Here is a 144,179-nt window from a genome sequence, read left to right as displayed (position 1 = left end):
GCAAAAATGATTTCACGTCGGGGCTGCACCACAAAAGCAACACATCCATGATGCGAAATCATAGTGATTCTGGGCCTGCATCTTTCAAATAGTTCTCACTTCTTGATCCTCCACATACATGCAGCTTTTGCACTGTCCCTCTGTCTGCAGACAAAGAAATTATGGGTTATGTAGAGAGATGTGCCAGACGTTTTCTAACTAACAATCATTGCAATAAAACCTTCCTCCTATTTGATTCAGGAGTCATTGCTTTGAAATGTCCCTCATTCTGAGGTTCCAGTTCTCCTTTATGGTCTAAAAATTGACAGTTTCCTTCTGTGGCCCTGCAAGATGTTACAACAGTACAAAACATTTAAATGGAATGTTGACAAGTAATTCAATGTAAATGAATGCTCATGCTTGAGAGGTTGTGGTTATGGTTCCAATTTAGAAATCTATTTTTCTATGTGTTTTACTGATGGAAAATCAGATATTGGTCACACTTATGTGGAGAGTACGGACAATTAAGGCATAAAAAAAATGCACCATAATTACGAGTGCGGCATGTAACAGCAGATAACAGTTACCTCAGGAATTACAAATACTGCAGGAACGCTGTGGCTCGTGATTTTTTTGCCCAGACATTTTACCTGCTACAAGAGGGCTTAATGACCAGTGGAAAAAAGATATAAATGTAATACAATTCGGAAATAGGTGCGGAATACCAATTTTTGTATATTATTTCCATTTCACAGTAGCATACTTGAAGAAGGCCAAATTTACCATAATCCAGAAAACACTGATACACATGGTATCAGTATTTCTGGTTTCTGGCATGCTAACTGTAGGGCAATGTCTTGTCCACATTCCTAACCTCAACACTAGGAATGATTATAGGGCATACCCCTTAGTTTAGAGGGAGGAAGAGATATGCTCCTGAAGTGCATATGTGCTTAGCTCTTGGGGACCTCATGGGAATATCTCATCCATACTGCACCCTAAAGTGTACAGGTTCTGAAGCTGAGGATCTGAAAGGCTTACCCACATGGGTAGCATGCTACACTATTTAGGGTGTGTGGATGGGTGAGTGTTGTCTTAGTTTTGAGCCTAAGAGAGAGCTCTTTTTATGTTGTGCGTGATGACTACGGGAGGAATAGATATCGAACTACGGGATGTAGCACCAGGCAGTGTGATGGATGCACAGTTTTTTAAATAGATTTATAGTTTGCTGGCATCACCGATTAGCTCTTCAAGTTCCTTTACTGTGTAGGTAATTTTTCTTTTATGTTCTTAGTCCAATTTCCTCTGCTGCCTTTGACAAGAAGTCATCTACTTTGTGATCTTATGGATTTTGAGAGGTAATAGGTGTGGAGAATGAGTGAGAAGGAATCATGAACTGAACTACGCAATAGAATGCACTACAGCTCTCCTTTATATGATTTCCATTACGAGATGTCAATTAAGGAGATTTTCAAAGATACACTTTAGGAACATCCTGTTGTCATAATAAAATACTTATTTTCAGGGAACATCAGTATATAAATGCGTGGCAGATCTCTCTGGTCTTTGCAGACCTGTATGGTTGGTACTGAGTATTCAGTTAGGAGCGCTGGTATAGCTTGTATCTGTGCCTTCAAACTGCCAGGAAGGTTCTACAGGATCGATACAGTAAATGCCTGTCCCGTTGTGAATGAGGGATTAGGTAGTAGATTGATGTGCAGTATTTTTTTTTTATTTAGAGCATTCAAGCGGCCATAGATTATTCAATTACATCTACTTTGCTATCCTTTAAGTACAATTATCGCGCATAGTACAGCAAACTCAAAATATTTCTTCATACACGGATTAAAAATTCAGCATTACTCATCAGTAAATGAAAAAACTGAGAAAACGTTATAAATATCAAGTTAAAGAGGTTATTTTGCATGCCTTATATATCATCCTAATGTGACGTAAACCAGCACAAAATGTTTCTTTATTAACTGGAAAGTAGTCTGAAAGTAACACAAACCAGTGCAAAACACTGCTTTGTATTACTCAGCGTCAAGGGAGAATTCCATGGGTTGTACATGGGCGTTCCCATATAACCACCCATAGATTTTGGCGCAAAACCATATCTACTAACAATAGTAGACAGGGCTTTGCATCTAAAATTAATGCCACTTGAAATCAGGCAATAAAAGCAGAAATGTTTTAATTTCTCCTTCTTTTCTGACTTTGCACTGTATAGCACACATACAAAGCAGGAAAGGTTTTAAAATGTGTCTGGCATAGGATTTTGTACTCATAGGGAACCCTTCCAGTACAAAATCTATGCTAGACTCATGTACACACCATTGCACTATGGCGCAAAGGTGTGTATTGGCACTCAGAAGCAAAATCCTCGCCAGCACTAGGGAAAGGGGAGGAGAGTAACATATATCTGTAACTATACCACTCTCCTGCTGTTTCAATGTCATGCAAAGCATTGCAGCATTTTTGACTCCTTCATTGCTTTGGATGGCAGGTTAATAAATCTGGACCCTGGTCTGATTCAATCACTTCAACTCCTTTTTCACTTTTAGTTTTAAAATAGCTGACTCCTTTTCCAATGTCTAACACATGTCCACAATTCATTATTGTCGGAGGTGTCTTAGCTATCCAGTCTCGTGCAACACATAACTGTACAAGAAGAACAATAGTGATGGATACTATTACAGACATGGGTTTCCTAATGCCGGTTTTTGTCCCAGGCATAATATTGGCCATATTAAGCTCAATATCATCATGCATGTTGTTGTAATCTGTCTTTTAGTTTAGTATGAGCGAGCGCCAGAGAGCTCATAGAGTAAACATTCTGTTGTATAGATTCCATGGTTGTCAGGTTAGCGTAGAGTTCCAAACTTTGACAATTGTGAGGGACTGGTAAGGAGGGAAGTCACGCTTGACCTATGCCACTATTAAATACTTAAACGCCTCCAAAGTGACTACATTACAAGAATTTTTGGGGCGAGCTGCTAGTCTCTCTTGTTCGATGGCTAGACCGGCGCATGACTGGCCTACGTGGGAAGAACCCAAGGTGTTACCGTTAACCTAGTGAGTGCTTCAAGAAAGTTTCCACACTTATGTCAGACATCAGAGGACAGCACGATTAGCCTGGCGTTTAGCTGTATAAAGAGATTTTTTTTTCTTTCCACTGAAGAGACTTAATTAAAATACGAGGCATGAGGCATTAACGTGCACAATTTTATTACGGGCATGATTGCGTGCTGCTTCCCTTAGGCTAAATTGAACGCCACAGCATGCACAACGCAGATCTCTTTACTGGCATTCATCATTGATTGCGGACCGGCAAGACAGCTTTATTAGAAATTCTTACCAGCACTTTTAGCCGCTGTGTGGGTTCATCAGTGAGGAGGTTCTGGGTCAGCAAAAGAACATACCCACCAGCTACTCAGTGGAAAATTGAAGAAGGACTACATAAAAGGTGTCAGATGAAAGACCCTTAAGCAGTGTTCAATAAGAAATGGTTTGAAAATATACAAGTCCTCTCTTGTATCATATAATCTCAAAGACAAAACTGAAAAATATAGACAACTATCATTACCTATACATATATTGTTTTATCTACTTGTGTTCTTGTCAAATATGGATGTTCCGTTGATTGCAGCACCACCACCATTCTTGTCACAGCCAGGAGATCCACCTGTAGAATGCGAGGAGTGGCTAGACATTTTTGACAATTATCTTGAAGCATTAGATGACCAAATATTTCATCTCAGTAGGAAGAAAGCCTATTTTATTAAATGCTTTAGGGAATGAGGTCAACACATTTTCAAATTCTTATCAGATTTGCAAATTCAAGGAGATGAAGTAGACCTGGATGTGTATCTTTAAGCAAGGAAACAATTGGCTTGGAGGATCACCAAAACTCAAAATGTAGTCATGAGGTGACATCAATTTTATACTCAGCCTCAAAGAGAAGGAGAATCGATTGACAATTTTGTATCAAGACTGAGGAAACTATAGGTAAAGTGTCAGTTTGGTCAAATGACGGATGAGATGATAAGAGATCAATTAATTGTTCAATGTGGAAGTAAAAACAAATGCAGGAGAGGTTATGAACTGCAAAGAATCCTACATAAAAGATGCTATAGAAATAGCAAAAGTGGTGGAAGAATCTGAATATTGTGTGAAGGTGATGAACAAAACAGTGACAAGAGAAGAAGTGGTGGCAGTAGGAAAGCACCATGATGTATCTAGCATGTCAAAGACTAAGAACATTAATAACAAATCAACAAAAGAAGTAACTAGCAAGTCTGCTAATAAAAAATGTGCAAGGTGTAGTAGTTACTATCATTCCACCGAGGCAAAATACTGTTTTGCAATAGGGAAAGAGTGTAGAAAATGCAGCTTGAAGGGATACTTTGCCAGGACGTGTCATAGTCCAATGGGAGAAAAGATAGCTGAATTGTCAGAAGATGATGTAGATGATAACAAGCAGGAGGGAGGAGACAGAATCCTTTACATTGAGGATGATGAGATGAATAAGATGAGAAAACAAAGGCAAAGTGGTGAATTTTTGGTTCGGGGGAAACCAATAGAGTTGATGGTAGATTCTGGGTCTTTATATAAAATTATTCAGAGAAACTTGTTCATGTCTGAGTGGCCACAAGTAAGACTGCTTTCTAAGGACATAAATCCAGGAGGATACCAAGGAGAAAAAATAGATATAATTGGATACATGATCTCCGAAAATGAATTTGGGGGAAGGAGTACTAAAGGAAAAGTTTACGTAGCAGCAGCAGGTCTACCAATTTTGGGGTGGATTCATCAATATAACCTCCACATTGTTGTAAATCCTCGAGCACATAGTCAAATTTTAGTTGTTGAAGAAGTAGTGTTAGAAGACATTATTAGGGATGCAGGTGATGTCTTCGGTGAAGAAATGGGACAATTGAAGGGTTATTGTCATAAGATTAAACTGAGGGAAGGTGCAATCCCTGTTCAACACAAAGTCAGGAGAATACCCATTGTGGTCAGGGAAGAACTAAAAAATAGATAGATTAAATGTTGACCTGTGGAGTGATAGAACCTGTTGAAGCATCAAATTGGATTTCTCAAGTGGTTATTACAAGAAAACAGATGGCAAACTTAGGTTTTGTGCTGACTTAAGAAGCCTAAATCAAAATGTGTTTATGGACAGTTTTCCCCTTCCCAACATCAATGAACTTGTTTTGATGTCAAAAGGGGAAAAGTTTTTTTCAAAGCTTGACTTAAAACATGCCTATCATAAGATAAAACTGCATGCTGATTCCAAGCCGTTGATGTCATTTATACCCATGAATGCAAATTTAAATTCACTGGAATGCCGTTTGGACTATATACTGCGGAAAGTGTTTTCCAGAGAATGATGACTGATTTGTTTAAGGGGATACAGAATGTCATCTACTTTCAGGACGATATCTTGGTATTTGGGGACACCCTGGAAAATCACAATTTGACACTGAAGCAGGTTTTAGACAAAATTTCAAAATCTGGTCTGACTTCAAGGGAGGAAAAATTTGTTTTTCTAGCAACAGAGGTAGAATATTTAGGCCACACCTAAACACATGATGGCATCAAACCCAAGAGAGATCAGCTAGAAGCTATCAAGTTGGCAATGCCACCTCAAAATAAAGACCAGTTAAGGTCTTTCTTGGGCTTGTTAGAATATTATTCGAAATTTGTAAGAACTTTTGCATCCAAGACTGAGGTTTTGAAGCATGGGTTGAAAAAAAGGGTAAGCTTTGTTTGGACTACTTCTCAAAAACAAGGTTTCAAATCTATAAAAAAAGACATATGCGAAGCTAACATTGTGAAGTGAAAAGGAAGTCTGTTATTACAGTGGATGCCAGCACCACTGGGGTTGGGGCAGTTTTGTTGCAGCTTCTTGGAACCTGTGAGAAAACAGTAGCTTTTGCATCACGCTCTCTGACTCCTACTGAACGTAATTATTCTGCAATAGAAAGAAAGGCTTTAGCAGCAGTGTGGGGGTATGGAACACTTTAGGACCTACATTTGGGGAAGTCAATTCAAGTTACTTACTGATCAAAGGCCCCTGATGAGAATCTTGTCTCCAAGGGGAGCTAGTAAAAGTTCAGCCAGGTTAGCTAAATAAGCAGGGAGATCTCAGGAATATAATTATAGTATAGAATATATACCAGGGTGGAGGAATGTGCAAGCTGACTGTCTCTCACGATTACCGCAAAACTTGGAAACAGTTGACAAAAAAGCATTGATTAAAAATGATGGAGAAGGTGCTGTTGCGAGTTTTGGAGATATACAGTGGTCATCGGGACCACTAAGCAAGGAAGAGTGGAGTTATGCTATGGTTCAAGATGATGTGTTGAGTGATGTGGTAAAATTGATAATATGAGGAGGACGTAGGGAGAGCACATTACCAAGGGCGGTAAGGACATATGGTGAGGTTTTAGACAAATTGTCTATGGTAGGAGACAGCATATTAGTACGAGGTAAGAAAATTAGACCTCCTTTCGGAGTTAGGTAGAAATTATTTGATACTGCTCATGAGGGGCACCTAGGACAATCCTTAACTAAGAAAAGACTCAGGGAGGACTTCTGGTGGCCAGGCATGGATGAGGATGTGGTGCATTAGGTGGAGCGGTGTGACATGTGTATGCACAGTGAAAAGAGATTGAAGGTAGGAAAACAATCAGTTTGGCAGCATAGGTGACCCAGGACAAGTATGGCACACAGTGTGTGGGAACTTCATTGGTCCCATGCATGGTGTTAAACAGGAACTTAGATTTGCATTTGTTTGTTTGATGTACACTCAAAGTGTTTGGTAGTAAAATTCATGTTGGAGATAACCACATAATCTACAGTACAGGTAGTATCTGAAATTTCTAAGGAAGAAGGGTTTCCTGCATGCTTAATCACAGACACCGGTACACAACTTACCTCATATGAGATGAGAAAATATTTGGCTTCTTGTGAAGTGAAATGTTCTCACACATCTCTTTACAATCCTCAGGCCAATGGTATTGTGGAAAGGGCTAACAGGCTGGTCAAAGGAGCAATAAAGCTAGTGTTAACAAATAGAATGAGTGTGGACATCATGATTGCAGAATTGGTGTGGGGATATCGTACAACTGTGAATAGTACAATTGGCACATCACAGTTTTTCTTGTTGAGAGGCAGGAAACCAAGTACTAAACTAACTCCATCATGGGTGAGGGAATTCATTAAGGTTGGAGGGACTACTTTAAATTCTTTTAGAGAAGTATGTCTACCATGTGATTGTTTGGCGGGACAGAAAAATACTACTAATTCTACAGGACTTGAACAGAAATGTATCATGAATTATGAAGGAAAATCTATAAGCAAGGACAAACTTCAACCAGGGGATTGGGTAAAGGGAAAATTATTTAGGTTTGCAAAAGGTTTGAGCAAGTTCAGGGGACCATTTCAAGTCAAAGAACGTAATTGATGGCATGTACTTTTAGATAATGGCGAAAGATGGAAATACAGGAGAGTGGCAGAGTATGGATCTAATGACTACAAAGACAAGATAGATGTGGGAAGTGATGAGTGTAGTAGATATATGTTCATAGATGATAAATGTGTGCCTGGTTAGCGTCAAAATAAATGACACTAACCAGGCAGCAGAGGCGTAGGGAAGAATGGGGTTTGTGCGCCAAAGAATGGAGCAAGTCAGATTAGAATAAAAAATATGACTCTCACTTGACTTGTGCCATTTTTTGGCGCACAAGCCCATGGGCATGACTCCTGTCTTAGCAAAGACAGGAGTCATGCCCCCTGCCCAATGGCCATGCCCAGGGGACATATGTCCCCTGGGCATGGACATTGGGCACAGTGGCATGTAGGGGGGCCCAAGTTAGGCTCCCCTATGCCACTTTAAATTATTTTAAAAAAATACTTACCTCCACTTACCTCTACTTGCTGTTGCTGGGTCCCTCCATCCTTGGGTGTCCTCCAGGGGTGGGCGAGGGTGGCAGGGGGTGTCCCTGGGGTCAGGGGAGGGCACCTGTGGCCTGCTTCCATGGTCTCTGACCATGGAAGTGAGCCCGCAGGTCCCTTAACGCCTAACCTGACCCAGACGTTAAAAAATTACACTAAACGTGTTTAGAGTCATTTTTTAAGGCCCTCCCCCTCCCGTGCGCCATTTCCCCCAGATGGAAAAATATGGAGCACGGGTATTTGAGTAATTTTTTGGATGGGAACGCCTACCTTGCATCTCATTAGCGCAGGGTAGTTTCCCGCATCCAAAATATGACTCTAACTCCATATTTTTGGCGCTAGACAGGTCTAGCATCAAAGTATAAGTATGAAGTTAAGTTTGCGCCGGATTTGCGCCCCAAATAATGGCGCAAATCCGGCGCAAACAGAGTATAAATATGCCTCATAATGAGCAAGTCAATATACCTATCTTAGAACTGAATGATGTGGCACATCAATTGAGTAATGAGGAACCTGTGTCTTGTGAGAGGGTTGGAGATGGTAATGTTTCTTCCAGGGAACTAAGACCCCAAAGATTCAAGAGAATGTCAAAGTATTTATGTAACTGTAAAATTTTAATTTCGGTATTTAGTTGCTTATATTTTAACCTAATTATTTGTTATTCATTTGTTTAGGTGAAAGGGGGAAGATATGTTGTAATCTGTCTTTTACTTTAGTATGAGGAGACGCCAGAGCCCTCAGAGAGTAAACATTCTGTTATGTAGATTCATGGTTGTCAGGTTAGCGTAGAGTTCCAATCTTTGACAGTTGTGAGGGACTGGCAAGGAGGGAAGTCACGCTTGACCTGTGCCACTATTAAATACTTAAAGGCACAGCTGTCCCCTCCAGAGTGATTACCTCACAACACATGTGCACCGGAAAGATATTAGATGCTGTTAGACCATAAAAAGACGACCTTTGCAGAGTGGCAAACATTAGAAAAGTGACATCAGCTAGTAGCCTCCATTTAGGACATATTTTACTTGGATTATTTATACTTTTGGTATCCCATAATGTTAGGTTTTCTGTTGTATAATGTCCTGCCTACAAATAATTTCGAACTGGTAAATCTTAAGGCTTACAGATTTTAACAAAGTGTAGGTAAACTTTTAAGCATCCTTTGCATCTTCTGACTGAATTACCTTTCCAATTTTCAGAATTTAAGAGCCAGCACTGGAATGTTCTCTTCCATATTTTTACGCTTAGTTATATGTATTTCCCTAACTGATATTTGTGCTTTAGTGAAGTACTTCAATGCTAATATGTCCAGACCATCACATATGTAGTCACTACTAATTTCCCAAACACAAAGGCCCTGATTTATACTTTTTGGTGCAAAACTGCACCAACGCAGTTTTGCACCAAAACGTTTAGCACTGGCTTGCACCATTTTTGAGCACCAGCCAGGCACCATATTTATGGAATGGTGCAAGCTGGGGCAAAGGGTAGGCTAGCGTAAGAAAAAATGACGTTAGCCGGGTGGGGTATGGAAGAAGGGGGTTTTGCACCAAAAAATGAAGTTAGACTGGTTAGAGTAAAAAAATGACTCTAACCAGCCTAGCGTTATTTTCTGATGCAAAACCATCCATAACACAAGACTCCTGTCTTAGAAAAGACAGGAGTCATGCCCACCACCTCAATGGCCAGCACAGGGGGCCATGGTCCACTGGGCATGGCCATTGCACCCAGTGCCATATAGGGGGGCCCACTTCAGGGCCCCCAATGGCACTTCAAAAAAGAAAATACTTACCTGTACTTACCTATACTTACCTGGGATGGGGCCCCCATCCTCCGCTTTCGATCTGGTGTCGGTGGGGTTGTCCCTGGGGCCTGGGGCCTGTGGAAGGCACCTGTGGGCTTATTCCATGGTGTTCCACCATGGAAATAGGCCCACAGGCCCCCTAACGCTTGCCCTGACCCAGGCATTAAATAATGGTGCAAAGCTTGCTTTGCACCATTATTTGACCCCTCCTCCCCTCAGTGCGTGATTTTAGCACAGGTGGATAAATATGGCGTTAAGGCCATAGAATCATTTGACTTTAACTACATAAATTTGGTGCTAGACGGGTCTAGCGCCAAAATATAAATATGGAGTTAGTTTTGCACCAAATTTGCATTAAAAAAATGATGCAAATTTTGGGCAAAACAATTATAAAAATGCCCCATAGTCCCATATTTGCAAATACTTAAAGATAGTATTTTATGGCAAATTGTATTTTGCTTGTAGATCAGAAAAAGTGCAGAAACCTAAAAAATTGTCCTACAGACTGTAATCCATTGCAAGCTACAGTGTCCTGAAATATAGATGGTGAGGAAAGATTGCCCCACAGAGATATATATGAATGAACTGCAGGCATCTGATACTCTTTTCAGCAGTCATCCCATATTTTCCTTATGTCAGCTATTATCATTATGTGCACTCAATTAAAATAGTTTGGATCTGTGTGCCTACATAAAACTTATTTCATATCTTTACAGAGAGCAAGTTGGTATATTAATAGATTCTTATTGTCACAGCCGTCTGTTATTAGGCCGCAAATACATTGTCCAAAGGAGTCCAGAAATATTTTTAATTATGTAATGCCCAACCCCACTTATAAGGTGGAAGCTTAATATATCTAATTGCACGTTATGCCCTCTTATAACTTCATGTAACGCTTCCTATTGCAAAATCTGGACGTTTAAAAAAGAGTTGGGCACACAGAGTGGAATCGCCTTCAATATATAGAAAAAAGTGTGAAATGATAATTTTTATATCTATTGAATCATCCAACAATGCTTACGGGAAGTCAATTCCAGTAACGCATTTTGGATACGCATTGTTTTAATAATTGCTCATATAATAAAGGCACACAATATAGTTCACTTGCTAAGAACTTCATACTATGCAGGGCACCTACTTAAACGTTCATCCCTCTATTCCTTTAACAATTGGTTCAATCTCCTTTTTTTATGTTCATATTTATGTCAATTAACTGCTGAATGGAGATGACAATTATGTCAAATGATTGGCCTGCTGAAGGAAGTTGGTGCGCAGGTCTTTCTGCAGAAGCCGGCTTGACTAAAGCTCCTAGAAGACGCTAAAATCCACATTTGGTTTTCCAATGAGGAGGCTGCTGTTATTCTGTACAATGGAAGAAGCAGGAGTATCACACAATGACAGTTAACAGTGGTGAGACGAGTGACAATGAGTATTTATATGGTACAGGGCAATTTTCATATTGTTTATAGTCTGTATATTGGTGTTTTTTTGCTGAACAAGGAGCAAATAAGCAGATCGGTTTTGAATGGTGATTGAGGGAAGGGGGTATCTGGGCCATGCAACTTTCAGAATTAGCTGACAGCAAAGATTGGGCTGATTTTTTTCCAAATGCATCTTCAAAAAATTTGAAAACTGGCAAAAATGAGTGGCATGTAGTTTTATTGCAGAAATCTGTAATGTAGTTACGCCATTAAAAGAAGAAAGAGGGAGCAGCAGAGTGGGAAAGATACCAGGATATTTTGCAGCATATATCGCCTTAAAATATTGAGCTGCAAAGTTTTTGGGTTAAATTGTCCCTTAAAAATGCAGGTGATCAGGGCAGAGTTTATGACATATAAGCCACTTATAATTTGTTCAATTGGAACCCACATACCATTTAAAGATCTGGCAGGTTTGTGATCGATAGCAGACGTCTATCAGAGGGTTTGCCATGTTATGCTCCAAGTCTGATAGTATAATGTTATTAAGGCTACGGTAGATCGACGTGTGCAGTGGGCATTGTTCAGTTAAGCATACATAAAACAATGTATAGCTACTGTGTCCTTCATAGTCCTAAAGGAAATGACCCAAGTCTCTTTGACATTTTCAATTTGGAACTGACAGGATGGGCGGGGGCAACTCATTATACTGGGAGACTTCAATTATATTACGAGCTATAAAATAGACTCTACTGCCTTTTCATTTGTTTTACTGTTTTATTGTTTAAAAAATGTATTGCACTTTATTCTAGAGACAAGTATGTGAGGGTGATTAAACCGGGGTCTGCCCGCAGTGCCTTTTGAGCGGGCATTGCCATTTGTTTATTCAAATAAGCAACTGGTCAAGAGAGACCTCCGGTTTGTCAATATGCATAATCAGGTTTGGCCATGTTCAGGACCTCACCTGGGCTCCAGCAATAAAAAAAAGACTAAATGGGCAGAAAGGTTATAGAGGAACACCTCAGGTAACACAAGTAAAAATGATTATTAAAAAGTTGTTAAGAGGTATCCCTGTGTTATCAGGGAAGTGAGTTAACTACTTTGCGAACAAAATACAAATCATGTCTAAGTCCACAAAATAAATTTCCATCAAAGATACTCAAACCATTTTGTCAGGCTTCCCTCAAGACCCAGCAACTCCTGACATCTGACATTCTGTCTAAGAGAGAAGCGCCAGTTACGGGGGCACCACTGCCTTCATCTTACTTGACCTAAGTGCCGCGTTTGACACGTTATGGCATTCTACACTGATCAATAGGCTAGCTGAAGGGGGCATTGTGGACACTGCCCAGAAAATGGCTTATCCCTTGTCTTCACAATCGTACTTTCTAAGTACAAGAAGAAGACAAGCAATCCAACATTTTCTCCCTTGACTGTGGTGTCCTGAGCGCCACACTCTTTAATTTGTATGTCGCCCCTTCGGCAGAGATTATAAAATCATATGGAATGACCTCAATCTCCTATGTGGACGATACACAAAATATTATTAGTCTGTCTGATCAAAGGTGATGATAGTTGGTAACAACCCCACTAGGTGGATGGAAATAAATTGGCCAACGTCCTTGGGCAACCATCCCATCCCTGTGATGAAGATTAAAAGCTTGGGAGTCTGGCTGGACCTAATAGCTGACAATGGAAATCCATGTCAAGAAACTGACAGCTCCTTGTTTTGGCCTACTCTGCATCCAAAGAAGATTTTTGAGATTGCTACCAGATCTAACAAGTAGAGTGGCGGTGCAAGGCTTAGTAATTTCTCAGCTTGACTGTGGCAACTCCTTATATCTTGGAAGCCCTAAATCAGTCTTGAAAAGAATGCAGGTCATACAAAACTCTGCAGCATGCATTCGTTTAAAAATACCCAAACACCAGTCAGCTAGGACCTAACTGCCAGCCCTGCACTGGCTTCCAATGGACAGAGTTCATTTTAAGACTCTATGCCTTCTACAGAAATCAATCCATGTAAAGGTTCTGAATTGATTCAGGACCTTATTGTCCCTTATAAGCCAGTGATATTGTTACGTTCCACTAATCAGTTGTTACTTACTGTCCCCAGAATCGAGAGAGCCAGAGCCAGTGGTAGCTTGTTTGCTCACATTGCCCCAGAACTTTGGAACTCTCTTCTTCACAAATGAGACTATTGGAATCAGAACTGTAATTTAGGATACTACTAAAGACAAGGGCCCTGATTTTTACTGTTTGACGTAAACCTGTGTTAGCGCAGGTTTGTGTCAAAAAGTATACCGCCGGCTAGCGCCATTCCAGAGCGCCAGCGGGTGCCATATTTAAGGAATGGTGCAAGCCGGCGCTAAGGCTCAGTTTACGTCAAAATGCATGACGATCACCAGATGGAGGAGGCTTAGGTGAAACTGGAGGTTGTGCGTGAAAGAATGGCGCTAGTCAGGTTAGAGTCAAAATAATGACTCTAACCTGACTAGCGCCATTCTTTCAGGCTCAACCGCCATGGACATGACTCCTGTCCAAGTAAAGACAGGAGTCATGCCCCCCCAGCACAATGGCCATGCCCAGGGGACTTAAGTCCTCTGGGTGTGGCCATTGGGCCCAGTGCCATGTATGGTGGCCCAACTTAGGCCCCCCTATGGCACTTTAAAAAAAATAGTTAAATACTTACCTGGGATCGGGTCCCCCAACCTCCGCTGTCCCTTTGCTGTTTAAGGGGGGGGCCTGGGGAGGGCACCTGTGGGCTTATTCCATGGTCTTCCACCATGGAAATGGGCCCACAGGTCCCCTAATGCCTGCCCTGACACAGGCATGAAATAATGGCACTAAGCAAGCTTTGCGCCATTATTTAGGCCCGCCTCCCTCCCATGCCCCATTTTTGCACGGGAGGATAAATAAGGGGCTAGGGCTTTTGAGTCATTTTATACTCGGGAACGCATACCTTGCATCTCATTGACGCAAGGTAGTTTTCCGCAGGCAAAAAATTACTTTAACTCCAATATTTTGTCGCTATGCATGTCTAGCGCCAAAATGTAAAATTGAGTTAGGTTTGTGCTGAATTCGCGTAAAAAGAAATTACGCTAATTCAGCACACACAGAGAATAAATATGTACCTAGATTTTCGAGTAGGTTCCCCATGACAGCTTTCCTGTGTCTGTCTAGCAAGGGGAAGCCCCTCTCGGTAGCCCTGTGCTCTACAAATCCAGGGGAATGAAAGAATAATTATTGGGCAACCCCATGAATGATTAAAACCAGTGTCTCTACATTAGATTTAATTAGGACATATGCCTTGCTGAACGTGTGGTGAACACTAAAGAAAGAAGCCTGAACTAAACTTATTACTCAGCACCACAAACAGATTGCACTAGGATCAACATGATTCTGGTATTGCAAAGAGTTATCACCAGGGCAAATATAGAGATATGCCCCAAAATCTTATTCAATCATAATCGGTATGCATAACTGTCCAAATTCCAGAAGCAACTAAACGCGGACAGCGATAAACCTTTCCACTATATATACCTAAGAATCCCACATAAAGAAACAAGAGGATTTCCTTAGTGCCGGAATGTATTGCTACTAATAAGGAGTTAGTCTCCTACCACATAGTTTGAAAGGCTCTTAAAGCATATATTCAAGGAATTAGTTTACAGATTATTTCAGCACAAAATAAGGTATAATGGTGACAATTTCAACAGCAACATGGAAATTAGTAAAATTAGAAGTTAAACATGCTCAGACGACCCATGTGAATAAGAGGCGTATTTTGAATTAAATAACTGTAGCATGGCATAAACTCAGGTAAAAATCAGTTGCTGCATACAGAAACAGTAAGAGATCATATTATGAGTATGGGATAGCAATACTCACCCACAAAATCATAGAGGCAAAAAAACAAAAAGAATATTATTTGATTAAGGACAGACAGGATACTAAATACCATGTGCCCCCAAACTAGCACTGATCAATTTATGTGCCCCCTTTGTTGTTTGTAGTTTGTTCCCCTCTTTTAATTAGAAATTGTAATGCATATTTTGGTCCTCACAGAATATTTTGAATACCTGCTACAATACCCTATATTATTCACGCTCTGTCATCAATGGCTAAGGATCTTCAACCTGGACCCTAGTGACACTCTCCAGTAAATTGTATCTACTAGAGTTTCTCCAGTGCTCTTCCTTTTTTAACTGTAATACTTCCCAGGCTTCCTTTAGCTCTACTTCTTTAAAGCTATCTTCTCTCCTATAAACTCAAACACAAAAGAAGCTTACCATCCTTCCTCATCTACTTTTAAGGCTCTTGAAATTCACAAACTGTCAAGGAGAGCTAAAGGTGTGTCAATTTTATCGCAACTATCTCCCAGCAGATGTCTATGGGGGTCATTCCGAGATTGGCGGGCGGCGGGCGGCACCCGCCAAGCAGACACCGCCAATTGGCCGCTCCGCGGTCAAAAGACCTCGGAGGCCATTCTGGCTTTCCCGCTGGGCCGGCGGGCGCCCGCCAAGGGACCGCCCGCCGGGACAGCGGGAAAGGCTGCAACCCAGAAGCCGGCTCCGAATGGAGCCAGCGGTGTTGCAGGGGTGCGACGGGTGCAGTTGCACCCGTCGCGATTTTCACTGTCTGCTAAGCAGACAGTGAAAATCATGCTGGGGCCCTGTTAGAGGGGCCCCACGACACCCGTTCCCGCCAGGAAAAACCGCCAGAAACAGGGTGGCGGGAAGGGGGTCGGAATCTCCATGGCGGCGCTGCTTGCAGCGCCGCCATGGAGATTCAGCCCAGACAGGGGAAATCCGGCGGGAAACCGCCGGATCCCCTTTTCTGACCGCGGCTTTACCGCGCGGTCAGAATGGGCAGGGAAGCACCGCCAGCCTGTTGGCGGTGCTTCCGTGGTCATCCACCCTGGTGGTCGATGACCGCCAGGGTTGGAATGACCCCCTATGTCCATTATTCTCCCCTCTCATCATGTCAAGTGGGATTATTTTTATAAGTCACCAACAGACGCCTTTAATCGCGTTTTGTTGAAGACCTTTTGTCTTCAATACATTAAATTATTTACATATTTGATTGAATAGCTTTCTTGTCTATCACATTTCTCTCCTTATTCACTGTTTTTTGTCCTCCAGCTAGAACATTTATTTACTTTCTGTTTGCCATGTTATGACTGGATGGCTTTTGTCCTATCACTGCTTGCATTCAAAGCGCAACATGTTTCTTTATCTTTTAGCACTCATAAGAGTGGATATGCTTTTTTGCTTGATCCCCCATGTGCTACTTCGCCCCTCAAATCTCCCTGTGGTGCTTGTTGTATCACTCCCAGCCCAGGTTTTTTTTATCTTTACTCTCTACCCCCTTGCTCACTGTTGTTCCCTGTTCCCTCCTCCCTGTATCCCCGATCTCTTCCAACCATTCTGCAGTTGCCTTTACCCCTCCATATGTGCTTCTCTTGATTCCATGGCCTTCTCCATCTTGTTATTTACATATGTGTTTTTTGGAGGATCTCTGCTGGGCTGCTTCTTTCACAAGCAGTAATTTCACGCACATTTTATTATTTTTTATGTCCACTCTAAGAGGCATATTTTCAAACCGCAAGCGCCACCGGCGCGTCACTATTTGTGACGCTCCGGGGGCGCTGTGCCCTGCACCATCCTGTCAAGGCAGTGCTAAGCCACGTTTCGTGATTTAACACTGCTTTGTAAATATGGGCCCCTGATGAGCCACTTCCTTGTAAATATGCTGCTAAGGGGAAAAATTGGTAGCATGGTGCTGCGTCACTTGAGAAACACAGGGATGCACCCTATTCATGAAAATACGGTGCACCCCTGTGTTTCCTGTAGTGCTGGTGCTAAATTGAAGTGCCTAGCGCCAAAGCAGGCACCCTGCACAATCAATCAATAATGGTGATTTGTTACTCCTATGTGTGCTGGATGCAGCACACATAGAAGTAGCAAACCATCATTATTCAATGATTATTTATGTGAAGGAAGGGACTCCTTCCTGCACACAGACAATCATTAATGGCCTTTTGCTCGTTCTATGCGTGCTGTAGAATGCAGCACACACAGAAAAAGCAAAAACAAGGATAAATAAAGGTATTTCTCCTCATTGCGCCATGCTAATGCCACCCCTGGGGTGGCTTTAGTTTTTGGCACTGCCTCAGATTTACATTTCCTTGCAAATCTGGGGCAGTGTCTAAAAGCAATAGTTATTGTGTGGGTACGCCCACAGCAACACCCATTGCATGCCCCTCTGCCACAGAAAATTGCATCAGAGGGGCCCATATTTACAAGGCGGCTTTAAGCCACAAAAAGTGGCTTAGCGCCTCCTTGTATATATGTCGCAGGGAACAGTGCCACTGAAGCGTCACAAAAAGTGATGCTCTGGTGGCAGTGAGAGCTTGTAAATATGCCCCTTTGTTCTCTTTCTTGCTGACGTAATTTACCATTGGCAAACGTGCATGTTTTAATCCTTTTTCCTGACGCAGAATAGCATCAACAAAAAAGAAGTAGCAAAGCCAAAAGGCCTGCATTACTCTTGAAGGGCAAGACTGCTTGATTTTTTCCTATGTTTATTATGTTTGGTTGTGGAGCATGGGGAGCTGGAGAGGGAGTATGGAAAACAATCTTTAATTCCACTCTCTGTGAGTCTTTGCGCCAATTTAGAGCATATTCTTACAGGGTCCCCGGGGTGAATGATATGTCTAAATCTCGGTTCTGCTCCTTCTTTATCCAGCACCGTGCAGGTGGTCAGATGAGAGATTGTATGGGCTTCCAAATGTGCTGCACTTCCTTACTCCTTTCATCTTTAGGTGTCTCTTGCCACTCTTTCTGGCATTGCCGATGCTTCACGTATTTACTGACTCTATTGCTTGTGGTGATTGTCCTGTTTGTCTTTCCCTCCTCTTATCCTCACTTCCCTGTGTCTGTCTCCCTTTTATTGCCTGAGCTTTACTACATCCACGATTGTCTTTTCTGAATGCGGATCTCTCCTTCATGTCTGCCTCATTTGTGGTCTGCTGTTTTGCGCCGCAGCCGTGCTTTCACCTTCCTCTCCTTTTATAATCCTCTGAGTGCCTTTGCCGAGCCCTTGTTTAGTCGGAAATCTAAAGCAATTCAATAAATACCTGATGACTGCTGTTAACACTTGGAGTGTGTACAAGCTGGTCGCCAGCTGTCACTCCCGGCAGACAGAGCCGTCAAACATCCCCGAGGATTGGCCTAGCCCCCTCCCTCCTTTGTCCCTTTTCAACACCCTCTTTTCCCCGTTCCCCCTTCCCTCTCTCTGCTTCTCTTAAAGTCTCCCTTTATAGCCATCCCTTTTCTGTTTCCCTTGCGGACCCTCCCTATCTGCACTGCTCTGCCATCACTCCCTCATCACATGCCTCTCACACATCTCCATCCCCCCTCCAGCTAGCACCCCTCCCTTACCTTCTGTTTCTGACTGTGGTTCTAGCTCCCGCAGTGCTCTGCCAATTTCAGTTTGATTGAACTTATTTGCTTTGTTGTTTTGACATTTGCATTGCTGGATATAGGTACTTCAGTGCTATGCGAGAGGCGGGATGTTAACATTCAGTTCGTTACTCCTGCTCCCCTGCCATCCCTCTCCCTTCCTCTTCCCTCTCCCTCTGCATTTTACCCATCTGCCTCCCCCTCTCTTTCTGCCTATGTCCTAGTGTGCCCTTTTAGGTTTACTAAATTGTTATCGCATTCACATGCAGTCCACCGAGTGACAGTGGCTCATATATATTTTATTATGAATATAATGTGCTGCTTAACTGTGCTGCCTTGTACTGTTGTTGGCTATATTTTGTCTTGTAAATTATATAAGAGACACAAAAGGTGATGGGAGGAATACTTGCATATTGTCTAACCACTGTCAATCGCTCGGAGTAGCATTCCAAACCATAGTTCTTTTGCACACCATGCCGTGCCAGCTTGGACACAGCCAGATGCAAATCAGTTTTGACCCTGCTCCAATAGGAGAAGTCCAGCCATAACAGCCAGACGAGATCATCCCTGTACCAGAAGACAAGCAACCAAGACTGGTTTTGCCCTTATAGAAACTCATCAGTCGGGTGTCACTTGGCTCTAGTGCCACTCAGAGGATAGGTCCCACATCTGGGCATACCCTTGCCACTTAGGGCAGTATGTCAAACACACAAATATGATGGGAAGCAGAGCGAACATTAGCGCTGGTGGTGCCCGGTGCAGTGATCATTCTTGGCGCTGGCCTCACCCATGACTTCTCTTCAGATTCCCTCACTACCACCAGATAAAAGTGCCCCTAATCTCTCACCGCTCTCTCAATTGCATTTAATGCACTGGTAAAGGCTGGCTTTTCAACTAAGAATGTGTATCAACCCAAATGAACCCTCATTTTATGCAGTTTGCGTGCAGCTCTTTAATGACCATTTGTAACAATGTAACAATCAAGAGGGGGGAGAGGGAAACAGAGGTCACAACTCACCTTTCTCATATACAGTGTGACAATCAAAAGAGAGTCAACTTGAGTTATCTAGATTGAGCCCAGTGGATATAGGGGGAAGATCCTTTCTTAAAGAAACTCTCACTCACTGAATTGTATCCAGTGACATGCTTCATCATAGAGTTCTTCTTGACCCTATGAAGTTCGGGGCCTGCTGCTACCTATTTCCTTACAAGGAATCACTTTTTAAGGCAAAAGCATGTGGGATCTAACTGAGGTAATCTTTAAAATTTCCTAGCGGTGCCCAGATCAGTATTTATTTACAGATCCAGCTGACAAAGTTAAAAACTGTGCAAAATGGGCTAGTTGAAGCTAACCTCCCTCTATGGCCCTTATGTGTGACCAACTAGTACTTTCCATTTACCCCAACCACTTGCTTTCATCAGGATCAGTATGTCTCTATTAATACCCTTTTGGTAAAGGGTGGCTGATTATTTATTTAGTCATTCATATCATGCCACACACATATATGGTACACTACCATAATAACCTTTCTTAGAAGAAGGTCCACCTGAGGATAAGAAACACATTTAGTCACAGAAGGGACCATAAGTATTGTCCAAAACATGGTTCTGGCTCAACCTGAATACGCAGAAAAAACACAAAGGTACTGTGTGTAAAGTGAAGCCATAACTTTAAAACAGAAGCTGGTGCCTGTGTCATTGTCTTCTATGCTGATACAAACAAGGCGAAAACACAGCAAACACAAGCAATATATGAAAGGTTATATGCATACTACAGACATACTGGTACTCCATAGAGATCTGCAGAGGGTAGTGTGCCCCCTAGTCACACACTGTAGGAAGAACTGATATTGTAAATAGTTTGCCGTAGTTGGTATTGCCGGTCCTACACCACTTCTGCCTGCTCCACTTACCTGAGATCCCTACTGGGCACCAGATTTCCACTAAATAGGTAGGCATTTAATTTAACTATCCATAAGGGTACATGTCTGTAGTATGCATTGAACCTTTCACATATTACTTGTTTTTGCAGTGTTTTCACCTTGTTTGTATCAACATTGAAGACATTGACACACGCACTAGCTTCTGTTTTAACATTATGGCCTCACAGGACACTCTCTACCTTTCTGTTTTTTTCGCTTATACAAGTCGTACCGGAACCATGTTTTGGACAATACTTTTTGTCTCTTGCTGTGACTAAATGTGTTTTGTATTCTCCAGTGGACCTTCTTCTAAGAACAGTTATTATGCTACATGTGAGGCCTGGATGATTAAGTAAATAACCAGCCCCTCTTTCCCAAAAGGGTATTAGTAGTATCCTGACGAAAGCCACTGGATTGGGGTGTGTGGCAGAAACTAATTGATCACAGTTAAGGGCCAAGGAGGGATAGTAACTCCAACTTATTAGACGGACCCATGAACAAATACTGATTTAGACACCTCTTAGGCAATTTTAAAGATTGCCTCATATAGATCCCACACCCCTTTCTCTTCAAAAAGTGCTCCCCTGTAAGGAAAGAGGTTGCAGCATGCCTTGACCCTCAGAGGGTAAGGAAAAACTCAATGATAAAGCTTGTCACTGGATAACATTCAGTTAGTTAGAGTTCCTTTAGGAAAAAGGTATTTCCCCTATTTCCAGTGGGCACACCCTAGGTGACCCGAGATTGACTCTGTCTTGATTGTGAAAATACATAACAGTCACTGTTCTATATTAGGGTTGTATGTTATGAACTGCAGCAACACACAAATCTCTGTTGCAAAAGCAGTAATCCACTCAGCTACCCACACAAAATACAGATCTGAAAGCCCCATAGTATGCATTCTTTGCAGCAGGAATATTAACCCTCTGAGCTACTTTATGTTGAGTCAAAATTGCCACTAGACAAAACTCTGATCTCTCTCAAGTAGGAACTTTAATCAAAAGAGTTATCGACATTTTTATTGCTGCCTGATAGCTGATGCGAAAGGAACTTTGCACAGGTGTCTTAAAATCATAAGTTACTGCTAATCACAGCACTACCCTGAGGTCAGCGCCCAGTGTGGCTGCACTAGTCGCACTGCCCTAAAACTGGCCCTGATGGGAAGACTGCTTGCAATTTGTCCAGCTATTGGCAATCACTTGGGAAAACATACCAATCAATTTTTAGGATTTGCCTGCACACGCGCTTGCGAAATCTTTTGTTAGTAAAAAAAAAAAAAACTAAAAGTGGCTTGGGACCTGCCATTTACTGACTTGAACTTGCCATTGGCCTACTCCAACATCACTCTGATTTCCCTTCTTCGGATTGGCCAGCACGTCGTCTTCACGTCACTTCCTGTTATTGTCTTCGCAGATCTTGCTGTCAACTTGCCTGTGGCCTATGTCCTCCTTCCGATCACATCCTATTGGGCACTGGCCAGTGTCCTTCCTCTGGCTGTGACTCTGAAGATACTTCTTTGTTCTTCTTGCACGCTGCCTTCTTTTTTTCGCTAACGTTTTATTTCTTCGCTGCTATCTTCTCTGTCTTCTTTCTTTATTGCTGTCTTCTTTTTTCTTCCAGCATGCCATCCTCTTACTTTGCTGACATTTTTTTCTTCGATGCCTTCTTCTCTGTCTTCTTTCTTCATTGCTGTCCATCTTCTTTTCTCATTCTGCATACCGTCTTCTGTTTTCTGTCTTCACTGTGTTCTTTACCGCATGCTGTCTTCTGTCTTCTCACATCGGCACTCTTCTCGCGTTTTCTGTCTTCTGTCTTCTGATGTCTTCTGTCTTCTCACACCTACTGTCTTCTCTCTTCTTCCGTCTTCTGCCTTCTTCAGTCTTCTGACATCTTCTGTCTTCTTTCTGCCTCTGTCTTCTCCCACCTTCTGTCTTCTTTCATCTTCTGTCTTCTTCCTTTTTCTATATTCTTCTGCCTTCTTTCTTCTTTCTTCTAGCATGCATGCAAATAAGTTTTGACTTTATCTTTTTTTCTATGTAACTGGCTTACAAATGTTAGAAAATGTTATAATGTTTGTTTTTCATTTAATAAAACACACATTATTATAACATTTGTCCAATATTTGTAAACCAATGCTTGTTACATTTTCCACCATGCCACCTCAATTTGAACCCATATATGCAAAGAAGTCTTGATCCGACTCCAATAGGAACAATGCAGCCCTAACTGCCAGACCAGGTCCTCCCTGAACCAAAACACAAGCAACCCAAGACCGGTTTCAACCTGATTGGGGCTTGTCAGTCAGGTGTAGCTTGGCTTTTGGCACAACTTTGGTGTGTTTGTTGTCAATTATATAAACGATGTGTTGCTATTCTAGTCATGTCAGGTTCATGTGTACATCTCATCTGCTCAAATAATCATCATCTACCTCTGATCTGATCTACTTATACAGTATAAGGAGTCTAATGTAGGTCAAGTAGGGCTGGGTTCATGCCAGGCTATCAAGATTTCCAGTTAAAATAAGTGTATAATGAAATGGAAACAGTTTACATGGATAGTTATAACACAGATTCTGGTGTGGGTGGATTTCGAGCCTCCTAAGTCTAAATTTGGCAACTGTGACCGTTCTGCAGGACCACTGGAGTTAGACAATTCTGTAGCTACTGCGTACTTACAGATTTGCCACATAATCCATTGTCTTCCGCATAGTTTTCAGATTTTGATAAAAAATGTTTTTAGCTCATACTGATCAAACGTTTTTAAAACCACTGCTGCCATGATTGTTGATGCATAGTAGCAGGCCCTTTGCTGCACAGTGACACGTCACTTTTCAGTTGCAGGTTGTGTATTTGGGTGTTAAACTAATACTAATCAAGCGAAACCTTTCCCCCTAGGTGGTTTTCATGTGTTAAGAATGTCAAAATATTGAAGTAATACTGCTACAATTTACGCCACATTACACAATATAATTTGCCTTTTCCTGTGCCATAATTTAGGCAACCACATTGCATATGTTGGTCATCACCTGCTGCATAAATCTAGTGAGCCTGTCTATATGTAAAGATTTCAGTGCTACATGCTGGAATGTGGAGTGTGATTCTGTGTACAACGCCTCTGTTAAAAGTTTCAAGTTGCTGAAAAATGCAAATTGAAACAGAATGCCGACAACATGCTCTATACACCTGCTGTTCTTACATTTGAAAGTACTTACACTATTACTTGGCATATAAGGTGCAACCCTGTCAATGAAATAATATTGTTGTATTTTGTAAACATTGTATTACAGCCATTTGCTGTCAGCAAATGATCATATACTCAACTTGATATAGAACAGTCACAGACAAGTCTAGCTGCTTACCGTATTGGTCGAGGGGACTTTGTAGGTCCTTGTGGATGGCAGTTCTGTGCTCCCTTGGGAGGGTGGGAGACACAGAGGACTGGTACTGAAAGGTGAGACGGCAGATTGTGGAATTATACGAACAGGAATGTAGGCAAGGTAGAAAACAAATAAGGTTAGTGACATCCCAGCCACTGCTAGGGCAACTGACATCTCATTTGAATCTCGCAAACACTCTCTCTTAGCACTGTGCATTCTAGAAGCATCAAGGAAGGATAGTTGTATGATCAGGACTGCGCGGAAGCCACACATCTTCCTTTCTTGAAAAAACATTACATAGTACAAAGCATTATAAAACCACGAATTACAAGAAATTATAACAGAGGATAATAGCACTTTTTTCATACTGGAACCAAATATGTATCAACATTTTCTTTGGTACGTAACATAGTCTCCCAGGAACCCCGGAGGGCATAATAGGCGACTACTCGCTCTACATGACACACACTCGAAGAAGCCATTATCAACTCTAGTCCTTACATTCTGGGAATCATCTACAGCATCAACACAGTCTCTGTCTGGGCTTGGAGAAGTTTGAGTACTTGTCATTACCAGTAGGGGGTTTACCCTTCACTCACTCCCCCCCCCTCCTAACTCCATTTGCTTAGTGCGATGCACAACATCATATCTTCCATTTTGTTCAAATTGTAACTTCGACTCTCTCTGTCTCCAGCATTAACTCTTATCTATACCCACCGAGCCTTTCCTTTCCATCACTTTATCCATCCTGCAACTAACTTGGAATTGGGTTCCTTCCTCAGAACAACTTAAAAAGAGTTCTGTCAGTACCTAGACACAGAGTAAAATGATGAGCTGCCAACTACCTCAACACCTCTTTTCGCCAACATATGCCATTATTTGTGGCCAACTGTATGCATTCTTTTAGGGTCTAATGACATTTTGTTACCACACTGATCGGCTCTGGTTGTAAATCCCATTGTGTTTGAGATATTTCTCAATGTCCTTGGAACAGAATTATATACCATCATCAGAAAGAATGGAGGCTGATAAACCTTCTCTCATGAATGTCTCCGGAAATTTGCTAACACTCTTTGAGCTCATGTCAGAGACTATGTTAATCTCATGCCCCCTGGAATATAAATCTGAAAAAACAAAATATACAGAGAACTCTCCTCACCGCACAAAGGACCAACAATGTCTTTAGCTATATTATGCATAGAAGGTCCTTCCAGTAGTTGATGGCAGAGCATCAGTGGTTACCTAGCCCAAAAAAATCTTGTCACTGTTGCCACACAGGGCACATTCTCTAACGAATCTCTCTATTTACATATGCATGCCTGCACCAGAAGACGGGTCTCAATCTTTCTTTGGTTTTGGTTTTGAAGATGCCACAATGCCACTCATGTGCCATGTCAATCAATTTTGTCTCGTAACATCTTGGGTGTAATCAACCTGGTATCAAAAAATGAAAATTAATCAACGTCCACCATTCCTCTTCTGACCATCCAAAACGATTTTGCAAGTTGCCAATCTTCACCTCTCTGTTTTCATACTCTCTAAAGCATTGTCTACACCTTGTCCAAAATTGAACCATTCTTCATTTCTCCCTACCAATCTTCCTCTAAGACAACTTCATCTCACCCTTAGTGATTATGATTTTGATGTGACCCTAATGAATGTAGGTAACTCATTTGGATACTGTGTGAAATGACCATCTATGGTACCATGTCCCTCCCCAACACACATATTTGCCCTAACTGCTCTGCTGGTTTTAAAGCTATATACACATTATTCCTGGTAACCACTACTAAAGATTCTGTGCTTCCACTTTACATGTGATTGAACTGGCATACTACTAATTGGCATATTTAAGTTGGCCATAAGTCCCTAAAATGTGGTACAAAATGTACTCAGAGTCTGGAAGGTAAATACCACCAGTGGACTGCAGCACTTATTGTGTAGTCCATTAGTTTGAAAAGGAAAGCATGTAAAGGTACAGACATCCTCTGTTGGCCAACCCTCCTCTTTTCTCATCTCCACAGTGCTCTCTTCAATCACAGAATTATCTACCAATCTTGACAAACATTCAACTGCCCTGTTCCTAATTCAATGTAAGTATTCTACAATGAATAGGAACTCTTACAAATTAATATCACACTGCCTGATGCACTTGTTTAAACCCTTCTTCACAAATATTTTCACTGTCAGACTTCTGGTCAGTGTGTACCTTAAATGTGTTACCTCAAACAAAACTTCTGAACTTGTTCAGTTCCAAGACCACAGCCAGGGCCTATCTCTTAACAGATCTGTTAGAAATGGGGTATCTAGTTGGCAGTGGTTTGCACCCTGCCCAAGTAGGGACCCTCACTCTAGTCGAGGTAAGAGAGTCACACACCTAAGACAAACACTGCTCACCCCCTTGGTAGCTTGACATGAGCAGTCAGGCTTACCTCAGAGGAAATGTGTTAAGTATTTGTAAACACACAAACACACACACAGTAACACAGTGAAAACACCACAAAAGTACTCCCCACCAGTTTAGAAATATAGCCAATATTTATATGAGTAAAACAAGACCAAAACAGAAATAGAATAGCTCCAACTGGGGCTATCACAACGTTATTGACAGGGTTGTTCCCAACAGTCTGACGCCACTCGCAAGGGAGTGTGGTATCAGTCACGGAGTCGCACCGACCCCCAAATACAGTACCTTTGAAAACAAAAAACAAAGACTTTGCAAGGAGTCAGGGAGATGAGGAGTTGCTGGAGCCGGTGCTGTGTTGGTTCCTTACTGCTACTGGGTGGGTGAGGCTGAGGTTCCTTACTGCGAGGAACAGGAGATGAGGTGTCAATTTCTCTATGGTTGCATTGGAGGTGATGCAGCATTGGTGGCAAGGCATCAGTTCCTTATGATCTGGCGGGGTCAAGACCCGATGTGGCAACCTTTCGGTGTCACCGTCATATCAATGAGCCACAGGCGCTGTGGCAGAGTCAGGTGTCACGGACATTGGTGACATGGCGTTTGGGACTGATGATGTCGCAGGACTTCAGATGCGCTGCAGTGGCGATGGACCTGTAGGGTCAGGCATGGTCATTGCACTCCAGCAGGGACCATGACTTTGGTGCAGGAGATGGGCAGCAGCACAGGTTCTGGAGTCATCCAGAGTCCATATGCCTGGTTTTTCTTGTTTTTCACCAGATCTCACTTCCAAGGGCACAGGAACTGGATTTGGCACCACTTGGCAAGTCAGGGATCTCAGCAAGAAAGCCCAGGTGCTGGCAGATTAATTCTTTGATGTCCCTGAGATGTTTGAAAGGAGGCAAGCTCAATTCAATCCCTTGGAGAACCTTGGAAAGTAGGATGTAGAAGGCAAAGTCCAGTGCTTTCACTCCCAGGGCAGAAGGAGCAGCAGCAGGCCAGTACAGCAAAGCAGCAGGCAGAGTGGCAGGCCCTCCTCTAGCATCCAGCTCTTCTCCCTAGTAGAATGTCCTCAGCCCAGAAGTGTTCTGAAGTTCTGGGGTCAGCAGTACAATATTTAAACTCATTTCTGCCTTTGAAGTAGGCAAAGTTAAAACAAAAGTCTTTGTAGCATACAAGACCCTCCCTATCCCTGTCCTGGCCCCAGTGGCCCCAGACACACTCCTGGGGGTTGGAGACTGCTTTTTGTAAGGACAGGCACATCCCTATTTAGGTGCAAGCGTCAGCTCCTCCCTCCACTCTAGTCCAAGAAGTCCCACCAGGATATGTAGGACACACCTCAGCTCCCTTTGTGTGAATGTCTACAGAGAATTCACAAACAGCCCAACTGTTAGTCTGAACCAGATGTGTATTTAGCAGCCAGGCAGGGGCACAGAATGGTTAAGAAAGAAAATGCCCAGTTTCTAAAAGTGGCATTTTCAAACTTACAATCTGAAAACCAACTGCACAAAAATATATTTTTAAATTGTGAGTTCAGAGACCCCAAACTCCACATCTCTATCTTCTCCTATTGGGAAACTGCACTAAACAGATATTTTAAGGCAATCCTTATGTTAACCTATGGGAGAGATAGGCCTTGTAGTAGTGAAAACCAAATTTAGCAGTATTTCAATATCAGGACATGTAAAACATACCAGTACTTGCTCTATCTTTTAAATACACTACACCCTGCCCATGGGGCTGCCTTGGACTTACCTTAGGGGTATCACAGTGTCCTTTCCTCTGGATCTGCACGTTGCTGAACAAAAGTTCCACCTTCTGGCGTCATCAACTCAGAAAGCTATTATAGCACAGAATTATGATGAAGCCAGTCGGGGGGAAGGGAATTAAGGTAGGGAACAGCAGGGAGAGAGATCTGAAAAGAAAAGGTTAGAACAAATATGCATATACTCATTCGTAGAAATATAACTTATCAATAGACTCTTGGCTAAATGGGTCTCTGATATCAGGTGGAGACCCCTTTTGAAATGAGGGCAAAGCCCCTTCTTTGAATCATGGAACAAGAATAAACTACGACCTCAGAACCAAGAGACGGCAAGAGCATTGGACTATGATTATACTCAGAATATCAATCCTGTAACATCTATGAATTCATGACATAAACTTTTGATCATGACCTAGAAAATCTCAAAGAATTAAATATGCTTTTCACATATTATGCTTTCCAAAAAACAATGAAAACTATGATTTGCTTATCTCCAAAAATACTTTCACATTCACAACTATAAAGGCCGAAAAGTTTTTACTCATTGAACTTGAAGCGCTTCACTTATAATACCAGGAAGCGCTTTTACTTGTCTTGCCTGAAGCCTACCTTCCAGGCCTGATGGTCTGGCCTTGAGGAAGTCACCTGTGTGACGAAACACGTGTTGGCTGTGTGATGAACGCTTTGTCTGTATAAAGCAAACTGTGCCTTCAGTTAAAGAAACTTCCTTCAATGAACTTGGGATACCTATGCATTTTTTCTTCAACTTCAGCAACTTACCAGGGATACTAATCCATGTCACTTGAATGTGTTGTACCTCTGTGTGCTGTGGTCCCACTTTGCTTATTGTGATTGTGTATTTTTATACTCAATTTTGTGTCTACAGGGTAGTAAGGCAGCTGACCATTGGCACCAGCTTTTGACTGTGTTAACATTTGTTGCTCATACATACTATGTATACTCCCTGGAGGTGCGGCACCTTTCACCCTTACTACCTCTTGATTCTTGACCAACACAATTTAGACAGAGAGCACTTGCACTTTAGCACTGGTCAGCAGTGATAAAGTGCTCAGAGTCCTAAAACCAACAAAACGAGGGTGAGAAAAATAGGAGGCAAAAGGTAAAAAGTCTGGGGATAAGTCTGCAAAAAGGGCCAGGTCCAGCAAGAAGAATAATTAACTTCTACTGCTCTCAAAGCCTTTGAAGCAAATGCCATGTTTTCCCTCCCTGACAAATCTTAGCTGCATTAGTTGGCGCCAAGTTTTTCTCAACACTTGACTGTAGTCGGCAAATCATCATACAAGGCTACATCTTGATTCACAGGAGTTGATGGCATTCTCCACCCCCATGGAGGGGTTTAAGTTTAAATGGATGTCGTTTGGGTGAGTTTCTGTGGCTTATGTATTTCAGAGAGCCATGCACTTTATATTGCCATCTATATTAGGGGTATTGCATTACTAGGATGTACCAGGTTATAACATGGTAAGAGATTAAGATTGGTACTAGGAACATTTCAAGAATATGGTTTGACTGTAAAAAACAGTAAAAATCAAGCTCAGGTCTGGAAAATCAATAACCTGGGACATAGAGTGACTGCAGAGAGCGTTGAACCCAGAAAGGAATTAGTACACACCATTTTGAGACTGGTGAATCCAAAAAGCAAAGAGGAGTTGCAGTCATTTTTGGGAATGGTAGAGTTTAACCGTAAATTCATCAATAATCTAGCAAGGAGAACATACAACATGAGAGGCATTAATGAAGAGCAGAGTGTCATTTTACTTGAGATTTTTTTATTGAGAGTTTATCAAAATACAATACAAAATAATGCATGTTATCGAAAGAAGAAAGCTCAATAGTACACCAAGCATAGCGTTACAATTATATGCAACAATATCCAGGGGACACTTAACATTGGAAAGTAGCAATAGGGAAGGTGTGAGGCATCCAACCCATGGTTGACTCCTTACTGACAAGACATGACAGAAACAACTAAACAAATTAAGAACAGAGGTCAGCAGCACTAGCTCCATAGGTGCCCCTAAAGTTTTCCAATCCCACAGCTGCACCAGGTATGCATATGGAGAAGCTCTCAGGCACAAGGGGGAGATAACTGGGGACATCTCAAGTGCTTGGCATATGTGGAGTGTCCCTTATGAAGGGATCTTTAATCAAAAGTCTGTAATGCTTTATGTTTTGGGGGTAAAGCAAGAACTTTGCAGAAGTGTGGGTAAGGTTGTGTGAGAGGTGTTCCATCGCCATCACATGCCAGAAACGCTGGAACCACAGCGTGGCAGGGGTTGCCAGAGACTTCTTCCAAGCTAGTGCTGTGAGCTACCGTGCAACATTCAGCATATGGCTAATAAGTCCCCAGTCTGCATGAGTCATAGCTTCAAACAAGAGAGGTAGAATGCCCAGTACAACAGGGGTATAGGTAGGAATCAGTTACCCCACTACACCATTGATGTGTCCCAGAACCTCTTTTCGGTACATAACTATAAGGAAACAGGATCACTGAATGGGACAGAAGTCTTCTCTCTCCGTTCTGCATCTCCAGTAAAATGAAGGGAGTCCGGTGTGTAGTACCATTAAACCATAGGTTTATAGGTTGTCTACCATTGTGGGATACTTCAGTTGGTTTTGGGGATGTCACACCACAGAGTCTCCCACTGCTTGGTTGAGATGCCCTCTGAGGTGCTGTTCTGCCAAATAGTTTAATAGGTGTGCATGTGAGGGGGAATGAACTGTTGGAGTACTCAGTACGTGTTAGAGATCAAACCCCTAGAGCCATTAGAGGCCCTAACAAGCTTTTCAAAGGGACTGTAGTCCTGGGTAGCCAATTGATGATTGGGGGATGTACTGCCCAGTGGCATAGTTGATGGTATTGAACCAGCTTCAATGCAGGGAGGTTGCAGTCTGACTTGCAGTGTTCAGAGGACTTGTGAGTGTCACCCATGAATAAATCCCTGAGCATTCTACATTTCCCTGGTTGCCAACTAGATAACATATGGGGTAAACTCTGTATTACAGGCAATCGGACTGTTGAGGGAGGGAACAGTAGTGAGACCTCTCCAAAGCACTGTCTTAGCCCAAATCTCTAGCACTGTTTGTGTGGGGATGTCCAGACAAGCACTATGTCATTGGGCATGCTTAGGGAGCCAGGCTAAATCCCAGCAAGGGTGACAGGGCACTGCCCGGTCCACATGAAACCAATGTTTGTCACTCTTGCGGATGGCCCATTCAGAGATATAATGTTAGTGTACTGCCCAGTAATATTCCAAGATGTTAGGACAACCCCCCCTGTCCCCAGGCATCATGAGCATGGAGTGAGGGAGTTGAGGTTGCTTACAACCACTGTAAAAAAGCATGCGTGTCCAGCTGTAGCTGCAGGATATCATCCTGCTGGATAGAGGTGGGCAGAGATTGAAAAAGGTAGAGTACTCGGGAGAATGTTCAATGGCCCAACCAGGATATATACAAAAGTTTCCAGCAGAGCAAGTCATCCAATTTAGAACAGTAAAGGGTCGACCAGTTCACCTGCATCTAAGTAGCCAAGTGGGAGGTGAGACCAAGAGCCAAACATCTAGTTGTGAATGGGACCCATTGAAACAGTGCTAACTCCTGTAGCTCAGAAGTACTCTGCCAGGGTATGGTGAGATTGAGTGCATATGGTTTAGTTATATTAACTTTAAACCCTGATACTGCTTCAAAAGCAGAGAGGCAGTTAACTATCACTGACAGGGAGGTCACTGGTTGAGTGATAGTGAGGAAATTGTTGTCTTTAATGAGACTGATCTTGTGGGCTCGGCCGCCAAAAGCATTGCCAACTATTTCTGCCATTCACCGGACAGTGTTAGCCAAGGGCTCAACCACTAATGCAAAAAGGAGGGGTGATAGCAGGCACCCCTCCTGGTAGCCCCTGGAATTAAGGCTGTGGGGCTGTATACTGACCATTAACACTAATGGTAGCCGCCGCCACTATATAGGAAGCCATGATTTTGGTGCTCATGCTCATGCCCTGGCCCAGTCCTATCTTGCCTAAGACTGCTTTTAGGAAAGTCCAGCTCACCCAATCGATTGCATTCTCCGCATCAAGTGATAGCAGACACGCTGGAATATTATGTTGTTGGATTTTTCAAACAGCTGAGCAACCAAGCAAATATTATCTGCACCTGCCTATTGTGGGTAAATCCCACTTGGTCTGGATCTATAAGAATAGGAGGAAACCATACCAGCTGAGTGGCCAAAAATCTTAGCGTCAGTGTTCGGGATGGCAGTGGGGGTATAGGAGGAGCAGTATGTAGGGTCTTTCCCAGGTTTGGGTGTAAGCACAATTTCAGACTTCGCCATTGTGGGGGTGAGATCGTGGCATGCTTAAACACACTAAAGACCACCAGTAGGCTGTCTTGTAAGTCAGGAAGAAAAAGCCAGAAGGAGGCGACGGAGAGACCATCAGGGCCCAGAAACCCACCAAGAGCAAGGTCACAAACTGCCTGATGCAACTCCTATAGAGTAATAGGAGCATTGAGGTGTTTGGCGTGTTTAGGATCAATGGAATCCCAATCACAGTCTTGCAGGTAAGCATTTATCAAGCCCTAAGAAATGGCATCTTTTGTGTATAGGGTCTGATAGTAATCCTGGAATGCCCTTTGCTTGTTGTGCTCAGTGGTCACCCAAGTCACGCTTCGTTTGGCCTTGTTAGCTCGATGTGCCCGCAATTAGCAATGCAAGATCACCAGCTGGCATTTGTTATGCTGGATGGGGGTCGTGTGGTCCCCCTTCTCCAGGTCTTTGATCTCAGCCAGCTCTACCAGCCTGGATACCCATGCTCTGGCAATTGCAATAGTGGAGATCACTTCTCAATGGTTGGCCAAACCCATTCCAAACTATGTGCAAAGAGGTGTCCAGCAGAGCATTGAATTCAAGATAATCCACAAAGCCCTTACGGAGGGCCGCTACATTTATTGGGTCTCTGAGAAGCTGTGGAGGTAGGCACCAGTGCGGCAGCCCCTTATGGGAGTGCGCTTTGCTGGTCCACACAAGTTCTACATGGGCATGTTCAGAGATGGAAATGTCTGAGATTGCTGCAGTGACTAGATCTCTAAGGAGGGAGTGAGAGAGGAAGAGATATTGCATAAGTATGAGGCATGCACGTGAGTAGAATTAATATTTGCGCATCTCCGGTTGTCTATAGCGCCAGGAGTCTACCGCTCCCAGATCTATAATAATGCATTTTAGTAGAACAGCCATCACCTCTGTACGCTGATATGTTGTTGCTACCATCTTAATCAGGGTCCCATAACAGATCATATCCCCACCCACGATAATGACACTCTAAATCCCGGATAGTTGGTCCTGCAGTACCCTCCGGAGATAGGCGTCCTGTGCTTGATTTGCGGCATAGATTGTAAGCAGCATGAGGGAGGATCTGCCCTGTAGGATCTGTAGGGTTAGGAAACTGCCCTCCTTATCCTTAACTTACTTCTAGGACACGTGTCCAAAAACACAACTTGAATAAGATTCCCACCCCAAGTGTTTGGTGGGGGCAAGAACTCAATAGAAATGTGGATACTTCGGTGTGCCATGCAGCAGGGTATATACCCTCAGGAGATGACTTTCCTGAAGGAGAATTAAATTTGGGTCTTACCACAAGAGGGACCCCCAGACTTGCTTGAGCTGGCTAGGAATGTTTAACCCCAGGATGGTTAAGGAGACTAACTTAGTGAGGGACATCATCCCTATACATCAAAGCAGTACATGTTGCAGGCTGTGCCCAAAGCAGGCAGGAAGCACAGCAGGAAATCAGATGTAGCAGGGTACGGAGCGGGGTGCAGAGTCCCAGGTGCAATCCCCCCAAGAAGTGTTGGACATAGAAGGAAAGATAAAGTAATAAAACCAAACAGACATGTGCCAATAGGCCCCAACATAGCCCTCCATGTCCAGTGGAGACCGGCTTGTAGATGCACAGATTTCATCAGAGGAGTCAACCACTGGGGTGCAAAGTGGGCTGGACGCACTGAACAGAATTCATTATGTGGCAGCATAGAGTGTAGTCGGAGAAAAACTCTGGACCTCCATGGGCCATCTCATCCAAGAGGTTGGACCCATGGGCCACTGGGACCACAGCAGGTGAGAAGAGGGTAGGCCGCACCAGAGGCACACCATCTTTGCTGGGTCACGGGGGCCCAGAGACAGACACAGAGGTGTCTCTGCCCATATTCTGGAGATGGCTAATGATGTATTGCCTGGGCTCTTGAGATTCAGTTTCTTTTTGCCATTCATCACACTATCCATGCTGCACTGTGGCCCATTAACGTGGCAAGTCTTCCCTAGGGGCCCACTGGGGTGGCAAAGGACCCCATCCGGAAGAAAGATTTATGATCCCCAGCAATTGCTTGGCATCTTACAAGGACTGTATAGCCCTCTGTTTCTCCTCCCATGAGGACAAAAGAGTGAAGGGGTACCCCCATTGGTATTGAATTTCCAGTTCCCTCTGGTGGTCCATGATCAGCTTAAATTAATGTCTTTTTCACAGAGCGACAGGAGAGAGATGTTGGAAAAGCTGGATAGTATGGCCTCGGAACACCAGATCCACTTTGCCCCTTGTGGCCCACAGAATAGACTCCTTCTCAGTGAAAAGTGGACCCACATCAGGATGTCTGGAACTGAGTTGGGGTGACCAGTTAATGGTGCCACCTGATGTGCCCTGTCAAGTGCCAGTGGTGAGGCATCTTTCTTGCCCCGAAATTGCATGCAGGAGTTTGGTGTTGAAGGTCATGATATCATCTCCTTCTGCTTCTCTGGGGATGCCTTGTATTCGGATGTTGTTTCAGCGACTTCTATTTTCAAGATCTTCCTGCTGGGCCTTTAATTTGAGCTGTTCGTCCTTGAGTGCCGCCACTCTACGCCAGAGTATCTCCTGATCTTTCATTTGCACATCCACCATCCATTCTAAGTTGTCTATGCGCCCCCCAGCTTCAGAGACTTCTCTGCGAATATCCTAAATGCAAGACTTAAAGTCTGCCTTGATTGATCCAATTTCAGATCAGATCTCCTTGAGTAAGTGGTCCATATAATTCTGGGAGATGAGCACTGGTGCTTCTCCGTGAGGCGCTGCCACGACCATGCATTCTACAGGGGCAGCTTCAGCTGCAGGCGGTTTGTTCTCGAGCGAGGTCACTGAAGTTCCTTTGTGGGTTTGAGGCATGGCATGCTGTAGCATAGTAGCCATGTGAATCCTGGGCCCCCTGGACAAGGCTCGTCAGTGACCGCACTCTGTGAATCCACAAACAATAAATGCAGGGCACAGGTGTGGCTCTGTACTGTGTCTCTAGCCTCAGGGCTTTCAGAGGAGAAGGTAAAATCCTAGGTGTCAGCAGAGGAGAAAGGAGTCTGCCCACTCTGGCCCTGGGTGGGTAAGCCAACAAGAGAAAAAAAGAAAATACCACCTGAGGCGGGGAAAACGAGGTGCAAAGACAAAATGTTCTCAGCACATCCTCGATAGTCAGTGCAGCAGGTGAGTAGGGGTGTGATCATGGCCATGGGGCACCGGTCTCCCTCTGCTCCAAATCCACTGCACTGATCCTGTTATTGAGGGTTCTGCCTGGTTGCCAGGTAAGAGCCCCGAGCCTTATCTCACGGGAAGGAGCTCTAATGAGCGGTACCAGTGCTCAGCAATGAGGTCACCTGGAGGCCTCACTTCACAGTCTGGGGTTCCTCAGGGCAGGCACAGTTGTTGGCTTGGTATGCAGTGTTGGGTGGCCCCAGATGGTAGTCTCACCAGGTCTTCCAGAGCTGCCCATCAGGTCCAGAGCAATGAGGTGGCATGCAAGATGGCAGACCCGCAAGGCAAGCCCGGGCCAGGATGCTTCATGTAAGGCCTTTAGGGCTATGTGGCATTGCAGTCATTCCACAGGGCACAGTAGGCCTCCACCGCAGTGTGATCACAGGTCCAGCCAGAGGGAAGGAGGTGAAGGTAGGATTGCCCCGCCACCGCTGTATCCTGCTGGCTCGGTGTGCAAGTGCATGACCCGTCTCAGTGAGCCTCCGAGGGTGGCGCTCATCTTTGTTGCGCCCCAGGGCAGTCACGGCCTCTGCTGTGGCCAACAATGGCAGAGGCCCCAGGTGCAAATCTCTCTAGCTCCAACCATTAGTTGTAGAGCAGCAGGGTAGCAGCAAAATGGGTGCCCAGTAATGTCAGCTCCAGCAATGAGTCATTGGACGTGGTATTCATGAGGTGCTCGCAGTGCTGCTGTCAGCCTCTCCGCCTGGCCTAGGAGATTCCACAGGACAATTGCGGTAGTATTTGTTCTCTAGGGGCCTGGAGGCTACTGTGTAGGTGCAGAGGGATCCAAAGATGAGGCGAGATGCATCTCACTCCAGTCCCATCCTGGTCATGCCCCCTCAAAGTATGAATAGAAGAGAACTTGCGATGAGGAATTTGAGGATGTTAAGAAGTGTTTAGCATATGCCCCTAAATTGAATTAAATTATTCCTCGGTACTGGAACAGCTCCTTCCCTTATCATGATTGCGTTTATGTACGTTAGGACACAGCCGAGATTTTTCTAAACACTCCAGGAAACTTTTTTTCAGAAGTCAGATGCTCTAAAATTGTTTGAACTTGAATTTGAGGTTCTGTATTAGAGATTAAATAGATTCCTAAATCCTTTTGCACAGCTACCCGAAGATGCCGTCACCTCTTACTGAAACAGTAAAGTAAACCTATTCTTTTACTCTATTTTTTTCTTGAAAGTTCCCTTTTATCTTCATAGTTTGACATACATTCTCTATGAACTCCTGGTTGTAGGTCCATATTCATAACATTTACATTTGTGACAAACAATTCTTTAAAAACTTTGCATGAAATAATAGTTAATCTATTATCTATAAACAAACATAATTTAAATCTCCTTGGCATCTATTTTCATATGTCTTTCTGATTACGTGTGTCACATTTACTCGTCTCTAAATCTATTTTGCCATATATTTCCGTGAGGTTATGATTGCCACTTATCCATACAGGGTAGTACCTCCTACAACACATCATGTAGTGTTGACTACTCCCACATTTGTTAGCTATTGCTTTCAAAGCAGAGCACCATTTTGAGCTGCCCATATGCCCTGCCTAACGACAATGAAAACATTGACCCTTGAAATTATGCTCACTACGTTTGATTAATTCAACCTTGTATGACAAGATTTACCATCCCTTTACTTTTAGTATCTCTGCTCCCAGTATTGCTTTTATTTCTAATTCGCATGTTAAAATATGTTCAATTTTGTTTAGTTACAATTTGCAATTAACAAAGAGGCAGGTCATATTTTAACCATATGTCTTATTTTACTCTTTCTATGTTACAGGTAGGTAACAATTGGTCTCTAATGCGCTCATCATTCACGGTCCCAAACTTAAATGTTGCAGCTAATTTTCTTAAAGCTGAGACACATTCCTCATTTGTCCCGCCTTTTTTTTGTGACCTCTTACCAAAGTGGCAATGTTCTAATGTGGTGCTAATGCATTGTAGAAAATTAATATGAAATTTTGTTACACAGATGTCAAAAGCATTGAACCTCTAAAATCTTCTACACCTAAATCTGGCAGATGTGTTAGTGTCTCCTGTCCCTCTTCACCTAAAAACATTTTTCCTATTACTCCATCTCATTGGAGGCTCAGCTAGACAGGATATAGAGAATGGTGGAGGAATAACATTCAGCATATTTAACCCCTTCGCTGCCAGGTCTTTTCCCCCTCAGGTGCCAAGCCTTGTTTTGGCTGTTTGGGGTAGTTTGCGCTTAGGCCCTCATAACTTTTTGTCCACATAAGCTACCCACACCAAATTTGCGTCCTTTTTTTCCAACATCCTAGGGATTCTAGAAGTACTGAGACTTTATGGGTTCCCCTGAAGGAGACCAAGAAATTAGCCAAAATAAAGTGAACATTTTGTTTTTTTCAAACAAATGGGAAAAAAGGGCTGCAGAAGAAGGCTTGCTTTTTTTCCCCTGAAAATGGCATCAACAAAGGGTTTGCAGTGCTAAAATCACCAGCTTCCCAGCTTTCCGGAACAGGCAGACTGGAATCAGAAAACCATATTTTTCAACACACTTTTGGCATTTTACTGGGACATACCCCATTTTTAAAAAAATGTGTGCTTTCAGCCTCCTTCCAGTCAGTGACAGAAATTGGTGTGAAACCAATGGTGCCCAGGGGTCCCTCTAGTGGTGGACACACTTCTGATTGATGTGTCCTGGGGACAGAGGTATGGGCCGGCTGGGTGGGTGCTGTGGTGGTGTTTTCTGAGGGGGAGGCTCTGTGATGGTGAGAGACTGTCCCTGGGTAACCGAATGTCCGGAGGTTTATGATGGGCCTGGGTTGGTCATCCAGATCCAGGCAACCAGAGCTGCTGTCATCACTGTGGGCCTCTTTTGTGGGGGGACTGGATGTTGCTGGCACCTCTTCTCCTGTGACATTGGCTGGGATACCTGTGGGGATGTAAGTGTAGTGTTATTGTTTCTGTGTGTGACATATTGTGCATGGGTGGATTGCCCTCTATGGTTGTTATTGCCTTGGCAGCTTTGCCTTGTGTGAGTTGTTATTTGATGGGCTAGCTGATTGTCTCTCTTCTGAACCTGGAGGTGAAGGTAATAACATCAACAGTAGGTAACAAGCAAGTGCATTTGATTCCTGACCTCATGCACCCAGACCAGGATGGGTTCATGCTGCATCATGCTCCCTGGCACAATATTAGACGTTTATAGAACATGTTGGCACTGGCCGATTGACTAGAGGGACCAGCCGTGGTCCTTCTTTGCAGACATGATTCCAGGAGCTGGAAATACTTGTTCACTCTCCTTCATCGTTTACATCTCGGCCCTACATTTCTCTCCCACCTCTAACTGTTATACACCGACCTGATAGTGAGAGTGCAAGTGGCCATTGCCAGATTAGGCATCTTCAGGATCCAGTAGGGGACGAGACAGAGATGCCACCTGCCCCCCGCTGTTGCTTTTGTTATGCAGCCCTTGGTTGTGTGGGTGAGGATGGGCGCTCAGTTGCGCAGCTCTGATTGGGAGGAGGGAGCCTCTGATAGAAAAGCATTATATGCAGATGACGTCCTCTTCTTCTTAAGTGCAAGGCCCCGCATCCTATAAATTATGCACACATTTGGCAATACATTGGGCCTTCATATCAGTATCTCCAAATATACGGTGTTCCTGTCACATAGTTGCCTGCAGGGCATCAGTTGGGCATCAGAGTTGCAGATAACCTCGGAGGTTTTAGGTACCTACGTGTATTGTGTCCCCTGATGTTGAAGTGGCATGGAACTGAAACCATGAACCCATACTGGCCCACCTGTGGGAGGATGTTTGGGTGTGGTCTCTCTTCCTGATGGGCAGATCAGCCATTTTTAAAATGGTGCCATTTCCCTTTTTCTTCTACCAATTACATAACTTCTCATGGGGCATCCCATGACAGTGGTTATGAAAACTAAACTTTAACCTCCGCAGCTTCCTTTGGGATGGCGATGGCCCTGTATTGTTCTCAGCAAATGCCTTACATCTACTTACTGAAGAAGCACTTCAGCGGCCGAAATTGAATTGTACTACCAAGGCTCACATTTGCTGATAATGTATTACTGGTGGTTTGGCCTCCAGGGCGACCCCACCGTTGCATCCAAGAGGTGGGCTATGGAAGATACCACTCTAGTCTCATATTTGTATGGTGGAGGCAGCCTCAGTGGGATCCCTCTGGCTACCAGAGAAGCTCTTTACCAATGGAAATATACTCTCCGACCGATGGGCTTGTAGGGGAGGCTGACGGAGGCTACTCTACTCTGCCGCAGGTGGCTGAACTGAAGGGCTTTGAGAAATGGGACCTGATAGGGAGCTCTACCCTGAGAGATTTTATGAGTCGAGCTGTCCTCAAATCCTTTCAAACTCTACAAAAGGAATGCACGTTTCACCACATTCAGTTCCATCATTATTTACAACTCTGTCATGCCCTAACTCCAAACATTGTAGTCGTGACTGACCACTCTGAATTTCATCCATGGGTACGGTTATTTCCGGAGACCTGGGAAACCATAAGATTGCAAAGATATATCAAACTGCCATCTCTAATCAACATGATTAATTCTTGGCCCTCTGGAGGGCATGAGGAATGATCCAGGGAACCAGAAGGAAAAAGACTGAATTGTGGCCAAAGGGGAACCTAGAGTGGTAGTTATTGCAGGCAAACTCAGACTGACACAGCTTAAATACCTCCACAGGGTCTAGCTCACTGGCTTTCTCTTATGGAGGATGGGAGAGATTGCTTCCCCAACCTGCCTCCGATGCAACACTGCAGACAGAACATTCATAAACACAGTCTTGGGAAGTCCTGCCTTTGATCCATTTTGGCAAGAGATGTCTTCCTATCTGGGTGGGGTTCTGGCCTTGCAGATCCTGATGGACCCTAAACGTACCCTCTTACATTTCATTGACACATTGGGTAGAAATTGTTACAAATTAGCGCTGCTTTTCCTGGTCCTGACCTAGCTAAACAGGACATAGCGAGAGAGCGGAAGGTAACAGCTCCCTGACCTTGGCAATATAGAAAAAAGGATGGACCATCGTATGGGCTTGGAGGTGGTGAGATACAAGGCGCGTGGCTGCCCAAAAAAACATGCAAAGTTGTGGCAGGCATGAGCAGAATATGGAGGCATTGTGTTGGAACCTCTACACCCTATGCACAAAATACTGAACAGAAATTCAATCTTTCAAGGGATGAGGTGCAATTGAGAGGCGGTGGGTCATTTGACGGTGTTCTCAGAGATGTTGCTTTCATATAACTATTGTGGGTGTTGGGGTGGGGTGGGGTGGGGTGGGGAAGGGCAGGGGTGAACACATAGGGATCTGCCTATGTGTGTGTTTTTTTGTGCATTTTCCTCAAGGGGCTATTTTCATATTTCAAAACCAATAAAATATGTTTTAAAAAAAAATCCTTATTATGCTTCTCTTGTGTATCCACAGATGGCATTGGCATTTGTTCAACCATAGAGAGACAGTACACAAGGATTATAGAGGACATGACAGAACCTTCTCTCAACTGTAACTTCCAAATGCTCCAGGGATGAAATCAAAAGGTCTTTCTCTGTTCCAACAAATATTGGGAAAACATGCACAGGTGAACTCCTCTTGCCGGTAAAAGTCAAATGTGAAACAGTATGTTTAATAACATGACTAACAACTTGAGCGCAGTCCACCTTTTGCCACGTGTGAACTTTCTTTTTTCAGGCTCTTGCAGCTCAATCCCAAATAGGCCTGTCACTCTGTGTGCAGTTGCACTGCTCACACCTGTGGGCTTGTATAAATCGTGTTTGCTGCCTCCCCTGCAGATTTCACATGTCTGTGCTTGAGGTCATGCTTTTGGCCTTAGTCAGTCCACATATGATTTCAATCTAATAGCCTTCTGAATTTTCAAAAAACTCTGATGTTCAAACACCACTTGTGTGCATGCAGCTTTCTTGGTGGGTAAAATCCATGCCGGTCACACAGCTGCACTATGCCTGGAGCACAGTGAACACACTTCGATCACCAATACTCATTGTCCAAACTCCTTGATCCACTTTAAAAGTTTCAAAGTCAGTTTCAAATATCCCACATGTGTGTGTCTCTGTCACACACTCTTCTCTCCCACTGAGAGCATATCTCCTCCAGCTCTTGTTTGTTTGGTGGGGTTCCTCAATGTTCTTGCTGGAGCAGGAATCTTAGTTTAAATACCGGTTTACAAGGTAAGGGTTACCAACTCCTCAGGGAGAAATCCCTGCTGTTTCACTCTGGGCCAGTGGATCTTTGACGTTAGTTGAGATTACTCAGGATCTCTTCATCAATTAAATTATCATCACAAGATCAATAATATCTTCAGTCAATAATGAGAGTAGGTGTGAGTTTTAAAAGCTTTATTATTCATATCTTTTATAGTATTTCATCTTAATTGAGAGCTAAGCAATGCTGAGCATTCAGCATCTTGCAGACTCTGTCTTTCTCTGTGAGTAAAATGTCTCATGCTAAGCGAATTTGTAACATCATTGACCTAACAGCCAATAATTCTGTTAACAACTAATAAAGCTCCAGAAGTACTAGTTGCCAATTTGTCTACTACTGTTGAATGTTTTACAATATTTTCTTCATTTCAGACAACTCGCACTGGTGGGATGATCACTCCCAAAAATTCTCCAATGAATTGTGTTCCTTCACATATATTACGTGTGTGTCTGTGTGATGATGTCATTGTCAAAGTATCTATACTATTTACATGATACATGTTAGGAAACTGCAAAACTAAATAGCAAATACCCTCCCAAACAGCTGGTAATTTAAAATAAGCGTCCTGTTCACAGTCAAAAGAAACTCCTGGTAGGACTATCTCTCCTCCTTGTAAAATTTGCCATGAGCCTCCTGGGAACTCAAATGGGTATTCACAGTTCCTATTTCTTACAGGATTCTTTCTAAGTTGGTTTAATTCTTCTGAAAACACACATTTTCTCTTCTGTCTAATTTCACTTTAGGATAAATCATTTTCTTTCTGAAATCATTTTCCCCTATTTTCCAAACATTTTTCAAAACAGTGTTTGTCAGACTTTTCATCATTGGCGTGGTCTCCCTTAACTTTTTGCCTCTGTTTCCCAGGTTGTTGATGTGTGCTGGACTCTGATTTTGCTGTTTTTGTTAACTCTCAGCACTTTACCACTGGTAACCAGTGCTACAAAAAGTGTATGTAATAGGCTTATCCATGATTGGCATATTTGATTTATTAGTACGTCCCTAGTACAGTGTACTAGAGGAACCCAGGGCCTGTAAATTCAAATGCTACTAGGGGGCCTGCAGCACTGGTTGTGCCACCCACATACGTAGCTCTGTAATCATGTCCCATGCCTGCCATTGCAGTGTCTGTGTGTGCAGTTTTAACTGTAAATTCAACTTGGTAAGTGTACCCAGTTGCCAGGTCTAAACCTTCCCTTTTCTTACATGTTAGACACCCCTAAGGTAGGTCCTATGTAGCCCCAAGGGCAGGGTGCAGTGTATGGTTAACGTAGGACATATACGCCCTCATTACTACTTCGGCGGTCTTGTCAAAAGACCGCCGAAGCCGCGGGTGCCAACATACCGCCATCACGGTATGCGTGACACACTATTATGACTTTTCCGCTGGGCCAGTGGAAAAGTCACAACAGCACTGAAGCCGGCTCGTAATAGAGCCAGCGTAATGTTGATGTGCAGCGGGTGCAGCAGCACCCGTCGTGCATTTCGCTGACCGTAATTCACTTTGGGAGCAAATGGACATGTGGAGTTTGGGGACTCTGAGCTCACAATTTAAAAATACATCTTTTAGTAAAGTTGGTTTTGAGATTGGGTGTTTGAAAATGCCCTTTTTAAAAAGTAGGCATTTTCTTGCTTAAACCATTCTGTGACTCTGCCTGTTTGCGGATTCCCTGTCTAGGTTAGTTTGACAGTTGGGCTGTTTGCACCTCTCTCTAGACAGTGACACAAAGGGAGCTGGGGTGTAGCCTGCATATCCCGATGAGCCATCTGAGCTAGGAGGGAGAGGAGGAGTGGTCACTTACACCTGAAAGGGCTGTGCCTGTCCTCACACAGGGCAGGATCTCCCAAACAAGAGAGACTTTCCTTTGAGGTAAGCCTACTTCAAATGCCAAAATGGGTATAAGAAGAGCACCCAAACCCCTGAAAATTAGATCACTTCTGGAAATCAAGAGGAACCTCTGCCAAGGAGAAGAGCTGAGGAGAAGTGCAGCCCTGCCTGTGACTGTGCTTTGTGGAGCTATCCTGCAGTTGCTGCTTCTGCCTGTGATAGGGGACAAAGACTGGACTTTGTTGTGCATTCCTGCTTGTGAAGAAATCTTCAAGGGCTTGACCTGAGCTTGCCTCCTGTTGTTGAAGTCTCATGGCTATCAAAGACTTCCCCTGCCAGCACCTGGGCTCTCTGCTGAGACTCCTGCCCTGCCAAATGGTGCCCTATCCAGTTCCTGGGCCTTTGAAAGGTGAAGCTAGCAGACAAAGACCGAAAATCCATGCACAGACCACCTTGCAGGGAAATTTTCGATACACCTTCCGAGACGCGGCTGCGAAATGACGCGCCGCCGGCTTTGCAGCTGAAATCAACGTTCCCCATGCATCGCAGCTGGAAGATCGATGCACACGCCTGGAGAAACGACGTGCAACACCTGCCAATGGAGGCTGATAACGTCGCAACCCCATGCAGCACAGTTTTGTGATACCGTTTGACCAGATTTTCGACGGAACATCATTGGGTGCGGAAAAACAATGCAAAGCCTGCCCGGACCCGAGGTGCCTGTCCGGATGATAGCATCGCTCTCCTGCGGAGAGGAAAAATTATGCACATTGACCCGACCGGAGGAGGAATGATGCACGGTCTCACTTGCGAGTGAGAAATAGACCCATCGCTGGCCTTTTCTGACGCACTCTCACCCATGCAGTGTTATTTTGACGCAACCCAGGTACTTTTTTACGCTAACAGTGTTAGCACTGTTTTCTAAGGATTTAAGGCCCTCATTATGACATTGGCGGTAAATTCCACTTACCGCCATGCTGACTGCCGCCAACATACCACCGCCGCGGTGGATATCCGCCAACCATATTATGGCACACACATACCAATCCATCACTGTACAGCCACACACACAAGTCCGCCAGCCCAAAGGTTAGTGATAAACTGGTGGTATCCAAACCCACACCGTTACGCCAACAGAACAACGCCCACAACATTATGACCCACTAATCACTGCGGTGGACATTCAATGGCAGTAAACCATTGGCGGTACATACTGCTGCGCTCAAATTACACACACGCATACAAAACAACACCACATTGGTCAATTTAAATATTTAACACCTGACACCTATACACACACCACATCCATACACCCACACCACTATAAAACACACACCCATATTACCCACAACCCTTTATGACTACAAACCATTGCAAATGAAGAGAGAGACAGCAAGAGTACCCACACAACCAGAGCCACATACCACCATCACCTATACACCACCCAGGCACCTCACAGCACACACCCCAACACACCACCCTACACACCCTCACCCACACCAATCACACCACACTCATGGCATCACAACGGCACCACAGGTTCTCTGATTAGGAGCTAAGGGTCATGGTGGAGGAAATCATCCGGGTAGAGCCACAGCTATTTGGATCACAGGTGCAGCAGATATCCATTGCTAGGAAGATTTCGCTATGGCGGAGGATCGTGGACAGGGTCCACGCAATAGGACAGGACCCCAGAACAAGGGATGGCATCAGGAAGAGGTGGAACCACCTACGGGGAAAGGTACGTTCCATTGCAGCAAGACACCAACTTGCTGTACGGAGGACTGCCGGTGGACCCCCACCTCTTCCCCCACAGCTAACAACATGGGAGGAGCACGTCTTGGCAATCATGCATCCTGAGGGCCTGGCAGGAGTAGAAGGAGGACGGGACTCTGGTAAGTCAATTCCCTATTACTACCACCCCCCTACCTGCATGCCATCACATACCCCACCCTCACTCCCATCACTCCACCACCTCCCACACACCCCACCATCACAACCCACACATCCCAATGCCAAGCCCTGCATGCAACACCAATGCATGGACACCCCTCACAGACCTACATGGATACCTATCACGACAGCATGCACACTAGAGAGAATCACCTAGACCACCAAATAACAACTCCCACAAGAAAAAACTGCCAGTGCAAATCCAACCAAAGAGGGCAACACACCCATGCACAATATGTCACACACAGAAACAATAACACTTCATTTACATCCCCACAGGTAACCCAGCCAATGTCACCGGCGAAGAGGTGCCAGCAACATCCAGTCCCCCAACAGAAGAGGCCCACAGTGTTGACAGCAGCTCTGATCGCCTGGATCTGGATGACTAACCTGGCCCATCTGGGACCTCCGGACAGTCGGTTACCCAGGCACACTCTCACACCACCACAGAGTTTCGCCCCTCAGGAAACACCAACACAGCACCCACCCAGCGGGCCCATTCCTCTGTCCCCAGGACACGTCAATCAGCAGTGTGTTCACCACTACAGGGACCCCAGAATCACAGGACAATCAGGGACCTGGGGTCAGTGGCAGGGGGCCCACAGTTCACGGGTTAGAGGCACAGGACAACAGGGAAGCTGGGAGGAGTGCTGTGCAACAGGGGGAGGACAAGCCCATGGAACATACCCTCCAAAAGGCCCTCACCGCGATCCTGGGAGCATACCAACATTCCCAGGATACGCTGGGCCAGATTCTGGACAAGTTGCAGGAGAACATGTGGCTGCAGGAGGGACAGTACCTGGGGATCAGGGAGGACTTGAAGGCCATCAGCACCACCCTGGTCTCCATTGCAGGGGTGCTGGCAGACATGGCCAACAGTATAAGGGAGGCAGTGGCACACCACCGGGCCCCTGACACTAGCCAAACCACTGAACAGCCTTCCACCTCTGCTAGTGGACAGGAGGCCCCGCCACAGAACCAACAGGCCACCAGCACCCAACCCCCTGCAGAAGGAGAACCACCCCACAAACATTCTCTGTGATCCAGGTAGAAGCCAGAGACTACTGCCAAGACACCCGCCAGGAAATAAGACTCTCTGGATTGTCACCCTTGTGTCCCACTCTGTCAACCTGTCCACCTTGAACTGCGATTGCTCCCCTTCCTATGCCCCCTTGAACAATGTACCTGTGATAAAAATAGACTGGACTCTAACCTGGACTTTCCTCCATAATCACCCCAGCCCATTGCACTACGCCCTCTTCTTCAGAGCACTGCAATAAACACACTTTGATAAAATACAATTATGGTGTATGTCAAATGTTTTCAAGATGTATTCGTTTAACCAGGTTCAAACATTGCAATTCAACTGTACAGTATTGTTTACATTGGGAAGACCTGTAGTTGGCTGCACTGAACACACCGGGAGCAATATTGGGGCACCAACATCTGCAAAAAGAGATGCCAAAGGGTACAGTGAGTGGGCATAGAAGTAGGAATACACAGCCTGCCACTGACAATGTCACACATCAAACTGTCAATTATATGTGTATTAACACTGTCTTACATGTCTCTCATTGGAAGTATTGATGAATAATTGCACTTCTGTTGTCCTCATCCTCACCCTCTGCCTCCTCATTTTCACTGTCCACAGAATCCACTGCTGCTACATGGCCATCTCCAGCCTCCTCCTCCTACAGAAAAGGTACCTGGCGATGCAAGGCAAGGTTGTGCTACATACAGCATGCCACAATGATCTGGCAGACCTTCTTGGGTGAGTAGCACAGGGATCCACCTGTTAGATGGAGGCAACAAAACCTGGCCTTCAGGAGGCCAAAGGTCCTCTCTATAATCCTTCTTCCTCACCCATGTGCCTCATTGTAACTTTCCTCTGTCCTTGTCTTGGCATTCCTCACAGGGGTCAGTATCCATGAGAGGTTGGGTTAACCAGAGTCACCTGCAAATATTGAGGGACAACTGTTAGCCACACACTGACCCTTAGGGCCCACAACATACCCATACACCAACATTCACTGAGTGGGAACCAGGGCTCACCTATTAGCCACATCCTGTGCCTCTGGAGTTGGGCCATCACATTTGGGATGCTGCTATTCCTCAGGATAAAGGCATCATGCACAGACCCAGGATACTTTGCATTGGCTTGGGAGATGTACTGATCTGCCAGGCACACCATCTCGACATTCATGGAGTGAAAACTCTTTTGATTTCTGAACACCTGTTAATTTTCCCACTTCTATGCCCACTTACTGTACCCTTTGGCAATTCATTTTACAGATGTTGGTGCCCCACTATCGCTCTAGGTGTGATCACTGCAGCCACAAACAGGTCTTTCCTATGTGCACAATTACAGCACAGTTGAATTGCAATGTTTGAACCTGGTTAAGCGAATGCATACTTTAAAAATGTAACATACTCCAAACTTGTTTTTTTCCAAGGGTATTTATTGAAGTGCTAAGAAGAAGAGGGGAAAGTGCATTGGGATGGGGTGATGATGGAGGAAAGTCCAGGGTATTGTTCCAGTCTATTTGTAGCACAAGTGTATTGTCCATGGGGACATAGAAAGAGGAGCAATGGCAGTTCAAGATGGACAGGGTGACAGAGTGGGACACAAGGGTGAAAATCAGGAGAGTCTCATTTCCTGTCGGGGGTCTTGGCAATAGTCTCTGGCTTCTGCCTGGATCGCATGGAACATTTGCTGGGTGGTTCTCCTTCTACAGGGGAAGGGGTACTGGTGGCCTGTGAGTCCTGTGGCGGGCCTCCTATCCACTAGTGGCAACGGAGGTGGAAGGCAGTTCAGATGTCTGGCTAGTGGCAGGGGCCCGCTGTTGTGAGACTGCCTCCCTCCAAATGTTGGCCATGTCTACCAGCACCCCTGCAATGGAGACCATGGTGGTGTTGGGGGTCTTCAAGTCCTCCTCGATCCCCTGGTACTGTCCCTCCTGCAGCCACCTGTTCTCCTGCACGTTGTCCAGGATCTGGCCCATCGAGTCCTGGGAATGTTGATATGCTCCTAGGATCTTGGTGAGTACCTCCTGGAGAGTCGTTCCATGGGCCTGTCCTCCCCCTGGCGCACAGCACTCCTCCCAGTTTCTCTGTTCTTCTGCGCTTCTGTCCCCTGAACGGTGTGCCCACTGCCACTGACCCCTGGTCCCTGATTGTCTTGAGTATGCGGTGTGCCATGGGGTCCCTGTAGAGGTGGACACACTGCTGATTGACGTGTCCTGGGGACAGAGGTGTGGGTATGCTGGGTGGGTGCTGTGGTGGTGTTTCCATATGGGGGAGGCTCTGTGGTGGTGTGTGACTGGGCCTGGGTAACCGGCTGTCCAGAGGTCCTGATGGGCCAGGTTGGTCATCCAGATCCAAGCGACCAGAGGTGCTGTCATCACTGTGGGCCTCTTCAGTTGTGGGACTGGATAGTGCTGGCACCTCTTCTCCGGTGACATTGACTGGGATACCTGTGGGAATGTAAATGATATGTTATTGTTTCTGTGTGTGACATATTGTGCATCAGTAGGTTGCCCTATTTGGTTGTATTTGCCCTGGCAGATTTCACTTGTGTAAGTTGGTATATGGTGGGCTAGCTGATTCTCTCTAGTGTGCATGCTTTGGTGATTGGTGTCCATGCAGGACTGTGAGTGATGTCCATGCATTGGTGGTGCATGCAGGGCTTGGCATTGGAATGAGTGGGATGTGATGGTGGGATGTGTGGGAGGTGGTGGAGTGATGGGAGTGAGGGTGAGTGTGAGGGTATGTGATGGCATGCAGGTAGGGGGGGTGATAGAAGTAGAGAGTTGATTTGCCAGAGTCGAGTCCTCCTCCTACTACGGCCCGGCCCTCAGGATGCATAATTGCCAAGACTTGCTTCTCCCATGTTGTTAGTTGTGGGTCCTCTGTACAGCGGGCTGGTGTCTTGCTGCAATGGAACGTACCTTCCCCCTTAGGTTGTTCCACCTCTTCCTGATGTCATCCCTACTTCTTGGATGCTGTCCCACGGCGTTGGCCCTGTCCACGACTCTCAGCCATCGCTCCGTCTTCCTAGCTATAGATATCTGCTGCACCTGTGCTCCAAATAGCTGAGGCTCTACCTTGATAATTTCCTCCACCACGACCCTTAGCTCCTCCACTGAGAATCGGGGGTTTCTTTGTGATGTCATGGTTGTTGTGTAAGGTGTGTAGGTGAGGGTGTGTAGGTTAATGTGTTGGGGTGTGTGATGTGGGGTGCATGAGTGGTGTATAGGTGTGAGTGGTATGTGGCTCTGGTTGTGTCAGTGGTCTTGCTGTGTCTCTCTGGTGGCAATTATTTGTAGTCGTAAAGGGTTGTGGGTAATGTGTGTGTGTTTTATAGTGGTGTGAGCGGGTGGGTGTGGTGTGTGCTTGAGTGTCAGGTGTGTGTTATTTAAATTGACCAATATAATGTTGTTTTGCATTTGTGTGTATTTTGAGCGTGGCGGTATGTACCGCCAATGGTTTACCGCAGTTGATTTTCCACCGGAGTGATTCGTGGGTCATATTGTGATGGGCGTTGTTCTGTTGACGTAACGGTGTGGTTTTTTATACCACCAGTTTATCACTGACCTTTGGTGTGGCATACTTGTGTCTGTGGCTGAATAGTGATGGATTGGTGTGTAAGTGTCATAATATGGTGAACGGATATCCGCTGTGGTGGGGGTATGTTGCATGGCAGTCAGCATGGCGGTAAGTGGGATTTACTGCCAATGTCATAACGAGGGCCTTAATCTTTAAAAATTCATAACTTTACTTGTGTATGTTTGATTTTTGTTATTTTGGTCATGTTTTGTTTAGATAAATATTAACTATTTTTCCAAACCTGTGTTGTGTCATTTTGTAGTGTTTTCAATGATGTGGGTTGGTACAAATACTTTACACCTAGACTCTGAAGTTAAGCCTGCCTGCTCGTGCCAAGCTACCAATGGGGTGTGCGAGGGTTAACTAAGGGTGATTTTCCTTTACCCTGATCAGAGTGAGGGTCCTTGCTTGGACAAGGGATAATCTGACTGCCAACCAAAGACCCCATTTCTAACATTGGTGATCAGTGGTTGGGATCGGACTTGTATTCGTACTTGACATACAGTGATTAAGTGTACACTACTGTTTTCAGTGCAGAACACTATGTGACCACATACTACTTGTCTTGTGATTTTTGCCTTTTCTCTTTTTGGGATTTTTCTGTACTTCCATTTTGTGGTAATCTTTGATTGACTTTTCAACTCCATTGGGGAACTTGTTTTTCTGCCTTTGGAACTTTGCACTAGCTCTTAATCATGTCTCAATCTGCAGATGCATCAGTTGGAGCTGCTTTCGATCTAGAGAAACTGGAGAGCTATACAGTGGCTCAGTTGAAGCAGTTCTGTAGAAATCTTGCCTGTCCCGTTCAGGGCTCCACCAGGAAGGAGGAGCTGCAAAAGGCGCTCAGGGCCTGGGTGACAGCCAAGGAAACTGAAGGGCACACAGAGGATGAGGAAGGAGGGTGAGGAGGAGGGTGAGGAGGAGGAAGAGCATTCCATACACAATGGTATTGTGGGTGGGCCTGTTATGTACAGGGAGAGGGTCTCCAGGGCAGGTAGTAGTCTCTCATCTAAGGGGCTGACTCCTGAAGAGTTGCAGGACAGACAGGCAGAGAGGGCTCACCAGTTGGAGAAAATGAGGATGGCCATGGAGGAGAAAAAGTTATTGTTGGCTCATGAGCTCAGCTTGAGGGAGCTGGATCAGAGGATCCAGTCTAGTAGGGATGGTGGCAGCAACATCACAGTGCAGCCTGAGAGGAGGGTGCACATTCCTAAAGATCTTGTGAAGGATTACAAAAGGGAGGATGACATATTCTTGTGGTTTAAGGGATATGAGTCTGCTCTCCATATGAATCTGCTCCCTGGAGCTCATTGGGGGCTGGTCTGTGGAAGCACTTTGAGGTAGAGGGGAGGGATACACTGACATCCTTAGGGGATCCTCAGGGGCTCATCTACTCTATCATGAAGGATGCCCTACTCACAATATATGGTCTCACACCTGAGCAGTATAAAGAAAAGTTCAGGTCCTATAAGAGGAAGGAATCCCAAACATGGCTGGAATGTGTTTATTTATTCTGCAGGTCACTGGATGGTTGGGTGAAAGACAGTAAGGTGGCAAAGTATGAGGGGCTTTACAATTTGAATGCATGGGAGCATATGTACAGTATATGTTTTCCAGAACTGTGCCAGCACCTTATTGACAGCAAGCTGACTCACCCCAGGAAGCTTGCGCAGGAGGTGGTCCACTGGGAGAGCACCAGGATCCAGAAGAGGTATGGGGGAGACCACGCCAAGGGTGGGCAGGGTCCCTCTCAGAAGAAAGGGGGGGTAAGGGTAAACAGGGGGTGTTCTCTAAATGGCCCCAACCTATTTCCCAGGGTAAGGATTCCCAGCCCCCCAGTGAAACCATGGTTCTCCAAACTAAAACCTGTGGAGGGGGGGTCCCCCGCAAAAGTGTTATGCATGTGACCAGGTGGGTCATGTGAGGGGGACCCCAAATGCCCCAAGAGTACACCGGCACCCACTGGTGCGCAGCCCTAGGGTTTGGCTAGTGTAGCACATGCAGAGGAGTTGGTTCCAGGTGGGTGGGAGCCAGCTGAGATGACCCTTGTCTCACTAGGGGACAGTGAGATGGCCCAGAGAACCCTAGTGCCTGAAAACACTAAAAAGTACAGGCAGTGGGTGACCAATGGACAGAAGGTGGAGGCTCCGAGAGACATAGGAGCCAGTGTGACTACAGTGAGGAGTCACCTGGTGTCTGAAGAGCAGATAGATCTCCGGGTACTTCACCAAGTAGTTGCAGTGGACAACTCAGCCTGTGCAGAGTGGCGCAGGTTTACTTTGAATGGAGGGATCTCAGGTTCCTTGAAGGTCGCTGTGAGTCCAACCATGCCTGTAGATAGTTTTCTTGGCAATGACCTGGAGGATTCCCCTTGGAAGGAGATAGAACACAGGCCACACTTGGAGATGTTGGGTCTGCCAGGGTTGGCATGCGTGTTTACCAGGTCAACGGCAGGCTGTCAGGGTGACCAAGAGCCCTTGGAGCCTGAAACAGTGGCCTAGGGGACCGCCAAAAAGAGGAAGGGACAGAAGTTCCCAGGTCCAGAAGGAGGCGGAGCCTGAGGGTGACGGCCCAGAGTCTACAGGGGAACAGGTGGCTGAACTGAGGGAGGTCCCTGAGCTTTCACAGTGGCAGCAGGAAGGGGGACCCACCAGGGAGGCATTCTGTGAGGAACAGAAGACATGCCCTACTCTAGCGGGTTTACGGCAGCAGGCTGCAGACCAGGCGGCTGGCAAGGAGCCAGGATCTCACCTGATCTACTGGGATGACGGCCTCCTGTATAGTGAGCCTAAGGTTCCTGAGCCTGGGTCAGCCTGTGTGCTGGTGGTACCCCAGTGCTTCCGGGCCGTCCTACCAGGTTTGGCTCGTGATGTGCCTTTAGCAGGAGATTTGGGGCAGGACAAGACCTTTGACAGGCTTGTCACCCACTTCTATTGGCCCCAAATGCGCAAGCACTCTGATGCACACTGTATGTCTTGCCAAACTTGTCAGCCAAGTGGCAAGAGTGGGGGGAAATGTAAGGCTTCCCTGCAACCTTTCCCAGTGGTTAGTATCCCCTGTGAAAGGGTTGGTATTGACATTGTTGGGCCTCTGGATCCCAAGACAACCATGGGCAACAGGTCTATCCTGGTCTTGGTGGACAGTGCCACCCGGTACCCAGAAGCCATCGCTCTGAGGTCAATCACTTCTCCTGTGGTGGATCGTGCATTGATGGAAGTTTTTACCCACATGGGGGGGGTGTTCCCCAAGGAAGTGGTATCTGATAGGGGTACCAACTTCATTTCTACTTATATGAAGTCTCTGTGGAAGGTTTGTGGGGTAATGTGTAAGTTCACCACACCTTACCACCCCCAGAGCAATGGTCTGGTTGAGAGATTCAACCGCACCTTGAAGGGCATGATAATGTGCCTGTCAGAGCCCTTGAGGTGGAAGTGGGACATCCTCTTGCCAATCCTTCTGTTCGCTTACAGGGAAGTGCCTCAAAATGGACTTGGCTTTAGTCCTTTTGAGCTGATCTATGGCCACCCTGTGAGGGGATCTTTAAGTCTGGTGAAGGAGTCTTTGGAAAAAGCTCCTGGTAACCCCCCCCCAGGATGTATTCAGTTACATCATGCTGGTTCTGAAAAAACAGACTGCCTGCTTCAGGGGTCTCACACAGGAGAACCTAGAAGCAAGCCAGGAGGATGTGAAACGCTGGTATGACCAGAATGCCAATCTGGTCGAGTTTCAACCTGGTCAAAAAGTGTGGGTGATGGCACCAGTGAAGCCTAGAATGCTCCAGGACAAGTGGGCTGGGCCATTTGAGGTGGTGGAGCCCAAGAGTGAAGTCACCTTCCTGGTGGACTTGCAGACTCCCAGGAACCCTTTGAGGGTCCTGCACGTGAACCGGCTCAAAACACACTACGAGCGGACTGAATTGTCCATGCTTCTAGCGACAGATGATGGGATGGAGGAGGAAAGTGAGCCTCTTCCTGACCTCCTGTCTGCAGGAGAGACAGATGGATCTGTGGAGGGAGTGAACCTCTCTCCCTCCCTGACTGTAGAGCATCAGAGGGACTGTTGCCAGATGCTGGGACAGTTCGCCTCACTGTATTCCTTGATTCCCGGGGCACACACTTGCACACACATGATTTGGACACTAGGGACTGTACACCCATTAAACAAAAGGTTTACAGGGTGAGTGACAAGGTCAAGGGTAACATCAAGGATGAGGTATCCAAGATGTTACCCTGAGGGGTTATTGAGCATTCCAGCAGCCCCTGGGCCAGCCATGTGGTTTTGGGCCCAAAGGCTGCTGCACCTGGTGCCACTCCAATACTCCAGTTCTGCATGGACTACTGGGGGAATCAATGCAGTCAGTAAGACTGATGAGCACCCCATCCCCCAAGCTGATGAGCTCATAGATAGGTTGGGAGCTGCCAAATACCTCAACACGTTTGATTTAACGTCTGGGTTCTGGCAGATTGTCTTGACTAAGGGGGCCAAGGAGAGGCCTGCATTTTACACCCAGATGGGCACTTTCAGTTTAAAGTGATACCATTTGGGATGAAAAATGCCCCCGCCATCTCTCAGAGGTTGGTCAACCAGGTGTTGGCAGGGCTCGATGAGTTCAGTGCCTCCTACCTGTGTCGCGTAGGCTCTCATTATTCTAGTGACACTACTGGATTTGAGTGGTAGAATCACCTGTGGTGTGGGGGACTGAGTCTAACCCACTACAAGTGACACCTGTCGCCCCAATCCGGATTTTGCTCCGGCCAACTAGCAGTGCCTCATCTCTACCTAAGAGCAGGGATGATTGGGCAGCCGAGCGCGTGACACAATTGACTCCTCAGGGAAATCGTGGACACTCAGATCTCATCCGTTTCTTTCAGTTACATTAGTCTCACATATACAATGGCAAACAGAAGTAGTATATGTTTCAGTAAGGTTTTAATGAAGCAACTGCATCTTAGATAATAAGGCATGTACTGCAATAACCAGAATGATAACGCTTGACAGGATTAAAATTGTGATAAGGAGAGTGAAGCATAGAAATAAAAAGCTACCATATTGTTACTAGAGTCAATAGACTAATTCCTACCTAGGCTATGATAGAGCACAGCATGTTAAGCTCTAGTTCTTCCCTTCAGGTTCCCCTGGGAAGACATCATCCCCCATTCTTGAGCAAAGGCCTGAAGCCTGCATAGGCAGCTATAGTGAGGTGTTCAGCAATCAGCATACAGTCGTGGTCATCAGGCTGGAATCTCTCTCTAACGTGTATGGGACAGGGAAGTGTTTTTGTAATAAAACAGCTGATGTTCTGAGAAAATGTCCCTAAGTAAGGATGTGTATGTCTCTATGAATACCAGAGACAAAGCGTTACCACGTTTTACCGGCAAACTATCTCACTGCAGACTTGAGAAAAGCACAGAGTGCCTGTTTAAGAACACAGTGCTGGCCTAAGCAAAGAACAGCTGGATAGAGATAAATAAAACAAGACCGCAAATGTGGCTATTGTTAAAATAATAAAAGAAGCTGAATAAAATATATCTAGATTAAAGTGCACAGCGGCAGGCCTAGTGTGCTAAAATAATGTGCATAGAGTTATAACTAAAATGGCTACACAACAGCTGGATGACATTGCTGTCTTTAGTTCCACATGAGAGGAACATTTGCAACACCTCTGCAAACTGATGGATGCCCTGCAAAAGGCAGGCCTCAGTATTAAGGAAAGCAAGTGCCAAATAGGGCAGGGGTATGTGGTGTATTTTGGGCACCAGGTGGGGAGTGGTCAGGTGGCACCCATACAGCCAATGATTGATCCCCTTCTGGCTTGGAAACCTCCCAAGACCCAGCCTGAGGTTAGAGCCTGTTTAGGCCTCACTGGCTATTACAGGAGGTCTGTCAGGGAGTATGACACCATTGTTACCCCCTTGACTGAGTTGACTTCCAAGAAGCAACCAAAGAAGGTGATCTGGACAGAGGCTTGTCAGACTGCTTTTGATGCCCTGAAGGCTGCCATGTGCACAGCACCTGTGCTGAAGGCACCTGACTCCTCCAAGGAGTTTGTTGTGCAAACAGACGCCTCAGAGCATGGTATAGGAAGAGTACTCTCACAGCTTAATGAAGAGGCCCTAAATCAACCTGTAGCCTTCATTAGCAGGAGGTTACTTCCCAGGGAACGTAGGTGGAGTGCCATAGAGCATGAAGCTTTTGCTGTGGTCTGGTCACTGAAGAAGCTAAGACTCTACTTGTTTGGGACTCACTTCCATGTTCAGACCGACCACAGGCCCCTCACATGGTTAATGCAGATAAGGGGTGAGAATCCAAAACTGTTGAGGCGGTCCATTTCCCTACAGGGGATGGACTTTACGACGGAACACCACTTTGGCACAGAACACGCCAATACTGATGGTCTGTCCAGATTCTTCTGTCCTAGCGATGAGAACTCCCTTGAGATTGGGTAGTTGCTCCCCACTTTCAGCTGGTGGGGACACGTGTTAGACTTCTCATCCTTGGCGTGGTCACCCCTTACGTTTTGCCTCTGTTTCCCAGGTTGTTGATGTGTGCTGGACTCTGTTTTTGCTGTTTTTGTTATTCTGGGCACTTTACCACTGCTATGCAGTGCTAAAAGTGCAAGTGCTCCTATGAAAAATGTATGTGTGATTGGATTACCATGATTGGCATTTGATTTACTGGTAAGTCCATAGTACAGTGCACTAGCGGTGCCCCGGGCCTGTAAATCAAATGCTACTAGTGGGCCTGCAGCACTGGTTATGCCACCCACATTAGTAGCCCTGTAAACATGTCTCAGATCTGCCGCTGCAGTGTCTTTGTGTGCAGTTTTAAACTGCCAATTCGACTTGGCAAGTGTACACACTTGCCAGGCCTAAACCTTCCCTTTTCTTACATGTAAGACACCCCTAAGGTAGGCACTAGGTAGCCCCCTGGGCAGGGTGCAGTGTATGTTTAAGGTAGGACATATACTAATGTGTTTTATATATCCTGACAGTGAGATACTGCCAAATTCGTTTTTCACAATGCAAGGCCTATCCCTCTCATAGGTTAACATGGGGGCTACCTTCAAATATGATTATAGTGAAGATTCCTTTTGGGAGCAGATGGACATGTGGAATTTGAGGTCTCTGAACTCACAATTTAAAAATACATCTTTTAGTAAAGTTGGTTTTGAGATTGTGTGTTTGAAAATGCCCCTTTTAGAAATTAGGCATTTTCTTGCTTAAATCATTCTGTGACTCTGCCTGTTTGCGGATTCCCTGTCTGGGTTAACTTGACAGTTGGGCTGTTTGCACCTCGCTCTAGACAGTGACACAAAGGGAGCTGGGGTATAGCCTGAATATCCTGATTAGCCATCTGTGCTAGGAAGGAGGGGAGGAGTGGTCACTTACACCTGAAAGGGCTAAGCCTGCCCTCACACAATGCAGTCTCCAACCTCCTGCTGTGTGCCAGTGGCCTGGCCTGGGCAAGGCAGGATCTCCCAAACAAGAAAGACTTTCCTTTGAAGTAGGCCTACTTCAAAGGCCAAAATTGGTATAAGAAGAGCACCAGAACCCCTGAAGATTAGATTACTTCCGGAAGTCAAAAGGAACCTCCGCAAAGGAGAAGAGCTGAGGTGAAGTGCTGCCCTGCTTGTGACTGTGCTTTGTGGAGCTATCCTGCAATTGCTGCTTGTGCCTGTGAACGGGGACAAAGACTGGACCTTGTTGTGCATTCCTGCTTGTGAAGAAATCTCCAAGGGGTTCACCTGAGCTTGCCTCCTGTTGTTGAAGTCTCAGGGCCATCAAAGACTTCCCCTGCCAGCACTTTCTGCTGAGACTCCTGCTCTGCCAAGTGGTGCCCTATCCAGTCCCTGGGCCCTTGAAAGGTGAATCTGGCAGACAAAGACTGAAAATCCAAGCACACACCGCCGAGCGGGGAAATTTTTGACAAACCTTCCGAGACGCGGCTGAGAAACAACGCGCCACTGGCTTTGTGGCTGAAATCAACACTCCACCTGCATCGTGGCTGGAAGAACGACGCACATGGGCAAAGAAACGACGTGCAACACCCGCTAATGGAGGCTGATAAAGTCGCAACCCCATGCAGCAAGGTTTTTTGATACCGTACAACCGGATTTTCGACGGAACATAGCTGGATGCGGAAAAACAACGCAAAGCCTGCCCAGACCCGAGGTGCCTGTGCGGATCAACGCACCACTCTCCTGCGGAGAGGAAAAACTATGCACGCCGACCCGACCGGAGGAGGAACGACACACGGTCTCGCTTGCGAGTGAGAAATAGACTCTTCACTGGCATGTGCTGTGTTATTTTGACGCAACCCAGGTACTTTTTCACGCTAACAGGGTTAGCACTGTTTTCTAAGGATTTAAGACTGTTATTCTTTAGAAATTCATAACTTGACTTGTGTTTGTTGGATTTTTGTCATTTTGGTCTTGTTTTGTTTAGATAAATATTACCTATTTTTCTAAACCTGTGTTGTGTCATTTGGTAGTGTTTTCACTGCGTTACTGTGTGGGTTGGTACAAATACTTTACACCTAAACTCTGAAGTTGAGCCTGCATGCTCGTGCAAAGCTACCAAGGGGGTGAGCGGGGGTTAGCTAAGGGGGGTTCTCCTTTACCCTGACTAGAGTGAGGGTCCTTGCTTGGACAGAGGGTAACCTGACTGCCAACCAAGACCCCATTTCTAACAGTAATAATTTCAAAATGGGAACAGGGGACCAGTTCATGTTTGGAGCCTTTGGAATTGTAAAACTCTCTCTCATAGTGAAGTCAGATTTTTGATTAAAATTTTGACAATGTAACATTTTGCAAACTGGCATTTTCCTGCCTTAACCATCTAATGCCCGCATCCTGACTCTGTGTAACATGAATGGGTGTAGTTGGGCTTTGTGTATTCCTTCTACACCATCACACATAATAGAGAGCATAGGAGCGCCTGGATGGGCCATCACTGGCAGAATGGGCAGGCGGACACTGGCCCAAGCCCTCCTTATACTTTGTGAGTCCTGCATCCATGCAAAAGGATGCATACACTCTGTAGTTAGTCTGGGGCCAGGACAAGAAAGGCAAGAAACCTGTGCACTTCAAAGGAAGCCCTCTAGTAGTGTCTCCGACTTCAAAAGAGGCATCTGGGTTAAATAATGGGCCTCAGATACCAACTATTCATACACTTCTGGACCTGTGGATACTCTACCAGGAAGAAAGACTGCTTTGCTGCTGAAAGGATTGCCAATCTGCTGGGCTTCTGCTTTGAAGGACTGCTGCCCTGCTGTGCTGACCTACTGCCTGCTGCCCTCTTGCCTGGTTAAGGACTGAATCTGAATCTATTGAGCCCAGGACCCCAGAATGACTTGAAGGGCTAGTTAGTTAGGCTCCTAACTAGAGCCTCGGGGCAGAAGGCTGCAACCACCTTGAACCCAGTATTTGAACTCTGCCATCTGTGAGTCCTACTGTGTCTATTGGTGCCACACTGGTCAAAAACCCTTGAAAGAGGCATGAAAGTCCTTGGTCTCTGTGAGATTAATCTGCTTCTTACCTTGTATACGATCTTTTCAGCTCACAGAGAGTTCATTTCCAAGAAGCAGGCAAACTTATCACTTATGATATTTTGTCTATCATATCCCTACTTTATGTTCCTGTTGTGTGTAGTTGTGTTTTCCCTGCTGACTTCAGGTGCCCAATTATCAGCCTATTCCAACCTGCTTTAGTCCTCTGTCGCTGTCCCGCTTCCCTTCCTCTCTTTTGGCACTCTTGTTTGTATTCCCTTCTGAGACCACACACAAACCCAGTATCTACTCTTGTCTCAGACTCACCCAGCTAGTCCTCTGACCACTCCTCATGCTAGTTCCCTGCTAGACCCCAGACAACTGGGTCCCTCTAGCTGGCCTGCATTCCATTGTGGTCCGCCTGAACATGTGACTTTGTCCTGGTCTAGTGGGACCAGATGCCAACAGTTGGTGCTTTTTGCTTTTTGGTGCAATTTTCCCTGAAGGTTTAAACTTACACATCTTAAAATGTACAGATTGGATTTTTTTGTGTCATTTTGGTCTTGATTTATGTTTTATAAATGTACCCTGTTTTGTTGTGGAGTCTTCCCGTGTTGTGTTTTCACTTACTGTTTGAAGTGCTTTTAAATGCTTTATGTATTGCCTTTAAGTTAAGCTTGACTGCTCTGTTCCAAGCTACCAAAGGGTTGGGCACAGATTACTTTGGGGTTTGCACGTACAAGGATTGTAGTTCCTGACAAAGATCTCATCCCCCTCAACCAGGAACCCAATTTCATACAGGACACTTAAGAGAAGCATCTCACAGGTGCTTGCTCACTGCAGGTGCACCTACATTTATTCTTTTATAGGCAAATACTACAGGTTTACTTAAGAGGTGTACATCACAGGTGATCACTGCAGGAGCACTTACAAATAACCATTATAGGCAAGGCAACTCGTATTGTGCATCGGTGGAGCACAAATTATGCGATAGGGGTAACTAAATTATGTGGCAATAAAAGACAAATTATACAGCATAAGGTGGCACCGTTTTTGATGGTATTACTTCATTATTTTGTACTTTTTACAAATGGTGGCATCGTCTGGGAAAATATTTCACTTCATTAATGCTAATTTAACATCTAAATACAGAAATAAGCAAATGAAAGATGATCAGTTATCTTTTGGGAAAAGCCTTCCACTGTGTGCGAGCACGTTGCCTCATTTTTAGTAACTTTTCATCCATTAGAGCAAGAAACACATTTTTTGTTATTGTCTGCAGATTATACAGCAGATGATGGATTATTTGGAAAATGTGACAAATCTATAATAAAGCAAAAAAAGTGGCAGCTACAGAATCGTATAATTTCAATGGCCTTACAGGCGAATAATACAGGAGCACTTAAGAAATGAATTTCACAGGTGTTTCCTCACTATAGGAGCACCTACAAATGCTCTCTTATGGGTTAATACAAAAAGGACACTTAAGAGATGCATCTCGTAGGTGCTCCTGAGGAGGTTTTGGAGCAGTGCAGTGCCACAAGATTCTTGCTGAGCTGCCCTGTGACAAAACAAAAGGGCAGGAATGCACTGTATCTATGATATAAATCGCATTCCTGTCCCTTTCGCCTCCACTGGCACACAATGGGCTGCCACGCACCAACACAGGCACATTTTCACCATGGTGCAAGGGTATCTGCATTTCAGGGATGATTGTTTTTGTGCAGGAAGGGGCACCTTTCTGCACAAAAACAATCACAAAAGGCATTTTCCTATTTCAATGTGTAGTACAGCACACAGAGATAAAGGAAAAAGGAGGAGAAATAAAGGTATTTTTCCTAGTTGCAACTCCCTTATGCCTCCCCCGGGGAGGTAAAGGCTTTTGACACATTACCAAATCTCGTGAATCTGGAAATGTGTCAAATGCCATGGGTGTTACATGGGAACACACTGCAACACTCAAGGCACGCCTTCCTATCACAGGCTGAGGCAATGCAGTGACTTACATTGCATTGCCTCAGTCTATATCTACAAGGCCGTGAAAAGCCACATAGGTGGTTTTACATGGTGTTGTAGTTATGACCATGCAATTTGCGCTGCCGGACTGTCACTAAAAGTGACGTTCGGGTGGCGCACAGGGGCTTGTAAATAGTCCCCTTAGTTTTGGTCCCTCATGGACTCACACTGCAGAAGCAGTTAGATATGGCGTTTTCTGTCTTAGCAGTAGATATTGCTCCTCACAGCGCAGGCTGCAGGGGCAGCAGTCATGGCTTCTCGCTGTGGCATGCTGCAGTGACACTGAGTCCAGTTTGTCATAGGTGTCGTTTATGGATTCACTCTGACACTCACACTGCAGCAACACCAAAGCATGGTTCGTAACAGGTTCAGAACGATGAATGATGTGGCACAAGAGAACAGTCTGTGTGTGCCTGTGACACATTTAGAATCATCTGTTCCCCTTTTGGAAAACGCAAAGTTCAGGATCTGAAAAAGAACCGCTCCATCTGCTACCCTTTGAGCAGGATTTAATTTGGGCGAACGCCTTATTGCTCCGGCAGCCCTGCTACATTCCAGCGCAGGCTGCAAACCAAACAAGTGAACCAAGCAAGGACGACTCATGGCACGGGCATTGTCAATCTGCAACAGAGATCTTGGCTCACACGATCGAAGCATCATGGCCCCACCAGTCCAAGGACTGCCAACTTAAACCTCAGTGCACAGAGCCTAGTGGATACATGCCTGCGCTAACACTTCTACACGGCACAAAAAACCCACAATTCCGCCCTATAAAATTGACAAAGGCGCAGGAAGTAGGGATGCAGGAGGTGCTGCAGTGTCATAACATGACTATCCTGAAGTTCAAGGTGATTGAGCAATAAAGAGGCCTTTTTATTTTTAGAGGCATATTTAGGAGCCCCTAGCGTCATTCTAATCCCTCATTAGTGTCATTCTTTTGACACTAATGTGGCGTTAGAAGGCCAAAAATGCAGCGCCATATTTACAAAGTGGCACAATGCATGCATTGTGCTACTGTGTAACCCTATGCGCTACATTATACCTGCACCAGGGATAATGTATGCAAAGGGGGCATTCCCCTGTTAAGGTGGCCAAAAACATGGCGCAAATAAATCTAAGAGATTTCTTTGGGTACATTCTCTCTGCAATTGTAACACCTGCTCAGAGCAGGTGTTAAAAGGAGGCTTCCATTGGTTACAATGGGCCTCTGGGTGCTTTGCAGGATTAGCGTCAAAGTTTTTGACGCTAATCCTGCAAAGCGCTGGACTAGCATCAAAAAGTCTGACGCCAGTCCCCTAACTACTGCCATGGTGCGCCGTACTTTAAACATGGTGGCATTAAGGGGGCATTAAGGAATGCAAGAAAAGTGGCACTGCACTGAGAGGAGCGCTACCTGTCTTAAATATGCCCCTTAGGCCCACATTTAAGACAAATAATGCACAACTGCGCTAGCGCAGTTGTGTGTCAAAAAACGCCATTCCCTGGAGCCATCTGTGCACTTTTTCTGTCCTCCCCATGTCATTGCCCTTCTCATGCATCCTGCAGCACACATAGAAATGTCACCTTGCCAGAATAGATTGTTTACATGCAGGAAGGGACACCTTACTGCATATAAACAATCTATCCCCCCAACGCAGGCACTCTTGCACTATGGTGCAAGGATGCCTGAGTTGGTGCAGGGAGATCAAATGTGCGCAGGCGCTGGGGGAAACACAGGGGTAAGCCGTAGTTCAAAAAATATGGAGCATCCCTGCATTTCGAAAGTGGTGCAGCACGGTGCAACACTTATTGCCGCTGAACTGAGCTGCGCCACTTAAGAATAAATCAGGGCTTCAGTGTACAACATGTGGAACGCAACCCGCACACGATGGCCCAGCAACAACTTTCACACACCTCAATGCGCCATTAGGGATTGGCCACAAAAGTAAGCTCAAACAACATATGGGGCATGTAGGAGGCTGGACTGGCTTGTAGTGAGTACCAAGGGGTACTTACACCTTGCACCAGGCCCAGGTATCCCTTATTAGTGTAGAGGGGTGTCTAGCAGCTTAGGCTGATAGAAAATGGTAGCTTAGCAGAGCAGTTTAGGCTGAACTAGGAGACGAGTGAAGCTCCTACAGTACCACTAGTGTCATATGCACAATATCATAAGAAAACACAATACACAGATATACTACAAATAAAGGTACTTTATTTTTATGACAATATGCCAAAAGTATCTCAGTGAGTACCCTCAGTATGAGGATAGCAAATATACTCAAGATATATGTACCCAATACCAAAATATGCAGTAATAGCAATAGAAAACAGTGCAAACAATGTATAGTCACAATAGAATGCAATGGGGGCACATAGGGATAGGGGCAACACAAACCATATACTCTAGAAGTGGAATGCGAACCACGAATGGACCCCAAACCTATGTGACCTTGTAGAGGGTCGCTGGGACTGTAAGAAAACAGTGAGGGTTAGAAAAATAGCCCACCCCAAGACCCTGAAAAGTGGGTGCAAAGTGCACCTACGTTCCCCAAAGAGCACAGAAGTCGTGATAGAGGAATTCTGCAAGAAACACCAACACCAGCAATGCAACAACGATGGATTTCCTGACGAGAGTACCTGTGGAACAAGGGGACCAAGTCCAAAAGTCACGATCAAGTCGGGAGTGGGCAGATGCCCAGGAAATGCCAGCTGTGGGTGCAAAGAAGCTGCCACCGGATGGTAGAAGCTGTAGATTCTGCAAGAACGACAAGGGCTAGAAACTTCCCCTTTGGAGGATGGATGTCACACGTCGTGAAGAGTCGTGCAGAAGTGTTTCCGTGCAGAAAGACTGCAAACAAGCCTTGCTAGCTGCAAGGGTTGGGGTTAGGGTTTTTGGATGCTGCTGTGGCCCAGGTGGGACCAGGATGTCGCCAATTGCGTGAGAAAACAGAGGGGCCGTCCAGCAAGTCAAGGAGTCCACTCAAAAGCAAGCAGCACCCGCAGAAGTGCTGGAACAGGCACTACGAAGTGGAGTAAACCGGAGCTCACCCGAAGTCACGAAAGAGGGTCCCACGACGCCGGAGGACAACTCAGGAGGTCGTGCACTGCAGGTTAGAGTGCCGGGGACCAAGGCTTGGCTGTGCACAAAGGAAATCCTGGAAGAGTGCACAGGAGCCGGAGTAGCTGCAAAACACGCGGTTCCCAGCAATGCAGTCTAGCTTGGGGAGGCAAGGACTTACCTCCACCAAACTTGGACTGAAGAGTCACTGGACTGTGGGAGTCACTTGGACAGAGTTGCTGAGTTCAAGGGACCTCGCTCGTCGTGCTGAGAGGAGACCCAGAGGACCGGTGATGCAGTTCTTTGGTGCCTGCGGTTGCAGGGGGAAGATTCTGTCGACCCACGGGAGATTTCTTCTGAGCTTCTAGTGCAGAGAGGAGGCAGACTACCACCACAGCATGCACCACCAGGAAAACAGTCGAGAAGGCGGCAGGATCAGCGTTACAAGGTCGCAGTAGTTGTCTTTGCTACTTTGTTGCAGTTTTGCAGGCTTCCAGCACGGTCAGCAGTCGATTCCTTGGCAGAAGGTGAAGAGAGAGATGCAGAGGAACTCTGATGAGCTCTTGCATTCATTATCTAAGGAATTCCCCAAAGCAGAGACCCTAAATAGCCAGAAAAGGAGGTTTGGCTACCTAGGTGAGAGGATAGGCTAGCAACACAGGTAAGAGCCTATCAGAAGGAGTCTCTGACGTCACCTGCTGGCCCTGGACACTCAGAGCAGTCCAGTGTGCCAGCAGCACCTCTGTTTCCAAGATGGCAGAGGTCTGGAGCACACTGGAGGAGCTCTGGGCACCTCCCAGGGGAGGTGCAGGTCAGGGGAGTGGTCACTCCCCTTCCCTTTGTCCAGTTTCGCACCAGAGCAGGGCTGGGGGATCCCTGAACCGGTGTAGACTGGCTTATGCAGAAATGGGCACCATCTGTGCCCATGAAAGCATTTCCAGAGGCTGGGGGAGGCTACTCCTCCCCTGCCTTAACACCTTTTTCCAAAGGGAGAGGGTGTAACACCCTCTCTCTGAGGAAGTCCTTTGTTCTGCCTTCCTAGGCCAAGCCTGACTGGACCCCAGGAGGGCAGAAACCTGTCTGAGGGGTTGGCAGCAGCAGCAGCTGCAGTGAAACCCCTAAAAAAGGCAGTTTGGCAGTACCCGGGTCTGTGCTAGATACCCGGGGAATCATGGGATTGTCTCCCCAATACCAGGATGGCATTAGGGGGGGCAATTCCATGATCTTAGACATGTTACATGGCCATGTTCGGAGTTACCATTGTGAAGCTACACATAGGTAGTGACCTATGTGTAGTGCACACGTGTAATGGTGTCCCCGCACTCACAAAGTCCGGGGAATTTGCCCTGAACAATGTGGGGGCACCTTGGCTAGTGCCAGGGTGCCCACACACTAAGTAACTTAGCACCCAACCTTTACCAGGTAAAGGTTAGACATATAGGTGACTTATAAGTTACTTAAGTGCAGTGGTAAATGGCTGTGAAATAACGTGGACGTTATTTCACTCAGGCTGCAGTGGCAGGCCTGTGTAAGAATTGTCAGAGCTCCCTATGGGTGGCAAAAGAAATGCTGCAGCCCATAGGGATCTCCTGGAACCCCAATACCCTGGGTACCTTAGTACCATATACGAGGGAATTATAAGGGTGTTCCAGTATGCCAATGTAAATTGGTAAAATTGGTCACTAGCCTGTTAGTGACAATTTGGAAAGCAATGAGAGAGCATAACCACTGAGGTTCTGATTAGCAGAGCCTCAGTGAGACAGTTAGTCATAACACAGGTAACACATACAGGGCACACTTATGAGCACTGGGGCCCTGGCTGGCAGGGTCCCAGTGACACATACAACTAAAACAACATATATACAGTGAAATATGGGGGTAACAAGCCAGGCAAGATGGTACTTTCCTACAGGGCATGTCTGTGATTATCATTTATGCTGCTGTACAAGTAGCTTCAATTTCACCATATAACAATGTTGTCTGTGTTGTGTGAATGGTTGGTGTTGTGCATAAAGGGACACCTTCATGCATAAGAACAGGCACAAGTGGCATCAGTGTTGCACTACAGGCACAATGTCATTAGCCCGTAATGCAACAGTACCATCATACAAATAGTTGCCCATGTAGATCCAAGCTGCCAATTCCCCTTGGGCCACATTAACAATGTCTAAAAATGCATGCATTAATTCACATTGTACATCCTTACACCAACATATGCCTCTGGCAGATATGCTGTATGCAAGGAAGCGTCCCTAATGTAGGAAGGGACAAATTAATGAGGGTGGCAATCCACAATGGTTGCACTGTGCCATCCAATTAGCACATGTGTGGGGACTGCTAAAGGCAGATGAAAAAGTAACACAAGCATTGTAATCAATGGACCTCCCTGTGCTTTGCTGCACTAGTGCCATCGTTCATGGTGCAAATTCAGTAAAGCACATAAACAGTTGCAACACTAATTGCACTACTGTAGGAATGTCCACCATGGTGAATAGGAAGGTAAATGACATGCTTCCATGGTGTCATTGGCTGGGGCATGAGGCCTGCACGGAATATGGCGATGTGGGATCATTGCACAAACTACCTTGAAAGGTTGCCCCATGTGTGATGCACAATGCAACACATAATTAACAACTACAACATGGGATCTGCAACATGTCATTGAGCATCCTGTTGCAAGTAAATGATGAGCCATGTTAACAGCCACTACAGTCAAAAATTGACATTTCACTACCTCCTTGCAGAGGATAATGCCTTACCTCCTGCCGACCTGCCTGTCCTGGATTTTACAGATGACATGGATGACCAGCTGCCGACCATCAATGAAGAGACTCTCCAGGATGTCCTAGGTTCCCTCCAGACACCACGTCCAATTACATAGAGGACACACAGCGTTGATGGGTCTCCACGTGAACCACCCAACTACCACCACACAGCACCAATCAGTTCTGCCACAGCCCTGGACTCTGAGGACCCAGACATCAACTTTCAGAGGACAGTGGCAGGAGTCCCTCTGAGGCTGGCCGAACAGGTGCAGGGGGGATGGAGACCATGGCATGAGGGAGTGCAGAGATGCTCAGTCCAAATAAGGACAACTCTGCTGCCATCTGAGGCACCCACTCCCAACTACGTGCACTCCAGCAGTCCCTGGCCGATATAGCTGCTATTATGAGGCATAGACTTCAACAATTGCCCTCCCAAAGTGGCAGCAGCATGATAGAGAACCCTCTGGGGGCAATAATAAATACTCTGGAGGTCATACAGCGGGAAATGGCCTCCCTCAGGGAAAACGTATCTGCCTACCACTGTTATGTAGCTGCGGTGTTGAGAAATCAGTAGTTCCTCCTTACTGCAGTGATGCCTTTTGTGTTCCCACAAATGCCAGCTGCCGGGGCCTTTGATTCCACATCTCAATCTCCTGATGTGTATGTGGCCCCCTCAACTTCAACTGCAGCACCACCCATGGCACAGAATGCACCACACATCAGAGGATGAAGATGTGGAAGGAACAACATTCACACGGAAAACCACCTGATAGCACCAGTCTCTAACACATGGACAGTATCTCCTTAGTTCTATGCTTAAGACCATGCCAATGTTGTGGCAGCTGACAATGTGCCCTCTTCACTCAGCGACTGTTGACTTATCTGCTATAGACTGTCATTATCTCAATTCCTACTTTTGTCAATTTGGACACCTCCTCACTAATGCACACTTCTCCTATCCAAGTCATGACGTGTCTCTCACCCTTGGACTCTGAATGTACAACAAATAGCTCAGGATCTCTCAAAGTTTGAGGATGTGGCTGCTGCAGGTGGCTGTGGCATTGGCTGTGTAGGCATAGATGCTGTTGATGTAGTGGGGGTTGGACCAGCTGAGGCACCCCAGATGTTGTGCCCGATGTGTCCTGCACTGTTGCAGCCTGTTTTGGAGGTCCCCCATGTGGAAAGGCAAGCCAAGCCCCTGAAGATCTTTCCACCGATATCCCCTGGCCATCTTCCGGTACCTTGCCTGTAACTCCATGATGTGGTGGAAGCGATCTGCCCTCATATCAAAAGCATGCTTCTGTGCTGTTGTCTTATTGGCAGCTCAAACATGTGGAGAACATGGCATTAAATACTGCATTGAGTAGAGGTAGAACAAACATGCAGTGTACACAACATCCTCAGATGACACAAGCTGTCCACCAGGCATTCCACAACGTCAATTACCAATTCAAGACAAACATTTCTACCAGCCATCTACGGTTTCAAGTACATGTCACTGGGTTAACGGCTATCCATTGTTGACCATTAGGGCCCAGAGTTAAGCGGACGAATGCCTCCTCGCGCAACATTTGTGTCATCATACTTGTGAGGATCAAGTGGCCCAACAAGTCCCAAATCACGGTGCCATAGTCACAAAGTGGTGCAATGCATGAATTCCTCCACTTTGACACCCCTTGCAATACATTAAGGCTTGGCCAGGCATCATGAATGCAAGGTGGGGTTTACCCGGTAGAGGGGCAAGAAAAATGGTACCGAGAATTCTAAGGAATGCCAATGTATCATTCATGTGTCCTTCAGTTAACACCTGCTCAGAGCCGGTGTTACAAGGGGGCACACCATTAGTTACAATGAGCCCCTGTGTTCAGTCCAGGGTTTGTGCCAATATCGTTTGCCCCAAGCCTGAACAGTACATCTATATTGTCTACACATTTTGTACCTTTTTGAACCATTTTGTACCTATTGCCCCTAACCTGGGGCATGGAGTGCTAGATTTCTTATGTGGGGCACACATGGTGGCTGTATGAGTACCCTAATGGGCACAGGAATAGGGGCACTGCACTCGTGCAGCAACAGTATTCCTTCTTATTGAACTACCTGTGCACATGCATGTTTAACATCTCCTAAGTACCAGGTATATACTAAGCATCCACATTCTATACACACGTAATATGACCAAGCTCACTCACAATTATCCTGATGGGTAGATCATGTTGGTTAATCTGCACACATCTAGTTTGCTACAATCCGTAGACATGTCCCACATCCATCTGGAGCATAGTTGAATTCTCATTGTGTACTCAACTGACTGTTGCCCAGCAAAATAGAGCTCCTTGCTCTGCCGCTGCCTCACTTAATTTATAAAGAGTAGTGAGACACGGTGGTGCAAGTGTCTCCTTCATAAGCCCTCTAGAGACCTCAACACATGTACATCATTTGTGCCATGTCCTGAGTAACTTAAAGCAATGTGTCACACACAGTGCTGTAAAATGTGCTGTGGAAAATATGTTGGCAACAGGCATACTAATCAGATAAACAGCACCCCTGACACATATCTTGACTGACATCACTGTGTATGTAGGCATGCATTTGTTTTCCTAACATCCACAATTCCATAGTAGCACAGGTTGACACTTGTGCAACAATCAACTTAATCTACATCCTCAACATTGCATCAGACATGATGTCAATACCCTAACTCAAATGATATTATCTAATTGGTCACACATGACATTTCAACATTGCATTGCACACATCATACCCTCTCACACAAAACCCTGGAATGACACATGTGACACACAAGGCTGCATCAGGTCTTCAAAGTGGGACACCTCTTCAATTGTGTACAGTGGAGGTCCACCTGCAAGAAATGACAGGAACACATATGTTAGTGATTTTTGAACATTTATGTGCATGGACAACTGTTACACATACAACTTGTTAAGCTGAGTAAGCAAGTCAACTTTGTGTTAGGACTGAACAACTGTCATTACATTTCTGTCTATAAGACAAAGGGCCAGATTAAAGAGGCCCTGGCACTACCAGAGCATCACTTTCCCTGACACTCCTGTGGTGCTTTTCACTGCATGGTATGTACAAGGTACACAATATGTAGAAGGGGCTGTTATGCAGCTTTTTGTAGCATAACGCCTCCATGTACACATGGGGCTGTTGTGCAGATATTTTAGCCATTTTCTGCGCACGTTGTTTTAGCTAACTAGGCCTGCAGCTGTGCACATTCACCCGTCTACATTTTATTCAGCATTGCTTTCTTTTTCTAGCAATAGCTTCATTGCGGTGCTGTTCTATTTCTCTCTATCTTGTTGTTCTTTCGTCTAGGAAAGCATCGCGTTCTTAGTAGGACATACAGGCCCTCATTACAAGATTAGCGGTAAATGCCGCTAACCACTGTGCTGACGACTGCCAACATACCATGACTGCGGCGGTATACCGCTATGGATATTATGACCCACACAGAGAAATCCACCACTATACAGACACCCACACAAGTCCGCCAGCCCAAAGGTCAGTGATAAACTGGCTGTACCAAAACCCACACCGTTACGCCAACAGAAATACGCCCACAGCATCATGACCCACGAATCACTGCGGCAGAGATTCAACCGCGGTAAACCATTGGCGGTACAGACCGCTGCGCTCAAAATGCACATACACTAACAAAACTACACCACATTGGACAAATCAAACTACACACACCTGACACACGTACACACACCACACCCACACACCCAATCTAATATAAAACACCCACCCACAAGACCCACAACCCCTTACAACAAACAAAAATATTGTCAACTGAGAGAGAGACAAGCCAGGAGCACCCACTGAATCTGAGCCACATAACACCATCACCCATACACCATCCACGCACCTCACGGCACACACCCAAACACATCACCCCACACACCCTCACACATACCACTCACACTACACCCATGGCACCACAAAGACACCCCAGGTTCTCAGAGGAGGAGCTAAGGTTAATGGTGGAGGAAATCACCCGGGTAGAGCCGCAGCTATTCTGATCACAGGTGCAGCAGACGTCCATTGCTAGGAAGATGGAGCTATGGCAGAGAGTCGTGGACAGGGTCAAAGCTGTGGGACAGCACCCAAAAACAAGGGATGACATCAGGAAGAGGTGAAACGACCTACGGGGGAAGGTCGTTCAGTGGTAGCAAGACACCAGGTAGCTGTAGAGAGGACTGGCGGTGGACCCCCACAACTAACAACATGGAAGGAGCAAGTCTTGGCGATCATGCATCCTGAGGGCCTCGCAGGAGTAGCAGGAGGACTGGACTCTGGTAAGTCAAATCTTTACTACTCCCCCCCACCTGCATGCCATCACAAACTCCTACCCCTACCCTCACTTCACCACCTCACATATACTCCACCATCACAACCCACCCATCCCAATACCAATCCCTGCATGCAACACCAATGCATGGACCCCCATCACAGACCTACATGGACACCCATCACCACAGCATGCACACTAGTGACAATCTCTTAGCCAAACCAAGCACAACTCACGCAACCCAAAGCTGCCTTGCTAATAACAACCATAGAGGGAAACATATCCATGCACGATATGGCACACGCAGATACAATAACACAACATTAACATCCCCCCAGGACCCCCACTCAACGTCACTGGAGTGGAGGTGCCAGCCACATCCAGCCCCCCGAAGAGGCCCACAGTGATGACAGCAGCTCTGCACGCCTGGATCATGATGACCAACCTAGCCCATCAGGGACCTCTGGACAGTCAGTGACCCAGTCACAGTCCTAAACCACCATAGAGCCTCCCCCCTCAGGAAACACCAGCACAGCACCCACTCAGCAGGCCCATCCCTCTATCCCCAGGACACGTCAATCAGCAGGGTGTCCACCACTACAGGGAACCCAGGCAACCCCACAAACACAGGATGATCACGGACCTTGGGTCAGTGGCAGTGGACACACGGTCCAGGGGACAGAGGCACAGGACAACAGGAAAGCTGGGAGGACTGCTGTGCGACAGGGGGAGGATAGGTCCAGGGAACCGACTCTCCAGGAGGTACTCACCGAGATCCTGGGAGCATATCAACATTCTCAGGACACGATGGGCCAGATCCTGGACAACATGCAGGAGAACAGGAGGGGCAGTACCACGGGATCAGGGAGGACTTGAAGACCCCCAACACCATCATGGTCTCCATTGCAGGGGTGCTGGTAGACATGGCCAACATTAGGAGGGAGGCAGTTTCACAACAGTGTGCCCCTGCCACTAGCCAGACATCTGAACTGCCTTCCACCTCCGTTGCCATTAGTGGACAGGAGGCCCGCCACAGGACTCACAGGCCACAAGCACCCCTCCCCTTGCAGAAGGAGAACCACCCTGCAAATGTTCCCTGTGATCCAGGCAGAAGCCAGAGACTATTGCCAAGATCCCCAACACGAAATGAGAATCTCCTGATTGTCATCCTTGTGTCCCACTCTGTCACCCTGTCCACCTTGCACTGTTGTTGGGGATATGTCGCAGCGCACAAAAGTCAGTCTTCACTGTGGCCAAATCCTCCACCTGGGGAAATATGATGTAGCTGTGCATGTGTTTCAACAGGGCAGACAACACTCTGGTCAGCACGTTTGAGAACATTGGCTGAGACATCCTTGATGCCATGGCCACTGTCGCTTGGAAGGAACCACTTGCCAGGAAATAGAGCACTGACAGGACCTGCACTTGTGGGGGGATACCTGTGGGGTGGCGGATAGCTGAAATCAGGTCTGGCTCCAATTGGGCACACAGGTCTTGGATTGTGGCCCTATCAAGTCTGTAGGTCAGGATAATGTGCCTGTCCTCCATTATCGTCTGGTCCACCAGGGGTCTGTACATGGGGAATGTCTTCATCTCCTATTCATCCTCAGCGGTTGTACTCTAGGGTGAAAAACGGTGAGCAGAGGGTCACATTCACACATGTGTTAAAATAAATATGCATTTCTTCCTTTACAGAAACAGTATGTGAACACAAGAGTCAGTTGATGTGCCAAAGTCTGCTGTGATGCAGTTAGGTGCCATGACCTGTTCCCCCCTGTAATGGCGGCTGCCTGACCTGTGAGGAGAGACAAGTGGAAATTAGGTAATTCTGCTGGCGTTGTGCACCATTGCAGTCGGCGGTCGATGACTGCCGCACAACATCGCATTGGTTATCATTGGGCCATATGGGTTTCAGGAGCCAATGGCGATGTACGCCGGTGGTGACGGTGCACACCGCCGCGGACGTGACCGCCATTTTCTATCTGTTCACTCACTTGCTACCTGACCTTCAACAGGAGAGGACCTACACTGCAAGTGCTGCTGTGACCTGTGTCTGGAAGTGACAATGGCTCGAGTGTCTGGGGCAAGGGCCCCCACCTTCACTTCGGAGGAGTTGGAGAGGCTGGTGGATGGGGTCCTACCCCAGTACACTTTACTCCATAGTCCTCCAGACAAACAGGTGAGTACACCGTGAGAATGATGCATGGGCCATGAATGTATGGATTGCTGTGTGAGTAAGACTCGTCTAGGAGGGTGTCTGAGGGTTCCTGGGCAGAGTGCTGCATGTCTGGTGGTCAATGTCTGTGGGTAAGGGGATGGGAGGTATATGATGGGCCATGAGTGTAACAGGCCGGACGGTATGACTCATACCTTTTTCTATGCATCTTTTTCTGCAGGTCAGCGTCCATCAGAAAAAGGGTATTTGGTGTGCCATCGCCAAGGAGGTGCAGATCCTTGGGGTCTTTGACAGACGGAGTACCCACTACTGCAAACGGTGGGAGGACTTGCGCCGCTGGGGTAAGAAAGAAGGCAGAGGCCCAGCTGGGGCTGGCCTCCCAATGAGGAAGGGGGGCCCGTCGTACCCTGACCCCCCTGATGTTCCGCATCCTAGCTGTGGCCTATTCGGATTTGGATAGGCACTTGAAGACATCACAGCAGCCACAAGGGTGCGAGTACATGTTCTGAATCATGACTTTGCACGTGTTAAGGTTGTACCTGGGTGGGGGATGTGGGCTGTGAGTGCACCGAGGCCAGGGCGAACATGGCAGGGTAGGTCCCATATTGGGCAGGCTCTGATGCATTCCAACCCCAATAGTGTTATTGGGCATCTACTACTGGGCAGGGTCCTGTGGGTTTCAGGTGTGCAGCTAATGGCGTTAGGCATTGTACCCCATGGTCTGGTGACTAGCATTGTAACTGGTAGTGCATGGCCTAGTGCATAGGGTTGTTCCCTGTGTGTTGTGTACGCCAAAGGTAGTGTTGTGGCTGGCATTGACTAAGTGTATCCTCTGTCTCTCTCCCCCTTTTTGTTTTGTCACCCTGTCCGTGTGTGCATTAGCATCATCTGGTGGAGGAGCAGAGGCACCGGTGACGGAGGGAGCTGCATCCCACATGGGCCTGGAGGCCGAATCCACCGACGGTGAGGGCACCAGTGGGAGGGAGGGCGAGGGGAGCACCACAGCAGAGACAGGAGGGGACACTACCAACAGCGATTCCTCCTCCGATGGAAGCTTCCTGGCGGTGGCGGACACCTCAGTGCCCACCCCAACAACAGGTACAGCCAACCCCCGTACCAGCTCTGCCCTCCCAGCCCCTTAGCGTGTTTCCTGTGCCCACTCACCCAGGAGGGTGGGCATCTCCTTCCCCCTAGGCACCTCAGGCCCTGCCCCAGTCAGCCCTGCTTCCCTCAGTGAGGAGGCTATTGACCTCCTGAGATCCATCTCTGTTGGGCAGTCAACCATACTGAATGCCATCCAGGGTGTAGCAGGGCATTTGCAACAAACAAATGCATACCTGGAGGGCAATCACTCTGGCGTGGCAGCCCAACAGAGAGCATTCCAGGCTCTGGCCTCTGCACTGATGGCAGCCATTGTCCCTGTCTCCAGCCTCCCTCCTCCAACTTTCTCCACCCAGTCCCAATCCCCTCAACCCCAGCATATCCCAAGCACACCTTCAGACCAGCAATCACCCAAATCAACACCCAGAAGTGGTTCAGGCAAACACAAGCACCACACTTCATCTCACAGGCAGTCACACAAGCACCATCCCCATGCAGACACACCAACATCCACTGCCTCCACTGTGTCCCCCTCCTTTTCATTGTTCACCTCCCTCCCAGTTGCGTCTCCACTCACACCTGCATGCACTACATCCTCATCCACTACCTCCATCACCAGCACGCCTATCACTACATGCCCCTCACTGGCAGTCACCACCCCCACATCCATGCACACGTCCCCTGTGTCCTCTCCCTCTGTGTCTGTGACCCCTCCTTCCAAAGTACACAAACGCAAGCACACACACACCCAACAGCCATGCACCTCACAACAGCATCCAGCCCGTGCACCTGCATCCAAACACAGCAGACTGACACCTCCTACAACCACTCCCTCTTCCTCCTTTCCCAAACCTTCACCCTCTTCCTGCTCCAGTGTCCCTAAGAAGCTTTTCCTCGTCAACATTGACCTATTCCCTCCCCCTCCCCCCCCGTCCTTCACCTCGGGCCAGGGTGGCCAGAACCCAGCCCAGTACCTCAGCCACCCAGTCCATGGCCACTGTGGTTTCTGCAGCTGTGAGAGGCTCCAAGGAGGCACCTGTCAGCCCAGCCAGTGTGCCAGCAACACCTGCCAAGGCCAAGAAGGGGCCACCACCTGGCAAGGGCAAGAAGGGGACAGCAGCCAGCAAGGGGAAGGAGGCAGAACCAGACAACAAGGGCAAGTCAAAGACTCCAGCTGGTAAAAGCAAGGAGGCACCACCATCTGCCAAGGGCAGAAAGGGGCACAGAACACCAGCCATGTCACTTCAGCCGTCCGAGGCTGCAGGTGAAGGCCTGGAGTCTACCACCACCACTGCCTGCACCGCCACCAGCACCGCGGCCAGCCCGCCACCGGCCCCACCGCCAGCAGCACTACTGCCAGCAGGAGCAGCAAGAGCAGCAGGAGCAGCAGGCCCAGTGGGCAGCCGTCCGAGGCTGCAGGTGAAGGCCTGGAGGCTACCACCACCACTGCCTGCACCGCCACCTGCTCTGCAGCCAGCACTGCCATCTGCCCCGCCACCGGGAGCAGCAGCCCCAGTGGGCAGCCGTCCGAGGCTGCAGGTGAAGGCCTGGAGGCTACCACCACTGCCTGCACCGCCACCTGCAGCGCAACTGGCATGAACTGAGCAGCCGTCACTGCCGGAGGGCAGTGTGTAGTGGTGACTACATATGGGCTGCAGTGCGTCCTGGCCCCGGCAACACCTGTCGGTGTGACACCCAGGTGAGAGACTGTGACCTTGCCCCACCCAGGATGAAGCACACTGGGCACAAAGCCCCCTCCAGAACCAGTGGAAGAAGGCATCCACTCAGCCCCTCCTTGCCAGGATGAAGCACACTGGGCACAAAGCCCCCTCCAGAACCAGTGGAAGAAGGCATCCACTTGAGAGACTTTGGCTTTGCACACCCCAAGACCAAGCAGTGGGCAAACCACCCACTAGAGAGACTGTGGCTTTTCACTCCCCAGGACCAAGCAGTGGGCAAACCTCCCACTAGAGAGACTGTGGCTTTGCACTCCCCAGGACCAAGCAGTGGGCAAACCACCCACTTGAGAGACTGTGGCTTTGCACTCCCCAGGACCAAGCAGTGGGCAAACCACCCACTTGAGAGACTGTGGGTTTGCACTCCCCAGGACCAAGCAGTGGGCAAACCACCCACTTGAGAAACTGTGGCTTTGCACTGCCCAGGAGCAAGCAGTGGGCAAACCACCCACTTGAGAGACTGTGGCTTTGCACTCCCCAAGTCCAAGCAGTGGGCATGGAGCCCCCTCCAGGCCAGTGGCATTGTACCATCTTCCGGCTTCCACATTCCCCATCCCCCTGAGGTGCCTGTGTGTTTTCGACCTGATGCCCCTGCTGTGCTCTCTCCGTATTGAGGCAGGAGTGTGGCCTTGGCCTCTGTGTTATGGCCCAGTGGGCCACAGACATTTTGGAGTGGGCATTGTCCCTCCTTTTGTAGATATTGTATATGTTGTACAAACTGTTTATTTATTTCTGAACGTATTTCTAATAATTACTTATATTACACTCATTTTACTCCACTCCTTTTGTCCTTGCGTTATTCCTGAGGGTTATGGGGTGTATATGTAATGTTGTTGCATCTGTTTGTGTGTATGGTGCTGGGGGTGGGTGTGAGGGGATTGCGTGTTGTGTGTGTGTGTGTCACTCTCTTTTTCCTCCCCCCTCCCCTGTGTGCTAGGTGCAGTGCTCACCGTGGTCGTCTTCACTGGCGTACATGTTCCTGGTGTATGAGAAGGTACACCAGCATGGGGAAGATCTGCAGTTCGGGCTCCATGGCATCGTGGTACTTCCTTGAGTGTCGAGAGGTGAGTCGTTTCCCTTCAGTGTTCTGTTTCCGCCGTGCTTTTGATGGCGTTGGTACTGCCCCAGAAAAGCTGGCAGATGGGCGTGTTGTAATGCAACGGGCGGTACATTGTCTTCTGCCTGGCTGTTGGCGGTTACCGCAGCCGTGCTTGTTGCTACCGCTGTGGCGGTCGGAGTGTTAAAGTGGCTATCTGTGTTGGCGGTTTCCGTCGGGGTCATGATTCCATTTTTTTTTTTACCACCGGCCTGTTGGCGGTATTACCTCCGCTGTATCACCGACCGCCAGGCTTGTAATGAGGGCCATAGATCACTTTGTGCTTCCCAAGGCTACATTTAGATAGGAGTGCCGACAAACATGGTATGCTGTGTCTCCTGCATTCATAGAAAACAACACACTCATACACGGGGACCATGTCTTAGAATGTCAGCTTGCATACTATAAAACACCCCTTAGTCCCAGACACGTTAAAGGGAGATTCCAGCCAGATGACCACGACTTTATTCTGATTACAGCAAGTTTCGCTACAGCTACCTGCTTATACAGCTGAGTCCTGATCCAGATGGGGATGGTGTCTCTTTAGACCTCAGGCCTCTTTTTCAGGTATGAGGGATGATGTTCTTCCAGGGGAAGATATGGGAAAGACATGGGGTATATGTGATACATAATGTGCACACAGAGAAATTTGCAATTTGTCTGCACCCGGTGCATAGCTAAGCTCTCTTAAAGGCAGATTAGGCTTAGTATGCTGTGCTCATACTCAGTGTAGGTGAGGGGCTATAGATCCACTCCCCTGTTTAGACAGCATGGTAGGACTGTTCTTGTGTTTTACATTTTTTGTCACATGCCTGCTCCTGTTGTCTTTCATTATCCTCATTATTACTATGCACCTGCTTTTATCTAAGATGCAGATATTTTAATAAATGCTTATTTAAATATATTCTGCCTCTGTTGTCTTTGCCTGAGTGAGATCTGGGTAACTGAGAGAATGGGATGAGGTCTGATGTACCACGATTCCCTGGGGAGTCTGTCTTACCATGAGCTCGGTTGCCACAATCATCTTGGTCAGAGATGGGGTGCTGCTAGTTAGCCGGAAACCCCGTGTTAGGCCGACAGGTGTCATCAGGTGTGGAATTGTGCTCAGTACCCACAACCTACACAATCCTACCGCCCCAATCCAGTAGCCTCATTACCCTAATGAGAACCTACGTGACAGGGCAGCATGACACAGTATTCTGCGTCAGAGGGGCATGCAATGGTTGTTGCAGTGGCCGTCCCTTTGAAACACCCATTACTTTTGACTCTGCCCCAGATTTTCAAGACATCTTGCTTCTGGCCAGCGACAAAAGACTAACAATAGTCCAGGGGTGGTGTAAGCATTGCAAAGTGTTGAGGAATGCATTGAAGCGTCCTTGTTTCTTGCTTCTTATATGTGCACTCACAGTAGAGGTAAAATGCCATGGATGTTTGCTTATGTGCACGTAGGTGTCCCTTACTGCAGTTTTACAAAATAACATAACAGATGTCTTGGCACTACTATGTGGGCTGTATTCTGCAGCACACATAGAAGTGGCATTTCACCATTGTAGACAGTTTATGTCCAGGAAGGGATACCAACTTGCACATAAACACTCCCCTCAACACAGACACACTTGCACTGTGGTCCAAGTATGCGTGTTTTGGGGCAGGCTGTGGAGTTATGTGCCAGTGCAGGGGCAAATGCAGGCCTGCCCCATACTCCTGGTAATATGGGGCAGGCCTGTGTTTCAAATTCAGCACAGGGCAGTGCTGCTGATGCTGGCACAGCACAGTGCTGCACCTGTTTCACATATATGTGGCTCATAGGTATCAGGATCAGGCAAGAACATGCACAGCTTTGGGTGGCAGACATATGTACATGTTTCAGATACATATATATATAACAATATAGGGGGACAAGATATTAGCCATAAAGCAATGACTTTTGTAGTTGATCTGTTTGAAGAAGCAGGCACATACTCAGATGCTTGCCTGTTTTCAATCACATAGCACCAACACATACCTCCATCATGGGCGTGCCATATGTAACATATGACCCACCATGGTGTATGTCAGGACACTGATGTTAGGAACCCTGTCAGTATGGTGCATGTTTGGCACCATACATGAATATGCTACATGTGCAAAGTGAAAATTGGCTTCTTGATGACAAGGGAACAGTCATGTAATCAACCAGCCTTAGGCAGATATGTAAGTTGACTCCAAAAAAGGAACAGTTTAACCAAATTGATGTTGAGGCTAAATTGTTTGGGTGCCACATCCAGCAGGAATATACAGCTTCCATTCTTCAGGCCAGGTTCTGCTGTCATGTGGCACCAGCCTTTCACACTGCCACAATGTTTGCACAAATGTCTTTCAACCGCGGTATTCCATTGGCGGTACACACCGCCGCGCTCAAAATACACACACACATACAAAACACCGCCACATTGGACAATTCCAAACACACACACCTGATACACATACACACACCACTCCCACACACTCAATACAATATAAAACACACACCCACATCACCCACAAACACCTACAACCAAAAATTTCTGAAAGAAGGCCAGAGAGAGACACCACCATCCACAAACTAGCAGCCACAGGCACTCAACACCATCACCCACACAACTTCCACGCACAAAACACCACACACCACTACATATCACCACATTTATCACCACACACACCACCCCACACATCACCCACACCACCCCATGGCACGGCAAAGACACCCCAGGTTCTCTGAGGAGGAGCTCAGGGTCATGGTGGAGGAAATCGTCCGGGTAGAGCCACAGCTATTCGGATCACAGGTGCAGCACACCTCCATAGCTGGGAAGATGGAGCTATGGCAAAGAATAGTCGACAGGGTCAACGCAGTGGGACAGCACCCAAGAAATCGGGACGACATCAGGAAGAGGTGGAACGACCTACGGGGGAAGGTGCGTTCCGTAATCTCAAGACACCACCTGGCGGTACAGCGGACTTGCGGCGGAGCCCCCCTCCTCCCCCACAACTAACAACATGGGAGGATCAGGTCTTGGCGATTCTGCTTCCTGAGGGCCTCGCAGGAGTCGGTGGAGGAATGGACTCTGGTAAGTCAAACCTTTAACTATCATATCCCCCACCCTACCTGCATGCTATCACAGACCCCCACCCTCGCCCCCTCCCCCATCACTCCAACTCCTCACAAATGTACTAATAACACAAACTACACATCCCAACACCAAGCCCTGCATGACACAACAAAGCATGGACACCCATCACTAAAGCATGCCCACTGCACATACCCATAACACGCCCCTCAACCATCATCACACAAGCCCCCACACAGGAATGCTAGCACTGGGGTACACGGTCACCCACCCATTGCACACCATGACACACACAGATGCAATAATCATGCTTGTACACCCCTGCAGGAACACTACCCAACGTCACCAGACAGGAGGGTCCAGACATCTCCAACCCACCCACAGAAGAGGCCCACAGTGATGACAGCAGCTCTGTCCAACTGGATCCAGATGAGCAGCCCGGACCATCGTGGGCCTCGGGACAGTCGGTTCCCCTCACACAGGCACAGCCCACCACAGACCTTCCACCCTCTGGTAACACCAGCACAGCACCCACCCAGCGGGCCCATACCTCAGTCCCCAGGACACGTCAATCAGCTGTGTGTCCACCACTACAGGGAACCCAGGATAACCCACCACCCCAACAACAACAGGGACCTGGGGGCAGTGGCAGTGGGCACACGGTCCAAGGGACGGAGGCACAGGAACACAGGGGAACTGGGAGGGCTGCCGTGCAACAGGGGGCGGACAGGCAAAGGGAACCCACTCTCCACGAGGCCCTCTCCTCCATAATGGGAGCATACCACCACTCCCAGGAGACGATGGCAACAGTCCTGGCCAAGTTTCAGGAGACCCAGCGTCTGCCGGAGGAACAGTATTTGGGGTTCAGAGAGGAACTCAGAACCATCAGATCCGCCCTGGGCACCATCGTAGGGGTGCTGAAGGAAATACTTAACACCAGGAGGGACACTGTGGCACAACAAGGGGCCCCTGACACTAGCATGGACGATGAACTGCCCACCACCTCCTCCAGCGCTAGTGGACAGGAGGCACCGCCGCAGGACCACCACACCAGCACCCCCCCCCCTGCAGACAGAGACCCACCCCGCAAGCGGTCCCTGAGATTCAGGAACAAGACGGAGCACAATGCCAAGACCCCCGCCAAGAAATGAGACCACCCTGATTGTCAAACCACTGTCCCACTTTGTAACCCTGTCCATATTGGAACTGCCCCAGCTCCACTTCCTATGCCCATATGGGCAATGCACCTGTGAGACTAATAGACTGGACTCTTCCATGGACATTCCTCCACCATCACCACTCACCATTTTACAACCCCCTCCAATATTGAGCACTTCAATAAACACCCTTGAAGCACAAAACAATCTGGAGTCAGTCTGTGCTTTCGAAATTGTGTATTAGCAATGACAGTGACAACATTATTTTTCTAATTTAATATCAACATACCTATGTCACACATCTCAAGTCCATGAGGAATCTAAGCAGATGACACACATTGGAAACCACACCTGTGAAACCGTAAGGGAAATGTACAACTCAGTGACCATATACTGGTTGAAATCGACAGACAGGATAAAGGTAGAAGTTTTAAAGTACTTGTGGTAGGCAGGAATGTTTTCTCACCTGTGTGTCACTGGAAATATTGCTGGATGACTGAGTCCCTGTTGTCAATGTCTTCTTCCTCTGCTTCCTCCTCATCACTGTCCACAGGCACCACAGCTGCCACAACACCGCCATCTGGACCATCCTCCTGCAGAAAAGGCACCTGTCGTCGCAAAGCCAAGTTGTGAAGCAAACAGCAGGCCACGATGATCTGGCACACTTTCTTTGGTGAGTAGAATAGGGAACCACCTGTCATATGGAGGCACCTGAACCTGGCCTTCAGGAGGCCGAAGGTGCGTTTGATCACCCTCCTAGTCCGCCCATGGGCCTCATTGTAGCGTTCCTCTGCCCTGGTCCTGGAATTCCTCACTGGGGTCAGTAGCCATGACAGGTTGGGGTAACCAGAGTCCCCCACTAGCCACACCCGGTGCCTCTGGAGTTGAACCATCACATAAGGGATGCTGCTATTCCGCAGGATGTAGGAGTCATGCACAGAGCCAGGGAACATAGCATTTACCTGGGAGATGTACTGGTCTGCCAAACATACCATCTGTACATTCATGGAATGATAACTCTTGCGGTTCCTGTACACCTGTTCACTCCTGTGGGGGGGCCAGAGCTACATGGGTCCCATCAATGGCACCTATGATGTTTGGGATATGTCCAAGGGCATAGAAGTCACCTTTCACTGTAGGCAAGTCCTCCACCTGAGGGAAAACGATATAGCTCCACATGTGTTTCAGAAGGGCAGACAACACTCTGGACAACACGTTGGAAAACATAGGCTGGGACATTCCTTATGCCATGGCCACTGTTGTTTGAAATGACCCACTTGCCAGGAAATGGAGCACTGATAGCACCTGCACTTGAGGGGGGATTCCTGTGGGATGGCGGATTGCTGACATCAGGTCTGCCTCCAACTGGCTACACAGTTCCTGGATTGTGGCACGGTCAAACCTGTAGGTGATGATCAAACTTCTTTCCTCCATTGTCGACAGGTCCACCAGCGGTCGGTACACCGGAGGATTCCGCCATGTGCTCACATGTCCCAGCGGACGGTGCCTATGAAGGACAACAGCGACCACAGAGTCAAACAACTCAGAGGTATGTACCCACAGTCTACACAGAACACTATTCATACACAAAATGTGGCCTGTATTTGTGTTGTGAGACAAGGCCTAGGTATGTGTGACGCAGTTGGTAATTAGGCCATGTGGGCCACTGAAATGGCGGCTGCCTGACCTCTAAACTGGGACAATGGGATGTGAGGTAACTGCGCTGGCGTTGTACACCGTCGCGGTAGGCGGTCGAAGACCGCGGCGCAATGCTGCATTGGTTAACATTGGACCCTATGGGTCCCAGGAGCCAATGACGATGTGCGCCGGCGGTGATGGTACGCACCGCCGCGGACGTCACCGCCATTTTCTATCTGTTGAATCACTCGATACCTGATCTTCGACAGGAGAGGACCTACACTGCAAGTGCTGTTGTGACCTCGGTCTGGAAGAGACAATGGATCATGCGTCTAGGGAAAGGGCCCCTGCCTTCACTGCAGAGGAGTTGGAGAATTTCGTCGACGGGGTCCTCCCCCAGTACACGCTATTCTACGGTCCTCCAGCCCAACAAGTAAGTACACAGGGAGCATGTTGTATGGGCTATGCCTGTGTGGAGAGGGCTGGTTGTAAGAAGGAAGGGGGCACAGTTCTGCGTGCATGAAGGATTGTGAATGCATGTGCCACATGGCAAGGGTAGGGATGTGGGCCACTCACTTTGACGGTGCAGTTGGTAATGACTTCTCTTCTTCCCCTGTACATGTCATGTAGGTCAGCGCCCACTAGAAGAAGGATATTTGGCGTGCCATCGCCAAGGACGTCCGGACCCTGGGGATCCACCACAGACGGAACACCCACTGCCGGAAAAGATGGGAGTACATTCGCCGCTGGAGCAAGAAGATGGCGGAGGCTCAGCTGGGGATGGCCTCCCAACGTGGGAGGGGTGCCCGTCGAACCATGACCCCCCTGATGTTCATTTTCCTGGCGGTGGCCTACCCTGAGTTGGATGGGTGCTTGAGGGCAGCACAGCAGACACAAGGGGGTGAGTACACTATCATTCAGCAAACTTTGCGCGCAGTGAAGGTGTCTGGGTGGGGGAGGAGGGCTGTGGGTTTCCCTAGGCCAGGGCGAGTTCCGTAGGCTAGGCCCCTCCGTAATGCAGGCCATGTGGCACCCCACCCCACCTCTGTAGAGTGCCAAGTACAGGTATTCATGCCCCTGTGTCATCTATGTGTGCAGATGTTGGCAATAGCCATGTAGGCCATTTCCCAGGAATTCTATCTGTAGAGCCCAACAGCGCGACGTAGTGCAGGGGGCTGCTGTGTCTGTATTGTCCACCAACGATAAGCCATGCACTCAACCTGTCTTTCTATTGTCGTCTCCCCCCTTTTTGTGGTCTCACTGTTCTTGTGTGCATTAGCATCATCAGGCGGAGGTACAGTGACACTGGAACACGAGGGAGCTGCATCCCACATGGCCATGGAGGGCCACACCACGGACACAAAATACACCAGTGGGACGGAGGGCGAGGGGAGCACCACGGCGGTCACAGGATCTGCAACCAGCGATACAGACTCGTCCTCCGATGGGAGCTCCCATGTGGTGGCGGCAACATCTGTGTCCCCCACTTCTACAGGTACAGCCGCCACCCCCCTACCAGCACCGCCCTCCCAGCAGCCCCTCAGCCTTTGCCCCATGCCCGCTCACCCAGGAGGGTGGGCATCACCTTCGCCCCAGGCACCTCAGCCCCTGCCCCTGTCACCTCTGCTGCCCTCAGTGAGGAGGCCATTGACCTCCTCAGGTCCCTCACTGTTGGGCAGTCTACCATTTTGAATGCCATCCAGGGTGTAGAAAGGGAGTTGCAACACACAAATGCATTCCTGGAGGGCATTCATTCTGGTCAGGCAGCCCTTCATCGAACCCTGCAAACTCTGGCCTCAGCACTGATGGCAGCCATTGTCCCTGTGTCTAGCCTCCCCCCTCCAACTTCCTCCACCCAGACCCAATCCCCTGTACCCCAGCCCATCCCAAGCACACCATCAGACCAGCCTGCACACACCTCACCACACAAGGGAAGCTCAGGCAAACATAAGCACCACACATCCCACTGGCACTCTCGCAAGCATCACACACATACAGACACACCAACATCCACTGCCTCCACTGTGTCCCCCTCCTCCTCGTCTCCCTCCTTCCTCCCAGTCTCGGCTACACTCACACCTGCATGCACTACCACTACAGCCACTACGTCCCGCACCAGCACACCCACCACCACACCGCGCTCACGTGCAGTCACCACCTCCACTACCATTTCCACATACCCTGTGTCCTATCCCAGTGTGTCTGTGACGCCCCCTCCGAAGATACACAAATGCAGGCACACACCCACCCAACAGCCATCCACCTCACAACAGCCTCCAGCCCATGCACCTGCACCCAAATCCACAAAAGTTACACCTCCTACAACCACCACCTCTTCCTCCACTCCCAAACCCCCTCCAGCTACCCGTCCCAGTGTCTCCCAAAAAGCTTTCCTGTCCACCCTTACCCTATTTCCCCCACCCCCCCCATCCAACTCATAGGTCCCGTACTAGCACCTCAGCCAAAAAATCTCAGGGACCTGTGGTGCCTGTTGTTACAGGTATGTGGAGTGCACCGGCCTCCAGGCCAGCCAGTGTGTCACGGAGACACAGCACAGCCAGTTCCCCCCCTGTGAAGCACCAGAAGTTGGACAGTGCACGGCGGGAGAGGGGGAAGACTCCAGCCAGCAAAGCCGCTCACAGGGGTCTCGGGGGAGTGTCGGCTCAGCTGTACTCCTCCCAAGGTGGGGAAGGGGCAGAAGAAATCTCCAAAGTCTGGGAGGAGCAGCACGAAGGAGAAGACCGCCATCAGGCCCGCTGCCCAGGAGGCCACCACCAGCCTCATCGTCACTGCCCAGGAGGCCACCGCCAGCCCCATCGTCACTGGCCAGGAGGCCACCGCCAGCCCCATCGTCACTGGCCAGGAGGCCACCGCCAGCCTCATCGTCACTGCCCAGGAGGCAACCCCCAGCCCCATCGTCACTACCCAGGAGGCCACTGCCAGCCCCATCGTCACTGCCCAGGAGGCCACCGCCAGCCTCATCGTCACTGGCCAGGAAGCCACCGCCAGCCCCAGAGTCACTGCCCAGGAGGCCACCGCCAGCCCTCACTGGCCAGGAGGCCACCACCAGCCTCATCGTCACTGCCCAGGAGGCCACCGCCAGCACCAGAGTCACTGGCCAGGAGGCCACTGCCAGCCCCATCATCACTGCCCAGGAGGCCACCGCCAGTCCCATCGTCACTGCCCAGGAGGCCACCTGCATCCTCATCGTCACTGCCCAGGAGGCCACCGCCAGCCCCAGAGTCACTGGCCAGAAGGCCACAACCAGCCTCATCGTCACTGGCCAGGAGGCCACTGCCAGCCCCATAGTCACTGCCCAGGAGGCCACCGCCAGCCCCATCGTCACTGCCCAGTAGGCCACCGCCAGTCCCAGAGTCACTGCCCAGGAGGCCACCACCAGCCCCAGAGACACTGGCCAGGAGGCCACCACCAGCCCCATCGTCACTGCCCAGCAGGCCACCACCAGCCCCAGAGTCACTGGCAAGGATGCCACCGACAGCCCCATCATCACTGCCCAGGAGGCCACCGCCAGCCCCATCGTCACTGCCCAGGAGGCCACCGCCAGCCCCATCGTCACTGCCCAGGAGGCCACTGCCAGCCTCATCGTCACTGCCCAGGAGGCCACCGCCAGCCCCAGAGTCACTGGCCAGGAGGCCACCGACAGCCTCATCGTCACTGCCCAGGAGGCCACCGCCAGCCCCATCGTCACTGCCCAGGTCACCGCCAGCCCCAGAGTCACTAGCCAGGAGGCCACCGCCAGCCTCATCGTCACTGCCCAGGAGGCCACCGCCAGCCCCATCGTCAATGGCCAGGAGGCCACCGCCAGCCCCAGAGTCACTGGCCAGGAGGCCACCGCCAGCCTCATCGTCACTGCCCAGGAGGCCACCGCCAGCCCCAGAGTCACTGGCCAGGAGGCCACCGCCAGCCTCATCGTCACTGCCCAGGAGGCCACCGCCAGCCCCATCATCACTGCCCAGGAGGCCACCGCCAGCCCCAGAGTCACTGGCCAGGAGGCCACCGCCAGCCTCATCGTCACTGCCCAGGAGGCCAACCCAGCCCCAGAGCCACTGGCCAGGAGGCTACCGCCAGCCTCATCGTCACTGGCCAGGAAGCCACTGCCAGCCCCAGAGTCACTGCCCAGGAGGCCACCGCCAGCCCTCACTGGCCAGGAGGCCACCGCCAGCCCCATCGTCACTGCCCAGGAGGCCACCGCCAGCCCCATCAACACTGGCCAGGAGGCCACCGCCAGCCCCATCATCACTGCCCAGGAGGCCACCGCCAGTCCCATCGTCACTGCCCAGGAGGCCACCACCAGCCTCATCGTCACTGGCCAGGAGGCCACCGCCAGCCCCAGAGTCACTGGCCAGAAGGCCACCACCAGCCTCATCGTCACTGGCCAGGAGGCCACCGCCAGCCCCATAGTCACTGCCCAGGAGGCCACCGCCAGCCCCATTGTCACTGCCCTGTAGGCCACCGCCAGTCCCAGAGTCACTGCCCAGGAGGCCACCGCCAGCCCCAGAGACACTGGCCAGGAGGCCACCACCAGCCCCATCGTCACTGCCCAGCAGGCCACCGCCAGCCCCAGAGTCACTGGCCAGGAGGCCACCGACAGCCTCATCGTCACTGGCCAGGAGGCCACCGCCAGCCCCATAGTCACTGCCCAGGAGGCCACCGCCAGCCCCATTGTCACTGCCCTGTAGGCCACCGCCAGTCCCAGAGTCACTGCCCAGGAGGCCACCGCCAGCCCCAGAGACACTGGCCAGGAGGCCACCACCAGCCCCATCGTCACTGCCCAGCAGGCCACCGCCAGCCCCAGAGTCACTGGCCAGGAGGCCACCGACAGCCCCATCATCACTGCCCAGGAGGCCACCTCCAGCCCCATCGTCACTGCCCAGGAGGCCACCGCCAGCCCCATCGTCACTGCCCAGGAGGCCACTGCCAGCCTCATCGTCACTGCCCAGGAGGCCACCGCCAGCCCCAGAGTCACTGGCCAGGAGGCCACTGACAGCCTCATCGTCACTGCCCAGGAGGCCACCGCCAGCCCCATCGTCACTGCCCAGGAGGCCACTGCCAGCCCCAGAGTCACTGGCCAGGAGGCCACCGTCTGCCCCATCGTCACTGGCCAGGAGGCCACCGCCAGCCTCATCATCACTGCCCAGGAGGTCACCGCCAGCCCCAGAGTCACTAGCCAGGAGGCCACCGCCAGCCTCATCATCACTGCCCAGGAGGCCACCGCCAGCCCCATCGTCACTGGCCAGGAGGCCACCGCCAGCCCCAGAGTCACTGGCCAGGAGGCCACCGCCAGCCTCATCGTCACTGCCCAGGAGGCCACTGCCAGCCCCAGAATCACTGGCCAGGAGGCCACCGCCAGCCTAATCGTCACTGCCCAGGAGGCCACCGCCAGCCCCATCATCACTGCCCAGGAGGCCACCGCCAGCCCCAGAGTCACTGGCCAGGAGGCCACCGCCAGCCTCATCGTCACTGCCCAGGAGGCCACCGCCAGCCCCAGAGTCACTGGCCAGGAGGCCACCGCCAGCCTCATCGTCACTGGCCAGGAAGCCACTGCCAGCCCCAGAGTCACTGCCCAGGAGGCCACCGCCAGCCCTCACTGGCCAGGAGGCCACCGCCAGCCCCATCGTCACTGCCCAAGAGGCCACCGCCAGCCCCAGAGTTACTGGCCAGGAGGCCACCGCCAGCCCCATCATCACTGCCCAGGAGGCCACCACCAGTCCCATTGTCACTGCCCAGGAGGCCACCTGCATCCTCATCGTCACTGCCCAGGAGGCCACCGCCAGCCCCAGAGTCACTGCCAGAAGGCCACCACCAGCCTCATCGTCAATGGCCAGGAGGCCACCGCCAGCCCCATAGTCACTGCCCAGGAGGCCACCGCCAGCCCCATTGTCACTGCCCTGTAGGCCACCGCCAGTCCCAGAGTCACTGCCCAGGAGGCCACCGCCAGCCCCTGAGACACTGGCCAGGAGGCCACCACCAGCCCCATCGTCACTGCCCAGCAGGCCACCGCCAGCCCCAGAGTCACTGGCCAGGAGGCCACCGACAGCCCCATCATCACTGCCCAGGAGGCCACCTCCAGCCCCATCGTCACTGCCCAGGAGGCCACCGCCAGCCCCATCGTCACTGCCCAGGAGGCCACTGCCAGCCTCATCGTCACTGCCCAGGAGGCCACCGCCAGCCCCAGAGTTACTGGCCAGGAGGCCACTGACAGCCTCATCATCACTGCCCAGGAGGCCACCGCCAGCCCCATCGTCACTGCCCAGGAGGCCACCGCCAGCCCCAGAGTCACTGGCCAGGAGGCCGCCGCCTGCCACATCGTCACTGGCCAGGAGGCCACCACCAGCCTCATCTTCACTGCCCAGGAGGTCACCGCCAGCCCCAGAGTCACTAGCCAGGAGGCCACCGCCAGCCTCATCATCACTTCCCAGGAGGCCACCGCCAGCCCCATCGTCACTGGCCAGGAGGCCACCGCCAGCCCCAGAGTCACTGGCCAGGAGGCCACCGCCAGCCTCATCATCACTGCCCAGGATGCCACTGCCAGCCCCAGAATCACTGGCCAGGAGGCCACCGCCAGCCTCATCGTCACTGCCCAGGAGGCCACCGCCAGCCCCATCATCACTGCCCAGGAAGCCACCGCCAGCCCCAGAGTCACTGGCCAGGAGGCCACCGCCAGCCTCATCGTCACTGCCCAGGAGGCCACCGCCAGCCCCAGAGTCACTGGCCAGGAGGCCACCGCCAGCCTCATCGTCACTGGCCAGGAAGCCACTGCCAGCCCCAGAGTCACTGCCCAGGAGGCCACCGGCAGCCCTCACTGGCCAGGAGGCCACCGCCAGCCCCATCGTCACTGCCCAAGAGGCCACCGCCAGCCCAGGAGTCACTGGCCAGGAGGCCACCGCCAGCCCCATCATCACTGCCCAGGAGGCCACCGCCAGTCCCATCGTCACTGCCCAGGAGGCCACCTGCATCCTCATCGTCACTGCCCAGGAGGCCACCGCCAGCCCCAGAGTCACTGGCCAGAAGGCCACCACCAGCCTCATCATCACTGGCCAGGAGGCCAACGCCAGCCCCATAGTCACTGCCCAGGAGGCCACCGCCAGCCCCATTGTCACTGCCCAGTAGGCCACCGCCAGTCCCAGAGTCACTGCCCAGGAGGCCACCGCCAGCCCCAGAGACACTGGCCAGGAGGCCACCACCAGCCCCATCGTCACTGCCCAGCAGGCCACCGCCAGCCCCAGAGTCACTGGCCAGGAGGCCACCGACAGCCCCATCATCACTGCCCAGGAGGCCACCGCCAGCCCCATCGTCACTGCCCAGGAGGCCACCGCCAGCCCCATCGTCACTGCCCAGGAGGCCACTGCCAGCCTCATCGTCACTGCCCAGGAGGCCACCGCCTGCCCCATCGTCACTGACCAGGAGGCCACCGCCAGCCTCATCATCACTGCCCAGGAGGTCACGGCCAGCCCCAGAGTCACTAGCCAGGAGGCCACCGCCAGCCTCATCGTCACTGCCCAGGAGGCCACCGCCAGCCCCATCATCACTGCCCAGGAGGCCACCGCCAGCCCCAGAGTCACTGGCCAGGAGGCCACCGCCTTCCTCATCGTCACTGCCCAGGAGGCCACCGCCAGCCCCAGAGTCACTGCCCAGGAGGCCACTGCCAGCCCCATCGTCACTGCCCAGGAGGCCACCGCCATCCCCATCGTCACTGCCCAGGAGGCCACCGCCAGCCCTATCATCTCTGCCCAGGAGGCCAAAGCCAGCCACAGCCCTGCTGGGCAATAAAGGACAGCCTTGGCAAGGACCGCTGAACAGGGCAAAGACCGCCATGGAAAGCACCGCTGAACAGGTCTAACACTGGCAGCTCAAGCACCGCTGAACAGGCCAAGGACCGCTGAACAGGGCAAAGACTGCCATGGAAAGCACAGCTGAACAGGTCTAACACTGGCAACTCAAGCACCGCTGAACAGGCCAAGGACCTCTGAACAGGGCAAAGACCGCCATGGAAAGCACTGCTAGCCCATTAGCGGCAGGGGCAGCGACGCAACTGGGACCGTCACGGGGTGTGTGCTGCACTCTGGCCACCAGTCTCCCTCCAGAACCAGTGGAGAACAGCATCCACTCCGTCTGTCCTTGGCAGGATGAAGCACTCTGGGCACCAGTCCCCCTCCAGAACCAGTGGAGAACAGCATCCACTCCGTCTGTCCTTGGCAGGATGAAGCACTCTGGGCACCAGTCCCCCTCCAGAACCAGTGGAGAACAGCATCCACTCCGTCTGTCCTTGGCAGGATGAAGCACTCTGGGCACCAGCCCCCCTCCAGAACCAGTGGAGAACAGCATCCACTCCGTCTGTCCTTGGCAGGATGAAGCAGTCTGGGCACCAGTCCCCCTCCAGAAACAGTGGAGAACAGCATCCACTTGAGAGACTGTGGCTTTGCACTCCCCAGGATGTTACAGTGGGCAAGCCACCCACTGTATAGACTTGAGAGACTGTGGCTTTGCACTCCCCAGGACTGAACAGTGGGCAACCCACCCACTTGTGAGACTTGAGAGACTGTGGCTTTGCACTCCCCAGGATACATCTATGGGCATGGAGCCCCCTTGTGTATCTGGCGTGGTGCACTCATCCAGCTGAGGTGCCTCACCTTCCCTTCCCCCTGAGGTGCCTGTTGGATTTCGATCTGATGCCCCTGCAGTGTTCTCTCCGTTTGGATCGGGTATCTTGTGTGGGCCTCGCCCATGCATTTTGGTCCCAGTGGTACACGGACTATGAATGGTGCAATACCTGCACTACTAATCGTGGTGTATATTTTGTTTATTGTCTATATATATATATATATGTATATATTTGCTTACTGTATTTTGAGATATTACAATGGTCCCACTCATTTCCTTTTGTCTTTGCATTCTTCCGGGGGGGTTGGTGGTGTTACTGTAATGTATAGATATGCATTGGTGTGTGTGTTGTAGTGGGTGAGGGTCGGGTGGGGGTTGGGATGTTGGTTGTGTGTGTCCCTGTGTTTTTGCCTCTCCCCTCCCCTATGTCGTAGGTGCATTACTCACGTGGTCTTCGCCGCCGGTGTTGATGATCCTCGTAGAGGAGCAGGAAGACTAGCGCTGGCAGAATATGGAGTTCCGGCTCCATGGTGCCCTCCTTCCTCGTGGAGTGTGTAGATGTGAGCGTTTTCCCTTTGAAATGGCTGTTTCCGCCATGTTTTTATCTGTGGTGAATCCGCCCCGGAAAAGGTGGCGGATTGGTAGGTTGTGATACTGTGGGCAGTACATTGTCTTCCGCCTGTCTGTTGGCGGAGACCGCTGCGCTGTTTGTTTGTACCGCCGTGGCGGTCAGAGTGTTAAAGTGGCTGTCTTTTTTGGCGGTTTCCACCACGGTCATAATTCCACATTTTTTACCGCCGTCCTGTTGGCAGTCTTACCGCCACTTTAACACAGTCTGCCAGGGTTTTAATGACCACCAAAATGTCCTGACCCGACCCTTGCCAAAATATGCTGCAGTCAACCCTGTGTCCCCTTGTCATGCACATGCAAATGAGGATGTTGCAATGCAAAAGGGATAGTTACCAACTGGTCCACCAATCCGAATCACCAGGTAATCCAGTAGATCTTCCTCTCTTGCAAAGAGGTGTGCCCAGCGGTGTTTGATTTGGTGGTTTGTGCGCACAACACCAAAGATCCGCCGTAGGTGATGGAGAACCTTGCCCCATTGCAGCTTCCGTGCCTCCATTGGGTAGCCCTGGATGACTCGGCCACCAATACTCAATATCATGAAGAGGTAGTGTTTGACCAGCAAGATGGACCTTCCCAGTTCATCTCAACTCATTCTTTGTGCTCTCTCCTTCCCAACATATTACAGTTTCCCTCCACTGTAAATGAAATGGCCCACAAAATATTAAAACACTACCCCACCTAACCCCAAATACCCTAACAGACTATGCTACCTCAAGACAAACATTGACAAAACAATTACTATGACAGGGCAAAAACACTACACAAGACTCAGCAAAATTACAAATTTGACAGGACAGCAGCAGGACACAGCACAAAACTCTCAAAAACCATTACTCCTCGACCAGCACCATCTCCAGCTCCGCACACCCTCTCACAATCACAGACAAAAAGACTGTAAAGTAAAACTGAAAGTGAAATCACAGTACCCTGTTTGCAGCAAGGAAGTCCTGTTTCATTGTTTCCTGGGTGTGAGAGTCACTTTTTCTGATATGCGGCATTTTGTTTTGTCGCATGCGGTCATGCATTTGTATTTTTCCCCATGAAGGCTGACAAGGCGTGTCAACTTGCAATTGACGAGCAGGGGCCAGGCGTAATTTTTTTTATTAGCAAAATATGGAGTGTTGGCATTTGTGTGAAAAAATTTGACGCATGGCGGTCATGCGTCGTATATTTCCTCATGAAGGCTGACAAGCCGTGTCGTCTTGCAATTGACGCTCAGTAATGTATGGAGTATTGCAGTTTGCATAAAAAAAAATTGACACATAGTGGGAATGGGTGCATTTTGTTGGAAAAGCTGACTGTGCACCTAGATTCACATACCTTGTTACAGGGGCTATGCAGGTATGTAGTCAGTATGGTATGGCTATGTATGTGTGCGTGTGCATTCATATATGTGACGGTAACATATACCATATATTTGTATGCACAAACTTGGTGCATACAACCGACCACAACATGTTTGTTTTGACTGTTACATACAATGGCATACAACTGAATAGCAGGGTTGCTGTCAGGCAATGATGGCACCCTAGTCATCATTGCTCCTGTGGCATTTTATGTGTCCACAAGGACCCATGGTTGCATGTATTGACACAGGTTGACTCAGCTCAGTCCTCTGTGCACAAGCATCAGGCCCCTGACTGTGTCAAGAGTCAATGTAGCGTCAGCAGGAGAATTAGGGATTCTAGGGTGGGATCTACCTTCATCATAATTGCTCTTCAGCCTGCACAAATGTGATCCCATGGCCTGGCATTTTGTTTTTCTTTTGGGGTACTTGTTTGTGTAGGACATATCTCATCATTTTGCATGGTCTTACCCAAATGGTTATCCGTTGTTTGTATTTTCCATATGCATCTTGATTAGGACATGTATCTCTAGTGTAACTTGTTTATGTTTTACGACCCAGGGGACAGATTAGGTCATCTGTCACTGCCTTCTGTCACAATAGTATGCAATGGGCAACTACATCGTTGTTGTTGCAAACATGAATGGGTTATGTACTGACCTAGACATCCTCTGTGAATATATGTCGGGTGATCACATGTTATGTACAGTCAGTATTGGTCAATGTTCTCCAACATTAACAGCATATCTTGTTTGGAACTGATTTGGTCCTACATTGCTGGCATTCTTTAGGCTGATTGTCCTTTGAAAACATCTTCATCTGCAACATTGTCCGGTCATACATGGACAGGATGCTATGTGTTACTTGTGTAATTTGAAGCTTTGCTAGATTACATGACTTCCACACACACATGACAGTACACCAGACACAGCACTTGTGTAGTGTGCAAGTGACCTCCCCATGTTGTATCTTCAAGTGTCTGAGGGAGTCACTCAGCTGTTCTTCCACATCCTTTGGTGTACGTGGGCTTGCACTCACATCTGCTTTCCACAACCAATGTCACTTTCACCATGAGTGTATCTTGTTAGTGTGTGACGTCATCCCAGCTATGATTATGTGATTTGCCACATGAAACATTTCTATCTTCTTCTTCACCCATACAATTTTGGATGGGTCTGTGATATGTTTGGACATTGCTAGATTTACATGCACATCCCAAACCAGATTGGCATGTGGGAGACATAGACATTTTAGAGTATTGGTCCCAGTAGGTCACTTTCTCTTAGTCAGACATGTGAGTGCCAATGAGGGGTGTGTTTTCATATGTGGTGTGTGATGGTATCAGACAGACTATACTGGGTTACCTTGCAGGCACACATCAACCATTGTATGTAATTGCTAACCCTTTCCAACCCAGGCCATACAACGTTACATCAGTTTTCACATGTATTTCCAGATTAGCTGCAGGCATATGTCAAGACAACACAATTGTGTGACATGTATCTAAGAATGTACATTGGAAGTGCTACAGACTCCACCTACATTCCACACACACATCCATGTAGTGGTACATTTTCCCATTTTATTGATCATTCCTGGATGTGGGGCATATGTGTGGAGAGTGGATCAGCACCCATTGATGTTCCACTTGTCTTGGGAAACTTAACGCACTCAATAGCCAACATGTGCGTACTATATTTGAGAATCAACACACCATGTGGCAGGGTCGGGCCAATAGCACTCATGGTATGCAACACCATTGATATATGGTGCAGGGTTAGGGTCAAACTTTTGCCCTAACCCTGACCAGTCCATTCATACCAATGTTTTCCAACTTGTCACACATGCTCAGTGCTGGCATTACGGCTACCTCCCTGAGATGTGACACAGTTTAGTTATTCATTTTCAAGAACACCATTTTGAAACAGCCCCTGTTGTATGTACACCCCCCTTGCATATATCTTGATTGGCGTAGCCATCATGTGGTGCAAGGGGTCTGAATTGGCACAAATGCCTACATTATGCCACTTAGTATTTCTGGTGCGTGGCTCTAGGCCTTCGGAAGCCACATGAGTGTGAGTAATTTGACACTGATGTGAGGCATGGAGGCACTAGACCCTCTTACACCATAACCTATGTTCCAACATTCTTTGTAACTGTTGTGGGTTTTTTCCTGCTCTCAGACGTATGAGCAACTTTTGAATGGTATGTGTAGCAGAGAATGAGTACACCATTGACAATCTGGTGCAAAGTGATTAAATGGTTATATTTATAGGGTGATTTTGTTGTACAGTGTCTAGGTGTAGAAGTTCAGTACAATTTGTTGTCTCCTGCAAACTTCTCCAGCAGTGTTTTATTGTTCCCCCTCCACCTATGGTGCACCATTGTCATCCTCCTCCTAATTAGGAACATCTACCAGTTCATCCCAGGGGACATTAGTCTGAATACATATGTTATGCAAGATTGCACATACAAGGATCCTATCATGGCAAGGCACCTGAACCATGACTTCAGGAGTCCAAATGTCCTCTCCACCACATTTTGTGTCCTTCTGTGCCCTTCATTGTATACCCGTTCTTTCTCCTTTTTCGGGTTGCCAAAAGGAGTCATCTCCCATGGCTGGATGCAGTAACCTTAGTTGGCTGCAAAAAAATTTGAGAACTTGTTTCTGTCATGCTTATTTGTTGTGTCATATGTGCCATGGCAGATGTTAGTTTTAGGTGGTGTGGTGACTCAGACTTGCATCTGGTATTGTATGTGTTCCTGTTTTTGTTGAATGGCTGCAGTGGTGTGTGGTGGTGGACATTACTATCATGGGTTGTGGCTCAGAGACCCGATGATTGTCAAATTAAGTCTGGACTGACAGTTCAACCATGCAAATTATGGCCCTCAGGAAGACTGCCGAGGATGCAGGCACCAGAATACCGCCATTGCTGGCGGTATGTCTGGCTCCCTATTTCGACTTTTCCGCTGGGCCAGCGGATGGTAACAGTGTTACCGTCCGCTGGCCCAGCGGAAAAGCCACATCAACATTGCTGCCGGCTCGTAATAGAGCTGAATGCAATGCTGATGTGCAGCAGGTACAGTAGCACCCGTCACGCATTCCACATACACGATGGGGCTATGCCTGGGGGCCCCTGCACTGCCCATGGCAAGTGCATGGGCAGTACAGGGGCCCTCAGGGCACCCCGAGTCCCCTTACCTCCGCTGTAAGCCTTTCCATGGTGGTGTCTACCTCCATGGACAGGCTGGTGGTAAGGGGAGTTGAAATCCCCAGGGCAGCGCTGCCCTATTGGATTACAAGCACCGGGACCGCCATGGCGGTATACTGCCGGTCCCGGTGGTGTTACTGCGGTGGTACCGCCACAGTCAAAATGTGCTGCCCAGTACTGCCAGCCTGTTGGCGGTACGAATGCCACTATAGCCCCGATGGTCACGGACCGCCAGGGTTATAATGAGGGCCTATGTGTTGTGTTGACCATATTTGAGGCTGTGTCCTAATGTTAGTGGATTCTATCACCTCCCTACACCACAATAGCATCATATGTATTGACACTATGGTATCCCTAAAAGGCCAAACTCAGGCCACCATATTACCATGTGGCACTACGCATGCAGTGCAACACTTAGTGACCCTTTGCCTGTGCCAGTCATCATGTGTACAAAAGTAAGATTCACATAATAGGAGGACTAGCAAAATTGGTGCAGAGGATTCTCCAATGTCCCTAGACATGACTTATCACAGACACTTTCAACATCTGCACAAAGCAGATGTTAGGAGGGTGCACACCATAGTTTTGAATAGGTCCCTATGTACTGTGCATAAAATGGTCAGGTATGTTCACAATACTCCTACAGAGTCCAACTATGGCATAAATTATCTTGACACTATTGCACCTACTCTGCACCATGGTGCACCGTTTATTGTATAGGGGGCCTACATGGTGGCAGTAGGGTGCAACAAAGGGGCACTCTTACAGCTGCAGTGCTGTTGATGCTGTGCCACTTTCCTGACATGTAGCCCTCAGTACCTTCACTTCAGACCTACAGATGAGTAATGTTCTGGGATTTTGAACCTATTTTGTGTGTTGTGTGTGATGACACTAGTGTTGTGCCCTGTGTGTAGCATGTGATTCCCACTCCTTTTCCCTTGGAATAGCTCCCTCTCACAAAGTTGTGTTGTTGGCAGTTGCTGGCTGGCATACGTATCTTCATGTGGATCATGGGCACAGTGTGGCACCGGTGTAATTATGTGTTTTTCTACAATGTTCTTGTGACAGGTAAGTAATAAGTCAGGATACTAGTTAAGGGCCTTTTGGTATTCGTCTTTATTTCTTTCTCTATATCGCTTATCGTACTTTCCTTATCTCTATAGGTCAGAACATTCTCCAGTCTTTATATATGTCCTTAGGGTATTCCTTTTCTTCTAGTAAGTCCCTCACGTATCTTCCTTTGGTTCTTCTTCCCAGTACTGTTGTTCCAAGGCTCCGGAACGACATCCAGACCAAGAGAGGGAGAGAGGAAAGAAAATACGAGGCCTTTAGTAGGTAAGTACGGGACTATTTGATACTTTCTTTTACTTGTTGTCTCTCCAAAGGACTTCTTTTATCCTTTTTTGTGCCTTTGGGTGAGTTGTGTACTGGTTAATTCCTTTATTTTCTTGATATTCTCTATGTTAGTATTATACGGTGAATTGCTAATTATTCTTTCTTTTCTTTGTTTTCTTTTCACACATGTGTATCACCTTTCTTCCGTCACCTTGTGCCCTTGTGCTCTTATCCTTTTCTTTAGTTCATTAGTGCCCAGTGCATTCCCCACCCCCCTCTTCCTCCCTTCTGATAATTATACCTCCTTCCCCGGCCTGTCCTCGTACCTGGATAAGCCATGCTCCTCCAGGAACATGGCTGGCTTCCTCGTCCGCAACTCTCCCTCTCGGACTCCTCTCGATGAACGCACTCTGCTCTGTGTGGCGTACCCGTTCCGTCGCTTCCTCCTTCTGCTCACCTTCCATCCTCTCCGGTCCAACTGCACCACGCTATGTCTCATCCCGTTCCACCAGGACACCCGTCCTCCTCCTCGCTCTCCCTTAGCCCGCTTCGCTCCTTCCGGGTCTGGGTGTGTCTTCTCCCAGCACCTCGCTCCCTCAGACCGTGCTTGATGTAAACAAGGTCTGGTGTTGAGCGGTGTGCCCCTGGGGTACTTTACGTCCGCCCCGTTACCTGTGCCCTGTCACATTCGCTCCCCCTTGCGAGTGGCTGTTGGAGCCACAAATCAGTAGGGTATCAGTAGGGTATCAGGATAAGAAACCTACGTTGAAAAGTAAGGATCCTGGGGAGTACTTCACCTGAAACATAAAAGATTGCAACAACAAGAACCACCGTAGCACCCAGGCATTCGTTTCCTTATGACTTGATAACCAGGTCAGAGGGACAGGATCAGTGAGGAGCGTAAAGGATCTTCCTAAGAGGTAATATTGAAGGGATTCGATGGCCCATTTTATAGCTAGACATTCCTTCTCCACTGTAAGATAGTGTCTCTCTCTGGGTAGATGTTTCCTACTGATGTTTAAAATCGGATGGAACTGTGCATCTTCCCCTTCCTGGGATAATACAACCCCCAGTCCCTGATCTGAAGCATCTGTCTGCAACTGAAAGGACTTCTGAAAGTCATGACAGTGCAAGATCGGTTCCGTGGTAAGTAGAGATTTAAGAGACATAAATCGTTGATATTCCAGCTCAAATAGTTTGGCAAGTTGGTTCGGCTTTCCTTTTTCTAGTAAAGCCGTGAGAGGAGCGGCTATGGCAGAAAAATAGTAACCAACCATTCCTAGTACGGCCCTTACATCTTTCTTATTCTTTGGGATGGGAATCGGTTTGATGGACTCCACTTTATCCATTTGTGGTTTGATTATTCCTTTCTCTATCACATAACCCAACTACCTAATCGAGTTCTTTGCTATGTTACATTTTTCTGGGTTAGCAGTTAGTCTGGCTTTTTGGAGGGCCTGAAGGACTTCTGAAAAGTGTTCTAGATGTTTCTCCCAGGTGGGACTGTATATCACAATATTATCCAGGTATACCGCTGCATATTCCTGATGAGGGGTTAACATGATATCTATTAACCTCTGAAAGGTAGCAGGGGCCCTTGTAACCCGAAGAGTAGGACTGTGAATTGATACAGCCCTGAGCGGGTTGAAAATGCTGTTTTTTCCCTGTCTGATTCCAGTAGCTGAATCTACCAGTATCCCTTTGTCAAATCCAATGTGGTGAGGTATCGGGCTTGCACCAAGCCGTTCAATTAGGTCATCTATGCGAGGCATAGGATAGGTATCAAAATGTGATAAGGAATTCAGTTGTCGAAAGTCTATACAAAAAAGTATAGATCCATTGGGTTTGGAAACCAACACTACCGGAGAACACCAGGGACTGGAAGACGGTTCAATAATGCCTGCTTTTAACATTTCTGTGACTTCTTTCTCTACTAGTTGTTTTCTAGCTTAAGGTATACGGTATGGCCGTTGTCGGGCTACCTATCCATCTATGGTGCTTATGTGGTGTTTTATGAGATGTGTTCTACCAGGATGTCTAAAAACTTTTTCTAGATTAGTCTGTACTACCCCTTTTATATGTTTTCATTGGGATGTTGTTAGTTCACTGCCATAATGAGGTTCTACTACTTGGTCTGGTTTGATACGACTAGGGAATGCCGGAATATCTAGGTCTTAGGTTGTGGTAATACATAGATTCAAGCCATTGTCCCTATTAATGTCCTCATTCTCATGCCATGTTTTCAACAAATTAATATGGTAAATCTGACTCTTATTGGATCCTGCAGGAATTTCAATCCGGTATGTCACCGGGGTCACCTTCTCTATGACTGTATAGGGTCCCTGCCATCTGGCTAATAATTTGTTCTTGGTCGTGGGTAGTAGTATTAATATCTTTTTAACTATGGGTAGGTCACGTATCTTGTTTTCCACCTCATAATGGGCCTTCTATTTCTTTGGGTCTCTCCCAGATGAGAGTGTACATCCTCCCATTCTGAATGAAAAGTGTCTTTCAATTCCCTAGTATAGGTAAGAATGTCTTTTGTCTCTTCCTCCGTTTATCCCCACTGTTCGTCCTTCATGTCCAAAATGGTTCTAGGTTGTGTTCCAATCAGTAGCTCAAAAGGACTGTGTCCAGTTGACGATTGTATATGTGTTTGTACAGCATACAATACAAAGGGCAACTTTTTATCCCAGTCCCTCCCAGTGTCATTTATGGTTTTCCGTAATACGTTCTTAATCGTTTTGTTGTAGCATTCTATGATCCCATCTGTTTGTGGGTAATAAACTGACATCAGGATTTGCTGGCCGCCTAAGCTCTGACATATTTCGGTCATTAAACGTGTCATAAAAGGAGTTCCCTGATCTGTCAGGATTTCTTTCGGAAATCTGACACAGGAGAAAAATCATATCATCGCTTGAGCCACACATTTAGTTGTCATGCTAGACAGAGGAATAGCTTCAGGATATCAGGTGGCGTAATCAACCAGGACTAAGATATATTTGTGACCTTAAGAGGATTCTATTATAGGGCCCACCAAATCCATTCCTACTGTTGAGAATGGGATCTCTATAATGGGTAAAGGGAGAAGAGGAACCTTGGGTTCTGTGGAAGGGTTTAACAAATGGCATTTGGGACACTGTTGGCAATGCTTTCAAATGCCCTCATATACCCCTGGTCAATAAAACCATCTCTATATGTATTCTTTAGTCTTTTCCCTTCCTAGGTGCCCTTCCCCGGTCTCCCCTGGTGCTAAGTTTAAAACCTGGGCTCGAAAGTCCTTGGGGGCTAACAACTGTGGTTTCTCACTTCCTTGATGGGTGATAACTCGGTATAATAAATAGTTTCTGATTAGGAAATAGGGACCTACCGTATTAATGGTATCCATGAGGGCAGTATGTCATGCCTATTTAAGGGTGGGGTCATCCCATTGGCACTGTCTGAATTCTCCCACGACGGATAGTACTTTCTTCATTAGGTTAGTGATCCTTCCCTCTTTATCACTATGCTCCATTCGATATGTTTTCTTCTGTGATCGCTTCTGGGCCTTGGTCAATCGTTTCCTAGATGTATTCTTTAGAGAAGGGGGCTTCGGTCCACCAGGATTCTACACTGTTAAGTTTTAGGCTGTCTAGAAGATCCTGAAATGCCACGTAATCAATCCCTATGATGAGCTCCACTACTGGATTTGGTATTACCCCCACAACAACGTGCTCTTCTTCTCCCCTCCACCTCACCCGTATGACAGCCACTGGATAGGTTTTGCTATCACCGTGTACACACGTGATGACTACATACTTTCCCTTCAACCACTGCTCTGGGTGTACGTATTTTTGGTTTATTACACTTTGACTACAACCTGAGTCTACCAAGGTCCACCTTACTTGTTGATTTACGAGTAGGTACATGGTATACCGTGTCTTGGTATTACCCAACCACAAAACCCTTCCTTTGGCAATCCCTATTTCCAGTGGTTCTACCTGGTTCAGTTTCTGTGGGCAATACCGTGCAATATGTCCCCGCTCTGCACAGTGATAACATTGGGGTGTGGTCATGGGTTCCTTCAGTGGCAATCGGAAAGGAGAGCTTTTGTCCGTGCTTGGTCATGTCATGTGTTTTGTGGCGGATGGTTGAGGAGGTGGTTTAGGGAGTAGTGGGACTGTTCTTGTCATGGCACCCCTACATTCTGGAGCCCTGTGATAAGCACAGGCTAATTCAATAGACGATGAGTTGTCCAAGCAGGGGTGTTGTCTAATCCAATTAAAAGTGGCTGTTGGTAGGGATTCTAAGTACTGTTCAAACACTATGGCTTGGAATATCTCATCTTTGGTGGTTTCTGTAGGAGTCAGCCATTTACATGCTTCATGTTGAACCTGATAATGGAAAGTCCGGGGGTTCTCAGTGCTTTTCCACTTAGTGCATCGAAACCGTACCCTACAGCTTTCCTGATCTAGTCCTACCCATTCTAAGATAGTCTTTTTAATGTCAACATATGGGGTTATCTCACCTGGATTTACCGCTTGATAAGCTGCCAGTAAGGGACCAGTAAGTAGAGGGGCAACATATTTGCCCCAGCGCTCCTATGGCCAGTTAGCTGAACTCGACACCCTCTCAAAATGTGTTAAAAATGCATCTGGGTCTTCTCCCTCTTGATACTTTTGTAATACAGTGCTAGGGACAGTATGGTGGACTCTGGTGGTAGCGATTGTCTCTGTGAGTTTTCCTAGTGCAGTTTTGTGTACAAGCTGATTGTTTGCTATAATCGTAGCCTGGCTTTTTAATGCCGTCTGTAAAGCCTCCCGATCTTCTCTTGCCTCTTTTATTTATTTGTCCCATACTAGTTGTAGGTGCCTCTGGCCCTCCGCCAATTGAGCTATCATGTCTGCTAAACTTGGTTTATCCTCCATATTACTTCCTTTTCTTAGATGATTATTGAATCCCACTTCTGACACCACTGTGACAGGTAAGTAATAAGTCAGGATAATAGTTAAGGGTCTTTTGGTATTCGTCTTTATTTCTTTCTGTATATTGTTTATCGTTCTTTCTTTATCCCTGTAGGTCAGAACATTCTCCAGTCATTATATATGTCCTCAGGGTATTCCTTTTCTTCTAGTAAGTGTCTCATGTATCTTCCTTTGGCTCTTCTTCCCGGCTCTGTTGTTCCAAGGCTCCGGAACGACATCCAGACCAAGCAATGGAGAGAGGAAACAAAATTACAAGGCCTTTAGTAGGCAAGTACATGGCTATTTGCTACTTTCTTTATACTTGTCGTTTCCCCAAAGGACTTCTTTTATCCTTTTTTGTGCCTTTGGGTGAGTTGTGCACTGGTTAATTCCTTTATTTTCTTGATATTCTCTATGTTAGTAATATACGGTGAATTGTTTATTATTCTTTCTTTTCTTTGTTTTCTTTTCACACATGTGTATCACCTTTCTTCCCTTCCGTCACCTTGTCCCCTTGTCCCCTTGTGCTCTTATCCTTTTCTTTAGTTCATTAGTGCCCAGTGTGTTCCCCACCCCCTCCCAGGTCTCCTTCTCCCTCCTTTCCGATAATTATACCTACTTCCCCTACACGTCCTCGTACCTGGATAAGCCACGCACCTCCAGGAACGTGGCTGGCTTCCTCGTCCACAACTCTCCCTCTCAGCCTCCTCTCAGCGAACGCACTATGCTCTGTGTTGCATCCTCCTTCCATCCCTTCCTCCTTCTGCTCGCCTTCCGTCCTCTCTGGTCCAACTTCACCATGCTGAGTCTCGTCCCGTTCCTCCAGGACGCGCGTCCTCCTCCTCGCTCTCCCTTTGCCGGCTTCGCTCCTTCCGGGTCCAGGCGTGTCTCCCGTCAGGCCGTGCTGGATGTAAACAAGGTCCAGTGTTAACCCCTTCGCTGCCAGGCCTTTTTCCCCTCCTGTGCCAGGCCTTTTTTTGCCTATTTGGGGCAGTTCGCGCTTAGGCCCTCATAACTTTTTGTCCACATAAGCTAATCAAGCCAAATTTATGTCCTTTTTTTCCAACATCCTAGGGATTCTAGAGGTACCCAGACTTCATGGGTTCCACTGAAGGAGGCCAAGAAATTAGCCAAAATACAGTGAAAATTTAGTTTTTTTCAAAAAAATGGGAAAAAGTGGCTGCAGAAGAAGGCTTGTGGTTTTTCCCCTGACAATGGCATCAACAAAGGGTTTGCTGTGCTAAACTCACCAGCTTCCCAGCTTTCAGGAACAGGCAGACTTGAATCAGAAAACCCAATTTTTCAACACAATTTTGGTATTTTACTGGGACATACCCCATATTTACAATTTTTAGTGCTTTCAGCCTCCTTCCAGTCAGTGACAGAAATGGGCATGAAACCAATGCTGGATCCCAGAAACCTAAACATTTCTGAAAAGTAGACAAAATTCTGAATTCAGCAAGGGGTCATTTGTGTAGATCCTACAAGGGCTTCCTACAGAAAATAACAAATGAAAAAGAAAAATATTGAAATTGAGGTGAAAAAAACATAAATTTTTCTCTACGTTTTACTCCGTAAATTTTTCCTGCAATGTCAGATTTTCGAAAGCAATATACCGTTACGTCTGCTGGACTCCTCTGGTTGCGGGGATATATAGGGCTTGTAGGTTCATCAAGAACCCTAGGTACCCAGAGCCAATAAATGAGCTGCTTCCTGGAGTGCGTTTTCATTCTATACCGGGTATACAGCAATTAATTTGCTGAAATATAAAGAGTAAAAAATAGCTATCAAGAAAACCTTTGTATTTCCAAAAAGGGCACAAGATAAGGTGTTGAGGAGCAGTGGCTATTTGCACATCTCTGAATTCCGGGGTGACCATACTAGCATGTGAATTACAGGGCATTTCTCAAATAGATGTCTTTTTTACACACTCTCCTATATTTGGAAGGAAAAAATGTAGAGAAAGACAAGGGGCAATAACACTTGTTTTGCTAATCTATGTTCCCCCAAGTCTCCATATAAAAATGATACCTCACTTGTGTGGGTAGGCCTAGCGCCTGAGACAGGAAATGCCCCAAAGCGCAACGTGGACACATCCCATTTTTTGACAGAAAACAGAGCTGTTTTCTGCAAAGTGCCTACCTGTAGATTTTGGCCTCTAGCTCAGCCGGCACCTAGGGAAACCTACCAAACCTGTGCATTTTTAAAAACTAGAGACCTAGGGGAATCCAAGATGGGGTGACTTGTGGTGCTCTGACCAGGTTCTGTTACCCAGAATCCTTTTCAAACCTCAAAATTTGGCTAAAAAAACATATGTTCCTTACATTATGGTGACAGAAAGATCTGGAATCTGAGAGGAGCCACAAATTTCCTTCCACCCAGCGTTCCCCCAAGTCTCCTGATAAAAATTATACCTCACTTGTGTGGGTAGGCCTAGCGCCCGCGACAGGAAATGCCCCAAAGCGCAACGTGGACACATCAAATTTTTTGAAAAAAAACAGAGCTGTTTTTTGCAAAGTGCCTACCTGTAGATTTTGGCCTCTAGCTCAGCCGGCACCTAGGGAAACCTACCAAACCTGTGCATTTTTTAAAACTAGAGACCTAGGGGAATCCAAGATGGGGTGACTTGTGGGGCTCTGACCAGGTTCTGTTACCCAGAATCCTTTTCAAACCTCAAAATTAGGCTAAAAAAACATATGTTCCTTACATTATGGTGACAGAAAGTTCTGGAATCTGAGAGGAGCCACAAATTTCCTTCCACCCAGCGTTCCCCCAAGTCTCCTGATAAAAATCATACCTCACTTGTGTGGGTAGGCCTAGCGCCTGCGACAGGAAATGCCCCAAAGTGCAACGTGGACACATCCCATTTTTTGACAGAAAACAGAGCTGTTTTTTGCAAAGTGCCTACCTGTAGATTTTGGCCTCTAGATCAGCCGGCACCTAGGGAAACCTACCAAACCTGTGCATGTTTGAAAACTAGAGACCTAGGGGAATCCAAGATAGGGTGACTTGTGGGGATCTGACCAGGTTCTGTTACCCAGAATCCTTTGCAAACCTCAAAATTTGGCTAAAAAAACACATGTTCCTCACATTTCTGTGGCAGAAAGTTCTGGAATCTGAGAGGAGGCATGAATTTCCTTCCACCCAGCGTTCCCCTAAGTCTCCCGATAAAAATGATACCTCACTTGTGTGGGTAGGCCTAGCGTCCGCAACAGGAAATGGCCCAAATCACAACGTGGACACATCAAATTTTTTCATAGAAAACAGTGCCTACCTGTGGATTTTGGCCTGTAGCTCAGCCGGCACCTAGGGAAACCTACTAAACCTGTGCATTTTTGAAAACTAGAGACCTAGAGGAATCCAAGATGGGGTGACTTGTGGGGCTCTGACCAAGTTCTGTTACCCAGATTCCTTTGCAAACCTCAAAATTTGGCTAAAAAAACACCTTTTCCTCACATTTGGGTGACAGAAAGTTCTGGAATCTGAGAGGAGCCACAAATTTCCTACCACCCAGCATTCCCCCAAGTCTCCCGATAAAAATGATACCTCACTTGTGTGGGTGGGCCAGGTGCCTGCAACAGAATAAGGCCCAAAACTTGTAGAGATAGAGGGGATAGCACAGCGAGTTTATAAGGACATATTCTTTTATACGTCTTTAGACTGACTCTGCTTTGGGGACCCACATAAGTGAGGTGTCATTTTACTTGGGAGACTGAGGGGCAAACTGGGGAGTAGAAATTTTGTGCTGGAGTGGTGGTCCTACCAAGAAAAGTCAGAAAAATATGCTTTTTTATTCAAATTTTGAGGTTTACAGAGGAGTCTGGGTAAGAAAATGTTGGGGGAGCCACGCAAGCCACACCTCCCTGGACTCCTTGGGGTGTCTAGTTTAAAAAAATGTCTGGGTTTTGTAGGTTTCCCTAGATGAAGGCCGCACCCAGGACCAAAAACATAGGTGGCCCCTCCCCCCGAAACACAGGTAGTTTTGTAATATATCATTTTGATGTGTGCACATACGTGCGTGCCAAACACTAAAATTGTGAAAAGAAACGCACTTAGGTTATGTGAAAAAGACCCCTCACCCACCAACCAAGTTGGTGGCATGCTTCATCATAGGGGTCCCACCGAGGCACCTAGCGTGTCACAGGTGTGCTGCGACGCCTGATTACAGCGGAGCAGGTTTTGTCATTTTTACCACACATACTGGTGGGATTTGGCACGAGGGTGAGTGATGGTTCAGTGGATAAAATTTTATTAACAAGAGATTTCACAAAAATGAAATGCACTGTTAATAACTGAAAGGCAAAAAACTGAACCAATGACTCACACCTCGTGAGCTGTAAAGCCACGACAAGGCACCAAACGCTTTACAGTCCATTCACACACCTTTCAAACATGACACGCACAAGACCATTCACACCGCCAGCCACGGGCCCAGCACATTACAACACTCACATCGACAGACCGCGCCACTTAAGGGCCCATCACTTACATACGCCCACATGCCTGATACAAGAATCATACCAACTGATGGGAGTGTGGACTGGCGTTTAGCTGGCACAGCCAGCCAAGCGCCACCCCAAGCACACCGCCAGCCAAGCCCCACCCCAAGCACACCGCCTTCCAAGCCCCACCCCACGCACACCGCCAGCCAAGCGCCACCCCACGCACACCGCCTTCCAAGCCCCACCCTACGCACACCGCCAGCCAAGCGCCACCCCACGCACACCGCCAACAAACCGCCACCCCACGCACACCGCCTTCCAAGCCCCACCCCACGCACACCGCCTGCCAAGCGCCACCCCACGCACACCGCCAGCCAAGCCCCACCCCACGCACACCGCCTTCCAAGCGCCACCCCACGCACACCGCCATCCCTTTTATTTTGTTTATAAACAACAAAGAAACCACTAACTAATTATAAAATAAGCACAAAACTACAAACACAAAAGCTCTAACTAAATACATGACAGCGATGCCAACCGTGAAACATATGAAAATATAAAACAGACAGCTTACGCTCACGGTATTTCCCATAAGTTTTTCTTTGTGTGGTAACTTCTATAACAGCTGGGCACACACAGCCCAGGCTTTGAAGGGCATTCGGGGCAGTACATCTGGCTCTCCCTCCGGATTAATCTCCGGGCACATACTCTACATTTCTTTGTGGGCAAGTCTTTTTTGGGAGTGGGAGGAATGTGATGTGGAAAGTGCTGATCTTTCAATCTAGCCACATCCTCCACCACTTCTACTCTAGGAACTCTTGCCGGTTCCACCACAATAAGGCTTTCTATCACCGACTCCTGAAATTTAACAAATGTCATCCTTGACTCAGGTGAACAATAAGGGCATTAAAAGTTGCCAAATGAAATAAATGTAGGGCCAACTTTTTATACCACACGTAAGACTTACGAAGAGCAGTGTAAGGTTCCAACCTCTGATCTACTCTATCAACACCACCCATGTGCCTATTGTAGTCCAAAATGCACGCAGGTTTGCGCACTTCCGCAACCTGACCCCAAACAGTCACAGGGGAAGTACTCTCATCATGGATGGAAGATAGCATGTACACATCCCTCCTGTCTGAAAATGTCATAGCTAGCAGCTCATTATTCCGCAAGGCACTGCACTGTCCCCTCTCAAGTTTTTTACAGACAAGCTCCCTTGGACAGCCTTTCCGGTTAGACAGATTGTGCCACAAGCAACAGTGTCCACTCTAAACAACTCCTTGAACAACTACACTCCAGTGTTGAAATTATCTACATACAAATGGTGACCTTTGTTAAACAGCCGTCTAGCAAGTTCCCACACCATTTTTTCGCTAACTCCAAAAGTGGCCGGACAACCAGAGGGGTCAATACTGGAATCCCTACCAGTGTAGACCCGGAAATTATACACCTATCCTGTACTGCTTTCTGACAGCAGATACAATTTAATCCCATACCGTGCCATCCTACTAGGAATGTACTGCTTAAAAACTAAACGCCCCTTGAAAAGGACCAAAGACTCGTCCACACTTATCTCTTTGCCTGGAACATAGACCTCTGAAAACCGATCCACAAAATGATCAAGGACAGGCCTAATCTTAAAAAGACGGTCACAATCAGGGTGATCTCGTGGCAAGGCTAAAGCATTGTCTACAAAATGCAGCATACGAAGAAGAAGCAAATACCGATTACGTGTCATAGTTGCAGGAAATATAGCCATTGCCATCAAGGGACTAGTAGACCAATAAGAAGCCAGTGACAGCTTCCTGATCAACCCCATCAAAAAAGACAAACCTAAAAACTTTTTCATCTCTTCCAGATATGTGGGAACCCCCTGAGTAGCTCTATACTGAGGCTTAAGTCTGGCAGCGTTGTCCCGCAAATATTGCTCTGCATACACATTTGTCTGCTCCACAATCTCTTCCAAAAATACATCGTCCATAAACAAGTGAAAGAAATGGACAGGCAAAAAGTTTTCCGTATTAACCCTACACCCTGGGAGACCAGTAAATGCAGGTAACTGTGGCTGCTCCATGTTTGGGGCAATCCAGGTGTCAGGTCTTCTAATGGGAAACCCTTCAGCCCCAGGCTGCTGCACTCTTGGCACATCAATGTCCTCCTCTAACACAGGCCCTTCATCTGCACTGAGAGTAGCTTCCTCATCAGAAGAATACTCTCAGACAGAAAACTCACTTCCAGAATCTCCTGCTTCCTCCTCTGCCTCAGATTCAGAGTCAGTGTCGTAATCATGGTCTGAAGACGACTCAAAGAGCATGCGAACAACCTGCTGAGCGGTCACTCTGCGGCTAGCCATGATCCTCACTAACAACAAATGGATTGCCAACAACAACTAGCACTAAAATAAGTAATAAACAAAGTGTAGCTTTATCACAAATAGTTATGTACTAAAAAAACTATACCACTCACTTGCCTGAAAAAGCTACTCACCAAGCAACTACTGTGCACAGACACAGCAATCACCAATGATATCCCACTAAAAAGAAAAAAGAAAAAAGAAAATTAGACATGTGACAACACAAATATCATTGTGCTCAAATCTAAGGACAATTTCAAACACACAATACTGAATTTAGTACACAACCTACAAACATGTCTTTCATGCATGTCAACAATACTCCTTTGGAGTAAATTGCTTTCACTTACCTAAAACATGCAACTATGCAAACCGCAGGACAACTACTGCCAAAACCGCAAGGATCCACAGCAAAGGAAGCAAAAGTGTTGAACTAGAAGAAAAAGAAGAAATAAATTGTTATAATCACAAATACAAATACTTCGCAGGTTGACAAACACCCCACCACCAAGAACTTAGAAGTTGTCCCTGGTACCTAAGTAGATCCTGCCCCCCTCGGGCAGATGGGCGTAAAAAAATTGGCCAATCTGCCCCCAAGGGGGGCAGAAATGGGCAACACCTCTGTGCCCCCTTTAGGGGGCGACCCTTCGCAAAGGGGGCACCCCCAGCAAAAAAAAAAAAAGGGGAAAAAAAAAAATCCCTGGCGTATTGGTGGTTTCTGCCCTCCTTGGGGGCAGATGGGCCTACAAAAATAGGCCCATCTGCCCGAGATGGCCAATACGAACTTTCCCCACTTTGGGGGGGGCGACCGTTGCCCAAGGGGTGCCCCCAAACACACACCACACACACCACACAATCCCTGGCGCATAGTGTGCTTCCACCCCTCGGGGGCCAAATCGTCCAAAAAAATGGCTGGTCTGCCATCGGGGGGCCGAAACAGAAAAAAAAAATAGCCCCCCAGGGGAGCGACCCTTGACCAAGGTGTTGCCCCCAAAATAAACAATAAAAACAAAATCCCTGGTGTCTAGTGGATTTCGCCCCCCCCACCCCCTTGGGGGCAGATCGGCCAAAAAATTGGCAATCTGCCACCGGGGGGGGGGCGAAATACTAAAAAAAAATAGCCCCCCAGGGGTGCGACCCTTGCCTAAGGGGTCGCCCCCAAAAGAAACTTTTCTTTACAAATAAATCCCTGGTGTCTAGTAGATTTGCCCCCCCCCCCCCCCGGGGGGCAGATCAGCCAAAAAATCGGCGATCTGCCCCCAGGGGGGGCAAAACACTAAAAAGGGGTCGCCCCCAAAATACAGAAACAAAACAAAATCCCTGGTGTCTAGTGAATTTCACTCCCCCCCCCCCCCCCCGGGGCAGATCCGCCGAAAAATCGTCGATCTGCCCCTGGGTGGGGGGGGGGGCGAAATACTAAAAATAATTTGCCCTTGCCCAAGGGGTCGCCCCCAAAAGAAACAGACCTGGAAAAATCCCTGGTGGAGCAGGAATCTAGTGAAAACAGGCACAGGGGGAAAGGAAAAACCCTTTCCTTTCCCCCGTGTCTGTTTCCCCCCCAAAACCCCAAAAAAGGAAAGGACTCACCTGTAGAGTTCCTTTCCCCTCAACGCGCTGGAAGCAAATGGCTTCCAGCGCGTCTCGGCAACAGTTGATGACGTTGGTGCGCTGTGCGCGCGCTGACGTCATCAGATTGCTGGGGGGGTTGGGGGGGAAGGGGAAGGTGTTCCCCTTCCATTCCCGCCATGGGGGGGGAGGGGGATGCACAGGTCACCTCGTCCAAGGCACAGAACGGGTTAAGCGGAGTGCCCCAGAGGTACTTTACTTCGGCCCCTGTTACCTGTGCCATGTCACAGTACTGCATAGCATGACCAGTCCTGCTAAGTCCCATGTCTCCTTATTCACATGCATCTCTGGCCTCTACCAGTACAGTGTCAGTAGTCCAGCTCCCACAGTGGCCTGTTGGTACCCTGGTATCATGTTAGGGAGTTCTGGAATTACCAGGTATGACTGTAGGAGTGCTATGATGTGTCCATCCTTACACATAGTCTTTCATGGCTGGTAATGTTGTATTTCTTTGTGTGTGGCACAATGCACCAGACAGGTGAAGGTGGACACACTGGGTATATCTGTTTTTTTATGTGATATATAGTTGGCGATGGCAACACTTGGATGGCATTTGATATTGGTGGCTCCGGAGGCTTCTACACCATGACAAATGTGGGGCTCTGCCTATACGTGACTTTCTTTACGTTGACATAGCCAATGCCATTCATATAGCTCAGCTATTCCTTGTGCGGTGTTTTGTGTGTGTGATCAGTAGTTAGTCAACCAGTGGACACTTGTAGTGGTTTGGGCCCAGCTTCTGTATGCAAAGGAGACATAGCTCCACCTGTCCTTCACGTGGTATGCCAGTCAGGTTGTGCCTGTATTATGTACATATGGGCGAATGTGTGTGTGAAGTGCAACGAATGAGGTGTAGTGTGGCATGTGGCATGTGTGTTGTTGTCTGTACATCTGTGTTTCCCTGTCCATGTGTGTTTAGTGTGATGTATGTATTGCTTGTCCTACAAGGTTGGCGTGTTGTCTGTGTAATGATTAATATGGTGACTTACCTAGGAGTTGGCCAGTGCCATATTGTCCATCCTGGAACCGCTTATTGATAGTGGAGTGCCGGAATATGAAGGCATCATGGACACTGCTGGGATATTTGGCTAGGATGTTTGCGAAGAGCCCACGGTGGCCCACAATGGCCTGCACATTTATAGAATGGGTGTGTTTGCAGTTCCTGAAGAGGTGCTCCGTGGCAGCAGATGGCACAAGTAGGACAGGGGTGCAGTCCAATGCACCCAGCACATGCGGGAACCCAGCAGTTTGGTAGAAACCTTGCTTCCTTCTGGGTAGTGTGGAAGCAGATGTGGTGGGGTGTGAGGCGGAGCATTGCGTCCAGAAGTTTTTGAAAGAAGACCGAGAATGATGACTGGGAGATACCACCCACTTGTGCGCCAGTTGTTTGGAACGATCCTGATGTTAGCATATGGAGGAGAGCCAGGAGTTTGATCATGGGTGGAATAGTTATTAGAGTTTCCACCCTTACAGTGATGTGTGGCGCAATGTGGTGCAGCAGGTGTACAATGAACTTCCACTTCAGATGGGAGGTTCTAATGACATTCTGTTCCCTGAGTGCAAGAATGGTTGTGCGCTGTTGAATTATCCTCTCCCGCCTTCTGCGCTGACTTTCTGGCTGCTGTGGTTGTGTTTGGGGATAATGCAGCGGTGCTGGTAGGACCTGTTATAATCGCTGTCATCTGTGATGTGTGCCAAGCTGGAGCATTAACAGTTCCATGTTGTCCAGGGGGTTGCCAATTTTCCTTCTGTGTGTTTTCCTTATGTAGTAGTGTGTGGGCCTCATTTTAACCCCTGGTCTGACCAGGCATTAAAATTTGATGCCAATCTGACTTTGCATCATTTCTTGCTACCGATTCCTTAATGTGCGTTGTTTTTGTGCATCTGCAGTAAATATGGAGCTGGAGGGCTAGCGTAATGTTTTGGAAGGGAACGCTTACCTTGCATGCCATTGTCGCTAAACAACTCAAAGTGGGGTGCGCTCCCAAAAAATGACACAAACTCTAATATTTTGTCTCTAGGCGGGTCTAGCACTGCTTTTGCATTAAAAAAAATGGCGCAAAGGCGGCACTAAGTTTTCTTAAATATGGGCCTTTGTTTTTTAGCATTTAAGGACTCTGGTCCATTATCAGGAAATGTCCTCTAGCACATTGTTGCATATTCTTGGAAATTGTTGTCTATTTTTCTTTACTTTCCATAACTGCAAAGTGAGAGGATTTTGTAAGGTGAATTATGTGATAGTCTTGCTGGGGCACAGGGAGTTTAAAAATGAAAGGTTTTAGGGTGTCACATTTTTTCCTAACAACAAAATTGGTTGTTTTTTGTAACTGACCTGTACAAATATTAAAAAATATAAATCAGCATCAAGAAAAGCATGGATGAGACAGATTGTTTTTTTCGCAATGCCAAAGTGTGGTGGAGACAAAGATGATAGCATCAAACAAATCAAGAGAATTAACCTATAAAATGGAATTGATAAATATTCACTGAACACTTAGTAGTTTGTGCATTGATAGGAATATAACTAAAACTGTTTGTCTGGTAGAAATGTTGTGCCCATTTTGAGTGGCCATTTCAATGGAAAATGCTCTTTCGATAAATGACAGTGTGCTACCACAAAACACTTTAGTCATATATTTGCGTACATTTGGTCTGTAATGAGCCACCAGCTATATATGATATCCTTATCACTTTCTTGTTGAATGGGCGTGGCTCAGTTGCTTACCTTGGTCTTTGTGTGAATCTTGGATTTTTCATAATCCCTATGATTTCGGAATTTTTGATGTAAAATTGATAGCAGTACAGCCACTCTGAAAATGCTCCAGCGCCAATAAAAATTGATTAGCGTTACTTCACTATATAAATGCAAAAGTTTTCATTTATAGTTTTGAAGTCATATTCAAATCTTTCATTTTAGCAACAGCCTGCTAAACACATTATAGGACATTTAGAACTTTCTTAAACTTGCTTAAGTCCATGATCATTTTTAGGTCAAACGCAAAAGCGCTATGACGTGTTATAATCTATCTGTGGGGTTTTAACCATGCCCACCGCTATCACTATCACTCAGATCATTGGCTTGCATTTCAAAAATCCTTTATCAATCTTGGTAAATGCTTTACGTTTGTCCCTCCTTTGGGCGGTTTTGTTACTGCCTTGGGCATCGACCCTGTTACATGGATAATTGCACGATTGCCAATACTTTTGACTGCGAGCAAACTGTTTCACCTTTCATTTATGTGGCAAGAACATTCTAGTTAGCAATTTGCAACACTAATAGCTCTAACTCGAGCAAAAACGAGACCCATTGCATGGCAAATGCTTGTTTTTTTATTGCAGATCACAGCATAGGACATGCAGCTAGCTGTAAGTACTGACTTTTAGGGCCACATGTATCAAGCAGTTTTGCCCATTCTGTGTCTATTGGAAAATGTGTTCGTACATATGGCCCTTAGAGACGTATTGCACCACATCACCACAAGAGCGCACAGAATTTGAGGTGACTAAGCAGCTTTGAGTAGAAAGGGCAATCTAGAATTTTATAAATTGCCCATACATTTTCTATGTCTACGGAAGGACCACTTAACAAAATTCCAGAAAGTCATTTATTAAAGCATACAGCTATTTGGATCACAACTCTCAAAGTTCTAGCTTCTTATTTATGTTAGAAAATGTTTGAGATGTGTCTGGATTTCCAAGCAAACAGTGTGTGGAAACATCAGAAGGGAAGGGAGAATGACTAAGGCCAATTAAGCAAAGCCACACCGAGAGCGATTTACAACGTATATTCACACTGCAGGACTGACTGAGGTACTCATTTATTTTAATAGCAGCTCAGCTGAGTGGCAGGCCGGATTGATCAGTGGGCACATGCACATCAAGACTCAGCAGGAAAGCACAATCCGCAGTCACCGAGTGACTCACATCCCCCATAACTAAATTCAGCTAGTGAGTGTGCGGTTACGTTGCAAACATGCAAAGAGAGCTCAGAAAAGGTGCGTAACCGTGCAGAGCATAAAGCAGAGTAAGGCTACTGAGTGATAAGTATGGGGGAGATTTTTGAGCGAAATGGATATCTCAAATCAGGGCTTTCAAAGTGCAGCTGAAAGGAACTGTGCGCAAATGGAATGCATGCCTTAATTGTATGAGTTAGTTTCATAAAAATTCAAGAGTGGTGAAAATAGATTGCACTTGATCTACTTTTCTGATTATGTTTTGCATTGGTCCAAGAAATAATAAAATGATTTTTAATTGTTGTTTCAACAGATTTTGACTTACCGTTGCAGCTTTGGACTACCAATAGCCAGGAGTCCCACAAGTCAGGGCCCTGTCAAAGTTCTGTGGGAGTACAGCTAGCTGGTGCTCTCCCAAATACCAGAGGTTGTGGAGGTCTCCTAGAAGAATCATGGGTGACCTTTCAATCTGGGTGCTGGAACTGAGGTCCTCATTGAGAGTTTACTGCAAAGGATATTGTACCACAAAGGCAAAGTACCATGTCTACCAAACTGATGGTCCACCCACTCTGTTTAGAGTTGGGTGGACTATCATGTCTCCATAGTGGTGCACCCACTACCTCCAATTGCAGAAACCTTCCACTGACTGACCACAGACTTGGGGCTGTTCATGTAAGTACCTCAGATGAACTTTGTTTCCTCCTTTTGCTCAGGGAAAAGCTGAACAGAAAAGAAAATGCTCCCATTCCCTGGAAGACAATTCCAAAGATGTCGGGGCATTAGTTTTTTCTCTAACAAAAACTAAAAAAACTTAAGGAATTTGTTTTTATAAAAACGTTTCCTGTGCAACTGCATGAAACATTGAGGTGCTCAGCAAACTTTCAGTTTTTAGACAAGCTGCTTTGGTGAAAGCTCCTTTGTAGTCACTGAGATCTTAACCCCTGCAGGTGCACACCTGTAACTATGGCAGGCCTAGTTCATGAGGACAGCAGAGTACACCCCTCCATTGCCCTGGCAGAATGGAGTACAACCTATTAGTCCAAGAGATAAACCTTATCTTTCAAAGTCTCCTTGACTCTCCCGATTGTCTTGGTTAGGGAAAACTCTCTGGATAAGGTATGAAGTTTGAGGCCTGTTGCAATATGTGTAGCACAGTTCATCATTGCATCACATTAGAAATCAATGTCTATTCAAAAGAATTGCTTTAAAAGGAATAGCTCTTCATCAAACTCATTTGTGGGCACAGCTTCTCGGTCCAAGGTAGCAAACTTTTGAATTCCCTCTTAAACCTGTGGGCGTGTGATCTCCTAATATTAGGGAAAGGTGACGTGTAATAAGGCAGTGACATCTACTACCCTCAGGGGTCGACTCAAATCTTTTGACTCAGACCTGAGTAAAAAGAACATAAAATCAAACAATGAGGATCAATACAATTAAAATATACAATAAGGAGCCAATAATTTATACACACTGTGACCTATGTGGTCATGAATCACCACAACAATTTAGTAAAGTTTAAATATTTATTGCCCTTAAATTGACAATACTAAGGTCATGTAAATGATGCACAAAACCAAATTATAGCAATACAGAAACAACACAGGCTGTCCAAAGCATCTGAAGAATTTTGATTTTGTAAGTGTAATCACCATTAAACACTCTAAAAGAATTATACAGAATAAGAACAGAATTATTAGGAAAATAGCAACATAATTCATTAGTTGTGCAGTTGAATCAATCACGATCAATTAATGAACATTTAATCAAATATTGGGTCAGACATCTTAGCTGCAACACTCTAATTCGAAAGGCATGTGTGGGGCTGGACTTTGCCACATGCAAAAATTAAAAGAAAGGCAAAAATTAATTTAAAAAACATCTAACTATGGTGCTAACAAAAATATGTGGTTGGATTTTTAAAGGAAAAAACCTGCAAAAGAAAAATAAATTCACATTGGTTATGCCTCTCCTAAATGAGACAGCAGCCTGCATGCCCTTCATCAGCTGAGCACAGGAACAGCAGGTCTTTAGCCGTCAGTATCAAGAATATGAAAAGGAAAAACTGTTCAGTGATGTTGGGCCTCATGTAATTGAACTGTTAAAATTATAAGTAGCTGAACAGAATAGCTGAATAGCAGAACTGAACTGAACAGAAACTGAACAGAATCTAACTCTGAATAGAACTGATTTGAAACTGACTCAAAATTAAACTGAATTTACATCATCTGAAACTTGCCAAATTAAAGCCCCAAAGGTTACTAGCTAAGCTTCTATTTGGACAAGACTATTAGGTGTGATAAGTAAGTGGCCAATTAAATTTCATCTTGGCTTCAGTTGTATATATCGTTGTTTCTCTTCCAAAATAGGCTCATGTTCACGCTCCTCTCCGGATGGCAATTTTCTCCCAAATATAACTTTGTAATAACAGCAGCACAGACCACAAAAACATTGCTTCCTACCAGAAACTAAATCTCATTTATAACACTTGCAATATTTATCATTAGGAAATACAGAGAGTACAGCTAATAAACAGCATATTCAAAAGCGTTTCCGTAAAGTCAGCATTACAATTCAACACTGCGCTTCTGGAAAAATACTAAAACATAGGTCTTTTTACTACTGCTAATACATGAAAAAAAGAACATTTCTTATAATTTCCATAAGTTTTATAGTACGTTAATAGTATTCATGTTTTGTCAGTACAAGTAGTTATAATTAATCAAAATTACATTTTCACTGACATTTATGAATTCACGTAGAAATCTAGATAGCAGACACCATGTCGACCACAATTTAAGCCTACGTGTTTTATTTTTCTAACACACATTTCTCTATTTAGAAATGCTATGGCCACTGTTGTTTGAAAAGACCCACTTGCAAGGAAATGGAGCACTGACAGCACCTGCACTTGAGGGGGGATTCCTGTGGGATGGCGGATTGCTGACATCAGGTCTGGCTCCAACTGGGTACACAGTTCCTGGATTGTGGCACGGTCAAGCGTGTATGTGATAATCACATGTCGCTCCTCCATTGTCGACAGGTCCACCAACGGTTGGTACACCGGAGGATGCCGCCATCTCCTCACATGTGCCAGCGGACGGTGCCTATGAAGGACAACAGCGAGCACAGAGTCAAACAACCCAGAGGTACGTACCCACAGTTTACACAGAACAACATTCATACACAAAAGGTGGCCTGTATGTGTGTTGAGTCTAGGCCTAGGTATGTGTGACGCAGTTGAAAATGAAGCCATGTGGGCCCCTGAAATGGCGGCTGCCTGACCTGTAAAGTGGGACAATGGGATGTGTAGTAACTGCGCTGGCGTTGTACACCGTCGCTGTAGGCGGTCGAAGACCGCGGCGAAATGCTGCATTGGTTAACATTGGACCCTATGGGTCCCAGGAGCCAATGACGACGTACGCCGGCGGTGACGGTACGCACCGCCGCGGACGTGACCGCCATATTCTCTCTGTTCAATCACTCGATACCTGATCTTCGACAGGAGAGGACCTACACTGCAAGTGCTGCTGTGACCTCGGTCTGGAAGAGACAATGGCTCGAGTTTCTGGGGAAAGGGCCCATGCCTTCACATCGGAGGAGTTGGAGGAACTCGTGGATGGGGTCCTTCCCCAGTACACGCTACTCTACGGTCCTCCAGACAAACAGGTAAGTACACAGGGAGCATGTTGTATGGGCTATGCCTGTGTGGAGAGGGCTGGATGTAAGAAGGAAGGGGGGAGAGTGCGGCGTGCATTAAAGACGGTGAATGCATGTGCCACATGGCAAGGGTAGGGATGGGGGCCAATCAGTTTGACGGTGCAGTTGGTAATTACTTACTCTCCCCCCTGTACATATCATGTAGGTCAGCGCCCACCAGAAAAAACATATTTGGCGTGCCATCGCCAATGACGTCCGGACCCTGGGGGTCTACCACAGACAGAGGACCCACTGCCGGAAAAGACGGGAGGACATTCGCCACTGGAGCAAGAAGACGGCGGAGGCTCAGCTGGGGATGGCCTCCCAACGTGGGAGGGGTGCCAGTCGCACCATGACCCCCCTGATGTTCAGGATCCTGGCCGTGGCCTACCCGGAGTTGGATGGGCGCTTGAGGGCATCACAGCAGCCACATGGGGGTGAGTTCACTCTCATTCTGCTGACTTTGGGCGCAGTGGAGGGGTCTGGGTGGGGGAGGTGGGCTGTGGGTTTCCCTAGGCCAGGGCGAGTTCCGTAGGCAAGCTCCCTCCGTAATGCAGGCCATGTGGCACCCCACCCCACCTCTGTAGAGTGCCAAGTACACCTAGTCATGCCCCTGTGTCATCAATGTGTGCAGATGTCGTCCATAGCCTTGTAGGCCATTTCCCAGGAATTGAATAGTGGAGCCCAAGAGCGCGGCTTAGTGCAGGGGGCTTCTGTGTCTCTCGTGTCCGCCAACAGTAGTGGTAATGCATGCACTCAACATGTCTTTCTTCTGTCGTCCCCCCCCTTTTTGTGGTCTCCCTGATCTTGTGTGCATTAGCACCATCAGGCGGAGGAGCAGTGGCACCGGAGCACCAGGGGGCTGCATCCCACATGGCCATGGAGGGCCACACTACGGACTCAGACTTCACCAGTGGGACGGAGGGTGAGGGGAGCTCCACGGCGGGGACAAGAGCTGACACCAGTGACACGGACTTGTCCTCTGATGGGAGCTCCCTTGCGGTGGCAGCAACATCTGTGCCACCCCCATCTACAGGTACACCCGCCACCCCCCCTTCCAGCACTGCCCCTCCCAGCAGCCCCTCAGCCTTCTCCCCGTGCCCGCTCACCCGGGAGGGTGGGCATCACCTTCACCCCAGGCACTTCAGACCCTGCCCCAGTTACCCCTGCTGCCCTCAGTGAGGAGGCCATTGACCTCCTCAGGTCCCTCACTGTTGGGCAGTCTACCATTTTGAATACCATCCAGGGTGTAGAAACGCAGTTGCAAAAAAAAATGCATTCCTGGAGGGCATTCATTCTGGTCAGGCGGCCCTTCAGTGAGCTTTTCAGACTCTGGCCTCAGCACTGATGGCAGCCATTGCCCCTGTGTCTAACCTCTCCCCTCCAACTTCCTCCACCCGACCCAATCCCCTGTACCTCAGCCTATCCCAAGCACACATACAGACCGGCATGCACACACGTCAACACACAAGGGAAGCTCAGGCAAACATAAGCACCACACATCCCACAGGCACTCACGCAAGCATCACACACATGCAGACACACCAACATCCACTGCCTCCACTGTGCCCCCCTCTTCCTCGTCTCCCTCCTCCCTCCCAGTCTCGTCTACACTCACACCTGCATGCACTACCTCTACAGCCACTACGTCCCTCTCCAGCACACCCACCACCACACCCCGCTCACGTGCAGTCACCACCCTCACTACCATTCACATGTCTCCTTTGTCCTCTCCCAGTGTGTCTGTGACGCCCCCTCTGAAGATACACAAATGCAGGCACACACCCACCCAGCAGCCATCCACCTCACGACAGCCTCCAGCGCATGCACCTTCACCCAAAGTCAGCAAACGAACACTTCCTACAACCACCACCTCTTCCTCCACTCCCAAACCCCCTCCAGCTACCCGTCCCAGTGTGTCCCAAAAACTTTTCCTGTCCAACCTTGACCTCTTTCCCACACCTCCCCCACCCCGTCCATCTCCTAGGTCCCAAACTAGCACCTCAGCCACAACATCTCCGGGACCAGTGGTGCCTGTAGTCACCGGAATCTGTAGTGCACCGCCCACCAGGGCAGCCAGTGTGGCACGGAGCCACAGCACGGACAGTCACCCACCTGTCAAGCATCAGAAGTTGGCCAGTGCCCGGCAGGAGAGAGGGAAGACTCTAGCCACCAAAGCCGCTCCCGGGGGTCCCGGTGGGAGTGTGGAATCAGTTGTGACACCTTCCAAGGTGGGGAAGGGCCACAAGAAACCCAGCAAGTCTGGGAAGAGCAGCACAGCGGAGAAGACCGCCATCATCCCCGCTGCCCAGGAGGCCACATCCAGCACCAGCCCAGCTGCCCAGGACAGGCCCGCCATCACAAGCCCAGCTGCCCAGGACAGGACCGCCAGCACAAGCCCACCTGCCCAGGACAGCACCGCCAGCACAAGCCCAGCTGCCCAGGACAGGCCCGCCAGCAAAAGCCCAGCTCCCCAGGACAGGACCGCCAGCACAAGCCCACCTGCCCAGGACAGGCTCGCCAGCACAAGCCCACCTGCCCAGGACAGGACCGCCAGCCCAATCCCAGCTGCCCAGGACAGGACTGCCAGCACAAGCCCAGCTGCCCAGGACAGGCCTGCTAGCACAAGTCCACCTGCCCAGGACCGGACCGCCAGCACAAGCCCAGCTGCCCAGGACGGGCCCGCCAGCACAAGCCCACCTGCCCAGGACAGGACCGCCAGCAAAAGCCCTGCTGGGCCATGAAGGACTGCCAGCAAAAGCCCCGCTGGGCCATGAAGGACTCTTGTTGTCTGACTACTAGCGCTCAAATAGCTAAAGCTTCAAATTGTGCTGATCACAGAGGGAGCTTTAATTCATAACATACCCTTCTCAGATTCTTTAAAATTCTCATATTAAAACTTCCATGAGAAGAAAAAGCTAAGCTCCCGTCTTTATCTATTATTCTGCACCACTGTTTTAACCAAATACATGCTGATTGACTTTTATCCTCGATTACTATGTATGCGGGTGTACCTGACGGGGCAATTTCTCCTATTCTAACTGGAATGAAAGCATCTCCTCTTATCGCACTTTTTAATACTTTGAAAAAAAATATTTTTACCTTCAACAGGGCTTAAACTGCAAGTTAAATTCAAAACAGGAAGTATTTCAATACCAAAATCCTTTTGCTTGCTACTCTCAACCAATAGCTGTTCACGGTTGTCCATCAATCTGTTCATGGCTCCTTTCACTAACCGACCAATCCCACTGCAGACCCAGTGATGTCACACTCACTCAAACAGCGGCTAACAAATCCTTGCGGCTCGCCCTTCAAATTCTATTCACAAAGAAAGCTGAATGCAAAATATTGTGAGCACTAAATAAAAAAAATGTCTACTTACTACAAGCAGGGTTAATCACTTTGGAAACTATACGGAAATTTTGACTGTGGCCTTTTGTTCAAACAGTTACTCTTCTGGCTGTGGCTTTCTGTCTTGCGCAAGTAAAATTCGACCTGCAAATTTCACCCTTGACTGATACCAGACCCCTCCTTGTGCATTCAGGAATCATCTAGTATCTGTCAAAGTAGCACTCACTTAATACACACACTAGGAATACAACTACACTAACTGCAGACAAGTAAACAATAATGAACAAACAAGTATCTCATACACTTGTACAATACCCCGGAGCCTTAGACCTCCCAGGGTCCGTTACAACAACAGCCATGTGGGCAATTATTTAGCACAAAGCGCCACATTCACTTGAAATACAACAACTTTCCTACTCTCACCCTTTGGAGTACGCAAACTCGCCACTCAACTACATTGGAGCACGCAAACTCCCCACTTCATTCATACATCACATGTCAGCTGCGATTTGCCAAAGCATTGCAAGCGCACACTCTACTTAGAACTCACACAACACTGGAAACACTGGGAACATGCCAAATCTCATCTAAGCAAGCATTGGCAAAACCAAATCTCTAAAAATCAGCATGATAAACAAGCATTGGCAAAGCCAAATGTCTCAAACTCAGGATGATCCTTTCCTATTGAGACAAAATCGTCCTCTGCTATCAGATTCTGTGGTTGTGTCACCTCCTAATATTAGGCAAAAGTGACACGTAATAGGCAGTAACATCTACTACCCTCAAAGGTTGTCTCAAATTGTTTGACTCAGATAGGAGTAATGATATCATCAACTTAAACAATGAGAATCAATACAATCACAATATACAATAAGCTGTCAATAATGTATGCACACCATGACCTATGTGGTCATGAATCACCATACCAATTTAGTAAAGCTTAAACATTTATTCCCCATAAATTGATAATACTAAGGTCACGTAAAGGATGCGCAAAAACAAATTATAGCAATACAGAAACAACACAGGTTGTCCATAGCGTCAGAAGAATTTCAATTTTGTAAGTGCAATCACCATTAAACACGCTAAAAGAATTATACAGACTAACAACAGAATTATTTGGAAAATTGTAACAGAATTCATTAGTTGTGCAGTTGAATCAATCACAATCAATTAATAAACATTGAATCAAATATTGGGTCAGACATCCTAGCTACAAAACTCTCATTCAAAAGGCATGTGTGGGGCTGGACTTTGTCACATGCAAAAATTAAAAATAACACAAACATTAATTTAAAAAACATCTAACTATGGTGCTAACAAAAATATGCAGGTGGATTTCTAAAGGGAAAAACCTGCAAAAGAAAAATAAATGCGCATTGGTTACACCACTCCTAAATGAGACAGCAGCTTGCAGAGTCTTCATCAGCTGAGCACAGTAACAGCAAGTCTTTAGCAGTCAGCATCAGGAACATGAAAAGGGAAAACATTTCAGTAATGTTGGGCCTAAAGGAACTGAACTGTTAAAATCATAAGCATCTGAATAGAAGAACTGTATAGCAGAACTGAACTAAACAGAAACTGAACAGAATCTAACTCTGAATAGAACTGAACCAAAAATGACTCAAAATGGAACTGAACTTACATCATCTGAAACTTGCTAAATTAAAGCCCCAAAGGTAACTAGCAAATCTTTTATTGGACAAGACTATGAGGTGTGATAAGTAAGTGGCCAATTAAGTTTCATCTTGGCTTCAGTTGTATCTTTCTTTGTTTCTTTTCCAAGATAGGCTCATGTTCACATTCCTATCTGGATGGCAATTTTCTCACAAATATAACTTTGTAATAACACCAGCCCAGAACACAACATTTAGCTAAGGTTGCATCCTACCAGAAACTAAAGCTTATTGTTAAAACTTGCAATATTTATCATAAGGAAGTACAGAGTAAACAGCTAATAAACAATGTTTTCAAAAGTGTTTCAGTAAAGTCAGCAGAACATTTCAACACTGTGCTTCTGAGAAATACTGAAACATAGGCCTTTTTACTAATGTGAACACATAAAGAATAAAACATTTCTAATAATCTCAAACCATTAGTTTGGTACTACATTAATATTACTCATGTTGTAATGTACAATGTAATTGCACAAATGCAATGTTGTGTCAGTGTATTCAGTTATAATTAATCAAAATACATTTTCACAGACATTTTAATTCACATAGAAATTTAGGTGGCGGACACTATGTTGACCACAATTTAAACATACACATTTTATTTTTCTAACACACGTTTCTCCAGTTAGGCCTTTTAATACACGTTAATCATTTCATTTTAGTTACACATTTTTATTAATAATGTTTGCTCTCTAACAAACCATTTAAGGAAATTGCACAAGAATCTCTCCTTCTAGCCTCAAACATGGCTCTTCAAGCCTCAGCCCGCTTAGAGAGTCATAATGTTTCTGTAACGGAGCACACATCACTGAAACACAGCAAGCATCTGCACAGTAACCTGGCCCAGATACGCATCGCCTGATATATACTAGAGTATCTTACAAATATTTTAAAGACAGACAATTTATCCCCGAGTTTGCCACCAAGACTTGTGACAAATGGGTGGCACACCCTCCATGCTAAGTCTCATTGATCAGTATGTTGAAGAAATACTGTATGAAGCACCCACTCTATTCCTTCTCACATAAACATTCTCATCGGCACCAAATCTGCAGCAACATCACCACACCACAGGTTAGGTCCTCATACATCTCTTCTCCTTAGGACATACTACAATACACAAACTTCAACCAAGCATTCAGGTCTCCTTCTAACCACTCTAGACACTTTGAGTTCTACAGTGTCATACTAGTGTCAGCTGAATACTATATAAACCTTAAATATCAAGACATAACTGTGAGAAAATAGAGTATTAGTTGAAAGTGGTGAGAGTCCCACTCAAGTAATAAATACAATCCTTGTCAGGGTAAACCACAAAAGTCACAAAATTTGTGCCTAACCCTCCAGTAACTTGACACAAAAGTAGTTAGGTTTAACTTAAAGACATTATGTAAAGGATTAATGCAGCACTCAAGCAATAATCAAATGAAAACACAACACAAGAAAAATCCCAAACCAAGTTAGAAAAATAGAGCTAATTCTAATAAATGAAAGCACGAATTGTGGTTATCTGGTCACACTAGAATGGGTCAGTCACAAGTTCAGGCCTACTGCGATAGAGTGCCAGTCAGATACAGGGGCCAGGTTTGTTCCAGTGGAAAGTTTACCTTCCAACTTTTAGTTCATTTTCACGTGAGAAGCATTTGCCAACAAGGCCATTGGCAGCTGAGCTGCAAGCTGGATCGAGAGAAAGCTCATCGGAGGTGGGTTGCTGAGGATTCAGGCCTCCATCGGAAATTCTAGTTGTGGTGCACAAAGATCTAGTCAACGATCAAAACTCCGTGTTGGCCGGAAGTGTCGGGTGGTTGCTGTCCACATAAAGAGCTCACGGTGGTGAATTCAGGGGTCTGTTTCTGGGGAGGGTGCATCTGCAGTCAGGCGCAGGTCCGGTATTGGCCTTGGAGGAAGTCCGCTCACATTACCCGGGATAGTTCTTTTTAACGCAAAGAGCCCAGAACCTCAAACTTTTCACTTGGTGTCTAGTTCTTGCAGTTTGGGGTTGGAGAAGTAGAATCTAACATCAGCCAAGGGTCCAGGATCCTGGGAGGCACCTCTTGGGGGTCAGGACTCACTCCAGCAGAGCCTAGCAGAACGAATCAGGCAGGTCCAGTTCATACTGATCAGCTTGGCAATTGCTGTGGAAAGGCCTCTGGAAGCTTGTAGTGTCCTTGTAGCTCAAACAAGTCAGCCACCTGATCCTTGGAGTCACCTCTGGGGTTGTGGGTTCAAGGCAAGCAGGCCAGTCTTCTTTCAGGCTTCAGACAGAAGGGAAGAACTTGTTCTGGGTCTCCACAGGTTCAAAAGTGTACTGATGAGAGGTTCTCATGGTGCTACTTTTATTCCTAGTTTCAGCTTGTTTGTGGGGGGGTCACACCCTCTGCTTAACTTTAAACTGGTTTGGGTCATTTCTTCCCTTTTCCCTGGGGTGGTTCCAATATGTCTAGGAAAACAAAGGGCAGGCAAGTCCAGGTGTGGGCTGCATTTGCTAGTTACATAGCAGTCATCTTCAGAAGTCAGGAAGGGAGTGGAAACAGCCCTCAAGGTGCCATTTGAGGCCCAGGAAGGGCTGAGGACAGCCTCCACCCAGGGCATCCTTTTCAGGAGAAGAATACTGGCACCACAACCAAGGCCCTTTTATCCACTGTTTGGTGGGTATACACATCACACTAGAAGACAGTCATTAATAGTCATGTGACCCTCGACACTGGCAGAATAGCACATTTGGTTTAGGCAGAAAAATGCCAACTTTCTAAAAGGGGCATTTTCAGAATAGTAATTTGAAATCCGAAATTTAGGAAAACATGTTATACTTTTTAAATATGATGCATCCTGCCCATAAGCCTTTAGGGCCTACAGTAGAAGTGGTGTATAAGTATTAAAAAAGGATGGTTTAGGCCTGACAAAGGATTTGTTGGCAGGTCAAAATTACTTTTTATAACTGACCTACAGGCTGCAGTGGCAGGCCTGAGGCATGTTTTACAGTTCTATTTTGTAGCATTTAATTACATAGGGCTTGGGTACATGTAATACAATTTACTAGGGACTTAAATGTAAATGGCATGTGACTATTAGGTGGATACCAATTTTACCACTTTTGGAATGGGGAGCACAGGCACCTTGTTACTGGTTAGCAGGAGTAAAGAGTGCAAAGTCCTAATGCTAACAAAAACAGGCTCAGCAAAACATTGGGTAGTGAAGGCAAAAATCCGGGGGAATACCAAGCAAAAGATCGTCATTTCCAACAATACCAAGGTATAATATTAGTGCAAGAGAATAAATCTAACAAGGGGAATAGTGAAAAAGGTTTATAAACATAATTATTTAAGACATCTGATGAGTTTTTAGTTCGGACTCATGGTTCTGGGACCACTCAAGGGTCCCTGGGAGCTCCATCTAATTTCAATTATCAAAGGCTATAATGGCCTGACGCTACCCTGTACAGTTCAGCATCACTGAAAAAGAAGAAAACATAACCTCTCCATTGACCAACTGAGAATCACGAATCAAGCCTTAGTGATCTGTGGAATTGTTGGAGAAAATGCCTTACTCTCTGGCCCTCAAGCAACCACTCTCCACCCAGTCAAAATGACGCTATATTCGACATCTCGCCTAATTTAAAAAAAAAAAAGTTTGACCACTTTTCGCCCAAACATAAAGATCTACACTTTCTTTGGTTGGAGGACAGAATCATATTAATAAAATCATATTAAAATTTGGTTGCATCACCTTTAAATTACTTCAGACGGGCAGCCCAGCAACCTCTTGTATCTACTTAAAATATCAGGTGGAATCAGACAATTCCATAGCAAAACCTTCCTCCTGTAAGAACCTCCGAAATTCCAATCATCTTCACCTCAAAGGCAGTCTTTCTCCAGTGCTGGGCCCACAGTTTTGAACTCACAACCAAACTAACTACAAATGGCACCTGAAATCCTTGCTTTCAGTAAGCAACTTTGTATAATACTTTTCTATTCAAAGAGAACTGCACCTTTTGCTCTACCGTCTCACCCTTTTCTCAGCAGAGTAATCTATCCTCCCCTCAAATCTTCCTGAAATCTCTAATATTCGCTCCCACCTCTTGCCCCCTCTACTCTAATGTTTATTGTACTGATAAAATCTTTGTTAATTACACACATTTTATGTCCTAGGTATTGCTATTGTTACATTGTAAAGGGCTCTAAAACCACTTGGTGAAGTAGCCTAGAGAAACACAAGATACATAAATAAATAGAAATGTAACCATTGGTAGCTCCAGAATTGTCTTTGTGCTGACTGTCTATAATGTGGGAGCTTATGGGCAGGCATGGGGCCTCAGAAGTATGCTCCTTGTGGGAGACCCTTCAAAACGGTCTACTCAGCAAATGTTTTCACATGCCCATACTCGAGCCCCCAAGGGTTTTGTGATAGTTTTCATTCTTTTTCCTGAAGTCAGCATAAGTCAGCATAAGTCTCAAAAATGAAATTAAAGGCAATTATTTTATTTATTCTCCTTTTCTTGCTTTTGGTCATGTGTCAAATTTTTGCTATTGTTCGCCGCCACCACACCACTGGTCTACAATGGTTCTCTTGAGTTGTGCAGATAGGGTCAGGAGCATCTCTAATTCCTTAAATCACAAGATATTTGGACTAGGTGATCTCTGCTATGACACGCCTTTCATGCTTAGGTACTTCTCCATGTGTACTTAACAGTGAGTGACCTTTTTGGCCCTTAAAAGCCAGTCCTCAAAGACTGCAGGGTTCCTGTTAGGAAATGGATTTGCACAAGGCTACCGGCCTTAAGGGTCCAACATATTTAAGGTCACTGTGGTCAAATTATGTCATTGTAATCTCCACTTCCTTTTCTATATTTCGCTAGGGGTTTTTAATCTTATTATTCAATCTGGTGGACTCTGTCATCATAAATACAGGCGCTCAAGCTCTTTCATGTTTCCTTATTTTATAATTATTGTTCTCTTCTTCAATGTCATTGACATTAAGTCAAATCAAGTCAATCAGTTCCTTCATTCACATCATTGCTGGTCTCATTCAAAACAGTGTTGACCTTCTCCCTATGCATTTCAAGGTATGTACCCAAACATTTCAGAGAGCACTACAATATGGGAACAATATTGTTCATTGCACATCATCATATTAAATACTTGAGCTCACATCTCATTTATTTTCATAAGTCCCCACTTTTCTAAATACATATTTGCCTCCCCATGGCATATCTTTAATGGCCGCTGTGTGGCACACTAGGAAAGCATGTCTCACTGCGGTCATATCCCTGAATCTCTGACCATTATTGTGCCATACGTACTCATTTTTACAATATCTCCCATGTTTTCCAACAGGAGGGAGTGGGAGCATACTGCCTCACATCCCAGCACTCAATTTGCCCCAGTGCATGATGGTAAATGCTGTGCGTGATAAACTTACTTCAGTAGTATATTTTAATTTCCCCCCTTGTTGTTGCAACCTGAGCTGTGTACTCTAGACACATTTCTGGATTCATTTTTTCATCAGTAGAGAGTAACAAGTGTTTTTGGGGATTCTGGCCAAAGTCGTCTTGGGTATCTCTACCACTCACTGGGTGCAGGTGCATCAACACAAGGTTGCCAGCTCAGCAGCTCAAGGGAGCCTTTTCAAACAGAAGGAGTGTGAGAACACACTGTCTCACATCCCAGAATTCAATTTGTCCCAAGGCATTATGGTAAATGCAGGGCATGATAACACTTACTTCAGTAGTAGCCTTTAATTTTTTTGTCTTTGTTGGTGCAACCTGTGCTCTGTAACTCTTTTTTTGTTTGAAAAAGCTCCTTTGAACTAATGAAGTGACGAGCTCAGACTGATGCATCTGCACCCAGTGAGTGTTGCAGAGACCTCAGAAGACTTTGGGCAGTATTTCCAGCACCCCTAAAAGAAAGTGTTTCTCTCTACTGAAGAAGGATAACTATCTTGAAACATGTCTAGAAATACAAACGACTGGTTGCACCAACAAGGGTGAAAAACTAAAGACTTTATCTGAAGTAAGTGTTATCGTGCACTGAATTTACCATGATGTATTGGGGTGATCTGAGTGCTGGGATATGAGGCAGTGTACTCCCATCCACTTTTTGTTTGAAAAGACTCCCTTGAGCTAATAAGCTGACGAGCTCTGGCTGATGCACCTGTGCTCATAGAGTGGCACAGAGACCGAAGCAGACTTTGGGCAGCATCTCCAACACCCCAAAAAGAATGTGTTGCTCTTTACAGAAGGACAACTATCCTGAAACATGTCTAGCGATACAAAGCACTGGCTGCACCAATAAGGGTGAAAAACTAAAGTCGGTCACTGGATTGTGATCATGCACTGCATTTAGGGCAACCTGAGTGCTTGGGTGTGAGACAGTGTGCTCCCACCCTTTTTTTCTCCTACATTTTCCCACCTCGTAGCTCATGATTCCATAGTTTTATTTCCATTAGTTGCTAATTTTTGTTACTAGTCATACTTACCTAGTGTTTTACGCTGTGGTTATATCACGCAACCTCTAAGTCATATTACGCATATTTTCTCACATTTCAACTAGCCTCCATATATCACAATATCAGAATTAACAATTCTGTTGTTTCATACCTCCTTTAAATAGATGTTCTTGCTGTGATTACATCCTATATGGTGTCCCAGTTGCAGGTCTGTATATGTCTCTGCTTTCTCCTTTAGCATTCAAAATGGCAGCTGGACAAGGTATGTAAGAATGCTTTACATCTTGGTGACCTGATGCAGTGGGGCATGTCAACCAGTATTTCTTTTTTATCCTTTTGATATCAAACCAATTGTATATCTTTTATGGAATTAGCATATTTTAATAATAAATAAGTGCATCTACTATTGCTTCTGAAATTCATTACTATGGGCCTCATTACAAGTTTGGCGGTCTTTTCGGAATACTGATGCGGCAGCGGCCGCCAAAAGACCACCATGTTGGTTGTAATCCGACCACCGTATTACGACTCACACTGTGAAGACTGCCAAAAAACAGCCAAAAAACAGAAATCGCCAGGCCACTAGAGGACAGAAAAGAGGCGGTCCCACCACCAGCACTGCCAGCCCGACAACATACCATCCACCAGATTAGAAGCCACAAATCACCACAGTGGTTCTTCCCTGGTGGAAAACCATTGGTGGTCTGATCCGCTGCTGTCAGAACCCACATCAGTCAGAACACCACATCACATTGGATAGTTTGAATACCTCACACCTGACACATATACACACACCAGACACACCTACTCACTGCACTATATAACACACCCCTACACAACCAACAATCCTTTACAAACAGAATACCATACATATACTCAGTGAAGCCAGTAAGATAGATATAGCACTGTTACAACATAGGCACATATACACATCTCACATCCTCCCTTGTTAACTAAATGTGCCACTACACCTCTCTTGCATGCCACCACCCTACTCAGCCCAGCTGCCCTCACCGCCCTTGGAAATGGTCCATTAACCAGACTGATCAGTCTGACTCCCAGAATGCACTAACCCATCACAGAGAAAACCTCCATTATGCATATGACATTTCATGCATGTATGGCTAATGTACTAGCTACACCATCTAAATTGTTCCACTGAGGACCAGTACATGACAATGACGGCAATGCAATGTCATACACACAACACCAACCCAAGAAGCAAAACAATGTTACAGCCCAGTGACCATTCCCAATGGCCACAGATCAAAGATCCCAAACCAGAAAAAGACAGACCTGGGTTGGAAAGTTATGATGGCAGCCTCCATGCACATGCACAACATCTAGTTACAGGCCAATTTCCCCTACCCACTAGGACACAATGGTGCTTTGTGCAGCTCCAATGTGAGACAACTAGCAAGCCTGGCCATTCACTAGGTAGCAGAGATGAACAGTCATGTCAATCATTATACAATATCAGATCCCAACAGCACAAAAACCTATATCCAAATAGTATGATAGCATACAACATGGAGTAAGGAAAACAAGCCACTGAGTTGTATGTACAACTAAGGTATGCTGTGCTGCATTTGTCATTGTCATTGCAGGGAATCATGTAAATCCACTGCCTGCATCTCACAAACAGTTGACCAAACACACATTATAACCTGAACTCTGTGATTCGCTCCCTCCACAGGTAATCCTTCCATTGCCACTATGGAGAGGATATCTGAGAGTGCCAGTCCCCCTCAGGATGAAGGCCCCAGTAAGGACAACACGTCTAGATGTCTGGACTCCGACAAAAAACCTGGCCCATCTGGGACACCTGGTCAGTCAACGATCCCCAGCGCCACCCTGCCCATATCAACCACCCTCACCCGTGGTGCATACACATCACAGGCAACCATTCGCCCCCAAACCTGTGTCCCAAGGACTGATGAATCAACAGTGTGCCCCACAGTACAGGGACCTGAGTCGAACCTTGAAACCCCTGACAATGATGGACCTGCAACCACTAGCAGTGGGCACACCATGCCAGGGGCACAGGCATGTGGGGGTAGGGTGCGTGGCAGGGGTGCTCTGGGCCAGAAGATGGGGCCTCAAAGGGACTCCACTGACCAGGAAACCATCTCCCATGGCAAGGGAGCATACCAAAGTTCCTAGACTAGGATAGGCAAAATAATCACCATGTTGGGGGGAAATAAAAAGCTGCAGAGGGAACACCACCAGGAAGTAATGCAGCAGGGACCGGCACAAAATGCCCACATGGCTACCATTGCAGGGGTGCTGAGGGGCATCAATACCACCCTGATGACCTTCTCCTTACAACTTCTGGCCCCTTCCACTAGCAACTTTACATCTGCACCATCTACATCTGTAGCAGCTAATGCAATGGAGGGCCTGCCAGGGGAAGGTAAAGCCTCAGACACCTCTCACTCTGTAGCTGAAGAATGCCCCGCAAACATGGACGTCAACCCAGACATCCAGCTGGAGCAGATGCCAAGACCAAACCTACTGCCAGGAAGTGAACCTCTCCTGATTTGTCCCCCCTTATGTGCTACTGAGACATCCTGTTGACTGTTCAGAAACATAGCTCAATTTTCCCATGGTACAAGGGCACTGGACTTTGTAACCAACTGGTGTAGCAGCTACTTTGATTAATCCATCTACCATGACTTCATTCATCACCTTCATTTTCATTTATGCACTTTAAATTTGAGTTTAGGTATTTTGGAATGGACAATAAATCACATTTAAACACAACTACTGTGTATGTGTCGTTTATAATACATCAATAGTAATGCATGCCAACTGTGGTCTGGACGAGCCCCCCAGAATCGAACATCCAGTGTAATGGATGCTTCCTCACTAGGAGACGCATTACAACAGAAATGTCACAGGACAGATGTCATTGAGTGGGAAATCCAGGTCCACGCAACATTATAGTCAGTATTCCAACCTGTAAATGGAGCATGACAGAGAGTACCATCAGGATGTCAGGTGTCATACAATACACATATGCAGGTAATAGAAGTCAGGCTCATGGTATACTACCTACAAAGCAGGGGCACGTAGATTGGGCCTATATATCACCAGGTACAGGCTCTTCACATAACCATACCATAGCTACATATACACATATCTCATGGAACACACAAAGAACATCACAGAGGAATTCCGTGCTTCAACCGTACACTAACAAGGTCCTGTAGGACTGTCACTCACTTATGTCAGTATACAGTTACCTCCACCTTGGACAAGGTACCATCCCAATGAAACTAAATCCATATAACCAGGTATCTGTCAGGTACACATCTCATGTCTGACAGCAATTGCCATTGGCTACTGACAATGAATACCTCAAGCCTAGGTTGCAGAGCCAAAAAGGAAATGGCAAATACAGTGAGCGGAAGGAATAGAGGATGTGAGATTGCAGGAAATATACCTTACTTTTGAGAAGTCCATAATAGAAGTGTATGTAAGTATACAAAACACATGAAATAGTAGAAGATAATGTACTGTACACATTACAACCCATTAGTCAGAAAACACAACTCACACATAGGCATTGGAGCTCATGCCAGCCCCACTGATAAAGCAAGTAAGGAGGTTGAATTGCAGCCATCTACTACAAGTTGTGCACATTTATCAAATGAAAAGGTCCACTTCACATACCTGTATGTCAGTTGAAGTACTGATTGATGAGACCTGCCCAAGAGCCAACTGCTCCTTCATCCTCTGGCTCTTTATCACTTGGTATTTCAGCATTTCCAGCCACTGGTTCAGCTGTCTCCCCTTCACCTGCCATCAGTGGTATTGGATGTCTCAGGGCTGGATTGTGGAGCATGCAACAGGCAACAAATATTTGGCACAACTTGTGGGGTGAGAAGTGGCGAGCTTCTCCAGATAGGTCCAGGCACCTGAATCTTGCCTTCAAGAGCTCAAATGTTCACACTATTATATGCCTTGTCCTTCCGTGGACCTCAGTGTAACGAGGTTCCCCTGTAGTGGATGGGTACTTCACTGGTGTCAACAGCCAAGGACAATTAGGATAGCCTTAGTCACCTGTGAACACAATGGTTGAACGTCTCAAATTGTGTATCTGGGACGATTATATGACGGAACACCGAATTAAAAACAACTACTAACCTTAACAACGAGGTCGGAACACCGACCTCGTCCTTACTACTAATGATTTTACCACGAATGCCTTAACAACGATATTTCGTTGTAAAGGCATTCCTGATAAAATCATTAGCAATAGGCACCATTCACCCTACATCCCTCACCCCACCCCCCCAACCCCACCCCAAAACCTAAAACCCGCTGACCCCCCACCCACTCCCCAAAACCAAAAACGCCCCACCCCCAGCCCCACCCTAAAACCTAAAACCCCCTGACCACCCACCCACTCCCCAAAACCAAAAACGCCCCACCCCCCCAACCCCACCCTAAAACCTAAAACCCCCTGACCCCCCACCCCCGCCCCAAAACCAAAAACGCCCCACCCCCCCAACCCCACCCCAAAACCTAAAACCCCCTAACCCCCCACCCCCTCCCCAAAACCAAAAACGCCCCACCCCTCCAACCCCACCCCAAAACCTAAAACCCCCTAACCCCCACCCCCTCCCCAAAACCAAAAACGCCCCACCCCCCAAACCCCACCCCAAAACCTAAACCCACCACTTACCTTTGCCAACTCCCTTCTTTGTACCTTAACCACGCATGTTCGTTGTTCAGAACATACGTAGTTAAGGCACAAAAATACGAAGTCGTGGTTAAAAAAAGCGTTGTTACGCTTTCGTTAACCACGACTTTCGTAATAAAAAAGTCGTAAAAAAGGATGTTTCCCATCTGGGACTAGCTAGATTGTGATGACAGGAGGCATAACACACAAACACACACTATAATGGAATCTTAACAACCAGCCAGGCCCTCTCCCTTTGTAGTCATGACATTAGATGTGGGACATTGCTGTTCCGCATGATGTATAGAGTGCCAGACACACCACCTGTATGTTGATTGAGTGGTACTTTTTCCTGTCCCTATACACCTGTTCATTGGCACTGGGAGGAACCAGGGCTACATGGGTGCCATCAATGGATCCTTCAACATGAGGAATGTGTCCCATCTCATAAAAGTCTGCCTTCACATAGGCCAAATCCGCATGTTGGGGAAACCTGATGTAGCTGTCCAGGTGTTCCAGCAATGCACACAGTACGTCCTTCAAAACCATATTGAACATAAGTTGAGACACCCCTGCTGTTAAGGTGACTGTATTCTGAAGGGATCCTGTGGCCAGGAAGTGTAGCACTGTCAAGACTTGAACAACGGGAGGTATGCCATAGGGATTGCAAACATCAGATCTGTCTCCACCTGTACAAAGATCCATGATGATCTGATGATTCAGATAATATGTCTTGATGACAAGCCTTTCCTCCATGGTGTCCAGGTTTACTAGTGGACGGTACACTGGTGGTAGTCTAACTCTCCTCATGGCAGGATAACTATCTTGAGAGAAGTAAAAAACCAATGAGGTTTGAGGTACGCACACATCATGTACACTTTGTATATTAACTCACACCTAACATCTGTAGAGGATGCCTAAGACTTCTGACATATACAGTACAACCAATAGATATGCTCCAAATTCACCCTCATTGCTGCACATTGGCAACCATGTAATTGGACAGGGGCAGCTTCTCTGCTAAGGCGGAGGAGCGTTGACCCCCCCCCCGGCGGCCAGCAGGAGCTGCAAACCCTTTACTACAAAACAATAACAAACTGTGTTTATTATTGGTTCGTATTAAAAGGGGCAGGGCCACGGACAGTGACGAGTACTGAGGGGAGTGCACTGTGCACTTCCCTCAGAGCGCATGTGTGTTTGGCTGTCCCTCTCGGGCCGGCCAAACACACATGTGCAGTGTGCTCTCTGTTGCCGGTCTGGAGAAAGCATGCACAGGCTTCCAGTCTGCCTGGGAGCGACCTGGCTGCGTGCTCCCAGCCAATCCTAATGCTGCTCTAAGCAGTGTCAGGACTGGCCGCAGGGCAGACTGGGAGCCTGTGCCTGCAGTCGACTCAAGGATGGAGGAGCGGAGCAGTGCTGTGTGGAATTAAGGTAAGTTTTAAAAAAATATTATTTTATTTTATTTCTCCCCCCTCCCCGCCACGTGTCCCATCGCCCACCCCTTTTCCCTCCCACAAGGCACCACTGTAAATGGGATTGCACATATGAAACTAATGTTAGTGTATATGTCTGTAAGACTTAGCTGCCCTGCACCATTCACACATATCTTTTGGAACCAAACAATATCTACCTGTGGGCTATGAACCTCTGAGTAGCAACACAGAGCTATCAACATATATACTCCCTCAACACGTCTATTTGTAATGTTTTGGGCAATATGTTGCACAAACATGATAGCACTACATACAGTTTCATAGCATTTTGGGGGAGTAAGTGAATGACGCAGATCAGTAAACACATCTTTCAATTAGATGTACCCAAAATGGCAGGTGTCTGACCTACTGTAGTGGACAGTTGAAAGTGCCCTAAGTCCACTGGTGGAAGTTATCACGGCTATAGGCGGTCGCAACCGCCGTGCAACTTTCCATTGGTTAACTTTGCTGCCTTTCACGGACTTGGGCCAATGGCGATGTCCGCCGGCGGTGACGGTCCTGTACGTGGCAGCCATGACCAGCAGTATTGACAGCTGACAGTGTTGCCAGCAAGACCCCCACAACATGAACTGCTGTGTACTGCCTCTGGGAGCCATCATGCCATGCCCTGCAGGTGATAGGGCCACTGCCTTCACCCAAGAAGAACTTGAAAGGTTGGTGGAGGAGGTCCTACCCCTGTATGACCAGCTATATTGGGCACCAGAGGAGCAGGTGAATCCAATGGCCTAGCCATGTGTGATAGTTGTTGTGTGACGTTGACTCTGCCATGTTAAATTGTGAGGGTGTAGATGCATGCAGATGGCTTATTGTGACGGTATGTGTGCAGAGGGGATGGGCACGTGTGCCTACTTGCTGTGACTGATGTGCACTGATCACTCCTATTGGTATGGTGCATGTGCACATGACTTTCTCCTTTTGTCTGTGTCATTCATGCAGGTTAACACCCATCAGACGAAGGGAATCTGACTTGCCATCACCAAGCAAGTGTGGACCCTGGTGGTCCACAGCCGGCCGAGCACCAATTGCAGAAAGCAGTGAGAGGACCTGAGACGCTGGGCCCGGAAGACCGCGGAGGCCAAGCTGGGGATATCTTCCAATGAGGGAGGGGTGCCCGTTGGACTCCGACCACCGTAATGGCCCGCATTTTGGCTGTGGTCTACCCTGAGGTGGATGGGAGTTTGAGGGCAGCACAGCACCCACAAGGGGTTAAGTACTGACTGTATCCTTGTACTTAGCTCTGGTAGTTTGGTGTTTGCTGTCACACTTTAGCAGCTGTGACAATGTTGTAGATGCTACATGTATACAGACTGCTGGAAATACATAGTACTCATTTCATTAACGAGGTGGTCCAAGAACTCATGACATGCCAGAATGATGCTCCCAGCTTAGGCAATCAGAAAATCCCAATTCTTCTTTTTGCGGATGACTCTCTATTGATCTCAAAGACCCCTATGGGGCTGCAAATTCTTGTGGATAGATTTAAATCATTCTGCTGGAATTTTGGTTTAGAGCTGAACTCGAAGAAAACAAAATTGATGGTGCTTCGCTCTGGCTCTCGTAAGAAGTGTACGATCAGGTTAGATGGAGCTATTTTGGACCAGGTTAGCTCTATCGACTACTTGGGTGTGAGGCTTACAGACTCACTCCTCTGGGACGAACAAGTCGGTAAGAGTGGCGGGCTTTTGCAACATCGGGCAGCATCCATATTACGCCTTTACAGGAATACGATCGCTAAAGTTGTGTCTCCAGCAGTAAAGATCTATGTGGCCAAGGCACAGGGTGCTGCTGTTTATGGTGCAGAGATTCGGGGCATGACAGATAGCAGTAGGATAACTAAAATTGAGAATAGCTTTGCACGGGCTCTATGTGCTTGTCCCACTAGCACCCCATTAACCCCCCTTTTTTTAGATCTAGGGCTTAAACGTATAGCCGATTTGATTATCTTACGGCCCCTACTATATTGGGTGAGGCTTTGGGTAGTTCCTGAACTGGCTATATATAAGTCTTCCCTATTAGAATTGTTAAAAACCTCTAACTCCATGTCCATACCATGGATCAAACACGTATCTAGTTGGTTTTGCATGCTAGGACTGAGGAACTTCTGGGAGAATCCCCAGCAACTTGTGAAGCCCCATGTAAAAGTATTGAAGAGAGCTTACTGGTCCCACATATGTAATAATTAAATTTCTCAGAAAATCGAATGGTCATTTAACTAACTCGTTTATTGATTTTAAATGGTACCCTGAGTTTGAACCATACTTAGATACAATACCTGATTTGTTAGGCAAAAGTTTGTATGCCAGATTTCGATTTGGACCATTACCCCTGAAGGCCTTAACGAGCAGATGGGGACCTAAGTCAAGCTCTGATACCTGTCCTGTATGTGGCATTCCTTCCGAAACAGTAGAACATTTTATGTTTTTTTGTCCCGCCTATTCAATCCCAAGGTTTAAATGGATACATAAAATCTGTAGGGAATTGAATTTAAGGAAATGTTTTTTAGCTTTGCGGATCTTAAAAAGCCACAATTCAAATGTGACAATTTACGCAGTAAGTAAGTTTTTTGCAACAGCATGGCGCATACGCACTTTTTATTTACAATGAGTTGAAATTGTTTTAAGACGGGCAAACATGGATCATTCTTTTTTTAAATTTTTCTATGACATTATGGTTTATATTATTATATTATATTGTATTGTATTGTATTGCTTTGATGGTCTGTTGGCCGAATAAAGCTTATGTGAAACACACACACATAGTACTCATTTTGCCTGATTAAGAGATGGAGATCTGGCCTTAAGCCTGCGCATGTGTAGGTCTTTATCATCTGTGTCAAGGTACATCTATGACTGCATGTGGATATGCACAATTGACAGTGCCACATGTGTGACTCTACCCAGCCATATATATATATGTATGAAAGCTGCTGTAGTAACCTACCCATCTAGTGTTTCCAGGTCCATATTTCTGAATATTTTAACATGTAGCTCTACGGTGTCAGACCACTCCCATCAGCATAGATCAGCTGGATTTGCTACAGAGTGCCTGACATATTTGGTACAGGGCCTAGTTACCTTACGTCCTGGTACAGATATTGAATCCATGTGAGTCTGGTATCTCAGTCAGTCAACAGATATGAGAAGTATCGGACTAAACATATGGGTTTGAGGAGGTGTCCCCATTGTCCCTCCATATGCATACTATGGGGAATGTGAAGGTTGTAATGGAAGGACATCCAAGTTTGGCTGTCTGACATAGTCTATTCGGCCTTATAATGCATTTCTATGCCATTGAAATGTTGATGATTCACTATTATCCCAATGATTAGGCTGTTCAACCCTTTGACAACGTGCAATGTCCATGCACCATGCACTATGCGCTAATCACCTACCAATGCTAGTGCAACATATGGTATAAGCTGCCTATCTCATGTCACAATGGTTACTAGAGGCAGCTTTTGTTGAGTGGGACAATCGTTGCTTACCTTACCCTAGCTGATGTGGACAGGTTAGACAGCCATTGGTTTTTAGTTCACTCCATACTTTGAGATGTCATGGTTTAGCTGTACTACTATTTGTCATACAGGTGTTGTTGTGGGATATGTTGTAAGTGCCATGGGAGTCGTGTAGGTCCATGTGTACATCATGTGTACATGTATTTTCAGTGGGCTATGTGTGTTGTCTGGAATTAGGTACAGCTAATCACATGTTAGGGTTGATGTGAGTGATGTTGGTTTACTCATGTTGTCATGCCGTGGCTCTGTATCTCCCTGTCAAGTTGAATGCCATGTGGCCTATTATTAATTAGTTGGTTGTCCTTTGTTTAAGTGTTGTTACACTGCTCCCTGTGATTGTCAGTGGACGTCTCATGTGTGTTAGGAAGGCCACTGTTGCTGTACATGCATATATGGTGTGATGTTGAGTATCTGTGTTTTGTGACTGCAGCTATTCCTCTAGCATTTGGTACATGTAGTGACATAACTGTTCTCCAGACATGGATTCTAAGAATCAGATGGCACCTGTATGGGACTGCCACATGTTGTGTTTTCATCAGGGATTATGTCCATTGTGTAATATATATACAGAGGGTTAAGCTAGGCATGTGATTGATATGGCAGGTGCTGTGTCATTTGTGAATAGAGTTGCCTTTACTTGCATAATACATTACTTATGGACATGGACTGGTCATCTGTTGAATCTGAACATGCATGATATGGTGTTATCAGTCAACTGCTGTTCCTAAAGCTGATAGGAGTATGGAGAGATATGACCAGGATTAGGATGCAATATCAGCTTTAGCCGGGGGATGATGAGCATACTAACTTAGGTTTACAGGTGATATGATGGAAAGCTCCAGTAATGCTACCTTACATGGATGATGATGTTGGTGAGAGATATGACATGAAGGGGTAGATAGAAGTAACATGTTGTGACATGCTGCAGGATTTGTGGTATTCTATATGGGATTCCCTAGCCAGGAGAGGTATACCTACAGTTGTGCATGTTGTAATGTATGTGAAGAATGTGCTGACCCTCTCTCTCCCTCTCTCTCTCTCGCTCCCTCTCTCTCTGCTTGTGTGCATCAGCAGGTGAAGGAAACGGGGCACAGATGAGTGGGGATGCTGCCGGCAATGGGACGCAGATTCTCCTCCAGTTGACACTCCCTGGTGGAGGCTTCTGGTACCATCCCAGCACCATCTCTGTCTGCCACCCCCCCTTACTACCCCCTTACCACCCAGTTGTCTGTGCCCACTCAACAAGAGGGTGGGCGTCTCCTTCACCGCAGGGACCTCTTCCCCTGCCCCAGTCAGGTCTGCCGCACTCAGTCAGGAGCCTATTGATCTCCTGAGGTCGATCTCTGTGGGTTAGTCGCCCATCGTGAATGCCATCCAGGGGCTGGCAACTCAAGTTCAGCAGAGTAATGCTTTCCTGGAGGGCATTCACGGTGCACTGGCTGGCCTACAGAGATCCTTTGGGGCTCTGGCCTCCAAAATGATGGCAGCCAGTCACCCTTTGTCTTCCGACCACCTTCCTCTTCCCAATCCCAAAGTCCTCTTCCCTGTTCCAGCAAGAGCACACAAACAGACAAGCAAGCATCCACCTCAACATCCCAGGATAGCGCTGACAAACACAAGCACCACAGGACACACCACCAGCATGCACAGAAACAACACCCACCTGCAGACAGTCACTACCTGCACTAACACACCCAGCATCACATACACAACACCTGAAACACCTGCAGTCACCACACCAACATTCACTGATACAGCCACAACACCTATCCTACCCACAATCAGCACAATAGCAGACCCTCAGACATCCACCCCAGTCACCACATCTGCAGCCACCACAACCACAGGCATGCCTACATGCAGCACATTCACCATGCCTGCAGTCACCACCCCAACAGACAGTCACCAATCCACCACAGCATCTCCCAGCACCTCCAGCCCCCTCCTCCCAAGACACATAAACACCCACACTCGCCCACCCAACAGACACCCAGCCCCCACAAGCATACCTCGCACATACATGCACCCAAGACATCCACCAAACCACCTCAGACAACCGCTCCCTCTCCCTCCACACCTAAACTCTTGTTCCATTACCTTCCTGTGTCTCTAAGAAATCTTTCCTCTCAGTTTTGAACCTTTTCCCTACTCCTCTCCCACCCTGTGTGACCACCAAATGCTCTGTGTCCCTCCCAAAGTCCAGTCCTTCCACCTCCAAGACCTCCCCTACCCACCTGGAAGTACTCATGCCACTCCCCGCCAAGACATCAACCCCTCCAAAGAGTTCCAAGCCCTCTCCTAAGACTCAACCTAAGCCCCCCGAAACCCAAGTCCAAAGATCCCCCCTCCCAAACCTGAACCCAAACACCCCTCTGCTCCCCCTAATCCCTTAGGTGCCCGCCTGCCCCCTTGAGGCCCCTACCTGTGGCGGTTGCATAGCAGTCAGGAGTCAAGTTGGGGCACTTACAAGTGCCAATTGTGCAGGTTCCACATATCTGTTTGGAACGGCTTATGGCCTATGGCCTTTATTTTTGTACATATTTAGGTATGTATTTTTATTCAATAATGTGTATATATATATCTGGTCAAACCAGTTGTTGGTTCGGAGGTTACATCTTTGTCCTGCCTTTATTTTCCGAGGGCTGTTCTGACCTTCGCTGCTTTTGTTTGTGTGTGAGTACATTTTGTGTGAGTGGTGGTTGTACTACCAGTTGTGTCTGGGCAGTATGTGTGGCTGTGTGCTTTGCTTTTGTCCTGCAGTGATGGGTGTGTATTGTGTGATGGACATGTAATTGTGTTGGTATTGTGTGGTGTTAGGGTTCACATGTGTTATTTGCAGTGTTGTGTGCCTTTGCCTTGTGGGTGAGTGTGTGTGGGGAGTGGTACGTGAGATCCGTTGTGATGTGTGTTTGGGGATATGAGGTATGTCTCGTTGTTAGGATGTGTGAATGTGTGTGTTCCTCTTCTGGTGTTGTTA

This window comes from Pleurodeles waltl, chromosome 3_1 (genome assembly GCF_031143425.1).
Source record: "Pleurodeles waltl isolate 20211129_DDA chromosome 3_1, aPleWal1.hap1.20221129, whole genome shotgun sequence".
In the NCBI taxonomy this organism is placed as follows: Eukaryota; Metazoa; Chordata; class Amphibia; order Caudata; family Salamandridae; genus Pleurodeles; species Pleurodeles waltl.
Note: the sequence above shows the minus strand (reverse complement) of the source record.